Source organism: Myxocyprinus asiaticus, chromosome 24 (genome assembly GCF_019703515.2).
Source record: "Myxocyprinus asiaticus isolate MX2 ecotype Aquarium Trade chromosome 24, UBuf_Myxa_2, whole genome shotgun sequence".
Classification (NCBI taxonomy): domain Eukaryota; kingdom Metazoa; phylum Chordata; class Actinopteri; order Cypriniformes; family Catostomidae; genus Myxocyprinus; species Myxocyprinus asiaticus.
Window position 1 is genome coordinate 8798696 of NC_059367.1, and position 144179 is coordinate 8942874.

The 144179-nt window shown below is 37.7% G+C and overlaps 2 protein-coding genes, 1 long non-coding RNA gene and 1 pseudogene across 10 annotated transcripts in view; 1 reads left to right on the forward strand and 3 right to left on the reverse strand.

The window, feature by feature from the left end:
- The first annotated feature begins 2944 nt into the window (after window positions 1–2944).
- LOC127414706 (tight junction protein ZO-2-like) lies at window positions 2945–110785 on the forward strand. 6 transcript variants are annotated; one of them, XM_051652898.1, is made up of 23 exons: window positions 2945–3203; window positions 57270–57323; window positions 60553–60677; window positions 61713–61815; window positions 63012–63645; window positions 65312–65415; window positions 65891–66044; window positions 73398–73509; window positions 75689–75825; window positions 76159–76222; window positions 78181–78331; window positions 82125–82233; window positions 85868–86087; window positions 86712–86893; window positions 92681–92776; window positions 93185–93273; window positions 95852–96062; window positions 96492–96592; window positions 98968–99189; window positions 101040–101156; window positions 104595–104942; window positions 106192–106277; window positions 108222–110785. In XM_051652898.1, the coding sequence occupies exons 1-23, from the start codon at window positions 3150–3152 to the stop codon at window positions 108391–108393; spliced, it is 3645 nt and encodes a 1214-aa protein (XP_051508858.1). In that variant the 5' UTR covers window positions 2945–3149; the 3' UTR covers window positions 108394–110785. The 6 variants fall into 6 exon arrangements, with proteins under 6 accessions (XP_051508858.1, XP_051508861.1, XP_051508860.1 ...); XM_051652901.1 differs by having other exon boundaries at window positions 93194–93273; XM_051652900.1 differs by having other exon boundaries at window positions 76162–76222.
- LOC127415358 (piercer of microtubule wall 2 protein-like) lies at window positions 109879–116093 on the reverse strand (annotated as a pseudogene).
- Window positions 116094–116453: 360 nt separating this feature from the next.
- Window positions 116454–119749, reverse strand: LOC127414803 (uncharacterized). The gene is made up of 5 exons (XR_007892859.1): window positions 119735–119749; window positions 118581–118856; window positions 117557–117699; window positions 117127–117200; window positions 116454–116858 (listed from the first exon to the last, which is right to left on the reverse strand). It is a non-coding gene; the product is annotated as an uncharacterized LOC127414803 (long non-coding RNA).
- Window positions 119750–127039: 7290 nt separating this feature from the next.
- LOC127415211 (formin-binding protein 1-like) overlaps window positions 127040–144179 on the reverse strand; it is a 48682-nt gene continuing 31542 nt past the window's right edge. The window contains exons 10-18 of one of the 3 annotated variants that reach the window (XM_051653855.1): window positions 143464–143643; window positions 141484–141666; window positions 140283–140297; window positions 139858–139967; window positions 138257–138389; window positions 137536–137663; window positions 135864–136003; window positions 134371–134529; window positions 127040–132721 (exon numbers count right to left, since the gene is read on the reverse strand). In XM_051653855.1, coding sequence (XP_051509815.1) covers window positions 132714–132721; window positions 134371–134529; window positions 135864–136003; window positions 137536–137663; window positions 138257–138389; window positions 139858–139967; window positions 140283–140297; window positions 141484–141666; window positions 143464–143643 — 1056 coding nt within the window. In that variant the 3' untranslated portion in view covers window positions 127040–132713. Of the gene's footprint in view, window positions 132722–134128; window positions 134530–135863; window positions 136004–137535; window positions 137664–138256; window positions 138390–139857; window positions 139968–140282; window positions 140298–141483; window positions 141667–143463; window positions 143644–144179 lie in introns of those variants that run through there. The other 2 variants (XM_051653854.1, XM_051653856.1) reach the window with 2 other exon arrangements.

Consider the following 144179-nt stretch of genomic DNA (forward strand, 5'->3'; position numbering starts at 1 on the left):
TTGGCATGTCACCATATTCTAATTTTTTGAGATAGTGAATTGGTGGGTTTTTGTTAAATGTGAGCCAAAATCATCACAATTAAAAGAACCAAAGACTTAAACTACTTCAGTCTGTGTGCATTGAATTTATTTAATACATGGGTTTCACAATTTGAGTTGAATTACTGAAATAAATGAACTTTTCCACGACATTCTAATTTATTGAGATGCACCTGTATATATATATATATATATATATATATATATATATATATATATATATTTAATATATTTAATATATTTACGCATTTAAATTTCATTACAAATTTCCATTACATTTAATTGAGTAATCTTTAACAAAAGTAAATTGATACTGAATTGAACTTTAATATATACTTTAAGTATATTTTATAAATTAATAAAAATGTAACATATTTAAGTTGTACTAATTTACTGTAATTTTGTTAAAGATTACTCAAATTTGATGGAAATTTGTTGTAAAATTGAAAGAAAAATAAATCTTAAAAATATGCTAAAATATTTGAGTGTGTATATATACATTTATATTGGTGGTTTTTCAAATATTAATTGTTAATATCATGTGTTTTGGAAATACCCTATAATGAAATGATTATGAAAAACTACACTTAAAGCAGTCAATGTTTTTCCATGATTTTTATTGCATTTTAATTGTACTTCTTAAAATTAAAACAATTCTACATCATGTTTGCTACCTTACATTTATTAATTTAGCAGATGCTTTTATCCAAAGCGACTTAAAAATTAGGAATACAGCAAAAGTGATTGCTACCTCAATTCGTATCCCATTCAAATTCAGGAATTAGCAAAGGCATTCTCAATTAAATTCTGAATGACGTACAACCCTGGTAGCCAATACTCTGTGAGACAGCTGTGATCCGTAAAGCTGTGATCTGCTTGTGATAAAGAGGCCAGTCATTGAATCAGACTGCTTCAGCAACTCCCTGTCATAATTACAGCAAGGTCAGTCACAAGAATATCACTTAACAGCACACTCCACACAACTACAAGCAAAAACTGCTGATGAAAGTCGTCATTTTTACAACACACATAGTTTCAAAGCAGCTTTACAGAACATTATGCTGTTACAGAAAATTATGCTGGAATGTCTTAAATTCCTCATTGTGCAATTTAAATAAATAACATGATTGAAAATCATGCCTTAAAAATTATTTGTCTTTAGGCCCCCAGTGAGCAAGCCGAAGGCGACTGTGGCAAGGAACTCAAAACTCCATAAGATGTAAGTTATTAAAAATAACCTTGGGAGAAACCAGGCTTAGCTGAGGGAGCAAGTTCCCCTCTGGCTATACAGCATGAATATAATACCAATATTAGTTATCTATGTGTAATACAAGTCATGTTTTAATTGAGTAAACTGAGTAGATGTTGGTGGGCAATGTTTAAAACTAAAGGATATTGATTGAACTGTAGGATTAATGATTAAGTGTCTTTGAAGTCCATCCCGAATTGACTGCGGAAGTGCACATGGATGCAGTGTCCTTTTTTAATTTGGCTGATGAAGGCTTTAGTTGCCATTTAATTTATTGTATTCCATTTTAAGAGAGTGTAGTCCATCCTGTGACACATAGCGGTGGGGTTCGAACATCAGGCTGGAACGGAGCTGGATCTAGCAGGCTCTGGTTACCTATTAGAGTAGATGCTGTTCACTTTAAGGCAGAGTTATAGAATATGAGAAGTGTTTCTGGTGCCGGCAGACCTTGCTAATGCAGCATAACTACTGTTTGAGGGGTAATTTAGGTGTATGCCTGGCTTAAGAGATTAGTCTTTAGTTTAGACTTAAACTGAGAGAGTGTGTCTGAGCAGGACCACATATTTGACCACACATTTGAACATAAAAGATTCATGCTAATGCATGTGAAACACGATACAATTCCCTGAGTACACTTCATGATATCACTCATGCAAAGGATGTGTAATGCTGTTGCCTCACACAGCCACGCAGGGGCACCACACCTTGTACATGAACAGGGAGGTGATGTCATGCGTAAGAGAGGAGGTTGGTACATGACATGAGTTCATGTTGGAGAAGCACGCTCAGTGGGTGGTGTCTGTTGACAATAAGCAACTCTGAGTACAGCCAGTGAGGTCATGATTGTGCCTTGGACAGGGTGTTGCTCATTTATGGGAAAAAATAGAGTTTACATTGTTTTATGTTTTGTTATTTCAGGCACTTGAGAACTTATTGTAGCTACCAGTTTATTTACACTCATCGAGTATACTATGCATGTTTTTAACACAAACATTAGATTTGGTCAGTAGCTCCTGCATGTTGCAATGTGTTCTGTTTTCATTTATGCTTTCAATTTGAGTTATGTGCATCTCCTTTCCATGAATGGACATAGTATATTGTACTCTTAAGAAAATATCTTACACCAGGTTTATCTAACACATTTTTAATTAGGATTATGACGACCACATATTCATTATCTGCTAAGTTATCTACCTTCTTTCAAAATACACATTGTAACTGAGATAAATATTCCTTGAGCACCAGGAAACATATTAACTCTTAAATCCCCGTTGAAGTGTTTCCTTTGTGTAATAAACCAAGTTTGTGTTAAAATATTTCAGTATTTAGTACATTACAGCAAATGTCAAAACCCTTGACGGTAAACATGGTTTTGTGTGTGTTATTCTGTAACTGAGGGAACAGTAAAATCAATGTTTGACCGTCGGACGAATCCATTTGAAATGTGGGGGAGAAAGGCTGGAAATGAGAACCATAGATAAAGGGTTATTTGAAGCAAACCGAATATAGCAATTTCATATGACGATATTTTGTACTATTTATATATGTGACTTTTTTTTTTTTTTAGCAATAAAACACGGTTCTTATACACAAGCTACTGTGAACGAGCACAGTACATCCCATCTCGTAGTTGGTACAATCGTGAAGTCCGTTTGCTTCGGTTGAAAAGTCGCTCGCAGCAAAAATGTTTCCCAGGATCTGCCCTCGCGCACTCAAACCCTGATCGCCACACCAGGAACAGTTTCACAAGGACCACTCACTCGAAGCCATGGTGAAGCAAAGAGGCTGAAAACAACGACAGATCTGAAGTATTCACTCATATTACAGTTCTGAAGTATTTTTTGAACAGAGAGCGATCAGGATGCCCGTGAAAGGTGGAGGAAGAGTGGCGTATCCGAGTAAAAGCGAGAATGTTGTAAGTATTCCTTAGGGAATTTCATGTACAGTTTCCTCACCGGGTGCGTTAGAGTAGTTTTGTGTTGTTTGTTAAATAAAACCTTAATATATACGAAGTTTTTTTTTATGTTAATAAGGTTGCTAAACCGAGATTTGGTTTAGCCAAAGGCATGCTGCGGCTGCTTCATTTATTTTTCACCTGTTGAGTTTTCCTCAGGTTTCCTCTGGTATTACACCAGCCCCGTTCTTGCCAACTTTACTCAAGCAATTTACTGTGATAACCATTTGTGTACTACATTTTTAATGTTCAGAAAACATGTTTGGGTATTTTTTCTTAGCATTTACAGACGCCCACTTCAAAATACCAATTGAAGATAGGGAATTGTTGAAGTGCTTTCACTTTGGAGTATGGCTTTGAAATTGGTGACATTTGTTTGGTCTGAAAAGTCAACACGGAAGTTTTGACACTGGCATTTGGCCTCTTGTGCTCTAGTAGGGGCACTGGATGCTGAAATAAGCCAAAATGGGTAACACCACAGACACAGTTGTTGTGTTAAATAATTTTCCTTAATTCCTGGTGTTAGAATGGGTGCATCTTATATATACATTTACTTTTAGCAGATGCTTTTATCCAAAGCGACTTACAAATAAGGGACATAGCAAGCAATTTGTCATACAAAAGTCAACAAATTTGCATTATGGCACTACCAAGTTCCCAGATTAGCTCGAGTAGTGTAAAAGCTAGCAAAGAAGATATAGACAATAATTGTTTTAATGCACGTAGTAGTAGTAGTAGTAGTAAGGGCAATTAGTGTGGATTGGTTTAAGGAATAGTTCACCCAAAAATGAAAATTTGCTGATAATTTACTCACCCTCAGGCCATCCAAGATGTATCTTACCTTATTTCTTCATCAGAACATGATTTAAGATTTTTAGGAAAGTATCCCAGGTTTTTAGCTTCATCCAATGCAAGTGAATGGAAAAGCACATTTAGTCAGCATCAAAGTAATCCACATTCATCGAAGTGAATCGATACGTTTGTGTGAAAAACGAATCGCTAATTAAAACTTTAACTTAAAAAAATCGCTTCCTGAAAACACTGAATGCCTCACGTCGCTGTCGTGTGACATCACGTTGGCACGTTCACGCGAGAATTCGGAAGTTCCGCTCTGTTTACTACAGAGGAACGTACTTCACGTGAGAGTTAGGTCAATTCAAACAACTGCAGAAGACATTACTTAATCGAGTTGTGTGGATTGCTTTGATGCTGACTAAGTGTGCTATTTGGACCATCAAATATTGGTGTCCATTCACTTGCATTGGATGAAGCTAAAAACCTAAAAATCTTAAATCCTGCTCTGATGTACATCTTGGATGGCCTGAGGGTGAGTAAATTAGAAGTTAATTTTTATATTTGGGTGAACTATTCTTTTAAGTGCTCACAGAACAGATGTGTTTCCAGTTGGTTCTTGAATGTTGAGATGGTTTCAGCAGATCGTGTGGAGGTTGGAAGCTCATTCCATCACAGAGGAACAGAGAAAACGAATGATTGTGAAGTGGACTTTATGGTTCGTTGCGATGGGACCACCAGGCAACCACCAGTTACTGACCGCAGAAGGTTGATTGAAGACTAAACACACAGCCTGGACTGTCTCCAGTGGCTTAATCATGTTACTGTAGCTGGGAGGCTGGCCAACCGAGCATTACAATAGTCTAGTCTTGAAATGACCAGAGTTTGGACCAGGAGCTGTGCAGCATATTCAGACAGAAAAGGCCTGATTTTGATGACATGTGGCCTGTGAAGTTAAGTTGGTCATTGACCACTACTCCCAGGTTCTGGGCTTTCCTGGTTGGCTGTGTTTTAGTTGAACCAAGATGAATGGTGATGTCGTGGTCAACAAACGGTTTGCCTGGGATCACGAGGAATTCAGTCTTGCAAGGTTCCCACGTGTCCTGGAAAACCTGGAATTTTGCAATGTAGTTTTCCAGTCATAGAAAAGTAATTGAAAATGAGAAAAATACCTAAATGTCCTGGAAAATAATTGTTTGGCCTGGAAAATATTTTAGTATAATGGAACCATTTGACTTAACAATTCAAGTAATTTTTATTTGTATTGCACTTTTCACAACACACATCATTTCAAAGCAGCTTTACAGAAAATTGTGCTGTTACAGAAAAAGCTGTAATATAATAATGTCTTCAAGTCATACTAGTGCAGTTTAATAATAATAATAAAAAAAGATTGTAAATTGTGCCTTAAATAAATATGGTTAAAAATAATTATTTATATTTAGACGCCCAGTGAGCAAGCTTAAAGGAATAGTTCATCCAAAAATGAAATATATGATAATTTACTCACCCTCAGGCCATCCAAGATGTATCTGAGTTTCTTTCTTCATCAAAACAAAATTTAAGACTTTTAGGATTTCATTTCAGGCCGCCGCCTCTAAACAATGCAAGTGAATGTCCTCCATTTTTTGACAGTACAAAATGCATATTTAGGGTGCATCAAAATAATCCACACGACTCCAGTTGACAAAGTTCTTCTGAACCCAAACGATTGATTATTTTTAGAAACAAAACAATACTTGTATACTTTTTAACTACAAATGTTCGCTTCTGTACATCTCTGTGACGCGCGCTCATGAGAGGGATGACGTAAGCTTGTTGGTAAGGTCACGCGTCACGTGGAGGAGGAGTCAGGAAGCTGGACACTTTTTGCTTCTATCATGTTTAACTCATCCATTTAAAAATGAGAATTTAAAAAAAAAAATATTTTTAATTTTTTTTTAAAGAAATGAATACAGTCACAATTTAAGTTAGTCTACAAAAGTAATTTCAAGGATTTAAGCATAAGCTTTTCGATCAAAATATCATGAGAAATGTAAATTCAAGTGTTTCCAAACTTTTGACAAGTACTGTATTTGAACTGCAAAATTCTGTTTCCAGTAATGTATGTCTCTTCAAAATAGTTGGCATGTATGATTTCATATCAGCTCAACTACCATTACATCAGAAAATATCTCCACATTAAACTGTTATTGATGCAGAAACTAGCCTATGTCTGGAGCTCTCTATGGGTGCTGTGACCAGGTTCGAGTGAACTTGGAGTGAGGATGCCTTCTAGGTAGGCAGCTCATTAGGTTTTAAGATCTAGCCAAGGTTTCCTCATGTTGCCTCATCCGAGTGGATGGCTGTCTGATGTTGTCGCCTCATTGTGGAGGTGTTACGTTCACCCCAGTGGCCTCCTCATTTGCCTTGGTATTTTCTGTCTGGTTTGGCCCAGTGGGAGAGCAGCTTGGGCTGCAGAATATCAGACCTCATTATTTAAGAGCAAAGAGGCTTGATTCTGATGTTAAGATGAGACAAGCTGTAACTGTTATAACCACTCCCACACTTATGGCCTCTCGAGAACCAATCTTCTTATTCTCACTCTCACAGAACTGATTAAAAGTCTTTAGTACTTCTGTGAGCGATATGCAGTTAATTTCCATTCACATTAAGGTGAAGTATGCTATTTTGTCAAAGTGTAGGTTGATACCCCCAAAATGTGTAAACAGTGTGGCGTTATCAAAATATTGCTCTGGTTGTTTGAGCATCCTGACCAGCTAGACACAGCAACATTGTCTTCACCGATGGCATGACCTTGGGACAGGGCTATTTGTGTTTTGACTAATGGCAGAAGGGGGGAGTGTTTGGGTATCCCGTTTGAAAATAGTCATTATTTTTGCAATTCTGTTTGTTCAATTCACAGATGGAACAGAAATTACACACAACTAAAGTTTGGGTAGTTTATTGCCATGTGTACCAATACAATTATGCATAATCTTCTCATGCGTATGCCATTTTAAAATTATTTTGCATTTGAAATCTAAGTATCTTTCAGTTTCCATGACTGAAGATTTGAAGATTAATCAAAACTCATACTTTAGCGTACCCCCCCTTAAATATAGCGTAGTTAAAATACTTTTATAGAATTCCGAGTGCCTTTTTAGAATTTTATTGTTTTTCTTTTTACTGTTGATTAGGGGTGGGTAAAAATATTGATCTTCCGATGTTCAAATGAAGATTGCGACGATACAGATTCTTAAATCCCAAGATCGATCTTTTACTCTATGCGCAACCCTCTACTGCATTTAGAGGAAATTACTCGCATTTGCAACCAAATTTTGTGCTATGTGACTAAAATGTATATATTTGGCGACTAGCTGTTAAATGTTTAGATTTCACTCACCAGTAATTGTGTAGTATACTGGTGAAGTATACAGCTGCAAGATCCTTTCACTGTGTGTTGAGAGTAAAAGTTGTTTGTGCAATGTGTGTCCAAAGACGAGATCCACGCATCCCATTTGTCATTGAATAATGTCTCTTTTAATACTCTTTTTGTTCTTTATAGTCAGTTGTTGATCAAAAAATACAATAAAATAAACTTCATTCTAATCATGCATAGCACAGATGAGGTAAAGCCATGCGAGTCCTCTCTCATTAATATGTGCTCATCAATAGACACACTTTACATAAATGCTGGTTTTGTGTTCAACAAATCAATGTAAATTCTTGTAAATAGTAAAATTATGTAATTATACAAACATGTAACAAAATATTAAATATGCAATATCATATTTGATTTAAATAAATAGATTTGTTCATTTTTAAAATACCAAAATAGGGCTGCAACTAATGATTATTTAGATAATCGACTAATCTAACAATTATATGAATGATTATTCGACTATTCGGGTGATTATTACAGGGCTCAGACTTAGCTCTTAACAGACTATTCATCTTGTGCCTTGATGTAAAAGATTGTATTAAACGTGCTTACAATAAAGATGACAAAATCATCTTTTAAAAATACATTGACATTCACTGAATTAAGGGAAAAAATACATTAAGTTTTAATTCAGTAAAAAAAATGAACTAAAAAAAAAAAAAAATATATATATAATCAATTTTTATGTTTTCCATTTAAAAATATCTAAAAATCCTTAAAACAAGATACACTTACTTGAAGCAACAAAAAAATATTTAGACAAGCTTTCAGAGAATGTATTTTGAATGTGTATTTTGTATATAAGTGTATTTAATCACTTGTTCATACTTCTGCCAGTGCAGTAAAGTCAAAATATACTTGTATTCAAGAGATGTTCTCTGAAAGCAAGTCTAAAAATATCTTGTATGTTGCTTCTTGGGTAAAAGTATCTTGTTTTGATTTTTAGATATTTTAAAATATTTAATATTATATTAAACATTCTCAGATAAAAAACAATTCTTCTGCAGTTTAGCTACTAAATAGAGGTCGAACAATAGTGAATTATATCGATACGTGCTCCACTCGCTTGCCATCATTAGTTTCATATGATATCATGTAGGGATGCACCGATATCACTTTCTCTTCTGATATCTGAAATCTTTGTATCAGCTGATACCGATCTCGATCCAATACCAGTCTTGTTTTTTGCATAATCCGATTAGAATATCTTTACCTCATTGTGTGAAAATAATTGGTGGGACTCTTTAAAATGTAAAGAAACTAACCTCTAACTACACATATTCAATATAAACGTATAGTCTATTAAGAAAAGCTTTAACTAGTCTACTGGATAATGTAGCAGCAAAATTAACAGTAGTTCCAGTCTAAGTCTTCAGTAGAAAAGAAGCCAGTTTTCTTTGCAAATTTTTTTTCAACTTGTATCTGTACTTTCAAAGGATTCAGATTTCCTTTTTGTTCAATTTAGTTAGATATCAGTCCACTTTTCAGTTATTTTTTTAAAACCCATTCAACTTAAATATTGTTATAATTTGTAAACGAATAATAATGATAATAATAATAATAATAAATAATAATTATTATTCTTATTGACTTTTAGAATTTTAAAATACATCAGTACTATATTGCACCTTTAACTTTAAAACCCTACGCTTTTATTTTGACTATCCTAACACTCCAGGAAGTCCTGTAAGTGTCTGTTAGTGGGCTACTTCACAGTAGTTTAATTCTGGTAAAATGCTCTTTCGGTGCCTGTTCTAAATGCATATTGTTTGTGAGTAGTGCTCGCATATGAAAATAACCGCGAGTTCCGAGGGCTGAAAATAGACGTGACCTTACCAGCCATCTGCACGTTATGTTTGTGTGTGTCAACAGAGCAGCGGCATTCACTAATGCACTGCGCAGCATACTACCGGTGTATATTTACTTATTAAACACAACCTTTTGTGATTCACGAAGCTATCGCATGTCTTCAAGTGGCTTTAAATAAAATTCACGAGTCATATGGACTACTTTAATGGTACTTTTATGGCTCTTTTGCCAGTTTGGGAGCTTGACAGTAACGAACATGACTAACACACAGTATCGGATTTGGATCGGCTCGTCAGATCGATACCCGATCCCTCTAAAAACGGCAGTATCGGAGCCAATACCGATCCAAGTATCTGATCGGTGCATCCCTAATATCATGTTACGTTAAATGAGATCAAATGACTATTCGACAACAAATTTTTTTTTTTTGTTTTTTTTTGTCTAGGGCTAATAGTTTCAGCCATAGAGCAAAATGATGAAGAACTAATAAAATATAATTAGTAAAATGTTTATATTTGTTAATTAACAGCATTAGCTGGGAGAGCTAATATTCTTTCATATGTAAGCAAAAATATTATAATCTATATCAAATCGAGAGCTTGTGAATCAGAATTAAATCTGTTTTAATATCCAGCCCTACTGTTGATGCACTAATCTACTCAGGCACATCTGGGGACCTTTTGCCTCTATGGACCCCCTTGACCAAACACATGGAGCGCCATTCTTGAATCAGCCATAATCCACTAGAAGGCTTTTAATTCTGTCCATTTGCCTTTAATCTCCCCATGGCTGCTTGGCTTTGGTTTTCCACTCCAATCATACCCCCTTTTAATTAGGACTCTGTGTATTCTGACATAATTTCCTCTGATAATAGATGTGCAAATTCTGAATGAGGACAAAATTAACATCCATAGTAGTGTTTTTGTTTTGTGTTGTTTGTGCAGTGTTTTCTAAAAGCATGGGAAATGTTTTCTAAATTACATACAGTATGTGCATACACCAATGTGTGCCTTATCACAGCTGGTTTATTACAAACGGTACTAGGCACAAGGGCATTCGGTTTACATTCCTTGTGCTCAGACTGTGCTGTTGTGGTGATTATACTCAACAATAGTTCCACCTGTTTATCACATTCACTTCTAAAGGATTAAACTATTTCATCAGATATTGCGTGTTAATTTTTGTTTTAACACCGAAATTGCCATGCCACTTAAAAGTCTGAGGGGGTGTGCAATAAACTTTTTTTTTTTTTTTTTTCTCTTTCAGAGAGCAAGAGCTATAATTTGTTCATACATGATGATAAACTAGGATGTGAACATAGATTGTGTAGGAAAAAGCCTTTTTTGGGGGGCTCATGCTGATGTGGCTTTTATAGTACTAAGAAGTTTTGGGCAAAATTCAGAATTGTTGCCCTTTTTAAAAACTCTTGAATTTAAAAGCTACATTTGCAGAAGTTACATGATAAAAAAAAATAATAATGTTTTAGTTTAATGCCACTTTAATTATACTTCCTCAAAATAACAATTCTGCATCCTCAATTAAATTTGAAAGGCATTTACTATTTACAACACTGTTGGGGCCATTCAGACCGAACTCGTTTTCACATCCCTTGTTCAATACAAGTGAAGCTCCAACGACAGCATTTGTAGCATATTGTTGGTTACCATAAAAACTAATTTCGACTTGTCCCTCCTTTAAAAAAAATAAATAAATGCTAATATCTGGGTTACAATGTGAAACGGGGATGGGCCTATCCGGTATAGCCACATGACGTAAACAGTATGATTGTTAACATGATTTTAGTGTGATAATATTGCTTACTAACCTTTTCTGTGTAAAGCTAAATCCAATTTTACAACTTTGTTGCCATGACAACATAATGGCATTAACCCTAAAATGATTTAAAACCCTAAATGGACTTTTACAAGTTTTAACAGAAGAATTTATGTAAGTGCTTTTATAAAATTATAAGCTTCACATTTCTGCCTTTAAACACTCCAAAATTTGGCCCCATTCACTTCCATTGTATCACAATGTGCCTCACTGTAACCTCGATTTTTGCGTTGAAAATGAGTTGAAACACATTTTTGTGGTAATCAATATTATGTTAAAAATACTGTTGATTGAGCTTAACTGTATTGAAGCTAGAAGCAATGCAACAAATTGAGCTGAATGCAGGTGTCTCGAGATGCATTTTTAAAAGTTTACATTATTTGAAACCTCACATAGTGTTTTAGAAGCATGGCGCTAAAATAACACAGAAGGACGCAAAAACGTGACCCTTACAAATCGTGTCAGGAACTTTGTCCTGTCCTGCTTTTAAACATGACCCTTACACCTCGTGTCGGGATCTTTGTCCTGTCCTGCCCTGCTTTTAAACGTGACCCTTTCAACTTTTACACGAAAATTGTTCTGTCTATATGGAGAATTTTTAACCCCTGTGCTGGGAATTTTTGGCCTTTGCCCCTTCAGCCAGAGAGCACTTTCTGTATACATGTACATTTATCAGTTGTCCAGTTCATGCAAACTGTTTGATTATTTGATCTCAGTAGGAGACACTGTGATGTCAAGATCATCCAACATCAGTTCTCAAGTACTTAGACTTTCTGTCTTCTCATCAGTTTGTACCCTAAAACTTCAGATTTAACCTTAGAAAAAGATCCACTTTTGTTTTTTTTTTTTTTGTTTTTTTTTTTTTTCTGATTGACTTGTTAGACAAAATCTTCTGACTTTCCCAAAGTTGTTATTTCCTCCCTGGCCATAAGAAATAAGATTTGCCTTATCTAAGAATGTTCAGGAAGAGGACAGTTTACATGTAGCTTCCTCTGGTGCATTTCTTTCCTCTTTGAACTGCACCACACCCTAAATATCGCTGACCCTGTGCACGGAAGACAAGTTCAGAGAACTCATTAGTTTACATGTTAAAGCTCTCCAAACGTAATCACCAGTTGATGAGTCATATCTGGGAAGCACTTCTCTCTCTCCTCTTCCATCATATTTGACATGAGTCATGTTTTTTGAATGCTTTAGATGTTCTGTAGCTTCAGGTCGAGCTGCCTCTGATTTAAGTTTCATAACCTTGTAGTAGAAAGTACCCCCGCCCCAAAAAAAGGGGTTTCATTAGTTTGGGCGTTGTTTTTAATTTATATTTGAATTTTATGGTAGTGTCAAAACTGTCAATTTGAAGCAGACTGAATGGATTTGTTGTCTGGTTTATGCAATTACTTAGAAATAAAAAGATGCTCCTTTTAGCTGAAGGGCAGATTTGTTTTTGAGAATGGCAATGTTGTTGTGTAACTATTTTGATTTCCCCTGAGAATACGTTTCATTATTGAAGGCTGTTTTTTAGTGAGATTACTTAAAGGGGTGATTGCACAATTGATTTTGAAAAAGCAACGATACAGCAATTACAATGACTTTTCTCCATTTAATAATTGAAGAACAAAATTATTTTCTTTGTCATTTAATTGCTTTCTATGTCAGTGTGACAAAAGGACTAGCTAAGCTGTGTTAATTTTATGCATGTATATTGCCAAGGTTATTATTGTGCTAAAACTAAGACAGATTTTAAAACATTTTCATTAACCGATGTAAAATAATTAATGCAAAGCAAATTAAAAACCAAATGTAACTACAAAGATATCCCACCTGCAGAATCTTAGGGCGCTTTCACTCTAGCACTTTTGGTGTGCACCCGGGGTCAAATGACGTCAAAGTTTGGTTAGTTTGGATAATGTGAACTCTGTTTTCTGAACTCGGGTGTGTACCCGCAAACTGCACTCGGGTCCATTTGAAAAGGTGGTCTGGGGAAGGGCTGGGCGATAAAACAATCTCTATTTATCGCGATTAAAAATCCACAATATATATGATAAGCTTTTGAGTAATTTTCGATATTTAGCCTGTGTTCTACATCTAGACGATCAGGTGCGTGTCATTTAAAAATGCAAGCAGTTCGGATTTCTCAGACTGTTTGAAGTTGCTAACGATTAGGCTACGCCAGTCACACAGGCCGCGGTGGCTGGCACAAGACATCATGATGACAGTTTCGCCCTCTCATAGTCTCTAGTGAGCAGTGCGACAAAACAACACTGCTTTGTACATCAGATCTGATCTTTTTGCGCTGTATACTTGCATATTTTTCTAGCACCGAACACGCTTCATTTATGCCCTGTCCCGCTCTGCGTTGCCTCTTTTCCCCACATGTGAGTAGACATGAGGCGCTGCTTAAGTTAACATGGTTCCAGAGCGCCTTTAGACCATAATGTTTTTTCCTTCTAAATTTAGCTTTATTAATCAGTATGCAACAAGCCTTTTAATAATATACAAATAGATTTCTGTTCTAATTTTGTGAAATTAATCGGATATCATAATCTCTGGCATGGATGACAAGGAAAGACAATAACATTTCTTGTTTGTAGCCTAGTCTTTCTCACTTTAATGAAAATATTTTGGTAGAGTATCCCTCAGACACCTCGGCTTTGGCTGTCTCTGGGCCCCCAATGCAGATTGTATAGACCGTTTTGACTGTTTAGGATTTGTTTTTTCTGCTGCCAACTTGGAAATTTAAAAGAAATGTGCAAACGTGAATATATATATTGTGATAAATATCGATATCGAACGATATGAAAAAGATTGTGGTAATATTTTTGGCCATATAGCCCAGCCCTAGTTTGAACAGCTGGCTGAATATCATCATATTATATCTACATGTATATCAAATTTAGGGAGCCAGTACAATTAAACATAGCATTGATAGTTTAAAATATATATTTTCCTCTTCAACTAAACATACTGGAGGCTTTGTAATTTATCTTTGAAAAAACGCTAATGTCATCGGAATTACAAACATTTGCACAAATCCAATTATATACCAATTAGAGTGAGTCAGAGATGTGACCTCAGACATACAGCAGGAATGGGGATAGGAGGAGTGAGGCATTAGAGGACGTGGGATAGAAGATGAATAAGAGTTGTTTACACCAGTGCATCGAGACACTGTCAGTAAAAGTAAAAGCATTGTTTCTCTATTAACGCTCTCTGAAACAATGAAGCTCTCATAGAGGAGAGACCCTCAGAGGAAGAGAGGGAGTTTGAGTACTGGAAATTTATTATGCTTGCATGTATGTTATGAAAGTCATTTCCACTTGTGTGGGAAGGAACATTGTTAATTGATCTTTCTTCTGGTGCTCTTAAAATATGGCTGTGAAATAGGGTGTTATATTAAAAAATTAGTATGGGGGGCCTGGGTAGCTCAGCGAGTATTGACGCTGACTGCTACACCTGGAGTCGTGAGTTCGAATCCAGAGTGCTGAGTGACTCCAGCCAGGTCTCCTAAGCAACCAAATTGGCCCGGTTGCTAGGGAGGGTAGAGTCACATGGGGTAACCTCCTCATGGTCGCGATTAGTGGTTCTCGCTCTCAAAGGGGTGCATGGTAACTTGTGCGTGAGCCTCCACATGCGGGGTCTCCGCAGTGTCATGCACAACGAGCCACGTGATAAAATGCACGGATTGGCGGCCTCAGAAGCGGAGGCAACTGAAACTTGTCCTCCGCCACCCGGATTGAGGTGAGTAACTGCGCCATCACAAGGACCTACTAAGTAGTGGGAATTGGACATTTCAAATTGGGAGAAAAGGGGATACATTTTTCTTTTTTCTTTTGTATAAGAGTGTTTCCTGTGCTGCGGCACTGCAAAAAGCAAAACAAAACAAAATGTATTTTGCTGATATGCGCTTGAGGTCCGACTTAATTAAAAGACGAAATAATAAATAAAGCATACGACTTTGTTCCGTTGTCCTGTATGGGTTGGACTCCAACAACAATCATAAAGCAAGATGTTGCAGGGCAACTCTTGTCTTACAACTGGCCTCTCCTCCTCGCAAAGAGAGAATGTGCAAGCTAAAAGCTGATGAGCCGATTCTAAGCGAACTAGAGCGGTTCTGTGTATGCTTCACATTCCATCTTTTGCTCATTACAAATGTGCTCTACTTTCGTTACGGTTTGCTAATGTGCACTGAATGCTTTATATTTAATTTGCTCCAGATTCATTGTAATTTCACAATTGTGTAATTCCAAAGGATTGAGGACTCCACCGCTGCTAACACAGAATCCTGTAGAATAAGAATAATGTAATATGACATTTTCATTTGACATTGTTTAATAGCTGGTTTCGGTAGTTTAAGGTGGGTAAAAATATAGATTTTCTGTTAAAATGAGAAATCTTTTTAAAATCTAGTTTAAAACAAGTTCTCAGAAGGTTTCATACATTTTTGAAAACCTTTTATAGCATTTTCTACCAAAAATATTTTAAACTTAAAGATTGTCATGTGGTGTAACCATCAAGTAAAAAGTATAATAATACTTTCTTTGCACTTTGAATACATGAGTATAAACAACATCATTCATTTCCAAAAAGTTTTCAAATAAATTGTATATATATACAACTTTTATTTGTGTGTATATATATATAATATATATATATATATATATATATATATATATATATATGATATATATATATATAATATATATATATATTATAATTGTTTGAGTCAAAAATAAAGTTTTCTCAAGGTTACACCACATGACTTGAACAAAATGTGCCTTTTCAAGAAAATGTCAAAATAAATATCAGATGTTTTTTAAAACTTCATGCTCAGTCTTGAGGGTCTAAAGGTGTCCACTCTGTTTTGGTTTTTATGGTCAACATATATAACAAAATAACTACCTACATGTTTGTTACACCACAACTTTGATTTGGTGAACAAACTTTTTTTAAATTTTTTTATTTTTATTTAAATTATCTTAAAACACAGTTGTTTCATTGCTTAATTTAAGAAATAACAAAATATTATTCTGTACTAGTCATGCAAACATTTTTCAGGATTTAACGGGCAAGGAGGAGGCAGGGACCATCTGAACAGTCAACATAAAGTTTAATAAGAAACTCAACATAAAATAAATGTAAGGACACAAATGCAGCGCGGCCGCATGCGTCTTTCTCTCGAATTGGCACGTCCGGCTCCCCTATATCTCGCTCTCCCTCTGATCAGCCACAACATTAAAACCACCTGCCTAATATTGTGTAGGTCCCCCCCGTGCCACCAAAACAGCGCCAACCTGCATCTCAGCGTAGCATTCTGAGATTATATTCTTCTCACCACAGTTGTACAGAGCGGGTATTTGAGTTACCGTAGACTTTGTTAATTCAAAAAAGTCTGGCCATTCTCTGACCTCTCTCATCAACAAGGCATTTCCATCTGCAGAACTGCTGCTCACTGGATGTTTTTTGATTTTGCCACCATTCTGAGTAAACTATAGAGACTGTTGTGCGTGAAAATCCCAGGAGATCAGCAGTTACAGAAATACTCAAACCAGCCTGTCTAGCATCAACATGCACAAATGTTTTTTATGACCGTACTCAGTTTTTCCTAATTTTAAAAAACGTACTTGTTCATTGAACTGTTGTATATAAGCAATATCACAATCGCAATCGTACTATATGGCCCTAAATCAGCTCGCAGCATTACTATGGCTCTCGGCCTATGGCCTCGTGGCTGCGGCTGAATCACAGCAGTGCTGATATTGGGCCATATCGCACTCTTGCTCACTGAGCACTTTAGTAACATCTGTACACCTACTTAGGCTGATTATATAATGCATGAATATCATGTGGCAGCAGTGCAATGCATAAAGTCATGCTTCAGTTAATATTTACATCCGCCATCAGAATGGGGAAAAAATCTGTGGTGTGATTAATAATTTCTTAATGTACCAAGTTAGAAGATCCCCTGTATAATTAACAGCCATAGCTGAAAGAGAATTTCTTTCATATGCAATCAAAATGGACATGATTATAACTGAAATATACTTGGAAATACCTAGTTATCCGTTGAATGCCCCTATAGAAAACACGCAGTCTTCAGCTGTGTCGTACCCTGAGGGGGTGCTTGTTTTGCAACCGGCAGGTTTTTGTTGTCTTCTGTGAGTGAGACTCTCCTGTGTTCATCATATTACCTTTCAGCTCACCGTGGGAAGCTCTGTCCTGATTGGCTAAAGCCCTGGTGTATGGGCAGAGCCCTGTACTCTTTATTTGTCCCTGAGGGCAGCTCTGTTTTTATTACTATGCAAATTATTCTGGGAAGAACACAGGTGTAATTTGCTACCTTCTTATCCTTTTATCTTTTGCTTGTTGTTGTTTTTTCAAATCAAAGGAATGTGGATAGTCGACCATCATGGCTCGTTTCAACTGCTTGACTTGAGAAACATTACGCAGGATGGCTGTTAGGTTTCTGCATCAGGTAACATCTCCAGGGCTTGTAATGGCTATGGTGTGCAGTTGATACCCAAGGGAAAACCATACACTGGGTGATCGGAGCACAGACCTGTCTGGTGCTGTATGAAAGGTGTGGTGAAATAGTGGGATTTCATAGCTGGACTTTAGACCTGAAAGTAAGCATGTCCACCTTGTTTGTACAATGCTTTGTAGTTGTTAAAACAGAGGGCAGTATTTGTGACTTCAATTACAACTGAATCAAGAAACAAATAATGTTTTATTAGGGATGGGTGATATTACCAAAATCTTATATCATGGTAGGAGTAATTGTATAGTTGTTACAGTGTATATCACAATATATAGCTATTTTTGCTGGAAATTCAAACATTTAGGCTATAAGGGCTGTGGGATATGAAATGTGGCTGACGATGAATTGTCTGCTTAAGGGCTTTCACGATTATGACGATTAATTTTCATTCAAAGTGTTTTTTGGTGTTTTTAATCCCCTTTTCTCCCAATGTGGGAATGCCCAATTCCCACTACTTAGCAGGTCCTCGTGGTGGCACGGTTACTCACCTCAATCCGGGTGGCAGAGAACAAGTCTCAGTTGCCTCCGCTTCTGAGACCGTCAATCCATGCATCTTATCACGTGGCACCGCGGAGTCTCACAACATGTGGAGGCTCATGCTAAACTCCGCGATCCACGCACAACTTACCACGTGCCCCATAGAGAGCGAGAACCACTAATCATGACCACGAGGAGGTTACCCCATGTGACTCTACACTCCCTTGCAACCGGGCCAATTTGGTTGCTTAGGAGACCTGGCCGGAGTCACTTGGCACACCCTGGATTTTAACTCGCGACTCCAGGGGTGGTAGTCGGCGTCAATATTCGCTAAGCTACCCAGGCCCCAAATTGTGATACTTTTTAAGGTGTACATGTGCTTAATACACGTACACCTTCAGGGAGCATTAAAATAATGTGTGAAAGTGAAGAAATTAGGACAGAAATATTTTACTATTGCATAATATAATGTAGTATAATATAAATAAAATAAAAATATATTTTTGTATTATACAGGGCTCAACATTAACTGTTGTCTGCTTGTCCGGGACAAGTATATCTTTTTTTTTTTTTTTTTTTTTAAGTGAAAGAGAATTTTACTTGCCCAACCGGGCAAGCAGACTGATTAAAACGTCAATAACGAAAAAAATAACCGGATGTATTTGTGATAGGCTAGACCAGTGTCACTTATTACAAAGTTAATATTCTTATTCTGCTGTTGAAAATAATCCAGGGTGCATAATTTTATAATTCGCTAGCGATCTAGTAACAGCTGCACCCTGTTTGAATGACAGGTGGCGTGTGTGTGTGTGTGTGCAGAAAATGCTTGACCTGAACGGTCAAATACATTTCCAAAATGTCCGTCTTGGTGAAGTATTCATGTAAACACGGAGAGTGATGTCTAAAGTGAACGTAAACAGCAGAGGAGGCGGTGGTCATTCACGCTGCTGACTGCCTGGAGGCAGCGGTCGTTCCCGTTGCTGACCGCCAGGAGGCGGAGGCTGTCACAGCAGCAGAACTCTTCAGCACCCGGAAGAGGAGGAGGAGGAGGAGTAGAAGAAGGGCACCTACTCAGTTGCTGACAACAGCCACGGAGGCCGTTCCCATGGCGCTGCCAGCGCCCACGGCCACGGAGGCCGTTCCCATGGCGCTGCCAGCGGCCACGGAGGCCGTTCCCTTCCCGCTGCCAGCGCCCACGGCGGCCGTTCCCCTGCTGTTGCCAGCAGCCACGGAGGCCGTTCCCTTCTCGCTGCCGGCGCTCACGGCCACGGAGGCCATTCCCCCGTCCCTGCCGGCACTCACGGCCATGGAGATTGCTCCCTTGCCGCTGTCAGTGCCCACGGCCATGGAGGCCGTTCCCCTTTCCCTGCCAGTGCTCACAGCCACAGAGGCCTTTTCCCCAGTTGCAGCTGCCAGTTCTCACAGCCACGAAGGCCATTCCCCAGTCGCTGCCAGTGTTCATGGCCGCAAAGGCAGTGGCCACACCTGCCATGGTCAAAGAGCCAGTCCCTGAAGCCTCGTCCGTCCAAGAGTCATGCGTTCCAGGCCGTCTTGACCCCCGAACCCTCAGAGCCTTTCACGACTCCGCCCTCTGAGCCCTCTGCGGCTCCGCCTTGTTATCTCAGCGGCTCCGCCCCCTGAACCTTCCACAGCTCTGTCCTCTGAGCCATTCCCTCCTGCCCCCTGTCCAGCGGCCGTTGCCCAGTCCTCTGACCCCTGTCCAGCGGCCGTTGCCCAGTCCTCTGACCCCTGTCCAGCTGCCGTCGCCCAGTACTCTGTCCCCTCTGTCCTGAGGCCTCCCAGGCCGCTGGACCACACCACTTTCCTTAAGTTCGCTCCCTGGTTTTCCTTGATGTTCCCATTTAATGTCACTGTTCTGTCAGTCTGCGTTTGTCACTGCACAGTCATCCCATCATCCCATGTCTGTCTTGTGTACCTAGTTGGTCTTACATATTCCCTGTCAGTCCTGTTTCCCCTACCTGGTTGCTGTTTCGGTCCGGTCGGTCCTGTTTCCCTCTGCCACAGCCTTTTATTACCCTTTTTCTCCTTTGGGGTATTTTGTTTTTGCCCCTTGTGGAGTTGTTGTTGTTGTTGTTGTTGTTTTTTTTTTTTTATAATTTTTTTTTTTTTTAATGAATAAATTCCCTGTATATTTTCACTCTGCGTTTGTGTCCTGATCCTCATTATTCTCTGCTAATCCTGACAACAAGCCCTTATTTTGAATAAATACTCAATCATGGTTTGATCAAATTATCTTGGTCAGGTGATTATTTAATACAGTAAATGCAACAGGCCTTACCATGTAGTTACACTTTGACAAGTTTTGATAGCCCAGTGAATTAAATACTTTACAAATTAAAGGTACTTCATCTTATCTCTATTGATATTTTATTTATTTATTTATTGGAAATTAAGATTCTAGATTAAGATTTTATTTGGAAGATAAAATAACAAATGAATGAAAGGTATTGCATCAGAGCAAAAACAGATGCTTCATGTTATATCTCACGTCAACTCCAATATATCAACACAATTCAACTCCAATAACGTTCAGTCTTGTCTGTTATCACATGTTAATTCAACATTCATAGAATTGAAACCAACTTGTACACAAATACTTTCCCAGGCTTTTGTGCTGTAATACGTTAAGTATATTTTATTGATTTGTTTACAACCCCAATTCCGAAAATTTTGGGACAGAATGAAAAATGCTCCCAAAAAAAAAAAAAGTGATTTTGTTATATTGAAAGCTCTACAACACATTAGATGATGTTTTACCCTGTGAATATTTTTTTTTTTTTTTTTTAAATGTACAGTAATTTCAAATCAGATGATTGCAACACTCTCCAAAAAAGTTGGGACAGTCGAGTGTTTACCATTATGAAACATCACCATTTCTTCTAATAACACGTATTTAGCATTGGGGCACTGAAGACACAAGTTTAAGTTTAGAAAGTGGAATTTTCCCCCATTCATCCATTATTTCGGTCTTTAGCTACACAGTTGTACGGAGTCTTCGTTGCCATCTAATGCGCTTCATAATGCGCCACACATTCTCAATTGGAGACAGATCAGGACTGCAGGCAGGCCAATCTAGCACACACACTCTTTGCTTACACAGCCATGCACTTGAAATCTGGGCAGTATGTGGTTTGAAGTTGTCCTGCAGGAAAATTCCGGGACATCCCTGGAAAAGACATGCTGGATGGCAGTATAAGTTGCTCCAAAATTTTTACATATCTGTCTGCATTAATGGTGCCCTCACAGATGTGCGAATTACCCTTGTCATGGGCTCTGATACACCCCTGGCCCATACAGACACTGGCTTTTGATCCTGACGCTAATAACAGCTTGGATGGTCCTTTTCCTCTTTAGCCAGGATAACACGATGGTTGTGTTTTTCAAAAACTATTTGAAATGTGGACTCTTCGTACCAAAAAACAGTTCCACTGTTCTACTTAATTCTACTAAATTAAAGGCGGCAGCATTTCTGGACAGTGTTGATGTTGGGCTTCTGCTTTGCATAGTAAAGTCTTAACTTGCATCTGTGGATGCAGCAGTGAGTGGTGTTGACTAACAAATGTTTACTAAAGTTTATTCCAAGTGCATGTTCATGATCTCCATTACAGATGAATGACGTTTTTTAAGACTGTGACGTCTAAGAGATCAGAGATCACGCGCATTCAGAAGTGATTTTCGTCTTGCCCTTTACACACCGAGATTTGACCAGATTCCTTGAATATTTTAACTATATTGTGCACTGTAGAGGGTGAAATTATCAAAATCCCTCCAATTTGTCTTTGGGGAACATTGTTCTCAAAGTGCTGGATTATTTGCTGAGGCATCTGTTGGAAAACTGACAAGTCTTGAATGATCCTTACTCTTGAAGGACTAGGCTGTTTTTGGAGGCTCCTTATATGGTATAAAGTACTATAACACAATTGCCTCACCTGTTTAACATCTCCTGTTTCACATCGCCATATTTCAACTCGTCATATTGTTATTAGTCTTAAACTGCCCCGTCTCAACTTTTTTGGAGTGTGTTGCAATCATTTGATTTGAAATTACTGTACATTTAAAAAAAAAAAAAAAAAAAAAACACAAGGTAAAACATCATATTATGTGTAGTTGTGGTGCTTTCAATATAGCAAAGGGTGAATATAATTTACAAATCACTCCTTTTTGTTTTTATTAGCATTTTTCAAACTGTCCCAACTTTTTCAGAATTGGGGTTGTAGTTTATTGTTTTTACATAGTTTCAGTTCAAAAGAAATGCTGCTAGGAGCTCCCTCCACTTTTAGTTTTTGAAAAACTAATGTGCCTAAAACTAATGTGCCTAACTAAAATTCAGAGAACCAAACACAGAGAACCATAAACAGTAATATTTTGGAGTACGCAGTTTTGCTTTCTCAGCACAACCCTTTTATTCAAGTCATTTGAATTCTTTCTTCAGCCGCTGCCGGATGTTGGAATGTGCAGAACACCCTTTGAATAATACATAAAATCCCAGTGTATTGTCTTAATGTGGTGCTGTTAAAAACGAGTAAATGTCACATGATGCTCTGACAAGGGATGCACCAATATCACTTTTTCTCTTCCGATTCCAATATCTGAAATCTCAGTATCGGCCGATTCCGATACCAGTGTTGTTTATTTCATAATCAGTTTAGAATATCTGTACCTCACTGAGTGATGCTAATTATAGGTAAAGAAACACAAACCTTTAAATACACATTATTTTTCTATAAATATACAAACTATTAAGAAAACTTTTAACTAGTCTACTGGATAATGCTGCAGCAAAATTAAAAGTAATTCCAGTCTAAGTGTTCAGTAGAAAAGAAGGCAGTTTGTTTTTTGAAGGAAAAAAAAAAATTCAACTTGTATCTGGACTTTAAAGGATTCAGATCTCAATTTTTTTTTTATTTAATAAGTAAACAAATAATAATAATATTGTTATTGACTTTTAGAATTTTAAATACAACAGTAATATATTTCAGTCATGCACCTTTTAACTTTAAAACCCTCAAGCTTTTTTGACATTCTGAACTCTCCAGGAAGTCCTGTATGTGTCTGTTTGTTAGCAAGTTCACAGTAGTTTAATTCGCTTCTAAAATGAACCTCCGGTGCCGTTCAAAATGCATATTATAAGTGAACCGAACTATTGAGCATCTACATCTGAGATGTTGTTCGTGAGTAGCGCTCAAATGTTGCGCAACACGTGAAGGCTAAAAATAGCCACGAGTGTGTGTGTGTGCTTGTAAACAGAGCAGCGCTATTCAATATCGCGCTGGTGCTGCACGTGCATTTTATATATTTACTTATTAAACACAGCCTTTTGTGGTTCACAGAGCTATTGCACATCTTCAAGTAGATTTGAATAAAATGCACGAGTCATATGAACTACTTCAGTTGTGTTTTTATGGTTCTTTTATGTCATTTTTGGAGCTTGACAGTAATGAACATGACTAACACACAGTATCGGATTTGGATCGGACTCGTTGGACCGATACCCGATCCATCTAAAAACGTCAGTATCAGTGCCGATATCAATCCAGGTATTAATTGTACAGAATGAGTTGGTCTTTCCAAACTGACTGGTTGTGTATTTGTTTATGGACTGTAGGATCAGGTCGAATGAGAAGTGGGTAAAATTAGTCCCTTCTACACACATGTCTGTGAGATTGTAGATTTGAATAGATGTTTGGGTGTGAATCAAGCACGACTTCCTAATGACCTGCTATTTTCATGAAGAGCAAGCTCTGTACATCCTCTTTTCACTAACTGTCTCTTTATCTGTTCATCAGAATTAGTTGACTATTGTTATACGCCATTGTTTACAGTGAAAGCTTGACCCCTTTCTCAGTGCTGCGAGGTTTTTTTTTTTAATAAGGCTTCATGAATTATGCATCAATGTAAAATTCCACATACTGTAATAAGATCACATGACCTTCGATTAAAGTACATGAACTCTTCAAATCTCACGCTGAGAATCTAGACTGGCGATCATGGGAAATGCTGTCCTGGATTAGATGCCGCCTCATTCCAGAAAGTAAAATTCCTATGGCGGAATAACTGGCACCATGCTTCACACTTGTCCAGATGGTTTCGTTTGAATTTTAGTGAGAAGATTCAGATTGCACCAAAGGAATGCTCGGAATGTTTGGAATAGCATACCGACATACTACTATTACTATTGCTGCAGTATATATATTATGTATACTTAGATTTTTCTGTATGCATAGAATAGCCGGATTCTACATTTGCCAAAATATGCAGTAAATAACATTTACTCATTTCCAGTGTGACCAATGAATCGGAAGTAATGTCAGCCGAGATTTTTACATTTCATTTTTACTCCTGTTTTGAGTCACATACTTTGTTTTTATACAAAATTATTTATTAATTAAAAATGCAAAATAAACGTTTTTATTTCTGAGTTGATAATTGGATGCCTCTCACATGCAACGTGATGAGGACAACAATGACAACAGGTCACAACAATGTAGCATGCTACTGTTTGAAACGCTTATTGTGAAATATTGCCGACTGTTTCGCTAAATAGTTTTTAAAACATTTGTAGTATACAGTATATACTGTGCAGTATTCATTAAGTAGTAAGCTAGCATTCCATTTCGAACATAACCTATTTAAGGCCCAAACGTTATGCCTTTAAGCCAGATGCCACAGTAAGGTTGGAAACCCATGCAAAGGCAACACTGTGACCTTCAGATCTCCTTACAGCATGTAAGAATGTTTGATGTTTGTGGGTTTTTGACATTTGACATCCGGAGATGTCATAGCAAAGTCATGCAGGGTCACTGCGATTGTGGCACAAACAGCCTTCACCGTAAATCTGACCTGCCCTGGAATGCCCTAAAAATACCATCACTCCTTCAGCTTTATGCCCCCTGTGCATCTCTGGTTCTATGAAATTCATCACTCGTTTGTGTGTGTGCTGATGCCTCTTGCTTGGGAATGCATGCATAGACTTGTTGAGCATGTGCCCAGCCAAAGAGGCCAAAGTTAAGAGTTATTTATACTAGATCTCACTGGTTTGCAGAAAGGTTTCCTGGTCAAATTTGGATTTGACTTTCACGGCATACAAGGAGTTCTCAGAATGTAAATTGAGTCTAATTCCTGTAAACTGAACTGCTAACAAAGTTAAGCCCAATGTTTTTTAAAAGCATTCTAATGCTAATTTGTAAGTGTGTTAGTCCACCCTTGTCAAAAGTACCTGTACTTTGTTAAATGTTTTTTTTAATATATAATTTTTTTATTTATTATTTTTTTTTGTGTGTATTTTTAAGTATTGACTGCGTTTGTACCAATATAATTGACTGGGCCAGGAACAAACTTTTTTTTTTTTTTTTTTTTTTTTTTAAATGGATATTGAATTCCAACTCCTGCAAAACACTGTGGAAAGAGTACGACAACACATTGTAGCTCACGCTAAAATACAGCTAAATGTTTCTTCTTAAAGATGAAGATCAGCATATTCTATCAGGGCAGATGGGATTGACTCAACTATGCTGAGATTAAGAGAAAAGGTGTGAAAATTTGATAATCCACATTGGGCAAGACAATTAAAAGCCATTTTTTTTTTTTTCTCTGCTTTTTTCTCAATCAGTGCTGAAATTGCTGGGGGGGAAAAGCTCAGCAGATTATTTTGGGATAGCTTAAACTAAGCGTACACCACACGACTTGCAGCTGGCGCCCTGCGACTCTCAGTCCTGTTTTTTGTCATTCTGGTGCGAACACTTCAGGACTGTAGTGTATCAACTATATGACCATTCGTCCCCGACTGAGGCCATGTGTGCACTGGTATTAAGTTGCATTTTGGGTGATCCGATCACAAATGTACAAGCAAGACACATCACTGTTATACCTTTTATCTTCTCTTTTTACCACTTGTTTAGATTTAGAGGAGTCTTTGCTTTCATGAGGACATACATCAGTTATTACATCTGTGTATTACTAAATGATAATAAAGCACAAAAAAGTAAAAGATGATTTTTTTTTTTTTTTTTTTTCTATTATTTTTGTCTCCTGCTACCCAATACCTTGCTCTCCTATTTCAACAAACACGAAAAAACAGCTTGTGCCCATTTTTATGTGTATTTGCGCTAATTTGCAAAGGAGAAAATAATCAAAAGAGCTAAAATAAAAAAAAGACAGCAGGTAGGGAGATGAACGACTCGTGCCCATTTTGCTATTTACAAAAGGAAACATTTAAGAAAAACAGATGAAAATAATAAAGACAGCCGTTACGGAGATGTGGGTGAAGTTTTTATATTGTTTTCTAATTAATTTTTGTCTTCCTAAAACCTTGCCGCCCTCTTGCACTCTCTCTGTATTTCATTGGCTATGGCTCATTCTCGGTCTCTCGCTCAACGGGACACTGTGCACACCTACCAACAAGATGTCTAAATATCAAGCAGTTTTGAAAACTGCCGTAGCATCTAGGACTAGTCTCTGCATGTCGCAGGAGTGCACACAACAAGATCGTTTGTCGTGAGATCCGAGACTTCTCGATGCAGACCAGTCGCTGACTCGAAACATCAAAGGAGATGAGCTTGAGTCATGTAGTGTACACTAGGATTTATGAAGCACTTTTAAAGTTATGACCAGGCCCAGAAGGAATTTTTTTGAGGGAAAATCATCTGAATTCTGCAGAAAGGTTTTAAACGCATGAAAATTTGTTAAATTGAGCTGAACACATCATGAAATAAGCCAAACTATTAAAGATGCACTTTGTAATTTTTTTTCCTCATTACAAAAGTTTATCTCCTAAAGACATGAATTGAAATCATGACCACTCACATTAAAATGAATACTCCAGTCGTATCAGTTTTATTCTACACGGAGAGACTCCGCACATGGGGGCTGCCATTTTAGAATCACAAGACCAGCCGAATACTACTTGCTTAATCTCAGTAACCGTCCTGTTATTTGACTTATTGATTAAAGAAATCATGGCTGATTGTGAATACTACATTTCTACAATGGCATCTGAAACTGAAAACTATTGATTTCAAATTATGCTGCATCCAAGCCACTAAGTGTCAGTGTAAGATGACACAAAGACAACAGTTACTGGGTGCACCTTTAAATAAACAAACATGCAAGTGTAAGGGAATGTGTAAAACATTTATGAAATTCTGAACATTTTCTCGAGTTTTGCGCTTGCAGATTCCATCTGCCTAGGCTGGTACAAAACATTGCTGAAAACTCAGATTTCTGCGTCTAGTACTCTCAGCTCCATTTAACACATGCTTAAATCCCTTCCGCAGATTTTCCCTCAAAATCAGCACAGAAAATGTAAAAAAAAAAAAAAAAAAAAAGAAATCTCCAGACTCTGTCTGGGCCTGCTTATGACCGAATTAAAATAACTCTTTCCCCTGACTCAGAAATGTCAGTTTTGGCACTTCACATTCGTACCAGCACACCCGCAGGGCACCGTGTGAGTATAGCAAATGGAGATAACCAACACGCGATAGGCGTGCGGCCCAGTTTCCAGTCTTCTCTGTAACACTTCTTCTCGGATCCTCGTGGGCTCTTTAGCTCGAACCAGATGAGCTACATGAGGACACGACTGATAAACAGCCAGGAAGAGCCCCCCTCTGCCTGGGCTGATTTATATTTTACCCACTTTGCATGTTCTTTTTTCAATGACTCCGTCTCTCTTCATTAACATGCCTCTGCCTACATAGTAGGAAATTAAAATTAGAGTCTAATGGCGTTGCTATTCTCGGATGCCAAGTCTGTGTATGTGTAAAGCGTTTCAACATCCAATGCCAGAAACCTGTTTATGGGATCGTTTACATCACATTGCTGGAGTGTAGTTAGGCTAAGTGAGGTGTCATCCCTACGGTAATAACATGGAAGCTGGTATAGTGTAGTATTATTAGCGGAAGGGGTAGCACTAGAAGAATTTGGCTCATCTCTTGTAGCTGTTTGGATGTGCTTTAATTTCTGAAGCCCCTCCCTACCTTAAAGGAGTAGTTCATCCAATAATGTAAATATTGTCATCATTGTTCCAAAACCATATGACTTGAATAAGGTGAGTAGTTGAAGAATATCTTGGCCACTCTTCTTCTCTTTTCCTATAATTTAAAGTAAATGGAGGTTGGGGCTGTCAAGCTCCAACAAAAAAGCCCCATAAAAGTATCATAAAAGTGATCCATATGTCTGAAATTTAAGTTGTAGCTCTCAAATATTTTGCAATTAATGTCAATGACATTTGGTCACGAGACACATTTTTGTAGTCCATGCAGCTTTTGTAATCCATTTTATATATATATATATATATTATAATTTTTTTTTTATGCCATTTGTTTTATTTAATTATAGCAATGGCATGGAGCCCCAGTTTTCGTTTACTTTATTAAGTGGCAAAGCATGTCCAGGATATTCTTCAAAAATGCCATACGGTTTTGGAACAACATGAAGGTGAGTAAATTATGACAGAATATAAATTGTTTGTGAGCTATACCTTTAGCGTCAGCCCTTCTTGTCACTTGAGTCTGTCTGGAGAAATTCAGTGTGATCTACAGCTGAGTCTGGTCTATCCACACCTCCAAATAAAGATTTATCACACCGTGGATCAAATGTGCCAGCCGTCTTTTGCGCTATCACACAACACCGGATCCCTGACTCATATACATGCTGACCCTCTTTAAAACTGTCAATTACTGTAGATGTAGTCAACACAGTTATTGTTAGCCTCATAATCAGATGGTAAACGGTGGGGCATCATTTAGCTTTGCTATTTGCTTGAGGAAACTGTGCAGGCTGCTCACTGAAACAGCATGATTTGTTTCTCTTTGAAGGATGCAGGATGTGGACTTGGGTATTGGGCTGCAACTAACGATTATAAGAACGATTATTCAACTATTCAGGCGATTTATTGCAACGATTAATCATTAGCTCTTAACCGACTATTCATCTTGTGCCTCGACTTGAAAGGTTGTATTAAACGTGCTTACTAACAATAAAGAAGACAAAATCTTCTTAAAAATACCTCTAAATGACATTCACTGAATTACAAGGGAAAAAATACTTGGATTTTTATTCAATTTAATTCATTAAAAAACAATTCACTGCAAAAATGTATATCATCATCATCAAGTGTTTTTGTCTGGTTTTCCATTTAAAATGATCTAAAAATCATAAGATATTTAGACTTGCTTTCAGAGAATGTATCTTCAATATAAGTATGTTTTGTATGTGTGTTTTTTTTTTTTTTTTTTTTTTTTTTTTTTTTTTCACTTGTTCATATTTCTTTGAAAGCAAGTCTAAATATCTTACCTGAGAAGCAACATATATATATTTTAAGGATTTTTAGATATTTTAAAATATTAAATATATATTAAATATTATATTCATCATTCTCAATTTTTTTTCTTCTGCAGTAGCTCCTAAAGTAAATGTACATAAGGAGTTTTAGATATTTATTTTGGAACACAAACCAAAAAAGACAAATCAATAACCATTTTTTTTTTTGCATTATATAGTGGGCTAAGACTACACTCACCTTTTTGTTCACTTTGATTCATCTTTAACTCACAAAGAAACAAACAATCTCTTCTTAACAGAGCTGTGTATCACTGATTTTCTTCACAATAAGATACACCGTGATACATATTATGATTCACTACGTAGTGAGCCATCATGTTAAAATCTAGCTGCAGCAAGCGTGCACGAAGGACGAGTGTCTCCGCGTGAGAGGGTTTATCAGCTGGTAGAAGTTTGAAACTCTCTTGCTCTGTTTTTCACAGGACTCATAAAACCGCACAGAGAAATGCCAGTTTTGGTGTTTGTGCTTATTTACACAACCGCTTCCTTATTATTTGACCTTAAATAAAGGATGCATTAAACATATAATGCCGGGCTGTTTCATTTTTAGACGCTCTGACAGGCACGTTTTGCTCAAGCGGAATGCCAGATCAGGCTTGGCTTTATTTCACGTCAGGACGACACTACTTCTGGATTTACTTATTTTGTATTTTTGTAGTATAATTCCCTCATACTTTGCAATCTACATTAGGGCTGGGCGATATGTAAAAAATATTTTTGCGATAATTGCCTTAAAAAATATCGCAATATCCGATTACATCGTCAACCCCCCTGCCGAGGGTCAGTTAATTTTTTTTTTTTTGCTTTAAAAATGTAATTAATTTATTGAAACACGAAAAACATAAGACATTTCTAAATTCAAATTGCACTTTAAACTAAATGGAAAAAAAAAAACAATAAAATAACGAAGTGATCATAAAATCTAATTTAACCACTTCCCCAAATCCAAACATTTACTGTCTGCAATGGCTCCTGTTGCCATCACGCAAGCATCCATCAACACAGATGGAATAGCCTACAGATTAAGAACTAAAGACAATTATAAATGTAAAGACAATAATAATCTAAATAAATAAGCCTAATACATTCCCTCGTGTTCCCAAAATAATGCTGCTAAATATATGTTCTTATCGAATTTGTGTTTGTATTGCGTTTCGGTAATACAGTTAATGCTGCCTAAAGAAAATTAAAATAAAACTCAATTTTAGGATCAAGGTGAATGTCACGTTCACCTTGCATTCACCTTGCATTACTTTATGATTTAATCACTTTCGTATTTTTTTTTTAATTTAATACAAAGATATATATTACTGAACCTGCAGAGTTGCGTTCACAATGCATGCCAACCGCGTGGAAATAAAGCGAACTAAACTCACAGCACCTCCTGAGATGATCGGAGATCATTTTCTTCATTCTCAAAGACGATATTATTCTTGCAAACAGTTTTCAGACGAATGAAACCGAGAAAAAAGTGAAAACTCTTTACATGCGCTTGTTCCACGAGCAGACTCGTGCTGCACGCCTCTGAGCAAACAGCGAATCAGACACAAGCATTGACTGCTTTTCTTTTGTCTGTTCTTAAAAATATAAAAAAGTGTGTTTCTTCAAGCGCATGTCTTTGTGACTAACAGCATTTCTTGTCATGTCACTCCTAGACAGGTCGCCCACCTAGATTAGCCAAATTACCCACGCATGAAATACATTTGGGCGCGGAACTTGCAAACTGGATTCAACCTCGTCGCATTTGGTGGGTGGCAGGTGCTAGTTTCACACCCTGGCCACTGTTTAATATATTTGCAGACTTCCCAGATTCATGGTTTTGCCATTTGGATCTTTGTAAGAAATTCGATCCTATCACCCAGCCCTAATCTACATCACCTTATGCTGTTTGGAGTGCGTGTGGACTGTGAGCTGTGTTTTCTTCATCTCCTCAATTGTGCGTCATCATTAGAGTTTCATATGATCTCATGTTACGGTAAATGAGATTAAACAACTATTCGACAACTAAAATCTTTGTCGTCAATTTTTTATTGTCGACTAATCGTTTCAGCCTTACTTGGGTAATGTGGTTGTTTTCTGTGCGTTAATCTTGATTTATTGTCTATTGGAAGTGCCAGCTTGGATTTGGAGTTTCTGAAGTGTCTTTTAAGAAAAAGCCAAAAGTATTAAGCCTGTTTTTATCTTTTTTTAAGCTTTACTCTGATGATTTCAAAGTTAAAATGCTGACACTTAAAAGTCTGAAGACGTTCCATACAGTCTAATTTTTGCACTTGAAAATGCACTACTTTTTAATTTGCAGCGAATATGTTGATATTTTAGAATAAGAAACAACTTTTAATAAGGCATGAATGTGGAGGTAGTGCATAGCTTTAGTATGTTGGTTTCAGAGAACACTCAACAGTTTACAATCACTTTATGTAAACCAATCCACCTCTTAATCATGTTTTAATTTAGTTTCAATTCATTTTTTGGGATAACCGCTTGGCCAAGGCTTGAGACATAGTTTTATTAAAGGAATAGTTCACCCAAAAATTTAAATTGCATCAATGACTCATCCTTGTTGTTCTTAACCAGTATGACTTTATTTCTTCTTTGAAACACATAAGGAGACATTAGGCAACATGTTAACCTTAATCAACATTCACTTTCATTGTATCTTTGCTCCATACAGTGAAAGTGAATGGTGACCGAGGCTAACATTCTGCCTAACATCATCTTGTGTTCCAAAGAAGAAAGTAAGTCACATGCGGAAGTTTTACAGGTGTGCGGTAAGCGGTTTTTTTCTATTATTTAAGGGAACGTGCAGAAAACAGGGAAATGTTTTATTGCAGGATGAAACATATAGGGAGTGTCAATGAATTTCAAGGAGACTCTTAATCATGTGCTAAATAGTCCGCTCACAACCGTAGCTGAACAACTCTGAAATCATAATGAGTGTAGAGGCTTGCACAGAATTTTTTATGCTAAATTGCATCGTAGAAATGTGAAGGGCATTTGTGATTATTTACATCATTTACATCTACAGTTAATGCCATATGGGCCTTAGCATATTTGAGACCTTATCAAATAAAGACATGTGGTTCAGTTCATTCGAGCAACAGCTGGATTCGAGCCTGCATGACCTGCATGATCACCACAGATCAATGCATCTGGGGTATGTGTGCTAACAGCTAGGTGTTTGTAAAAAATAAGTTTTGATTGAAAACTGAAATCAAAAGTCAACATGTATTCAAAATGTACCCCATTTACTTTCTTAAAGACCCCCTCCAGTGAAAATCATGTTTTTAACCTTGTATACATGTCCATATGGTGTGTTTTATATGCTAGAAGACATACCATGTGTGAAATCAGCAGTCAGCGCCATGGCTGAGCATTTTTGTCTTGGAACTGCAGTTTACCAAAGACAATCTCAAAAACACAGATTCAGACAGCCAGGGTTTCATACGTCACAAACCTAAGGAACCAGTCCCGTCAACTTGCGGGGTGGGGCTTTCCATATCAATAGCATACGCTGTGGCGAAGCAAGGGGTATCAGGAGAAGCCAGGCGTAACTACGTATCAGTATTTTGTAAGACATGTTCTGTTTTCAGATGCAAAGTTGCAAAGGGACAAATGGTGAGCCTTCATGTATTACCAAACAATCTGAAAATCCAAGATAAATGGGTGCAGTTTTTTTGGAAAAATCGTAGTGTCCCAGCAAAACTTTCAGAGAAAACTCGGGTTTGCAGTAGTCATTTTCCTGAGAACTGTTTTGAAAATTTTACTCAAAAACAGATGGGTTTTGCCACTAAACTTATATTGAAGCCCAACGTAGTTCCATAAATTTATCCTGGGGACACAACGAGTGGTGCAGGGGTGAGTGGAGATGGAGGCGGGGACTAATTTGCATATTCATAGATCCACGCATACTAAATGAGGCAAAGGTGTAGAGTTATATCTTATCCATTTTAAGGCATGAAGGGATTATTTTCATGGAAGAAAACTTTTAAATATGTAATTTTGATTAACAAAGATGAGTTTTTAGGGGTTAAACCAGTGACTGGAGAGGGACTTTAAAGGTGAATTATGTAATTCCTGCACTGCTAGTGGCACCAAACAGAATTACAAAAATAAAGTATGTTTTCAAACAGCATTTGCCAACACCCCTTAGACTCAGCATGCTCTTTCTCACTCTGTGATTCCCTATGAACAAAAAGGCAATACTAAATAAACAGACCACTATAACATGTAGACACCAGACAGAAAGTGTGGCAGAGGAATCAGGTCATCCGATACCATCGGCGGATTAAATGGCAGCTGAGTGTGCGGGGGATCCAGCACATGAGGTAGGATGGTTATTCTGGTAATAAGCATAACGATACATATTCCGAGTATCTTATGAATTTATCTGGAGCTTGGCAGTAATGAGCTAACAATAACTTGAGTGTAGTTTACCTGTCGAGAAGCAACTTGGCAAGTTTGGCGTCTCCAAACCCCAAAAATTCCCTCTAAGTACCCCAACTTGTAAATGCGATGCCAAAGTTCACTCTGGTTTTACTCCGTTCTCTGTGTCGGTGTCTTTTAGTAAGTCTTCAAATTTTGGCTTTAACGTCTGTAGGCAAAGCTAAAATAAAATTCCCCTGTACATGTCTGCCGTGGATGTTCATATTTCCCCAGCTGAACAGCTTACTACAAGTAGCCATGCCTCAAACTCATGCTATATGTTGAACTAGAAAGGGATGGGTGGAGCTAAGTGGGTCAATCAAAATACAAACATCAATGTTTTGATAGTGCCTGGTAGGCTTCATGAATGGCTTACTTATAGTTGTCAATGAACCATAAACTGGGATAGAAGAACCTATTTTGACATCAAAAAAGTTACCTAAAAAAAGTAAATTTTATTTTGCAAGAGTCAGAGTCATTCCAAGTAAAAACAAAGATGTTTGTTCATAATTCATGATTCGTAATATTTTACCAAAATGTAATGAGGCTTTTCACAATCCGATAAATTTCCGATGGATACAAAATTAAGTAAGGGGTGTTGGGGTGCGACGCGAACCGTAGTAACTGATTTTGGAATAACAGGCAATAAAATAGAATTATAAATGCATACTATGATAACACTATTATAAAATATAATTTTATAATATATATAATATTTTTTCAGGTATTTCCAATTAGGCTCAACTTGTGAATGAAGGAAAAACAATGCCTGAGGAAATGGAAAAATTATGCAGAAAAATTTCATGCCATTTTGAAGCAAAAAAAAAAAAAAAAAATGGAAAGACGACAGGTTTTGCGCTTACATCTTTATACTCTTTACAAACTTTCACAAAATATACACATTGACATTCGAGACATTTTGATAAAAACAGAATTTCTATCATTTTTGGCACACAGTGTTTGTCTCGTGCATCCACAAGTTTCTGACTGGCAAGTTTCTAAAAACTTTAAAATGTTTAGATGCTGCTGACTTTTGTAGGCCTGTGTAAGGGGGTTCAGTGGAAAGGAGGCGGCGAGAACCGGCTTGACAACTTAAATAATAACTTAAACAACTTAAACAAAAATACACAACCATAAACACACAGTACAGCTGCCTGTAATTCTCTCTCTCGAACTGTCGTCCCCGGCCGCCTTTATCCCTCGCGCCCCATCAGGCTGATTGGGGACCGGGCGTGCGTCATTCCAGCCCGGCCCCGCCCTCCTCGGCTCTACACTCCTCCCGGCGTTGCCTCAGTCCGGGGAGCCCCCGGCATGATGTACATCCCCTCCTTCCTCTCCGGGGGGGGGGGCGTGCCTTGCACCCAGACTGCCGGCGGGTCATCCCCACCTTCCTCGACCTGGGAGGAGACAGGAGGGGAAAAACAAAACAAAATAGGCGAGGGAAAGGCCAACACGGAATGACAGAGAGAGAGGAGAGAGAGAAAAAGAAAGTCACCGGTTCTCTGATGCACCTTCGTGTCGCGTGGTCCTCGATCACTCCTCCACCCTCTCAGGCGGACGGCAGCCGCTCCTCCCCTGGCGGACCGGAGTCAGACCTCCGACCCCCAGCGGACAAAACGCCCCTCCGTGTTCCCGGCGTCCCGTGGGGACACTCCTCCGCCCCTGGCAGCAGCTCCCTCGCTCCAGGTGGTCGGGGAGTCCCGTCCCCACTCGCCTCGCTGACGGCGGCCGTTCCCCGCGTCCGGGTGGTCGGGCTACTCCGTCCCCCGTCGGATGGCAGCGGCGCTCCCCTGGGTGGACGGCAGTGTCGAGGACTCTGCGACGGGAATCCCTCCTCTTTCCCAGGTATCGGCACCAGTGTAAGGGGGCTCAGTGGAAAGGAGGAGGCGAGAACTGGCTTGACAACTTAAATAATAACTTAAACAAAAATACACAACCATAAACGCACAGTACAGCTGCCTGTAATTCTCTCTCTCTCTCTCTCTCGAACTGTCGTCCCCGGCTGCCTTTATCCCTCGCGCGCCCCATCAGGCTGATTGGGGACCGGACGTGCGTCATTCCAGCCTGGCCCCGCCCTCCTCGGCTCTACAGCCTGCTACTTCGCTTTCCATGCCCTTGTAGCACTCGTTGGTGATACTTTTCTTGTTGAGTTTCGATGATTATTAAATTCCACCATACAAAGAGTACATGATAAATATCCCGTGCATGCATGCGTGAGTGAAAAAGAGACTGTGAGCGAGAGTAAGGGAGCAGTGCCTTACAGCTCTGATTCCGATCATGTTTTAGAAAATCAGAAATAAAACTGAATTAAGGGGCAGTCACACTACACTTCACACTCCATTAATTCCCATTTAAATGGGATAGAATGCAGTAGACCAGAAATGCAAGCTTATCCGAAGACATTTCGTACTACGCTGCGTGCCAAAGTTCAAGCTTGGTGAACACTGAACCATGAATTCGTACGACAAGAGGACACATGACCAATAGATGGAAACGTCACAAGGTGACATCTTGGCTTAATTCAAAGGATGCAGATTTTAAAGATGCAAGATTTGTTGTTGCAGGAAAGTGAGTATACAGTATATTTTAAACATTTTAATATAATATTATTTGTGATTTTATTATTTATTTACACCAAAAGCCCTCCCACATGACATCCTGATTTGTCAAACGTCATATTTAATTAATCGCATGATTTTAAATGAGAACCCCCCCACCCCCATGCACCAGGGCTTTAATATGTTTTAATAGTAATCCTACACTGCCTTCTTTTGGCAGTGCTTTACTGCCATTAGTCCGTAATTCTAACAAATACCATTCATTAATCAATTTTTCAAAGGTGCTATAAGTGTTTTTAGCCATTCTGGCACTTCCACCAGACTAGCCATTAAATTAGCCACGCCCCCTCTCTCCAAAACCCCGCACTCCAAAGACACACGCTCACGCAGACAAACTTGGAGACCATTGTATTGGAGCAGATGAAGGGGGAAGCATCCCCCTAAGTGATTCGCCATCCAACCCCGAGCATTTTACGGAAGCAGGATATCGTACTGCCACTAATACGAGCATAGATGGGCGGCCCTGGGAACTTGCACAATGATTGACAAGCAGAAACTAAGGATCTGACCGCAGCTCATGGACATCTTTTTCCTCGCTGTTTACCTAGCTTAGGGCTGTTATAAAGACAGGTGTGATATTTCATGGCTCCTGTTTCAGTGATATCTGACAGTTTTTTGCATGTAATTTAATAAAAAAAATCACCTTTTATATAAACATATTTGGCTATATCACAAAAGAGGAAGTAGTTTTCCTAATTCTTAAAGTCCTGTCCAACAGGCCATATTTAAATAATTTTTGGTGTATCTGCTTTTATTCTTTTTCACAGATATTCTTTCAAAGGACACACTGTATGATTTATTCAATCTTTCTGTCCCTCCCCAAAGTAGTTTATCCAAGAATACAGATTACAAAGCCCATCATTCTCTCAATCCATTGTCACAGTTATTCTCTGAGAGAGATAGTGGTTTATTTTGGAGGACTGCCTTTCCAGTGGACCAAACAAAGACCATCAGTCTGAGACAGAGTGTCTCTGTGCTGCTTTCTCTGAGAATGTGAACGGTCAGACTATTTTTACACCCTTGTTTAGAGAATCGTGACAGTGCTCCAAGTTTCTTTTGTAAAAGATCCATTGTTTTCCTAATGGAATAATGTCAGTGCATTTTTGTTTTGTTTCTGGTCACATGCTACTTTAGTGTCCATGTTACAATGTAATGAGCAACATTACATAAGTTCTGAGTTATACAAGTGAACAACATGTAGGTTATTATGGTTGTTGTAGAATGGCCTGTGATCACTTACTGCAATTAATAAGATTGTGTATTATGCGGAACACAGACACTGTAGTTTAATGTTCATTTTTTTTAATGTTCAGGCTATTAATGCATGCAGCATGACTGCATTTCTTAATAAGCAGTTGTACGGAATTTGAATCCGAAAGCTTTATCATCACCTGCCAAGTGAATATACTGAAAGCGAGTTAAATTTGACCAGTGAACTTTCACAATACTTTACACAAATTTTGATACTGCAGAAAAAAGTGATATGCTAATTATCACTTTAAAAAGTTCAATATTAGTATAAAGAAAAAAATAATCAAATGTTGATTATTTCCCTTGATATTATAATTTTAATTTATTTTGATAGTCAAATCAAGTTACTGCATGCCATATTCTTAATGTAGGCTACACATTCAAAACAAGTCCAACGGTTTCTGAATTGCTTTATAACTGTTTTATCAGTAAATGAAGACAGTGCCTAAATGATCAACTTCACATTGGCTCTCTTAGCAGCATGAAAAACAATTATTCATATTTTGAATAAATTATACACAAGCGAGCAACAGACTTGTGATTGGTTATAATGCTCAACCTCTGCATAAACACACGTTTAAATAAAAAAAATTAGATGCAACATGAGTAGACCTACATCACTGAGTACTTTATTAGGAACACTATGGTCCAAATAAAGTGAACGATGTGGTCTGTTGTAGCCCATCCGCCTCGAGGTTTGACCTGTTGTGCATTCTGAGATGCTATTCTGCTCACTACAGCTGTATAGAGTGCTATACAGACACCCTCTCAAATTACAGACCCATCTCTAATCTGCCTTTTTATTTCCAAAGTGCTTGAAAAGGTAGTAGTGACTCAATGGCACAACCATATGCAGCGGCATAACCTCTGTGAGCCTTTCCAGTCGGGCTTTAGGCCCCGTCGCAGCACAGAGACTGCCCTAATCAGAGTAGCCAATGATCTACTGAGGACCGTCGATGCTTGTTCCCCATCATTGCTGGTTTTGCTAGACCACACAGCAGCATTTGACACCATCAACCTTCTGTTATGTTCAGTTGAAGTCAGAAGTTTACATACACCTTAGCAAAATACATTTAAACTCAGTTTTTCACAATTTCTGACATTTAATCATAAAAACATTTGCCTGTCTTAGGTCAGTTAGGATCACTATTTTAAGAATGTGAAATGTCAGGATAATAGTAGAGATAATGATTTATTTCAGCTTTTATTTCTTTCATCACGTTTCCAGTGGGTAAGAAGTTTACATGTACTTTGTTAGTATTTGAAGCATTGCCTTTAAATTGTTTAACTTGGGTCAAATGTTTTGGGTAGCCTTCCACAAGCTTCTCGCAATAAGTTGCTGGAATTGTGGCCCATTCCTCCAGACATAACTAGTGTAACTGAGTCAGGTTTGTAGGCCTCCTTGCTCGCACGTGTTTTTTCAGTTCTGCCCACAAATTTTCTATCGGATTGAGGTCAGGGCTTTGTGATGGCCACTCCAACACCTTGATTTTGTTGTCCTTAAGCCATTTTGCCACAACTTTGGGGGTATGCTTTGGGTCATTGTCCATTTGGAAAACCCATTTGCGACCAAGCTTTAACTTCCTGGCTGATGTCTTGAGATGTTGCTTCAATATATACACAATTTTCCTTCCTCATGATGCCATCTATTTTGTGACGTGCACCAGTCCCTGCTGCAACAAAGCACCCCCACATCATGATGCTGCCACCCCCATGCTTCACGGTCGGGATGGTGTTCTTTGGCTTGCAAGACTTGCCCTTTTTCCGCCAAACATAACGATGGTCATTATGGCCAGTCAGTTCAATTTTTGTTTCATTAGACCAAAGGACATTTATCAAAAAAAAAAAAAAAAATCTTTGTCCCTATGTGCACTTGCAAACTGTAGTCTTGCTTTTTTATGGTGGTTTTGGAGTTATGGAGTTTGAAGGTAGGCCTTAAAATACATCCACAGGTACACCACTAATTCAGTACACCTCCTATCAGAAGTTAATTGGCTAATTGTCTAAAGGCCTGACATCATTTTCTGGAATTTTCCAAGCTGCTTAAATTAACTTAACCCACTGGAATTGTGATATAGCAGGGCTCTACGCTAACATTTTTCCCAAGGAGTACATACGCTCCTAAATGAAAAAATGTAGGAGCACACAAAAGAAATTTAGGAGCACAGTGAAAAATGTAACACAGAGTTTATTAAGAAACAATTTATTACATACATATTTATACTGTGTGTGTGAGTATGTGTGCGTGTACTAAGGGACATACATCTGTGGAACAGCACATACCACCAAAATCACACATTGACCCATGCCTACTAGACGCAAAGGATATCAGTTTTCCAGCTGCTTTTGTATGTTGGCCGTCTGGCACACTTAGAGGTCAGCCAGCGGTCCATGGCAGGAGTGGGATCGAACTCCTCGACAGAAGGCCCCTCCAGGCTGATCCTCATCAGGTCTTCGGTGGTGGAGACCCCAAGGCAGCTTCTTGTCGAATTCTTAATCCGGTTCTGCGCAGTGAAGCCTCACTCACACTGGGCGGCTGAAATGGGCAGCACCAGCATAAGCTGTACCAACTCCAGTATGTTCTAGGGAAAATATATCTTTCAATTTAATTTAAACTCTTACCATTTAACTTATCAAAACCAACCATAGAAGGATACCATACATAACCAGTCAGGACTGTTAGTCTACCTTGTAATCGTGCCTGTAGGTGTCCTTTGTCAACATGGTCTCCCACAGGCCACTGTAGGACTTGTCCTTGAAATTGTGGCTGACCAGGATTTTCGGCCCCTGCCACTCATCCTGGATTGCAGCCATGTTGCACCCTGATCTGCAGGATTGAACAGAGCAAGTGAGTTTGCAAATATGCAAACATAACATTGTCTCATATGGCAATGCAGTGTCAAATAAATTCTTACCTCTTTAGAGGCTCCTTGAAATGCCTAATCAGGTATGCCACACCATCATCGCCAAAGGTGAGAAGGCTGGCCTGGTCTTCTGGCCATGTGTCAGGGTTTAGCACTCTGAAAGACTCCACTGGGGTCTGGACACCCTCATCCTTCAGCAAATCACCAAAACTGGCTTTGAGATCATCCACGCCGATGTTGATGGCCGCCTCCATGTGCTGCTTCAGCTGGGGATTGGTGAGGTCCGTGAAGCCTTTCAGATTCCCCTTCAGTGTTATTCCCTTTAACAGAAATAACACACACACACAGACACACACACCAACACACTATGAAATGTCTGGCCATTTTTCTGTCTCCCATTAAAAATGTTTTAAAGACTTCTCCACTGCATTTCCCTCCTTATCCTCAAATCGTTCTATTGGGCAACGGATACATTGATTCTCACACTGAGAGTCTGTCTTAATCATCGATTTTAATCATTGATTTCTCTTACATCCTAACAAGCTCTCATCCTAACACACCTGGAATCTCCTCTCATCACCCTGCTGCTGAGCAAGCATGGTCTGGATCTTCTCCAGCATGCCTCCTGCCTTTGCCCTAAGCTTTAGTGCTTCCAGTCTGGTCACTGTCTTCCTCAACTCTGATGTTGCTTGGGGGAGGATCAGGTCATTCCTTTGCAGGGTGAGGCTAAGTGAGGATAGCTCCTCAAACATGTCTGAGAGAAAATGGCAGAATACACAAGAGTGCATTCTCCATTTCCTGCTTTATCTGTTAAGTAGTGAGAAAATAAACTGTCACCTGTCAATTACTTGATTCTGAAAGTTCATTTGAGTCTTGAACCTATTTTTTAAAACTAGTGTGGTATTACATTTCCTGTATAAAACTGACCTTCTTTGCCCGCCCTTGAACTTCTGCTGTTGTTGATGCTATGGCCAGGTGCTTCATGTGCTGCAGAACAACGGAGTACTGGCCTTCGTCAGTGGCAAGGTCTTTGTCTTGTGCATGCCGTAGGAACACTTTGAGGGCTCTGTGGACATGGGGGATCCAGCGAGTACCCTTGATGCTAGACGGTGTGCAAATATCCACACCGAGCTCTTGCCCGAGAACATAGAGCTCTCGTTTGGATTTTCCGCTGAAGTGATACGTCTTCCATATCAGATTCAGAAGATCGTATACGACAGAAACCTTTGGCTCTTTCTTCTGAATGGTCAGTATTGCCAGCTCTAGTCTGTGAAAGTCAGAACAGAATATTCAAAACAATTCACCGTCTCCATCCCCCCGTCTCTTGTGCCAACAGAAAACAATAATTCCGTGGTATTTACCATTCCAGCACTTAGTGCACGCACGCACACACACACACACACACACACACACACAGTATTGTTTAACATTCTCTGCTAGCAAATAAAACTAAATCATAGAGAATTTATTAGTTACAAACCTATGTGGCATACAGTGGATTGGGATTATATGCCCCCCTGCCTCTCTCTGCAGGTGGGCAATAACTCCTCCACGGTGGCCCATGTTCACAGAGGCACCATCTGCCCCGAAGGAGATGCACATCTTCATCCATGACCCTCCATCCTCCTCTGGGCAAACAGCACGAAATGTGGCCTTGGTGGCATCCAAAATACCTCGAATGACATCACAAAAAAACAATTATACAAAAGTATTTCTGACAAACTAAATTATCTCCATTATGAATGATTAAACTTTACACAAGAATAAAGCCTATAAAGATGAACAACTTACCAATGGCATGGGAGTGCTCTAGGGTCTGTTGTTATTTCGCAGCTTTCAGCTTCGCTGACAGGCTCTCTCTCATAATGTCAGCAATTTGACCGATCATCACCACACATCTTACATCATTGTCGTATGTGGGATTAATGTCAACTCCGTTTTTGTGGTGGAGTCTGATAAGCGGCCAAAATTTGACAAAAGGTTCTTCTTCTTTTGCAATGAAGTATGCGATGTTTGTTTATCTTTATTTTCAGCTGCCGCCGCCTCCTCAGACAGCAGCCCTTGCCTCCTCCAAGGCTGCTGACACTGTGCCTGATGGATTCTCCTGTCTCAACAGGCACAGATCTCTGCACTGGATATGCCGCCGCGAGATGTTATGTTTCGCTATGCTATCTCTTTTCAGATGCGGGTTTCCTGACACGAAGGACGAGTTGCCTGCCTGTTTCTGCCCTCTACAGTATTTGCAGAACATGACGTTGTTTTCGAACTCTAGCCATGGGAACATTGAGCCAATTCACGTTGAATCTGTATGTTCTCCCTCCACCGGCTACAGTGGACGTTGAAGTGACAGTGGGGGTCACGGTAGTTTCGCTAACGTTGTTCTCAGCATCCCTAACGTTAGCCGCCATGTCAACGTTAGCCGCCTCAGGTAAACCTTGTGAAGAGGCTTCATTAGTTGAACCTTGCTAATCCCCCTTGCCGAATTCCTCTTTCTCCTCGTCTCTTTTTCACTTAAAATTGAATGGGCTTCATTTTCAGCGATGTCTGCACGTTTACTTATAGCCTATACCGATACTTTTTTCCAGTGTTGTTCACCTTTCTCTCTCTGACTGGACTGTGTCATCACAGAAAACTCTACTGTGGTTTAGCGGCGGGGGGTATAGATTACGGTAGGTTGTTATGATTAATCGTAAATAATTTTTCCGGTTCGCACGTATCTATTTTTAGGGGCAAATGCGAGTGAAATACTCGCACTGAAGAGCCCTGTATAGTCAATTAAAAGTGAAACAATCTGTTTGTAAACAATTGCTGGAAAAATGACTTGTGTCATGCAAGAAGTAGATGTCCTAAATGACTTGCCAAAACTATAGTTTGCTAATATTAAATCTGTGGAGTAGTTTAAAAATTAGTTTTAATGACTTCAGTCTAAGTATATGCAAACTTCTGACTTCAACTGTAGGCTGCAGGAGCAGACTGGACTGCAAGGGATCTGCCAAATCAACAGCAGTTTGTCACTTATCAGTGAGGCCATTTCAAGAACGTCTGTAATCTCCTGTGGTGTTCCTCAGGGATCTGTTCTGGGTCCTAATGTATTCATGATTTACATGCTCCCACTTGGTGAAATCTTCAGCAAAAATGGCATTAATTTCCACTGTTATGTGGATGATATTTACATTTTACATTTATGCATTTGGCAGACACTTTTATCCAAAGCGACTTACAGTGCACTTATTACAGGGACAGTCCCCCTGGAGCAACCTGGAGTTAAGTGCCTTGCTCAAGGACACAATGGTGGTGGCTGTGAGGATTGAACCAACAACCTTCAGCTTACAAGTTCAGTGCTTTAGTCCACTACGCCACCACGTAGTGGTTTTTTTTTTATTGATATTTGAATCTGGATGTTGAAAAATGTTCTGTTGTTGAACAGCTCAAAAACTGAGGCCATGTTAATTGGCAACCCCAACAAATTACTGCTGCAGGTCCTCTGTCCCCTGAAATTGTTTGCCAAATCATTCCTCTTTCAACTGTATTAACTATCTTGGGTGTTAAGCTTGATAACTGCATGACCTTCACCAGTCATATAAAAATGGTGAGCAAAACATCTTATTTTTACTTTAAAAAAACATTTCCCGTCTTAGGCCATCTCTCAGTCTGGGTGACGCAGAAAAGCTCATTCATAAATTTGTGTTCTCTAGTTTGGATTACTGCAACGCTATCTTGTTGAAAGACCTCAACAAGCTACAGATGCTTAAAAACAGCACGGCAGAGTTCTCACTAGAACCAAAAAATCCTCACATATGACGCCAATTCTGAAATTATTACATTGGCTTCCTGTTAAATCTAGAGTCCGGGCCAATTGGTTGCTTGGGAAGCCTGACTGGAGTCACTCAGTACGCCCTGGATTCGAACTTGCGACTCCAGGTGTGATAGTCAGCATATTTACTTGCTGAGCTACCCAGTCCCCCGTGGGTACCAAATTTAATGTCTTATGAGTCATGTCAAATGTAGATCCTGTGTTTTAAAGTGTGTGTGTGTGTGTGTGTGTGTATTGTCTGCCAGCCTGCTGCGAGGATCAGAAGGTCATCACCAGCTTATAGCATGCAGGTACTTGATGAGGACTTTAGGGACCCTGTTCTAGTATTGCTGGCCTCACTGTAATGGCAGGCGAGTGTTAATGAGTGTAAACCCCTCTAATCTTCTTTTAACTGCTAGCAGAGAGAGAGTCGTGAGCCTGGTTCATGGCCCTTGATCTTTGTTGTCTTACCAGGAATTTCACGCACGCTCAGTTTATGTTGACAACATCATGTTGACAACCAATACTGTAGAAGTTTGTTTCTCTGGGTTTGAGTAACATCAACCCTACACCTTAATCATCATGATATTATCAATAGGATGCTAGGAAATAGATTAGTCCAGATCAGAAGGCGTTTCTGCTATTTCCTGATTTAGTCTGTCTCTTCTCAGTCTCCATAGGTGGTTAATTCAGTTGTAACTGAGGAAGTAATCAATCTCTTGGCTCAACGTTTTGGCAGAAATATAAGTGTAAAGAACAGCAATCAAAACTCTAGTTCTGGTCGTAACAAAAATAGCGAGAGGTCTTGGAATCATAACCTGGACGAGCCTCTAATCTTTGTTACAACCCCAGTCTAGAATTGTAGCTAAATAGAGCCATATTTTGTTTGGATGCTTAAATTAGATCACATACTGCTAAAGCTATAATTTTTTTTTTTTTTTTGCAAAGTTCTCTCAGCAGTGCACAGTGTTGAAATATTAAAGTGCACACCATTGTCCTGCGGATCGCTGCAGTCTCTTGAGAACTGTGAGTGTATGTGTGAGAGCACACTATTATATATATATATATATATATATATATATATATATATATATATATATATATATATATATATATACTCCATGTATACACACATAAATATGTAGATATTGATCAGTGTGTGTGTGAATGTAGGCCAGTTCTGTATTAAGATTACACAAGAAGAGGAGCTGGCAGAACCGCAGAGAAAGAACGGAAAGCGAGAGAGAGAGAGCACAGACATGAAAACGGTGCTGTGCCGAAAGTGGGCACGCGCTGTGCAGTCGTTCAGGACTCGCCGTGGCTTCGTGAGTCTTATTTATAGTCTCTCTCCCTCTCCCTCTCTCTCGCTCCCTCTCTCTCCGGGTTCCTAATCTTCTCCGCCACAGAACTTAATTAGATTGGAGGTCGGGTGGCCATGGGGAGAGATGAGTGTGAACTGGCTCCCCTTTGGTTGCTGTGTCCGCCTGCAGAGAGCACAGAGATGGAGGCGGCATGGAGGGGCAAGATTCGAGGTGCGGGGGGAGACAGAGGAGCTGAGGAACAGCTTCATCATCCTCTTCTCACCCAGCCGTGCGTCATGTCTGCTCAAACTGCTGGTGGGGGCGAAAAAATTACATTTCCGGGGCTTGATCCTCTGGGGATAAACCGTTCCCTCAGCTGCTGTCTTAGAGAGAAGATCATTTGTTTACCCCCTTCGTAGACCCCGCTGTAGAGATCTGGTGTCTTGATTAGTATGGAGTTGGTTTGTATTTGCGTTAGTGGGCGTGTTTTGTGATTGTGTGCAAAGTTTTGTTGTGAGACTCGTGTTGTGGTGTTAGTGAAGTTGTGTGCTTAACCTGCTTGGGTTTTGTGGCTTGTTTATGCTTGGGGAAAGTTTAGTTATTTTTATTTTTTTTTGCATTTTGCAAGCTTCTATCGTAAATGTTCTCATAATTGTAGTTGTGAAATTTCTGAAGTATAATGATAATGTTTTAAAAGAGGTTGGACTGTAAACATCCAATAGACTGTTTAATTGCAAAATAACATGCAATACTTGAACACTTGGGAGATACGTTAGAAATAATGAGACTGTAATGCAGGTGTGTGTGGACTTCAGTGGCTCCTGTCGCATAGCGTAGCTTTTGCTGGCAGACGCTGCACTGCCTTTGTTGATCCATCTGCTGTACTGTTTAAACACTCTTTCTGTCTGGGATTTCTGCTTTGCTCATTACCGGGATGGGCAGAGGGTGCAGGTGTTTCGGTTTCATTATCCCTGAGATGTGAGACGTATTTCTAGTGTGACTGGCAAAATAGTGTGAATGAATTAGTGTGTGTGTGTGTGTGTGTGTGTGTGTGTGTGTTTGTATGTAGTAATATTTTGTATATTCACAATATATTTGCAGTGATTTTGTTGGCAATATGAAACAAACAGTGTTAATATTTTAATATTAAAATGTTGTAGTATAAACAAATTTGGTAAAAGTTAATCAAAAAGCATCAGTAGGCTGAACAATAACAATAAAATAGTGTGAAAAATAACATGGTGTGTATGTTTTACAGTAAAATTTCTCTGCCATCATTTTTGGGAGTGCCGTGCATTCTTTATATCTTGATTTGGCGTTGTGATGTATTGTGTCCTCGAGTTGTTGATCTTTTTATACATTCAATTTGTGTTTATATAATATGACTATTATAAACAGCTTAAACATGTTAACATTAGTAATGGACTACGATATACGTCCAGGCCAATTAATCGACAAATCTTTGGCCAATTTGACATTTAGACATTGGCCCATAATTGCGCTAGCTTGATTGATTAATAAAAATGTATCTTTAAAATCTACTGACAGACTTGCCAATGGATAATAAACATTTTAACGGTTTTATTATGAGTAAATAAGTTAAATAAGTGTTTGGACTTTAGCAATATTTTGTACATCTCATTTGTCATAATTTAGTGGTTTTAGGGGTTGGACGATATGGTTATCTCACATTTCGATTCGATGTACGATATGAGGTTCACGATTTGATATTTGATTTGATTTTTTTTTTTTTTAGAAACATGCAACGTTTAAATAATAGGAGTCTTTCATATGCATTTCTCTATAAGAAAAGATCCCAAATAAACCTTTAAAAATAATTGGCTACATTCAGGCTGATCAGGTGCAGGACAAGCAATATAACTGAACAGAAAATGCCCTGAAAAATGTTGCAATCAAAGCTCCTCTATAACATTTTATGGACAGATGTGGCCAATTTTTTTGTGAGGAATATATACAGTATATACATAGTATTTGAAAGTGTTTTTTTTTATTATTGTTTGTCATCATTATTAAAATCACATTTTAGCTTTTTAAAAATTTAAAAATTCTTCATTGTCAATTAATATTATGTCAAGAAAATGCATATATTATAATTTTATGACCTGTAAATGTTTGAAAAAAATCTATACAATTTACAAGTATTTACACTGAGTTTACATTCATTTGTATAATAAGTGCTAAAATTGTATTGTTTCTTTAAGAATGGCAGCAGTTCAGCGAGCATCTTGCACAGAAGTGTTTCGGTTGAGCGAACATTACAGAGAGAGGTGTAAGATTTTATTACCGTATCCATACGATGTGTGATTTTTGTGAGGTTTCTTTTACTTTTTGAACAACAACCGACTGTATAGAAAGGATATTTAAAAAGACACATTATTCAATGAAAGTGGAGTGCTTGGATCTCAACTTTGATGGACACACATTACACAGAAGAAATTATTTGTTTTAATTTCATACACTTTTTAACAAAACAAGGTGAATTTCCAGGTATTCCAGTACTTGCATTTCTAAAAGCTAAATTCAAGAACTTTAAGGACCTTTTGCAAACCCTGTAAACCTGTAAACCCTGAGTTTGATGGGTCATTTCATTTATGATCTCATGTTCAGAAAACAATTTTGTAAATTTAGAAATATCGAATTTTGCCTTGATATGGTTAGTCATTTATTTTGGTTCGCGATATTTCAAAATTCTATATGGGAATAGGTCCAACCCTACGTTGTTTTATGTATACAATATCAGTATCGACCATTAAATCTGTGTCCACACTAATCTGTTTTCATTTGAAAACTTAGTTTTCAGTTTCCTAACATCATCACTTTCCAAAGTATGTGGTACTAGACAGTGTTTTCGAAAGTCTCCATTTTTGGTGCAGGAAAATGCTGTTCCAGTCTGGATATGCTGCAAAACCAGTGCGATTTCAAATGAAAATGTATTAATGTGGACGTGACCTAAAAACTCATGCTGGTTGACCATTAATCCAAATCAATCTTTATCAGGACTTTTTCATGTTCCCTGTCATATTCATATTATTTTATTATTAAGAACATTCCTCCATAGCGCCATTGTTTACACTCTGGGGCGAGGGATTTAATGCTCTAGTGGGTATTTGGGTGTAGTGTGAGGCTGAGGTTGTGTGGGCAGGCTGTTCAAATGTGTTCTGATGACCTGCAGTCTTCTGGTTGGGTTTCCATGCTCTCCCAGCAGGCCTGCTCTCTTGGGACTGTGTTGTGTGGAAGGCTTCATGTTGATGAAAGTGCCGACATGAAACCGCTGAGATCTTTCAGCTTATTGGGATCAGCAGGGTGCTCACAAGCTCCTTACAAGTTCCCTTTCCTCTGACATTGACCTGAGCTGGAGATATGAATCTTGACGTTGTTGTGAGGTGTTTACTAAATAAGACTAGAGAGAGGATGTTTTTTTTTGGGTTAGTTCTCAGGAGAGAGGGAAAGTATGATGGCTTCCTGCAGAGTCGTCTTAAGTACAGCAGTCATAGTTTTATATTTATGGAGTTTTTGCTTTAATAGACAGACCTAGACAGAGAGGTACTGGAAATTTTTGGGGATGGAGGGAAGATTTGCAATTAGGGCATATTGCAGGCTGGACTCAAAATGGTGTCACCTGCATGAGCACGAAGGATCCATATATTTGGATCATACACGCAAAGCACTGCTGCAGGTTTTTAAGGGGTGCTTACATATATAAATGTATATCTCCTGGGATTTTCACGCACAACAGTCAAAAACAAAAAACATCCAGTGAGTGGCAGTTCTGTGGACGGAAATGCCTTGTTGATGAGAGAGGTAAACAGAGAATGGCCAGCCTGGTTCAAACTGACAAAGTCTACGGTAACACAGATAACCGCTCTGTACAATTGTGGTGAGAAGAATATCATCTCAGAATGCTATTTGGAGATGCGGGTTGGCGCTGCTTTGGTGGCACGAGGGGGACCTACACAATATTAGGCAGGTGGTTTTAATGTTGTGTGTGTGTGTGTGTATATATATACAGTTGAAGACAGAATATACATACACTTAGGAAGTCATTAAAACTCATTTTTTAACCACTCCACAGATTTAATATTAGCAGACTGTAGTTTTGGCAGGTCATTTAGGACATCATCTTTGTGCATGACATGAGTAATTTTTCCAACAATTATTTACAGAAAGATTGTTTCACTTTTAATTGACTATATCACAATTCCAGTGGGTCAGAAGTTTACATACACTAAGTTAATTGTGCCTTTAAGCAGCTTGGAAAATTCCAGAAAATGATGTCAATCCTTTAGAAAATTAGCCAATTAACTTCTGATAGGAGGTGTACTGAATTGGAGGTGTACCTTTTGGATGTATTTTAAGGCCTACCTTCAAACTCGGTGCCTCTTTGCTTGACATCATGGGAAAATTAAAAGAAATCAGACCTCAGAAAAAAAAATTGTGGACCACCACAAGTCTGGTTCATCCTTGGGAGCAATTTCCAAATGCCTGAAGGTACAACATTCATCTGTACAAACAACAGTATGCAAGTATAAACACCATGGGACCACGCAGCCATCATACCGCTCAGGAAGGAGACACATTCTGTCTCTTAGAGATGAACGTTGTTTGGTGCAAAAAGTGCAGATCAATCCCAGAACAACAGCAAAGGACCTTGTGAAGATGCTGGAGGAAACAGGTAGACGAGTATCTATATCCACAGTAAAACAAGTCCTATATCGACATAACCTGAAAGGCTGCTCAGTAAAGAAGAAGCCACTGCTCCAAAACTGCCATAAAAAAGCAAGACTACAGTTTGCAAGTGCACATGGGGACAAAGATCTTACTTTTTGGAGAAATGTCCTCTGGTCTGATGAAACAAAAATCGAACTGTTTGGCCATAATGACCATTATGTTTGGTGGAAAAAGGGTGAGGCTTGCAAGCCGAAGAACACCCATCCATGAAGCATGGGGTGGCAGCATCATGTTGTGAGGGTGCTTTGTTGCGGGAGGGACTGGTGCACGTCACAAAAGAGATGGCATCATGAGGAAAGAAAAATAACGTGGATATATTGAAGCAACGTCTCAAGACATCAGCCAGGAAGTTAAAGCTCAATCGCAAATGGGTCTTCCAAATGGACAGTGACCCAAAGCCTACCACCAAAGTCGTGGCAAAATGTCCAAAGGACAACAAAGTCAAGGTATTGGAGTGGCCATCATAAAGCCCTGACCTCAATCCGATTGAAATTTGTGGGCAGAACTGAAAAAGCGTGTGTGAGCTAAGAGGCCTACAAACCTGACTCAGTTACACCAGTTCTGTCTGGAGGAATGGGCCAAAATTCCAGCAACTTATTGTGAGAAGCTTGTGGAAGGACACCAAAACGTTTGACCCAAGTTAAACAATTTAAATGCAATGTTACCAAATACTAACAAAGTGTATGTAAACTTCTGACCCACTGGAAATGTGATGAAAGAAATAAAAGCTGAAATATATTATTCTCTCTACTATTATTCTGACATTTCACATTCTTAAAATAAAGTAGTGATCCTAACTGATCTAAGACAGGGAATGTTTTCTACGATTAAATGTCAGGAATTGTGAAAAACTGAGTTTAAATGTATTTGGCTAAGGTGTATGTAAACTTCTGACTTCAACTGTGTGTGTGTGTGTGTGTGTGTAATATATATATCTCACATTGTTAAGGTTGAGCACACATTAATCAACCACATTTTCTTTACCGCATCTGTACTTTGAACATTGGCAACTTTTTTTTTTCATCGGCAACTGACTGTAAAGAACAGAAGGTGTATTAAAAGAGACACTATTCAATGACAAATGGATTGCGTTGGATCTCGGATTACACGAAATGAGTAAAACCAAACTTTTAACACACAGCGAATGGATCTCTTTGCTAGTAAAGAGTGGTGAGTAAAATCTGAAAGATTTACCAGCCAGTGGCTTATCACAGCAATATTTTTCACATTATATGAAATTTGGTCACATAGGCGAGTGATTTACTTGCATCTGGATCATTCAAATGAATATCGTGACTAATTGGCCAAAAAGTATTTTTACCCAGTCCTAGTGTTTATTAACTTGGCCAGGCAAACTAGATTAAGAAAAATTACTCTTGATGGTTGTTTATTTTAACATTTGGAAAGCCCTCAGGGATGTTCCTGTGACTTTTGGCACATTCTTTGATTTATGAAGCAAACAGCTTTGTAATTTTCCATTAGCTATGAAAAGTTTCCGTAGTATTTCTGAACAAGGAAGCAAGTCATTTGTGGAAGCAGTCAAGAGCTCTACATCACCTTCAAATGATGCAGCATCTCTCTCTCTCTCTCTCTCTCTCTCTCTCTCTCTCTCTCTCTCTCTCTCTCTCTCTGCACTGTCTTATGATGAATATCCACTGCCCACCCACAGAAAACAGAACAGCACAGGAGGAAAGGATGAGAGCTGTCTTACCCCATCAGCATCAGGCCCTTTATTTAGTTGATCTCTGTGGATTAGTTTTATTTGCTGCATAGCGCACTATCTTAGCGCTTGTGGAGAGCCAAACAAATGCACATGTCCACACTAATTGTATGCTCCTGTAGTAGTCTGAGGGCAGATATCTGCAGGCAGAATCCTCCAATTAGAGCTGCACACCAACACGGATGGTTGAGATAGAGGAGTGTGTGTGTGTTGTGTAATGAAAGGCTAATAGGATGGGGGAAAAATTAAAACCATGAAATCAACAAAATGTCAATATTTGTTGCACATTGTAAGAAGACTTTTTTTTTTTTTCTCAGGAAACCACTGGTTCTGTAGAATTTTTTTTGTAGTTCTTTCTCTAAAGACACACATTGTGTTTTGAAGGTTTGTCAGAGTTTTGATGTAATACCTTATCTTTCTGTGATTTGTTCATACAAAGAGTTGTGTCTGTCCAAAATTGGTAGGGTAATTGGTACTTTTGTGTACTAACAATGTCCAACAGTGGACAGTGTGCATCACAGTCCATTTCTTTTCTGAAAGCTATGAAAATTCCCACTGCAGTCATTACAACCACATTTTAAATTCTGTATTGGGTTTATAGAGTTCTATTGTAGAAATGACGGTGATGGAAATATGTTTTTTTTTTTTTTTTTTTAAATATATATATATATATATATATATATATATATATATATAAAATAACCACCTCTTTGACTTGCTAAAGCTAATTTCATAGCTAATGTTTTATGTATCCTAAATGCACACAATGTAATAATATTTTTTACATTTGACCTAATTTGGTAAAATTACAGCTTGATTGGAAATTATTCCCAATAAAAATGCTCTGCTCACAAGTGATGTTTACCTTGATTTTAGCTGGTTTAGATTTGTATGCCCATAAAGTAATTTGAATAATCCAATAAATGAAATACTTTGCAAATGTGAGGTACATCTCATTACAATATTTCCTATTTTATTTGAAACTTAATGCACACAAATCAGAAGATGTTTATTTATAGCAAATTAATTCATAGCACGCAAGTTAAAAACTAAAGAATAAAGACTGAATTCTATATTAATGTGGCAAGTTGCGAAATGCATCTTGCGTTCTTCCTATCAACACCCCATAAAAACAAATTCCCCTCATCTTGACTTGTTTGGGACACCTCCTGCTCTGTATTTCTGTCCTGTCCACAAAGCTATGCAAATATACACCGATCATCCACAACATTAAAACTGCCTCCCTAATATTGTGTGAGTCCCCTCGTGCTGCCAAAACAGCGCCAACCCACATCTCAAAATAGCATTCTGAGAAGCTATTCTTCACACCACAATTGTACAGAGCTGAGTTACCATAGACTTTGTCAGTTCGAACCAGTCTGACCATTCTATGTTGACCTCTCTCATCAACAAGTAGTTTCCGTTCGCAGATCTGCCGCTCACTGGATGTTTTTTGTTTTTGGCACCATTTGGAGTAAATTCTAGGGACTGTTGTGTGTGAAAATCCCAGGAGATAAGCGGTTATAGAAATACTCAAACCAGCCCATCTGGCACCAGCAATCATCCATGCGATTTTTCTAATCAGCCAATCGTGTGGCAGCAGTGCAGTGCATAAAATCATGCAGATACGGTCAGGAGCTTCAGTTAATGTTCACAATGGGGGGAAATTTTGATCTTATTTTATTTTATTTTTATTTTTTTTTATCCCCTTTTCTCCCCAATTTGGAATGCCCAATTCCCACTACTTAGTAGGTCCTTGTGGTGGCGTGGTTACTCACCTCAATCCGGGTGGTGGAGGACAAGTCTCAGTTGCCTCCGCTTCTGAGACAGTCAATCCTCGCATCTTATCACGTGGCTCACTGTGCATGACACCGTGGAGGCTCATGCTATTCTCCACGAACCACACACAACTTACCACGCACCCCATTGAGAGCAAGAACTCCTAATCGTGACCACGAGGAGGTTACCCCATGTGACTCTACCCTCCCTAGCAACCGGGCCAATTTGGTTGCTTAGGAGACCTGGCTGGAGTCACTCAGCACGCCCTGGATTCGAACTCGTGACTCCAGGGATGGTAGTCAGCGTCAATACTCACTGAGCTACCCAGGCCCCGGAAAATTTTTTTATCTTAGTGATTTGGACCATGGCATGAAGTTGGTGCCAGACGGGCTGGTTTGAGTATTTCTGTAAGTGCTGATCTCCTGGGATTTTCACGCACACAACAGTCTTTAGAATTTACTCCGAATGGTGCCACAAGCAAAAGACATCCAGTGAGCGGCAGTTCTGTGGACAGAAATGCTTTGAGAGAGGTCAACAGAGAATGGCCAGCCTGGTTCGAACTGACAAAGTCTACTGTAACTCAGATAACCGCTCTGTACAATTGTGGTGAGAAGAATAGCATCTCAGCTATCCTGAGATGCGGGTTGGCGCTGTTTTGGTGGCACGAGGGGGACCTACAAAATATTAGGCAGGTGGTTTTAATGTTGTGGCTAATGTTGTGTATCTATCGCAGTGGTTCTCAAAAGGTGTACTGTGGCAGGTGTGCCGGTGTGCCATGGAATTTGTTGAGCTCCAGCATTTGCGAGTGAAGATTACTGTGTGTGAATTCAGACAATTATTTGGCTGCACCGGTGCGAGTGACAGCTCTTACACCCAAAGTTATGAACTTATTATTGCAACCTACAATCAGAATAAAAACTCCCCTGATGCATCTTGCATCATATACCAAGTACTTGTAAAAGAGGCACATTAGTAAGTTTTGCATTCAAAGCGCTGTTTTCTCAGTTTCACACGGCTGTGAGCGCTCTCCACTTCTCTCTTTCGCGCACGTGCATAGACTGAGAGATGGTGAAGATATACCACGTGAAAATGTAAGCAGAGATTCTTGCTTGTAGGCCTATCTATCAAAATGACGGACAGTGTTTTGAATAATTAATTATTGATGGATGATGTCTTAACCTCGCGCTCAAACGCAAGTTTCTGAGAAAAATAGCGAGTCAAATAAATGCATGAATCCATAAAATGCACGATACCAGTAAACAGCATGTCAGCGACCTCGTCTAAATCATCTTAAGCAAAATCAAAAAAAAAATAACCATGAAATGTCACTAACAATAAGAGCCTCTTTGCACAACTGCGATAGGGTGACAGCGCACCGAACCGAACATTATTCTGCTTCTAAAGGAGTTGCGCATTGTAACATTATAACCATGCACTGCCAGACTGCAAAAACCTATCAAAACTGCATATCCTGTTGAAATGCTCACACTTTATAATTAGACTACCAAGATGCTGCATGGCATCGCGCTTATGCAAATTCCAGGTCAATGCAATTTCCAAAAAATAAACATACATTGTTTTATCATCATATTATTTTTATCCGTCATTATTCTTTTGCATTTTTTTCCTAAATACATTTTTTTTTTTGCGTAGAGCCCTGATTTGTCCTTACAACCTAAATAACCTTTTTCAAATATTCCATGAAATTTGTGTAGTACATTTTAAAAAAAAAAAAAAAGAAAAAAGAAAAAGATTTCAGATATAATTTACCATGGTTTCAAGTCCATTTTTAATTTCTCATTTGTGTTTTAGGTTTAATACAGTTTATTTCACATTTATGAGGATGTATGTGTCATTGTATTTTGAGGAAAAAAATGGTGTGCCTTGGAAATTTAATATTTACAAAGATGTGCCTTGGTACAAATAAGTTTGAGAACTACTGATCTATTGCATAAACGGTACAGCAGAATCTATACCTGTTGACACATTTCTACCATTATCCAGTGTGTGTGTGTATATATATTAGATTAGGAGATTGCTTAGTCCAAACATATATCTTTTTTAATTAAAGACATCTCTCTCCTATTTTAAGAAGCTTAAACCTGCTGTCAGGTTGCCATGGGTTAAGCTTGTGTCCTAAATGTACTTTAGTAGAGGTTGCGTTGACTGCTTTCCAGTGTTCCAGTTAATCATCAATATTGATGTGGATGTCTGTCTGTTCTTTGGAACAAACACACCCTCAAGCTGTGTGTGTGTGAGTTTATCTGGCTAGCTGTTTATATGTGTATTAGGGGGAGATATAGACCCTAGTATCGTTCACATAGTGAACACTGAGCATATTGTTTAAGCACTGTTTCAGATCAGTGAGTTTACCTTCTTTCAGTCCAGTATGGCTTTTATATTTGTTCTATTTTTTTATGATCACTTCTTAAATGGCGAATTCACCCCAAAATGGCAATTCTGACATAATTTACTGACTGTCATTCTAAACCTCTTATGATTTTCTTTCTATCATTGATCACAAAGGAGATACTTTGAAGGATTTTTATTGCGCTTTTTTTCCATACGATAAAAGTAAACAGTGATTTTTGCTGCCAGGCTTCAAAAAGGACAGTAATATTAACCATAACTGTTCAATAAAACTTGCTACAGTGTATTCCAATTCTTCTGAAGCCAAACGACCAGACAATTGCTTCATCAATTGCTATGCAGGTTTTGCGACTGTGATATTAGAAGCCATTGGTTTTCACTTGACCAGTCGCCTCATGCAAAATTGGAATATTCAGTGTGTTTGTGAATGAGATTTGAGGGCTACAGTAGAGGGGAAGATATTCTGTTCCTCAAAGCTACTGTATGGTTTCACAGATGGGGGATGCAACTTCATTTTCAAAGATTATTTATGTTGTTCATTTTCATCATGTCATTTAAAGGAATATGGGTTATTTACAACTTGAGCTGTATAGATAAAATCTGTTACATGCTGTGCATTCATTTGTAAAAATGAAAGCACTTACATGAATTCTAAATTCTAAAGTTGTCTAAATTGTCCTTTTTCTGGTGGGACGAGGAACCTCTGGTTGTGTTTCCAATGTAATTTCCACAAATGCTGTTGAAAGAGTAAGTTGTATTTGACCCAGAATATTTCTTTAATATAATGTGTTAAAGTATGTAACAATTAGTTCAGGTTACTTAAGTTAGGAACAATTTATAGAGTTTGTATACTGGCCACTCATGACGCACTGCATACTGGTATTAGTCCTTAGGCCTGACAGCTGATTAATGGTTGTTTCTTTCTGTTTTTCATGCAGAGCTCAGGAATGGAGGAGACGGTTTGGGAGCAGTACACTGTGACTCTACAGCGGGTACGAAATTCTTCTACCCTAATTTACCCAAACTAAATTACTATGCTATTTTAGCACAGTGTCCCGAATGCAGACCCTTTAATGGAACTGAAACTTATGAAAATCATTAGGTTCTGGTATTTTTTGAAAAATGGAACCGGTTCCCAACCCTACTCACACCCTAACTTACCACCAACTCTCCTAAACTACCTCACTCTCTACATAATTCAACTTTCATCCTAAGTCACACCCAAACTCACCCGAACAACCCACACACTTTCATAACGAGACACTGTGTCTGACATGTGAAAGAGATTCATAGATATTATTTCATCTTGTGTCAAACTGGCAGAAGTTCCCATGCATCATTTCATACATAAGACTAAGAATTACATAATTTTGAAGTTATTGCTACAAAACAGGGTGGAAAGTCATGATTGTCAAATATTTACTGGACCCTGTGGTTTTGATCTGTGTTTTGATGTGAATATAGTTGTTCAGGCCCAAAGAGATGCCATAGTCAAACCACTTGTAGATTTTGTAATGGGTTACAAAAGAGCAGGGTCTATGAAGCAGTGTGGCATAGAAGTTCCATGTTTATAAGCTTCTAGAGGCCACAGAACACACACAGCAGATGGATGACCCTCATAACAAACAGGCTAGAGCAAACCTCCTGTGCTACTCAGTGTAACCACTCTACCAGCCCTGGGAGATTTAGCGGAACATTATGATCCATGATTTTGTACCTAGCTTTAAAGAGAGTTCACCTAAAAATGAACATTCTGTCTATCATTTACTCACCCTCATGTCCTTCCAAACCCGTATGACATTTCCACAGAAGAAAGAACACAAAAGGAGATGTTGGAAGAATATAAGTCTTATTTTTTTTTATTTTCGTCATAGTTTTAGTCTTAACGAAAACGTCCTTTTAAAATTAGTCAATGTTTCGTCATGTTATCTTCATACATTTTAGTCAGTTTTACTCTGACTTAAATGGTAAATCATTTCAGTCAATGAAAATAATATCTTTTAGTTGATGGATGTGCAAAATGACAAAAACGTGTCAAATTGAAACGGACCAAACTTTCAATTTTCAAACATTTAGAAAAAGTGTGTGTGTGTGTGTGTGTGTGTGTGTGTGTGTGTGTGTCTGTATGTATGTATGTATATATATTTAAACATGTATCAAACATATAATGTATATGCTACATACAAAATATGTACAGTATGTAGCCTTGTTGTGTAAACCTGCTCCTGAAATAATTGCGTATAATTAAGTATTAGCTACTCTTTAGAAGCTAGTTTGCTATATTCTGAATTCTTCATGCTTTAGAGACTACTATTCATTTTCTGTCTTTAGTCTGTTTAGGATATTTGCATTGTGTGGTATGTTTTTTTTATGGAAACAGCGTATTCACAACACAAGTTACACAGCACAAGTTACGCATATTATGACTAGCGTGTAATTTAGTTCAAGTTCACCTGTTCATTAGCTGTGCAGATGTTAGTTGTAATATTACAGACTATATGTTGTGGATATAATGATAAATCTGATGTATAGGATGCGTTTGAATGAGAAAATGTACCTGTTTTAAAGCGGTTCAGTTTGCCAGTGTTCAGTGCGTTAAAATCACGCAGCTTAAGTGGGGTAATCCCCAAACATACTGGATTATTATTTGATTATTATGATTTAATTAGATGAATCCATATCTAATATAACAGATGTTAATCTAGATGTTTTATCTTGTGCTGTTAATATCTTGCAGTAATATTTTTTTCTCGTCATATTGTCATCAACAGTATGCTTTAATAAAATAGTTTCATTATTGTCATGATTCTTTTTTTTTCCATCTCTTATTTGTAAACGTGGATAAAATAAAAAAAACCTTCATCAATGAATGTTTGTCTGTAATTTCTTTGAAGAGATTAACAATGGTCTCCTTTAACCCTTAACCATGTACAAGTAAAAAAAAAAATTACATTTGTCGATAACTATTCACATTGTCACCAACAACTGTAATAAGCATGAAAACATTTTGTGCTTGTTCTCCTTGAAGTGCTTCAACTTATCAGACAAAGTTATCCCTCCCTCCCTTCCTCTCTCTCTTTCTTCTTCTCCTTGTTGTTTCCATGAGACAATTTCCCATCCCTTTTTTTCCTCCAACATCAAGCACAACAGGACGTGCGTCTCTTGGGTTAGAGAGAGCAAAGTTTACACACTATCCAAACACAAACTGTCAGTATCTCCACCATCTCCATGACAGACACATCCTGGGAAAAAATCTTAATGCTTTAGCATGTCATCAGATAAGAATGAGTCTTTTCTTATCTCTGCAACATAAAGGCGAAGATAGAGGGAGGATGCAGCTTTAGAAAGTTTGGAAAAAACAGGATGCTTAGAATGGATGCAGATTTATATGGCAGGCAGCAAGATTTCTACTGCTTCCTTTTCTGCAGAATGACTAAAATCTTATAGCAAGTTATGAGTAAAATTGAAACTGTATATTTACACAATATCACACTCCCAATCGTACTGTTGTACCGAATATCACCACAGCTGTTAGTTACTTCTACCATGATTAAAGGACTAGTTCACCCAAAAATGAAAATTTCTGTCATTTACTCATCCTCATATTTGTCCAAACCTTTATGACATTCTTCTGTGGAACACAAAAGAGATGGCAGAGTGTTAGGGACAGAATTATCACTTTTGCGTGAACTATCCTTTCAAGGTTTTGATTTGGGTCAGATAAACTATTTCTATATTAGATTAATGTCTTTTCAGAGCAAAGCAGATACTGTAACCTCACACTCCAAAATCTCATTTTACTCTGGTGCTGTCAGGTTTTATCTCTGGCTTCAATTGGGCATGAGTGTATTTGGAGCGGATTGAATCAAGCCAGCGATACCTGGTCATTAGGCTTTACTTATTCAGCGCTCCTCCGAGGCAGGTACAGCAGGATATTATTTGAACAGGCAATGAGGTGAAACGGTGTCTCCATTAGATTGGAGTGCTGCTGTGGAACGCTGTCAGGGCACTTTGAGAGATTCATTTAATGCTAGTGTTTTTGCTTCTCTGTGAAGCAATACCACACACAAGGCCTCTACCGCCCAGGGCAGGCTAGTCGTCACACTATCTGTGATGTATGGCTTTGTGATATGTGAGGAAATGCATTAGTACTAGTATTAGTTTAGCACTGAGCAATCTCTCGCTAATTCTCTTTCTCTCCCTCTGATGCTCTTTTCACAGGACGCTAAAATGGGCTTTGGAATTGCTGTGTCCGGGGGCCGGGACAATCCTAACGTGGAGAGCGGAGAAACGTCCATCATTGTGTCAGACGTGTTGCCAGGGGGACCAGCCGACGGACTGCTCTTGTACGCTTCACTCTCCTTTCTAATGCATACATGTTTAGCGTGTTGGTAACCATTATTCTAGCTCACATATCCAGGTTAATAAGTATCCATTTTCTCATTTTAACTTTCCATAGTTGCTTCAAGCTCTTACAGTCAATATAGAATCAAAATGGAACCCGTTTACTGTCGTAGAATTGTGCACGATTCATCAGTGCATGTTATTCTAAAGGGGAAAAAAAAGTTTAGTTTTTTTATAATCGTTCTTCAAAGTGTCAAAACTCTCTTGACCTCAATTTTCTTTTCTGCTTATGTAATCCAGGCCTTGAGGGTGGGGTAAAATAATAGTAGCAAGTAATACTAATACATTATGTTGCTTTATGGAAGTTAAATGTGTTGCGAATGCCATTTCTTGTTCTCTTTAATAAGCATTGGTTGATTCCCATGTGAGCCACAAGCTCCACATTACTGAAATTACAAATATATGTTTAAACATAAAAATGTTAAAGGTGCTGTAAGTGATTTTTATTTTTTCATGGAAAGGTATGCAAAAAAATGTCCTACTCTTTGAAAGATATCACTGAAATAAGTGTCCTGAGATCTCACCGGATTCTGTGACATCACTAGACTCTGTGAACAGCAAGCAAAAATGTGTCCACGGGCCGCAGTCTCTGACGCTTTCTGCCTGTCAATCATTTTGCGCGTTCTCATAGTATTGTAGTTGCAGTGAACTATTGAGGCTTAATACCATTTTATGCCATGTTTATAACAGTTGTCAGTTGAGGGTGCTATTTTGCTGCTGTTGTTTTTGACAGCCGCTTGTGCTAAGTGTCAGTCTCAATAAAGCTAATTTGTTATCTTTGGAGTACAGTGTTTTGGAAAGAGGGGGCGTGGCTAATCCAACGGCTCAGTTTGTGGAAATACCATAACGGCTAAAATCGCTTACAGCACCTTTTAAATGGAATGTCTCCTTTTTTGTTTTGTATTGGTTTCACAGTTAAGACACTGTTTAAAGTCAGTTGTTTTTTTTTTTTTTTTTTTTTTTTTACATGTGGACAGTGAGAACGACCGCGTTATACAGGTCAACAGCATCCCAATGGATAACGTGCCTCATTCTTTTGCTGTGCAGCAACTACGAAAATGTGGGAAAGTGGCCAAAATAGTGAGTATTTGTTGACCTGTAAGAAAGGCCCCAAGTTTATTGACCCAAGTTTACTCACTTATATTAACTTAGTTCTTTTGTTTTAAAACATTATACTTCACTTAAACTCTTCAAAGGAATGTAATGAAATACAATGCTTTGCCTGCTTCGACTAAAGATGATTTAGTTTGAGAAATGTCTGCTTTTAGAATTAGGGCTAGGCCATATATTGAATATTTATTCACAATTATGTCTATAGTTCACCCAAAAATTCTGTAGAAATTCTGTGACCATTTGGTCACCCTTATGTTGTTCTTAACCCTTATGGCTTTCTTTCTTCCTTGTAACTCATATTGAAATATTGGGCTAATATTTTTTTTTTTTTTTTTTCTCCCAATTTGGAATGCCCAATTCCCAATGTGCTTTTAAGTCCTTGTGGTCGCTTAGTGATTCGCCTCTGTCCGGGTGCCGGAGGACGAATCCCAGTTGCCTCCGCGTCTGAGACCGTCAACCCGCGCATCTTATCACGTGGCTTGTTGAGCGCGTTGCCACAGAGACATAGCGCGCGTGGAGGGTTCACGCCATCCACCGCGGCAACCACGCTCAACTCGCCATGCGCCCCACCGAAAACGAACCACATTATAGAGACCACGAGGAGGTTACCCCATGTGACTCTACCCTCTCTAGTAACCGGGCCAATTTGGTTGCTTAGGAGACCTGGCTGGAGTCACTCAGCACGCCCTGGGATTCGAACTATCGAACTAGTGTACTCTAGGGGTAGTAGCCTGCGTCTTTACCACTGAGCTACCCAGGCCCCAGATATTGGTCTAAATTAAAATCCTCAGTCACCATTCGCTTTCATTGTGTGGAAAAAATATGCAATGGAAGTGAATGGTGACTGAGACTAACATATTGCTTAACATCATCTTTTGTGTTCCACGGAAGAAAGTCAGATGGATTTTGAACAACATGAGGTTGAGTAAGTGATGACAAAATGTAACATTTTCGGGTGAATGACACCCTTTTAAGTAATTTCCGAGCAAATACATAATTATTGACTATTAAGATATATATTGAATATCATCAAAAGACAAAAAAAATTTGGGGGGGTGGGGGGGTTGGTTGGTTATATTGTCCAGCCCTATTCAGGTTCTTTTAAATGAAAACAAATTTGGGCTAGATATAATAAGAACCATTTTATTTATCTCACCCCACAGACTGTAAAGCGGCCTCGCAAGGTGGCTGTCAGTGTCCTCAAACGGCCCCCGTCCCCGAGTGAGGACAGCCGTGACTACAACATATCCAGCTACTACCCTGAGGACAACCGCAGCATTCACAGTGACCCAGACTCTGATTACCCCAGGGGAAACGGTGGTCTGGGAAACCCCCGTGACCGAGAGCGTGACCGCAGCCTCGACAAGAGCCGGATAGACTACCTGGAGCCGGATTACCGCGGACAGGACTACAACTCCCAGCGGGAGAGGAGCAGAGGTAGGAGCAAGGAGAGATTGCCCAGCACCGACAGTGGGTACCGCAGGGACGGCAGCCGTGGCCGGACGCTGGAGCGTGGATCCAGCCCGGAACCTCGCAATCAAAGGCAGCACAGCAGAGGGCGTGGCGGAGGAGGAAGCCCTGCCGAAAGCTACGGGAGGGACCAGAGATATGACACGCGGAGGTATGACTCTCGTTCGGATGAGAGGATGATCAGGAGCCACAGCAGGGACCGACTCCAGGATCACTCACCCTCACCCAGCGGAGATAGACTTAGAGAAAGAGGAAAAGAGCGGCATAACTATGAGCCCCTGGAACCACCCATCAACGTGATGCTGGTGAAAAACAGGCCCAATGAAGGTGAGAGCTACTACCTTACAAAAAATCTAAGTGGTTTATTCAGTAAGGACCCAAGAGCATGAAACAATTTTACAGGAGAGCATTTTTTATTGTATCCCTCAAAGTGTGGCCATGCAGTTAATGTCATACTTTTTACATATGTAGTAAACATGCAAAACCAGCATTTTGAAAATATGTGGAGTTGGGACCTTATTGGAAGATGCATATGATTGTATACCTTTTCTTCATATGTTATATTGAAATGTAAGTTTGAAAAATAAAAACTTCTCACTCACACATCTTAAGATAAAAAAATAAATTAAAAAAACATCTTAAAATTGTATTCGTTTTTTTGGGAGGGTTGGTGATATTTTAATCTGTTTTATTTATGATGATCTAGCCAAAAGATTTCAGTGGAGATGTGTTCATTTCACAAATAACTGAGCCGTCTCCTCGATTTCTCTTGTCAGCCCCTCATAACCCGCAGCCCAAAAGAGCAAATTGAGGAGCACTGTTTATTAACCGATTATCTTTGTCTCATACTTTAGGTTTTTATTTATGCATTAGCATTGTTAGCCTAAATTTAATGGGGTCATATTCTGACAAATAATTTTTTCCTTGATCTTTTGAGATACAAAGACTTTCAGAGTTCAAAACTTCCTCCCCAGTCAAAAAAGACAATTTATATTGTTTTGTGAATCTGTCACAATGTTATGCCAGCTTTGCAAAGGGACTATTTTTGAAGGGCGGAAAATTTAAAACAATATTTGACCTGACAGAAAATCTGTCTGGGTAGATCTCACATGTGAAGGGGGTGTTTCTTAAAGGAATATTTCACCCAAAAATGAAAATTCTCTCATCATTTACTCAACCTCATGCCATCCCAGATGTATATGACTTTCTTTTGCTAAACACAAATGAAGATTTTTAGAGGAGTATCTTAGCTCTGTAGGTCCATACAATGCAAGTGAATGGTGGCCAGAAAGTTGAATGTCCAAAAAGCATATAAAGGCAGCATAAAAGTAATCCATATAACTTGTTTAAATCCATACCTTCAGAAGCAATATGATAGTTGTGGGTGAGAAACAGATCAATATTAAAGTCCTTTTTTGCTATAAATTCTCGTCCCTGTCCAGTAGGTGGCGATATGCACAAAGAATGCAAATCGCCAAAAACAAAAGAATGGGGAAGTGAAAGTAGACATTTATAGGAAAAATTGACTTAAGTATTGATCTGTTTCTCACCTATGCCTTTCATATCGCTTCTGAAGACATGGATTAAACCACTGAAGTTTTATGGATTACTGGATATGGATATGCTTTTTGGACCTTCAGAGTTCCGGCCACCATTCACTTGCATTGTATGGACACATCTGGGATGGCATGCATAAGGTGAATAAACGATGAGAGAATTTTCATTTTTGGGTGAATTATTCCTTTAAATTTGCAGCAACACAGAGTAGAGAGTTTAATCCTAGGGTTCTGGAAAACTGTTTCTGTGCCTTTTAGATCAATACTCAAAATTTTCAATATGATTGTGTTGTTTTGCCCGTTCAATAGGCTGTTAAGCTGCCTGCTGGAGGGATTACTGTGTACTTAAAAGGGTCACGGTCATCGTGGTTGAAGTTTGGGTCATGTATACAGTACTTAGCTGCACAGAACTAATGTTTGATTCTGATTCGTTGTAGAGTACGGCCTCCGACTGGGCAGCCAGATCTTCATCAAAGAGATGACCAGCACAGGATTGGCTTCCAGAGATGGAAATCTCCAGGAGGGCGACATAATTCTCAAGGTGCCTATCAGACCCTTAATAGCCACTGTCACATTTGAAGTCCGTTCAATTGTCAGTCATAATTTACTCGCCCTCATGCCATTCCAAGCATGTAATCTTCACACAGATGTTTTTTTCCATACGACTGTCCAAAAAATGAAGATTCCAGTGAAAAATTATTTAAAAATTTGGTCGGTTCGTCACACAAAGCTACTGTATGTCTTCAGAAGACTTTAAATATAAGGAACAACTCATTTAAGTTACTTTTATGATGGCTTTATTCCTTTAACTTTTCTAAAATCACATCTGTTTTTCTACACAAACATTGGCTTTTGTCTTTTAGATGTATTGGTACCATTCACTCACACACACACACACACACACACACACACACACACCACTACCACCACAATTATGCCATTCAGAACGTTGTTATCAGAACATCTTAGTTGGTCATGCTTGAAATGTTAATAATATAATCTTTTCTTTCCTCCAGATTAATGGGACTGTCACAGAGAACCTCTCTCTGAGCGATGCCGGCAAACTGATTGAGAAATCAAGGGGCAAACTGCAGCTGGTGGTTCAAAGAGACCACAGACAGATCCTAGTACGCATTCCTGCCCTGGCTGACAGTGACTCAGAACCCGATGGTAAGTCTCTTACCATATCCCCATTTTTTCCCTGAGCGATGCTCCTCACCCTTTGCCTGTTTGCTCTCAAACACCACACTTTAATTAAAACCAGATAGCATAAATTGGCTCTGAAAAATCAGATTAGTAATACCATGTACACATTCGCCAGCCGGAGAAGCCATAATAAATGACTGTTAATTATGCAAGTGACTATTAATGAACTCGAAATGAGTATCGAAGCACGAAACCCAATTTTTCACCATCTGTGTTAGAACAGAGTTATCATCACAGTGGCGTAATTTCGTATAAATGACGTGAATTTAATGAGTTTGGTCCTCTACAGGGGTGAAGCACTGTTAATACCGTTGAACATTGGACATACAGTTGTAGGCGGAAAGTATATCAACATGGACACAGTCATTTGCAAATTACAAGTATGTGTAGTCATATACAGAATGTACCTTTTTAAACAATCCCTGAGATTTACTGACCCCGTTTACACCTGGTTAACATTGACCTCAGGTGATCCAATCACAAGTGGACAGAGTTAAATACAGGTCTTAGTGGGGTCCAATGAATCTTGAAAATACATTTGCTATTAAAAAAATAATAAGTTTGCATACTTCATCTAGGCCTGCCAATCACTCAAACCACATTTGGAGGTGGTAGCATGAATGCTAATGGGTCAGTCTAAAAAAATTGTTTTTACTTTTTTCGACTTGCAAAATAATGGACCCTTTTCACAGACCTGTTATGACACATTTCCACCTTCTTTAACAATGTAAATGTAGCAAACTTTTTTATTTCCAATTTTAAAAATATTTAGTGTAAATTTATAACATTGTATTATATTACCCTGGAATACATTTTAAAAAAATCAGTTACCATAGCTGCGATGAGGCTTCTAACACAGCTGCTTCGCGGCACACGGGCGTGTGAAAAGGGTCCATAGCATCATAAAACATACACCACTGATCAGACTACAATCAATCAATCATACCATTACATCAATTTTTTTTTCAATAAAATGTTTTCACATGAATATTATACAATGTACCAATAATGACATATTTAAATGAACCATGGGAAAAAGTGACAGTAAAATGCTAATAGCCACTGTATGCACATTTGAGCAGCCTCTTCTTCCTCTGACTTTGAAGTTCTTTCAAAACTTTTTGTATTTTTAAAATGCAAGTTTTTACATTGATAACACCAATGACATTACATTTTTATTATTTAAATTATTAAACGTATTTTGTTTTACTTTTTTGCACACTTGTAAGGCCTTGCACTAATGCTTGACCTGAGAAAACAAAAAGAGTACAAATTTAACCGATAAGTAACTGTGAATGTCAGTGAGTTGTACCAGATGAAGGGGATAAGGGTTTTTTCAGGCAATTGACGAATTCAAATATATTTTCTAAAAAATTTGTAAAACAATGTAGAGTAAAATGATTTCATAATATTTAATAAAAGGTTAGGTTATAGAATGAAGTTTCTTATAAATGCCTTATAAATGAAGTTTCTTGACTATTTGAATTTTTTTCATGACTGAAAAATCAAGGGACATGTTGTCACCATATTTTAAGAATGACCCTAATGCATTCTGATGCTACCTGGACAACAAAGAACCACCACCTATTCGCATAACACATGATAATTTAAACTTCACCTGTCAGGTATGACTTTTTAAAGAAAAAAAAAAACTGAGAATTTGGTCACATTCACACTAATCTGTTTTTGTTAACTCATAGTTTTCCAAATTATATGGTAATGGAGAGCATTTTCAGTGGAGGAAACCGCTGTTCTCATGTAAATGAGAAGCTATGGAATCTATGTGTTTGCAAACTAAAAAAAAAATAATGGAAAAATGCATGCATGCGCATATATATATATATATATATATACACTACTGGTCAAAAGTTTTGAAACACTTGACTGAAATGTTTCTCATGATCTTAAAAATCTTTTGATCTGAAGGCATATGCTTAAATGTTTGAAATTAGTTTTGTAGACACAAATATAATTGTGCCACCATATTAATTTATTTCATTATAAAACTAAAATTTAATTAAAAAAAAAAGTTTTTGAAATTGATGACTTGGACCAAATAATAAAGAAAAGCAGCCAATAAGTGCCCAACATAGATGGGAACTCCTTCAATACTGTTTAAAAAGCATCCCAGGGTGATACCTCAAGAAGTTGGTTGAGAAAATGTCAAGAGCACATGTCTGCAAATTCTAGGCAAAGGGTGAGTACTTTGAAGATGCTAAAATACAACACAGATTTGATTTATTTTGGGGTTTTTTTTAGTCACAACATAATTCCCATAGTTCCATTTATGTTATTCCATAGTTTTGATGACTTTATTCTAAAATGTGAAAAAATAATTATAATAAAGAATGAGTAACTGTTTCAAAACTTTTGACCGGTAGTGTACATAAATTATATGTGGTCACTGGAGGCTCATTTAAGATGCATGTTAATGCCAGGTGTAAGGCTGACCACATACATATGATCAGATCACCCAAGACAGATGTTAATACAAGGTGTCTTAACCTTGCTCTCAAATACATGCACAGCATTGTATTTACTTGAGCACACTTTTACATTTTAACATAAGAAAGATGCGCTTATCTGAGAAAAAAATCAAACAGCATGGTTACAACAGAAGTTCTATTTTGTGTGTTCTCTTTTTACAGATAATACAGATATGTCATACTTTTAGCTGATGGACTGCAGGGACACAACATAAAGTCTGTTGCCTTTAATCTTTAATCATGAATGTGCCACAACCACAAACCTGTAAAACTTTCACACTGTGCTCTTTTATTTTCATGCTAACCCCTTTTTTTAATACTCTCCGTGATCAATAAATGAGTCTACTCCATGTTTCATTTGTGTGGTGGTGACTTATTTAATCAGGTTGAAGATTGTTGTGGAGAAACTGTGGAGGTCAGTGTTTTAAGGATGACACAGTATCACAGATGCTATTTCATACTCCACAGCTGTTATTAGGGTGGGACAGCTGCGTATCATATCGCTGCAGATCTAAAGGTGCGGTCACACTACACTTCATACAAGCGTGCTCCATTTACTTCCATTCATACCCATGCAAACATGTAATAGCGCAAGTGTGAAGAAGTTTTAATTTTCCTACCTACAGTAAAAAGACATTTGACCTATAGAAGATCAAAACATCACAAATGAAAAATCTTGGTTAAATAGAATATTAACTTCAGAGTTGATAGTATATTTAAACGTATTGAATTCATTTTTATTTGTGATCACACACTTAATCATGCTGTTAAACCCTAGAGCATGACTTCATGTCCTGTTGCGGGCTATCAAAGTAATTTTGCATGCTCAAAGCCTAGTGTGACAGTACCTTAACACCCTTGAGTTATTAAATGCAGGTGGATATACTGTAAGTAACATTGCTCAAGAAATTGTGTCTGCTTATGGAGTGGTGCAGGGCACTGCAGCTGAATCCATTTACATTTCATCTTTGCATTCTCTGCCAGTGCAAAATGAGTCACCATAGGCATTGTGTATGCTGCTCCATACTATTTGGCAAAAAAAAAAAAAAAAGATGTTTTTTTGATTACGCCTAGATGATATCCGGCTTTCGGCTTTTTCCTGATTTTAATTTTTCATTATATTCAAAGAGCCATGACTTTGTAGTATGACGTGCTTGAATATTTCTGTGAATTTCAAGATTACTGTAGAAAATCAATTCCTTTCACTGTGTTTTCTCTGATTTCGTTTTGCATGCAAGCGGATTTCACCCCAGCATGTTCATTTGTTTTATTGTATGTAAATTATACATTCAGATAATTGTGCTTTAAAACAAGATGAAACAGAATTCACAACGCACTTAAAGAGAGAGTTCACCCAAAAATTTAAATGTCATCATTTACTCACCCTCATGACATCCCAGATATGTATGACTTTCTTTCCTTTGCAGAACACAAATGAAGATTTTTAGAAGAATATTTCAGCTCTGTCTGTCCATACAATGCAAGTGAATGGTGACCAGACCTTTCAAGCTCCAAAAATCACATAAAGGCATCATAAAAGTAATCCATACGACTCCAGTGGTTAAATATGTCTTCTGAAGCAATGCAATCCCTTTAAGTTAGAAACAGATCAATATTTCAATCCTTTTCTACTATAAATCTCCACTTTCACTTTCACTTGAAAGTAAAAGTGGATATTTATAGTAAAAAAGGACATAAATATTGATCTGTTTCTCACCCACACCTATTATATCGCTTCTGAAGATATTAATTTAACCACTGGAGTCGTATGGATTATTTTATGCTGCCTTTATGTGCTTTGTTCATTCACTTGCATTGCTGAGATATTCTTCTAAAAATCTTTGTTCGTGTTCTGTAGAAGAAATAAAGTCATATACATCTGGCATGGCATATGGGTAAATTATGAGAGAATTAAAATCATTGGGTGAACTTTTCTTTTAAACTCTGTAATTGCGCAACCCTCTACAATGCGGGTAAATTACTCGCAAATGCAACCAAATTTTGTCTTATGTGTTAGCTGAGAGAGAATTTATTTAATATGTAAGCAAAATGGAAATAATATCTATAAGAAATATCCCCAAATGAATCGAAATCCAAATCGAGAGCTTGTGAATCGGAATCTCATCAGGAAATTAGTATCAATACCCAGCCCTAATTTCGATTTCTTCTAAAATAAAATCAGGGACATGTATTAAAAAAGGAAATGGGGTCAGTGTTGATTTGATTTTGTCCTTAACAACATTTGAGAGCAAATATATAAATATCAAGATATATAATATTAAATATTGTCAGAAAAGCTGACAAATATATTGAGGTATAATTTTAGCAATATCACCTAGCCCTAATCTCTAGCCTATAAACGTACTGTATGTGCCTTTTGTGTGTGTGTGTCCATGTAGACACAGTAGTATTGTGGGCTGAATCAATGAGGGTGGGTTTATCTGAAGCAGAGGTCCTGGCCATGCTGTTTTGGGTTGTGGTCAGGGAGTGTACACGCAGCTGTCTTCACTCTGTGGTTTGTCCTCCCCCTCATAAAACAGAATGTAATTTCATCCCCACCAAACAGATGGAAACACACCTCTCTCCTCCACAGTCTGGAGACAACACCCGCTCCCTGCTCTTCCCTGTTATTCATCAGTAGCTATGTTTACATGCAGCCTAATAATCAGACTGATAGTTGAATCAGAATGAATGTCACATTGTGCCTGGTTATGGTACCTTTTGACACTAAATGCCACATTACACATTCATAGACATTTTGTTTAGAATATTCTGTATGTTAACATTTTCCTCAGACTGAATTTAATTCAGATCTATGAAAAACAACTCAATGTATCAGAAACACACTGATATCTATAATGAAACTTCACAAATGCAGTTTGTTCCCTTTATCAATTTTGTGCATTACACTGTATCTTTATTTATCTGCAAACAGTATGTCAGCATTTTTGTTGGTGGTATATTAGGTATATTATGCAGCACACATTAATCCCCGTGCTTCAGTTCTGAAGCAGATGGTGGCAGTCTTCTTTTGCTCTGATATGGATGGAGTGTGTCTTAGATTTGGAGGACAGGCATGCAGTACCGCCCACCAGCGGCATGCAGATGAGCTTGGTTAATACACTGGACATGCTCTTAGACCAGCAGACCACACAGTAACTTTTGCCTTATCTCCGACCGTCACTTTCTGTCCTGGTTTCTCTTTCAGTGTGATACTACTTCATGTTTCTGCTCTGCATCTTGTTGGTGTTATGCATAAACAAAATATTGTGTACTATCCTTGACAAAGTAGAGCTTACGAATGAAGAAATAACTTCTATTGATGTAGCTTTTATGTATGCACAGTACAATTGTTTTTTTTTTTTTTTTTTTTTTTTTTTTTTCTTAATCAGTATTTTTGTCTTGTTTTCCAATCCTTAAAGGGATAATTCACCCAAAAATGAAAATGCTCTCATCATTTACTCACCCTCATGCCATCCCTTGTATGACTGACTTTCTTCTGCGGAATATAATTTTTTTTTTTTTTTAAGAAGAGTATTTCAGCTCTGTACCTGTAGGTCCATACAATGCAAGTGAATGGAGGCCAGAATTTAGAAGCTCCAAAAATCACATAAAGGCAGCATAAAAGTAATCCATATGACTCCAGTGGTTAAATCTATGTCTTTAGCGATATTATAGGTCAGGGTTTTAATCATTTTTTTTTTTTACTGTAAATCTCCACTTTCACTTTATAGTATAATAAGACTAATAGGACATTTTTTTTTAAATATTGATCAGTTTCTTTCCCAAGTGATTGCATTGCTTTAGAATAACATATTGAACCACTGGAGTCGTATGGATTACTTTTATGCAGCCTTTATGTGGTTTTCGGAGCTTCAAAGTTCTGCCACCATTCACTTGCATTGTATGGACCTACAGAGCTGAAATATTCTTCTGAAAATCTTTGTTTGTTTTCTGCAGAAGAAAGAAAGACACGCATCTGGGATGGCATGAGGGTGAGTAAATGATGAATGTAAATTCTGTAGATTTTCAGAATTTACAAGAAAGGAGATAATAGCAAGTTAATTGTGCAACTGTTATACGCAAGATACAGTAATACAACTTTTCAAAAAATATATTTTATATTTATTTGATCTTAAATGTATTTATTTTAAGTTTATGTATTAATAAAATACATGTTATTATGTATTATTAAATTGTGAATTTGGTCAGAAAAATACACAATTCAAGATCAATTCTAAGATACGCAAGTCTTAATATCTTATATGAACAATGTTATGGATGTTTTAAGGATGTTTATATATTTTTTTTGTGGAAAACAAGACAAAAATACTGATTTAAGAAAAGAAAATTTTATTTTTGGGGGGGAAATTGTTTTTGCTTTCCCAAGACTTCGCTGTAATCACTTCATCTATGTCCTTTTCTCTGGCTTTTTCTGGGTGTTCTGTACCTTAAGATTAATCTCACCTGTCCGACACACCTTCTGCCTCTCTATAACACTGCTATTAGTCTCTTTATGACAGCTTTATAAAATTCTGAGTGTATTTGAGTCATGCAGGTATTTTATATCGCCATCATTTGGGTTATGTCGTTTGATAACACCTGTGACACGTCACTACATCCTGTGGTTAAAATCACAGTGTATACAAGCAAATATTGTTATAACGGGGCAGATCATGGCAAATTAACACCAAGTCAATAGTAACACGGTGGTCTGTACACTGTGGTTGTGGGTCCACTTAATTCTGTCTCCTTTGGGCCTCGTCTCTTTCCTGTCCGTGAAAATACTTCAAGTAATTTGCTTCTCATTGTAGACTCTCGTTTCTTTCAGATATCTCTGAGATGGATTCGTACCATTCCTACTCACCTCAAGATGACCAAAGGTCACGCCAATCTGACCTCTCCTCACACTCTTCTAACGATGTGGCACGAGAGAATGCCAGGTGAGAATTTCCCTCCCATCACCTTTTAGCACACTTTCTAAAATATTGAAGTTAATGTCAGCTCTAAATATATTTCCAATCCTTAAAGGGATGGTTCAACCAAAAATGAAAATTCTCTCATTTATCTCTCATCATTCTTGGTTCTGGGATAAATGTAAATGAGGCAAATCAGTTCTTTGCAAGGTTTGATGAATTTGACTTTTCTGCTTCTCATGAGAGCATCCTCACATCTCTTGCACAGAGCAGTCCTGAGGACAGTAGCCCAGCTAGCATTGTTAATGTTGATGAGGTTTGACAGCAGTTAAAACACCTTAAGGCTAACAAGGCAGCAGGCCCTGATGGTGTCCATCCATGCACCCTGAAAGTCTGTGCTGATCAGTTATGCTCAGTCCTTCATTTGATTTTTGTTCTTTGTCGCTGTCCTCATCAAAAATTCCAGTAATGTGGAAAACATCTTGTCTTGTTCCAATTCCTAAAATAACTAATGTGAGTAGTAATCTTAATAATCTTAGACCCATAGCCCTGACATCACACAATGAAATGTTTTGAAAGGATTATACTTGGTCATCTGAGTAGACGGGTATCAGTCTTTAAGACCCCTTGCATTTCACATACAGGAAGGGTGTGGGAGTAGATGATGCACTACTTTTTAGGCTTCACGGCATTTACAGCCACCTGGAAACAACAGCAAGCTCTGTAAGGATTATGTTTTTTGAATTTTCTAGTGCTGTTAATACAATTCAACCACATCTTTTAGCTAATAAATTACTACATTTTAAACTGCATAACACAACTTTTGCTTGGGTCCTAGATTATCTCTGATCTTGACCTCAGTTTGTCAGACTTGATGATAAATTGTCTGGCTTGATCTTAACTAAAACAGGAGCTCCACAGGGCACGGTTTTATCCCCTTTTGTATTTACACTACACTGCTGATTGTAGGCATAGTCAGGTGTCTTGTCAAATCCAAAAGTTTTCAGATGATACTGCCCTAGTGGGTCTACTTAATCAAGGTAATGACCTGGCCTACAAAAGAGAGGTTGAATTATTTGTCAACTGGTGTGATGCAAATTTTGTCAAATTGAATGTTGGGAAGACTGAGTTAATTATTGATTTTAGAAGAAAGAAAGAGGAGATCTTCCAAGTGATAATTAAGGGTCAGCAGATAGAGATCGTCCAGTCTTATAAATATCTTGGTGTCTATCTGGACAGTAAATTAAACTGGAAAAAGAACAGTGATGTTGTATTCAAGAAGGCACAAGTAAGACTATTCTTCTTGAGGAAGCTTAGATCCTTTGATATTAGCAAGAAGCTTCATGTTTTTTTTTATCAGGGAATCTTAGCTTGTGTCCTCTTCTATGCTGTGCTCTGTTGGGGGGGGGGTAGCATCACTGCAGATTATAAAAATAGGATCAATAAGATGATTAGGAAGGCTGGCTTGGTGATTGGCCTTACACCAGGCTTGAGGTAACTGTAGAAAAGAGAACAAGTGCCAAATTAAAAATGTTTTTTTTTGAAGGTCATCCATTACACAGTGTTTTAATGGACTTAAAAGCTCATTTAGTGAGCAACTAGTGATGCCTCAGTGTACTACTGAACGACTTAGTAGGTCTTTTGTCCCAACAGTGGTCAGATTTTTCAGTGAACACTGGTAGATATGGTATAGATCTATAGCATCTTCAGCTGATAATCATGTCTCAGTTGTCATTTTATGGCTTTTTTTTTTTTATTCATTTTTTGATATCTGTGAATGCAGTGTCTATATTGTTTGCTGTTTGTATATGTATGAGTTGAACTGGTGGCAAATTAGTTTCCCCCACTGGGATTAATAAAGCTGTCAATCAGTCACATACTCGGGACGCATAATACAGGTGCCCAAAAAGTATTTGGACATTTAAGCTTTGCGTTTGCTTTGTTTTTTTGCTCACCATTACATCTTGCACATGATCAAGTGTTCTAGCCATGTGAATGCATCTCAAGTATGCACTCTTCAACAGCTTTGTGATGCTCTTTAGTGCAGTCCATTCCAGGCATGTGGGCAAATGACGCACAGTTGCAAAATTGGGCTGCATGCGCATAATCCGGTCTTTCAAATAATATTGTTGTTTTCTTAGTTAGGAGCTGTGTGAGATGATTCAGCTACTCAAACTTCAGTTGAACAATGTTGTTGTATTTTTAGGGAGGATCCTCAAAACAGACCGGCCAAGACGTCTGTAACGTCCTCTCCTTACAAAACTTCAGAGAAGCCACCACCAGCCCATGAGGAGAGAGTAGAGCCACAGGAAGAAGAACCGCTACCACCACCACCAACACCACGTAGGAAAATATTTCTGTACAACTCCTATAGTTTGATATTAGAAAGGGTGTGAAGGAAGTGTCGCCCTTTAGTTAAAACCAAGATCTTGACAAGCCTGAAAAATATATATATATTTTTTTGTGTGTGTGATTTCAATACAAGTGGAATGTATTGTTGATTAAAATACTGGATTGAAGTAAGGACAAAAAACATTTATTTTAAATAAATAGCAATGCAAAATACAGTTTCATGGCTTGTAATAAATATTAATGGCTTATATATTTTCTCAGTTAATTTTGAACCCGGTGTGTTCGCAGTTGTTTTCGGTAAATTATTTTATTTTCACTGTACAGCAGCAATAAAGACGACACCCAAGATCCTGCTCAGACCCAGCCCAGAGGACGAGGCCATTTACGGGTGAGTGTCTGCTGTGAATAACCCACAGGTTCAGTTCTCCTCAGACATGATCTTATCCACTGAACTAACATCTTATCCACTAACTAAACCTGAGGACTCTCTAATGGCTGAGTTTTGCTATGTGGACAGAGATGAAGTTCGGTCATCACACACACACTCCCTAAAGACTATAGCTTTTGTAACCACCACTTCAAAGCATCAGTGTGCACTGCACATGTTCTATATATCTATATCTATCTGCTCTTTAAAGGAATAGTTCACCCAAAAATTTATATTCTGTAATTATTTACTCATGTCGTTCCAAACCCCCATGCTATTATTTTTCTGTAAAACACAATAGAAGATAGTGAGGAATCTTTACGCAGCTCTTTTCCATGCAACGTACTAGTGACTACATTGGTCATGGAAAAAAGCATCATAAAAGCACCATGAACATAGTCCATAAGACTTGTGTGCTATATTCCAAGTCTTCTGAACCCATGCCATAGCCTTGTGTAAGGAACAGACCGAAATTGAAAATGTTACGCACTGATAATCTCTCCTGCTCTCTCATATGCGTTCGAAGTTGAGACGTCACATCAGGTCTGACATCATTGACTCCAAAACGTAATTTGTTCTACCATGTGTCATAACCGAATGCAACAGCCAGTTTGAATCTTGAGAATGAGATTTGAGAACCACTGTGGAGGGGGAAGATTTTCAGTGAATAACAGCTTAAATTTAAGTCTGTTCCTCACACAAATCTACCGTATGGCTTCAAATCACTTGGAATACAGTGTGCAGGTCGTATTGACTACTTTAATGGTTCTCAGTCCCAATTACTTGTACATTTTAATTTTTAGGGTGAGCTATTCCTTTAAACTCTCACAGTGCCAGAAGAGAGCAAGAGAAGACTAAGCCTAGAAAATGAGAGCGATATAAGGAGAGAGGTGGGGGGTCATCTGCATCACAGCCTCTGTACAACTCTGCACTCCCTCTCTCCTTCTGTCTCTTTCTCTAAATCACCTCTCCGTCAGTCTCTTCCATATTCATGAGGAAAAGGCAGTCTGCTGCTGCTGGTATTTACCGGGAGCCTGTAAGCACTTGCTTACAGGGCTGCTTTGCTTTAAGACCACAGCTCCTGTGTGTTTATACCCATTTCCTCTTAGAATACAGGAAGAGAGATCCAGTTCAGTGGCACAGCAAACCATGACTGCATTTGGATTTTGGTGGGGATTTTGGAAAGAATGAATCGATTAGGGACTGAAACAATTGACTATTTTTGTGAAACAGTATTTAGGCCTGCAGCATGTTTTAATTGAATCTTAGACCAAAGTCATTCTATGAAACAGGCCTTTTCCATTTTGAAAAGGTAATTTTTAAAGTTCATTTCGATCATATGCTATCTTAAACTAAATTAATATTAAAATTAATAATATAAAATTAATATTTTGGGGCATTCTGAATTTGTGACCGGGTAATGTGACTGGGTGAAACATTTTAGAATCAAAATGGGTGCTGCTTTCCCTGTTATCAAGGCTATGGCCTCCTATCATTAGCATTAAAGAGTCAGCAATAAAGACTTTTCTGTTAATAGTGCACACAATTAAGTATTAAATATAAATTAAATTAATTTAAAATAGAGATAAAAAATGTACATTTAAAATTATTAAATTGAGTTAAAAAATATTTAAAGATTAAATTATTAGGTTTTTTTTTTTTTTGTGGTCTATTTTATGTAACGGGGTGGGTATGTTATGTTTGATTAAACTGTGCCAAGTGTGAAAACTGTTAAACAAGAGTAGAACTTGCCAACTTTTAAACTTGGCTCCTCTGAAGACTCTAAATGCAGTTCACTAATATTTTGTAGTAAATACTGTAAGTGGTGTGACAGGGTAATCAAAATTCCCAGACACAGATACTTTAAATTATCTAAGTTAGATGTTTGTAAATACCTCAATTTTTTTTCTCTCTCTCAGGCCCAACACAGTAATGGTGAGCTTTCAGAAAGGAGAGAGTGTTGGACTGAGGCTGGCGGGAGGGAATGATGTGGGAATATTTATAGCAGGAGTGCAGGAGGGCAGTCCAGCTGAAGAAGAGGGTCTCTGTGTGGGGGATCAGATCATGAAGGTAAAACAGCAGCAGTCCTGATGACCTTAGCTGAAATTTCTTACTAATGCTCTCACGATTTTGGTGCCTTCTTTTTTTGACACATGTACAGTCGAGCATATACCATTAATTGGCATAATATTGTTGTCATATTCATTTAGTTTTAAGAAAGTGCCAGCCATTGCACAATACTTAAGTGGTCGAATTCTGCACTTCAGTAGCTTTTTTTTTAATAAATTGTAAAATATAAAGACAAACAAACAAAAACACAAACGAACACAGCCAGGAACAATAGGATACATATCTTCCATGGATTTGCATTAGTGAAACATTAGGTATGGGTATAACATTAGTACACATCTCACATCAGTAACATCAAGTACGTTGTTAAAAAAAAAGTTGCTAGGCATATAGCCCATTCTTCACCTCCTAATCTAATTAGAAACATACCTAATCCATTGTCCTAATCCCACTGTTTATCAAAAGTCCCACCTTGCGTTCTCAATTTAAATGTTAGTCTTTTCATGTTATACATTCTTTAACACCTATTGAAGCCAACAATGAGTAATTGCTTTTTTTAGCCGCCACCAATTAATATGGAGTGGTGGTGTAGTGGACTAAAGCACTGAACTGGTAAGCAAAAGGTTGTTGGTTCAATCCCCACAGCCACCACCATTGTGTCCTTGAGCAAGGCACTTAACTCCAGGTTGCTCCAGGGGGATTGTCCCTGTAATAAGGGCACTGTAAGTTGCTTTGGATAAAAGTGTCTGCCAAATGCGTAAATGTAAATGTAATATCCTTAGTAGATACTTCTCTGCTTCTAACTGATTCGGGTCCCCACCCCATTCGGTCTCTGCATCCAGGCTAAGAAGGACGGCACTAATTTTGTTTCGAGTTGTATGGCTCATTACGTGAAGCGTACGTCTTACATGATCTTGAGTCTGTCTATTTTGGAGTATACAGAGTGGGAGGCCGAATAGTACATGTACTGTTTCCCTGTGGGGATTAAGTCCCTCCAGTCATCAATTAACCCTAACTCTCTTAGCAATTTCTGCACCATTAAGGCCTGTGGGGCTACCCTCTTTATAGCTTTTGTGTTTGTCACATACAGTTTGGGCTGAAGATGAATAGTTAGATCTCCACCACATATCAGAGTTCCATGTGTTTCATAAGCAATCATTTGGAATATTTTTCTTTAAAAAAAAAAAAAAGATCACTCCCTGGTGGTACGTAAATGTTAATTAAAGTTACTTTATGATCTAATTTACTCTTGACCATTATACATCTGCCTTCTTTATCTCTAACTTCAGACATATATTCAAAATGTTGTGAGTTTGAAATTAAGTGATGAGAAGAAAAATACAGTTTCTAAAACCCAACTTTTTTAAAGTGAGTTTCTTGCCAAAAAATAATGTTTGGTCTCTCCCTTTTTATCTTTGCTATAGCTTTACTCCTTTTCACCACATTATGAAACCCATTAACATTGAGGTACATCACCTTATATTCCTGATAATGCATGAACTTTCTTTTAAACATTAACAAAATGTACCCTTGGTAACTAGAACACTGACATTTAAAACTAACACAATATTTAAACTATATATCATGAAAAACAGAATAACAACATGAAACATGTATTTCCACTGTAAAGGTTATACTTGCACACTCAACAATAGAGGGGAAGTCCTCGCATAAATCGAGGGCCTTTCTGCCCGCACGGAAAATGGCAAGAAAATAACTTATTAATTTACCCTAAGTAATTGGACCCATTATGTCGGTCTCTGTCCGTACATTTTAAGTGGGTGGTTTATTGACAAAATACATTTTAAGGCAAGAAGGGCGACTTACAGGGATCAATAGAAAACATGAATATTAGGAATCATGTGTTCAGACTAAGTTAACAAAATTTAGTCCATTGATTCTTTGCAATTAGAGTCTGTTAATTTAGAGTCAAATACCCTGTAATACCTTTTATAATTATGTATTCAAGATGACCCACTGGCTTTTGTTTGACCAGGAACATGCTGATAACTCTGCAGTTTGTCACGTATCTGTACCTGACAACTCACCGCTGTTTTCCAACTCAGACTCTGCCAAAGAGGTCCTTTATTCACTGGACTAATTTGCTCGAGTGGGTCAATTGCGAATCCCTCCTTCCCCAGCTCTCTAGCCGCTTCTGTCGCACTGTTGTAGACTTTAATCCCTCTGTCCAAGAACACTTTCAGTTTAGTCGGGTATAGTGTTTGGAATTGTATTTTATTGTTCTTGAGAACTCTCTTGATCTCACCGTACTCTTTCCTGTGCTGAAGGATTTCTGTAGCGTAGTCATGATCAAAGAAAATCCTCCGGCCCCAGCAGTGTACTACTGTCTTACTCCAAGCAGCCCGTAGAACCATCTCCTTTACCCGATACTCCAGAAAGCAGATCACCAGTGATCTATGCTGCACTTCATCACTTGGTTTAGGGACAAGTACACTGAATTCTTTGTATCTGGAGGTTAATGTCCTGTAGGGTATCCAGTTCTGATTTGATTAAGTCCGTCACAAATTCAGTCACATTCTTTCTCTCGCCGTTGGGATGGTATTGCGCAGGTGATGAGCGGTGCATGGTTTCCTCCAGATATGACACTTGGAACTGAGGCCAAACAGTTCAGTCTTTGTTTCATCAGACCAGAGAATCTTGTTTCTTACAGTCCTTTAGGTGCTTTTTTTATGTGTCTTGCACTGATGAGAGGCTTCCTTATGGCCACTCTGCCATAAATCCCAGATTGGTGGAGTGTTGCAGTGATGGTTGTCCTGAAGTTTCTCCCAACTCCACACATGATCTCTGGAGCTCAACCAGATTGACCATCGGGTTCTTGGTCACCTCTCTTACCAAGGCCCTTCTCCCCCAATTGTTCAATTTGGCCGTGCGGCCAGCCCTAGGAAGAGTCCTGGTTGTTCTAACTTCCATTTAAGAATTATGGAGGCCACTGTGTTCTTGGGAACCTTCAATGCAGCCAGATTATTTTGTAGCCTTCCCTAGATCTGTGCTTCAACTCAATCTTGTCTCTGAGATCTGCAGGCAGTTCCTTTGACCTCATGGCTTGGTTTTTGATTTGATATGCATTTTCACCTGTGAGACCTTATATAGACAGGTGTGTGCCTTTCCAAAACATGTCCAATCAATTGAATTTGCCACAGGTGGACTCCAGTCAAAGTGTAGAAACATCTCAAAGATGATCCAGAGAAATGGGATGCACCTGAGCTAAATTTCAAGTGTCATAGCAAAGGCTCTGAATACTTATGTGATGTTTCTTTTAAATAAATTTGCAAAGTTATCAAAAGTCTGGTTTTTGCTTTGTCATTATGGGGTATGGAGTGTAGATTGATGTGGGAAAAAAAAATATTTAAAGCATTTTATCATAAGGCTGCAACACAACAAAATGTGAAAAAAATGAAGGGGTCTGAATACTTCCTGAATGCACTGTATATTATGCTTGATGTTGTCATGTCACAACCATAAGGATTTCTGAATGGCTTTCTTTGCAGCATTGTTTTCAGAAATAATCTGGGTGCAGTAGTTTGTCCAACTAGTTTTATATTTCAAAACAGCAAGGATAATTCTGTTTTCCATTACATGACCATTCTACGACAAGATAATTATTTTTTTACAGTACTTAAAACTTCAGGAATTATGAAAGATATTCTGTAGCCTTTTTCTGCGCGTTAAAAAATGGGAAATTTTGAAACTGCAAAAACAGAATTTTTTAATTTGATATGCATTTGCCACATTTCCTTTTCAACCGTGTGTGTTTTTCTGTCTTTCCCTAAAGGTGAATAACATTGACTTTCGGGGCATTGTGCGAGAAGAGGCTGTGCTGTTCTTACTGGAGATCCCGCGGGGAGAGGTTGTGACAATTCTGGCACAGAATAAAACTGAGGGTGAGAGCAAGAGAAAAAACACACACACATTCAATGCACAAAACTGCCCCTCGCTTTACCTGAGGGAAAACACAAGCCCTGAACCCCCCCCCCCCCCCCCCCACCCCCTCCACAGAGTTGGGATAAAATGCAGCAGGGCCAGTTGGTGCACTTGCACAATTCTTTGGCTTTGTCCTAAACCTAGTAAGCTGACTCACTGTCTACACTACATATGTGGCTGCCTTTAAAGGCAGCATCCTAACCCCATAAGGGACTGATTTGGGAATCTTCATAGGGAGCAACTAGAGACTGAGGTTAGCGTGTTGCTAAACTAATGTTTAATACTTTATTTAACACAAGAAATACATAAAAAAATGCAACTATTGTCTGAAATAATTCATTTCTAATTTAAGTTTTAACAGAGGTGATTGACTCTAAAGCTCTCTCTCTGTATATGTCTTTCCCTCCCCCTATGTACACACACACACACACACAACCTGTAGAGAAGCCCCGGTTTGTTGCTCATCAGTACAAACCAGTTGTGTATTAGTTCTTCTAGGGATTGCCTTGTCAAGTGTGTTCATACACACACACATACTCAAACATGCAAAAATCCTGACCTTCATGTTTGTAAGCCATGCATTGGTGTGTTTTAAAGGTGCTGTAAGCGACTTTAGCCATTCTGGAACGTCCACGAGACTAAAGGCAAAAGTATACTTCGGGTGTGTGCGTTGCTGATCCCTCCGCGCACAGTATGTATGTTTGACCACGCGCCGTCTAGATTTTCTTGACTTGCGCATGTGGTCCTCATCTGTGCGCATCGTCTGCTAAAAGAGTCACAGCGCAGTTGTAGTGCGCATGTTCCTATTCGTTCGCAGTCAGAAAAGTATACTCGCAAAGGCAATGCGGTCAACCAGGCACGAGGCGATCCGGAACATGAAAAACGAAGTATCCCTGGGCCTTAAGCCGTTGAATTAGACACTGCACCTTCTTGCAAAACACTGCCCAAATTCATGAAAAATATTTAAATATAACGGAAAATGTGCAAATTATTGGCTCTTGGTAGATTTTACAGTTGACACAATGAAGAGCTAACCCATTTGTTAATCGGCCAAACATGCTGTTTTTAAGCGACTTGCGCAGTGAACTTTAGGAAATAAGGAGCATTTCAAACTCCTGTTGAACTCTGCCAGTGGATGAAGCTGGTGGCGACAGCACAGAACCCACTAGTGGAGATGATGTGCTGTGAATAGTGGCTGTACGTGTTAGCGACATCCAGTGTCCAGAGTATGAATTTCATAAAATTTCTCCATAGTGGGACAAATTCTGTTTTATTTCTAAAATCTCTCAAGCACCGCATCAGAGCAGTGGGAAGGCCGCAGATGGCCCACGGGCTGGACTTTGGACAACCCTGCTCTAAAGGTTTTCAAACAGGGATCCGATGACCCCCAAAAGGCTTTAGGGAGGTGCAAGGGGTTCCACGGAAAATGTTGGAGAGAAAAAAAAGTGTAAAAACTAAAAATGTTTCCCTTTTTAGGTTTTATACATCTAACGTGGGTGGTTAAAGATACTCTGTCAACTTAATGAAAAGTAAATATTTCACAAATATATTATATTATACAGTGAGGATATTATCACTATAAGGGATCTCTAAACTATGAGCTAGATCTTCATTGGTACAGTCCAGGTAGAGACTTTATGTCCATCCAAAAACTAGTTCCAACCCCCCACAACCAACCCCATCACAAGACATCAGCAGCACTGACCTCTGCTGTCGTCCTATCCTTCCACAGATCTCTCTGCGCTATACTTTTTCTTCTACTGTCATGCCATCCTTCTAACTCTCTCGCTGTTTTTGTCTTTAAGTCTCTCACTCTGTCTCTTCTTGTTGTGGGTGGTTGGATGTCTCATGGGAAAATGAGGTAATTTAATGTGAGCTGAGACAGATGTAGTGTCAGAGCTTTAATCAAGAGGGTAACAGAGCCACTACCGGAAATCTGACCGCAATATGTTTTATCCTTGAATGACCCTCCGTATCCTGATTCAGAATATGAGAGAAAATCAAACTGAAGTTACCTGTCAATTTACAGTTTTAAGCAGTGCACAGAGGAGCCAATGACATAAACCATGGAACTCTTACATCCTAATATACATTTTTAATATGAGTGATGAATTAAATTAAACGTCACCAGATTAAAATTCACAAATGGCAGAAAGTTCAAATGACATTTAAGACAAGAGATAATGTTTGTAACTTAACATTTAAGGAATAGTTCCAAATCTGTATGCTTTTATTTTGTCAGTGGAAAACAAAAGCAGAATTTTTGAAAGATCTTCATTAAGCTCTTTTCCAACAGGACAAAAAATGGCGTGAAGTTAAAATAAAAAATGCTGAATCTGTATGAAAGATTTGTGTGAAGAACAGACCTAAATTTAGGTTGTTTTGGAGTTACCGACTGTAGAGCCGAGGAGGGCGGGGCCGGGCTGGAATGAGACACACCCGGTCCCCAGTCAGCCTGATGGGGCGCGCGAGGGATAAAGGCGGCCAGGGACGACAGTTCGAGAGAGAGAGAGAGAGAAAAAGAAACTCACCGGTTCTCTGATGCGCCGTCGCGTGGTCCTCAATCACTACTCCACCCTCTCAGGCGGACTGCAGCCGCTCCTCCCCGGGCGGACCGGAGTCAGACCTCCGACCCCCAGCGGACAGAACGCCCCTCCGCGTTCCCGGCGTCCCGTGGGGACTCTCCTCCGCCCCTGGCAGCGGCCCTACCACTCCAGGCAGTCGGGGAGTCGCTTCCCTCCTCCCCCCCGCGGACGGCGGTCTTCTCTCGACCCCTCCGCGTTCCCGGGGGACGGCAGGGCACTCCTCCGCCCCCGGCAGCGGCTCCCTCACTCCAGGCGGTCGGGGAGTCCCGTCCCCACTCGCCTCGCGGACGGCGGCCGTTCCCCGCGTCCGGGTGGTCGGGCTACTCCGTCGGACGGCAGCGGCGCTCCCCTGGGTGGACGGCAGTGTCGAGGACCCTGCGACGGGAATCCCTCCTCCTTCCCAGGTTTCGGCACCAGTGTAAGGGGGTTTAGTGGAAAGGAGGCGGCGAGAACCGGCTTGACAACTTAACAATTTATTAACCAAAAAACACAACTGAAAACACACAGTACAGCTGCCTGCAATTCTCTCTCTCTCTCTCGAACTGTCGTCCCCGGCCGCCTTTATCCCTCGCGCGCCCCATCAGGCTGATTGGGGACCGGGTGTGTCTCATTCCAGCCCGGCCCCGCCCTCCTCGGCTCTACACTGACCCCTAAATGGCACATAAAAAAAATGTGGTTGGTCATTTTGTATGTTGGTCTTTTCCTGTCCAAGTGGGTGGTTTGTGACCAGAATAAGATGCAAAATAGACAAGACTTTGGTGGTGAGTCCAAAAAACCCCAGTGTTTTACATGACTTACATTTACACATTTGGCAGATGCTTTAAAAGCAATTTACAATGCATTTAAGGTGTGTATATATATATTTCATTTATCAGAATGCTTATAACATAACATAGTGCCATGCCCTACCAGTTGAGCTACAAGAGCATACTACTCTAGTTTACAAACTTATGCTGCTAAATATCTCAAAGACATGTTTGTGAGCTTAAGTCTCTGTGTTGTGCCCTAGTTTATGAAGAAATCTTGTTGTCCGGTCGAGGGGACTCGTTTTTCATCCGCACCCATTTCGAGTTCGAGAAGGAGCTGCCTCAGGGTCTAGCCTTCTCCCGAGGGGAGATTTTCAAAGTGGTGGACACCTTATATGACGGCAAGTTGGGAAACTGGCTGGCCATCCGCTTGGGGAAAGACAACAAGCTGCTGGAAAAGGGCATTATTCCCAACAAGAGCAGGTAAGAAAGGAGAAGAGCAGACAGTCTTTGTTTGGGTGTGATGAATTACCTTTGATGATTTGTCTTTTTGGGAGGTTCACTCTTGTGAATGCAACTTCAGCATAGCTATTTGGGAAGGATTGGTTTTCTGAACAGCATTAGAGTTACAATTCTTAGTATAGTATGTCTGTCAGTTCATGTACTGATTCAGACGGGATTGGAATGTTACGGAAAGTCAGTAAACAGGATAAACAAGACTTATTTATGTGATTAATTATGTAAACATAACATGTTTAGGCTTTCAAGCAAGAGCGCATCTTTAGCAGATATGTTTGCAGAAAGTGATAAATGGCTGTATAGGAGAGGTTGTGTGGAAAGACCTTATGGAAGTGGTTTGTGTGTGTATTATGCTAATTAACGCTCCTCATTTACTGTAGAATAATCTGGTTTCATCAAAATTAGAATAAAGGAAAAACTAATTGTGCATGCACACCTGTTGTGAATTTGGCAAAAAAAAAATCCTTTTCTGTGCGCACAAGTACGTAACTAGTAAGCAATTAGTAGTGAATGAGACCCAGTTTCCGTAATTATTTTTTTTCTTCTCTTTTATTTCCATGGCTTAACTCTTGGTCCTATGCTGATCAGAGCGGAGCAGATGGCTAATGTCCAGAACACACATAAAGGCTCAGGAAGTGACAGGGCTGACTTCTGGAGGCTGCGCGGTCAAAGGGCCGCCAAGAAGAAAGACATAAGGAAGAGCCGAGAGGAGAGTTCTGTGGCCGTCTCCACCCGATTCCCCGCTTACGAGAGGGTGTTGCTCAGAGAAGGTGGGATTTACTAACCAAAAAACTGTGAGCCAAAATTCTTTATCTAGCATGTTTACATTAACTAACAATAAAAAAGAAAGAAAGAAAAACAGACGGAATACAAGAATGTGACCTTTGTGAACTACCTCGGACAGATTATTGGTCAAATGGATTGCTGTGGACTGTAGGCCATGTAATTAGATTTTTTGTATTTATTTTTTATCGATTGACAGCCCTAATTTTTATATTAATTCTATATGGTATTCTATACAGTATATACACTGATCAGCCACAACATTAAAACCATTGACAGGTGAAGTGAATAACATTTTAATTATCTCGTTACAATGACGCCTGCCAAGGGGTGGGATATATTAGGCAGCAAGTGAACAGTCAGTTATTGAATTTCATGTGTTGGAAGCTTGAAAAATGGGCAAGCGTAAGGATCTGAGTGACTTTGACAAGGGCCAAATTGTGATGGCTAGACGACTGGGTCAGAGCATCTCCGAAACGGCAGGTCTTGTGGGGTGTTCCCAGTATGCAGTGGTTAGTACCTACCAAAAGTGGTCCAAGGAAGGATAACCGGTGAACCAGCAACAGGGTCATGGGCGCCCAAGGCTCACTGATGCGCGTGGGAAGCGAAGGCTAGCCCGTCTGGTCCAATCCCACAGAAGAGCTACTGTAGCTCAAATTGCTGAAAAACTTAATGCTGGCCATGATAGAAAGGTGTCAGAACACATGACCAGTCAGATGCACTATGGGAAGAAGGCAAGCCGGCAGAGGCAGTGTGATGCTCTGGGCAATGTTCTGCTGAGAAACCTTGGGTCCTGGCATTCATGTGGATGCTACTTTGACACGTACCATCTACCTAAAGATTGTTGCAGACCACGTGCACCCCTCATGGCAATGGTATTCTGATGGCAGTGGCCTTTTTCAGCAGGAAAATGCACCCTGCCACATGCAAAAATTGTTCAGGAATGCTTTGAGGTACAAGACAAAGAGTTCAAGGTGTTGACTTGGCCTCCAAATTCCCCAGATCTCAATCCGATTGAGCATCTATGGGATGTGCTGGACCAACAAGTCCGATCCATGGAGGCCCTACCTCGTAACTCACAGAACTTAAAGGATCTTCTGCTAACGTCTTGGTGCCAGAAACCACAGGACACCTTCAGAGGTCTTGTGGAGTCCATGCTTTAGTGCTGTCGCAGTTAACGCATTAATAACATGTTAACGCAAAATTTTCTTTAACGGCACTAATTTGTTTAACGCCGTTAACGTGTAATATGGCCTTTTTTAACAAACTGTAGTTCATGAGAAGCGAGTCAATTTGCGTAAACGCCGCTAATGTCAAATGCATTGACTGTCGGGAAAATAGATGGTGGGAGACATTATGCTGATACCTGCATGAAGCATTTGATCAATGTAGCACAGCAGTAGAACATGCCCGCAAAGCACAGATAGAGCTTGGAACTTTGTAACATGATTGCAGTGGCAAGACAGCTGCCCTTTAAACACCTGCCTTGCACTGCGAGGTGCAGAACGAAAGTTGCGCGGTGCGAGTACGAAATGAAAGTGAGCGTGAGGCAATCGTCTGTGATCCGCAACTGCTATAACGTATAATGTGCCAGTAAAGGCAGCCGGTGGAGTTTCTATGCTAACTGCGTAATATGCATATAGGGAGCACAGCGGCGGTACTGATTACCAACTAACGGAAACCCTGCTGCTGTCTCCAAGGTTCTGTCAGAGTGTCTCTGTTTGATAGTGCACTAGACTAGCCAATGCAGAAGTTGGAGTCATTGCTGGAACCCTGCAGGTAATCTAAACTGTCATTAACCCATTTAATCCTACCAGTTACAATTGTGACCAGGGTCTAAAAGGAGTTGTTGATGTATTTTACACAGAGTTGTCAATTGTAAATGACAGTGCAGATTTTTTGCATGAATGGTACAAATAGTCACATGACCAGAGCTATTTAATTCCACTGTGCTCCTGGAAAGATTGTGTCAAAACTCCATAAAAAGAAGCGAATAAATCATATCATAATACACTTACTACTACCATATTTTGTACATAATTTGAACTGAGTTGTGTTGTTCATTTTCTGTTGTTCAGCTCTGTTAGTGGGGTAGGTTTTGTGTGGATGACTGAAAAATACATCTGGATGAAGCATATTTTGTCCACTCATATTTATAATGATATTGCGATTAATCACGATTAACTACAAAACATTATGCGATTAATCGCGATTAAATATTTTAATTGTTTGACAGCCCTAATATATATCCATATTTATATATATATATGTGTGTGTGTGTGTGTGTGTGTGTGTGTGTGTGTGTGTGTGTGTGTGTGTGTGTATGTATATATATATATATATATATATATATATATATATATATATATATATATATATATATATATATATATATATATATATATACACACACACACACACACACACACACTGGTGTGAAAAAGTGTTTGCCCCCTTCCTGATTTCTTATTTTTTTGCATGTTTGTCACACTTAAATGTTTCAGATCATCAAACAAGTTTAAATATTAGTCAAAGATAACACAAGTAAACACAACATGCAGTTTTTAAATGAAGGTTGTTATTATTAAGGGAAAACAAAATCCAAACCTACATGGCCCTGTGTGAAAAGTATTTGCCCCACCTGTTAAAACATAACTGTGGTTTATCACACCTGAGCTCAATTTCTCTAGCCACACTCAGGCCTGATTACTGCCACACCTGTTCTCAATCAAGAAATCACTTAAATAGGACAAAGTGAAGTAGACCAAAAGATCTTCAAAAGCTAGACATCATGCCGAGATCCAAAGAAATTCAGGAACAAATGAGAAAGTAATTGAGATCTATCAGTCTGGAAAAGGTTATAAAGCCATTTCTAAAGCTTTGGGACTCCAGAGAACCACAGTGAGAGCCATTATCCACAAATGGCGAAAACATGGAACAGTGGTGAACCTTCCCAGGAGTGGCCGGCCGACCAAAATTACCCCAAGAGCGCAGCGACAACTCATCCAAGAGGTCACAAAAGACCCCACAACAACATCCAAAGAACTGCAGGCCTCACTTGCCTCAGTTAAGGTCAGTGTTCATGACTCCACCATAAGAAAGAGACTGGGCAAAAATGGCCTGCATGGCAGAGTTCCAAGACGAAAACCACTGCTGAGCAAAAAGAACATTAAGGCTCGTCTCATTTTTGCCAGAAAACATCTTGATGATCCCCAAGACTTTTGGGGAAAATACTCAGTGGACTGACGAGACAAAAGTTGACTTTTTGGAAGGTGTGTGTCCCATTACATCTGGCGTAAAAGTAACACAGCATTTCAGAAAAAGAACATCGTACCAACAGTAAAATATGGTGGTGGTAGTGTGATGGTCTGGGGCCGTTTTGCTGCTTCAGGACTTGGAAGACTTTCTGTGATAAATGGAACCATGAATTCTGCTGTCTACCAAAAAATCCTGAAGGAGAATGTCCGGCCATCTGTTCGTGACCTCAAGCTGAAGCGAACTTGGGTTCTGCAGCAGGACAATGATCCAAAACACACCAGCAAGTCCACCTCTGAATGGCTGAAGAAAAACAAAATGAAGACTTTGGAGTGGCCTAGTCAAAGTCCTGACCTGAATCCTATTGAGATGCTGTGGCATGACCTTAAAAAGGCAGTTCATGCTCAAACCCTCCAGTGTGGCTGAATTACAACAATTCTGCAAAAATGAGTGGGCCAAAATTCCTCCGCAGGGCTGTAAAAGACTCATTGCAAGTTATCGCAAACGCTTGATTGCAGTTGTTGCTGCTAAGGGTGGCCCAACCAGTTATTAGGTTTAGGGGGCAGTCACTTTTTCACACAGGGCCATGTAGGTTTGGATTTTGTTTTCCCTTAATAATAACAACCTTCATTTAAAAACTGCATTTTGTGTTTACTTGTGTTATCTTTGACTAACATTTAAACTTGTTTGATGATCTGAAACATTTAAGTGTGACAAACATGCAAAAAAAATAAGAAATCAGGAAGGGGGCAAACACTTTTTCACACCACTGTGTGTATATAATATATATATATTAGAGCTGTAGAAATTAACGCGTTAACACATGCAATTAATTTAAAATATTTAACACGTTTTCTTAATCACGATTAACAAATTTTCCTAGCTTCACATAAGATTCTGACATTTTATTCAGCTCCGTGTGAGTGCTGAACACTGGTTGGAATAGGGAGGAACCTTTGTGCTGTGGTCAGGGTCATTACATTGACACACACAACAGAGATTCCGTGTCAATGATTAAGTGATGCAGAAAGGACCTCTAACTAATTTTTGTACAAAACAAACCCAGATGGATCTTGTGATAAGCCGCATTCATACGACCCGCTGGAGTAAAGCATCAGCATTTCCCCGGCATCACGTTCCAGACATATCAGATGAAGGATCTTTTCCTGGGCTGTGTTTCCCAAAAGCATCGTAAGCTTAAGTTGATTGTAGAGACCATTGGCACCAAGGGTTTCTACAATCTACTTAGCTTTACGATGCTTTTGGGAAACGCAGCCTTGGAGAGTGCCAGCGCTAAAAGCAAAACAAGACGTTCTCTGCAAGCGCTTTTCATGTGGAGTTCAAAGCAGCAATTCATGTAAATGAGGCTTCACGTTTGCTGTAGCAAAGTGGATAGCCACTATTAATATAGTGGAGGATTAGGGTTTAAGAGATTTAATGCCCATTGCAATGGAAACATAAACTGTGAGGACAAGATATTTAAATTAGTCAACCTCCCACTTAGACTTTGGGATTAGTTTAATGTCACTTGAATTGGTGCAATTTTTAGTGCTTTTCCATCTTTATGCTGTGGAATGCTTTGTTTGGAAAATGTTAAAACTTTGTTACATATTGTTTTGCTTTCTTTTCTAATAAGAACTAAATGCATTTTAACAAGAAAATAAGTCTATATAGAGTCAAATTTCAACACTTTCCAAATCTGAAATGAAAAACCATGTGATTCATTTGTGAATTTTAATCTGGTGTCGTTTAAATATTTTAATCGACTAATAGCACTATATATATATATATATATATATATATATATATATATATATATATATATATATATAGTATATATGAAACTATGGTAATGCGAATTAATATTTTACACAAGTATATGACTCAAAACCCCTAATATGCATGACTCAAGTGTTTTCAGTTTGTAGGGAGCAGTGAACACTGCGTAGGGACCCTGTGAATTGGAACACAGGTAGACAAAAAGAAAGTATAATAGAATTGTGAAGGCAGTTACAGCAGCTATATTTCACCATGTTAAACTGACACAGTGGGCAGCGAATTCATCATCTTAATGTACTTATCGCTGTGCCTGTATTGATTACATAACTAACAATAAAGCAATGACATTAGTCACATGTCTGAGCAGGCCTGCCTTTCTCCATTACTGCTAATACAAGTCTCTGCATACCCACACAGACAGCAGAGAAAATTAGAATACGTTTGAAAAATGAGCTGATCCCAGAGGGATGTGACACACCGATTAAAAATAAATAAATAAATAAAAACAAATGACCCAATATGTTTGTCTTGAAAGCCAAAAATCTTTTTCAAATCATCAGTCATAACTTTTCTGTCTCTTTAATTCTTGTCTAATTCCTAGTTAAATGGCTTAAAGAGTATATAATGTAACTCATTTTGTATTTTGGTCATTAGCAAAGATGATTGTATTACCTCTGCAAAGATGATTGTATTACCTCTGCTTTGAAATCCTGGTTCTAAGCCTTGTTTTCCTCCCATAGCTGGATTCAGAAGGCCAGTGGTGCTGTTTGGACCAATCGCTGATGCTGCCAGTGACAAACTGGCCACAGAGCTCCCAGATGAGTTTGTAGTTGCCAGTGAGTCAATGCTACTGTCTCTACTGCAGTACCGTCAATAATGTCTTAAGGGGTGGTCACACTGGATTTTAAACATGCAAAAATATTTTGGACCCTGTAATGAATATTGGCTACAGCATATGATGTCATGCTCCAGGGCTTCTGTTTTGAAAAATAATAAATCATACATTTTTGATGACAAAAAATTCAAAATAGCTCCTGCGAATGGAGGTCATTGGAGCACAAAGTCTACTGTTACTGCTGCATAAGACTTTAAAATTCAAAAATTTTAAAAGCTCTTAAAAAAACAGCTTTTCTACGTTTTGAAAATGGTTTGGGCTCTCGTGTAATATGTTGCATTATACATGTTATGTGACTGTTTATTTATAGTTTTATTCTATACCTTTTTTTTTTTTCTTTCATCCATTGGCACATCAGAAACAGAACCCAAAGACGCAGGGTCAGAAAAATCGTCTGGTGTGGTTCGTCTCAACACAATTCGACAGATCATCGAACAGGTAATTGTACAGTATATACACACACCCAAACTATCATTTAAATTTACAATTTCTATAAATCTACAGTTGAATTTTGAAGTTAATTTGATGTTAACGAAAACAAAGCTGTAAGGGTTTGAAGTACAGTTTTATTTATTCTACTGTTGTGTACCTCAGTGTAGATCATTCAGACAATGAAACACTTAAGACTGTTTACACGGCTGGTTATAATTGAGCTACAGTGGGTTTTTGTTTAGTTAAGCTACAGTTTTCATTGTCTGTCCAAGTATAAATGTCAAGTGGTCCAAAAAAGTGCAATCAAAAGTATTCAAAATGTAAGTTTAGTGTCATAAGCAAAAATGTATTTCTATGTAAAAAATGCAATTAAAAATAAGCTGTCACAAAAGCTAATAGAGGAGATTATTTCATTACACAAGAAAGGTCATGGCTAAAAGTACATTTCCAAGAAACTTTAATTTCCAATAGACAAAGTTGGCAGCACCATTCATAAATTTTTTAAATATGGTACAACAGCAACCTCCTTGGGTGTCCAAGGGAAATGTTGATTTGTATATTCAAGAAAGAATTTGGAAAGACCTGTGGAGTCCTGGAAGAAGGTTTTATGGACGTATGACACTAAACTGAAAATTAATTTTAGACCCATGCGTCAGCAGTACGTCTGGAGTAAGAAAGGCTAGGTGATGACAAGAACAACACCATCCACACAGTCAAGCATGGAGGTGGGTCAGTCCTGTTATGGAGGTGTTTTGCGGCTGCAGGAAATGACTATCCTGGCTACGTGATTGACGCCAAAGATTCTTTTAGGTATCAGGCCATTTTGGCATGAAAAATGTGATGCCTTCAGTGTGTAATTTGAAGCTCATTGATCACTGGATTTTCCAGCAAGACAATAACAGCAAGGATACATCCAAGTTGTTCAAAATCTGGTTCAGGGATAAGTTGTGGAATGTCCTTAAATGGCCCTTTCAGTCCATCATTAAAATCCCATTGAAAATCTTTGTTTGGATTTCTAGGAAGCAGTGGCAGCACAGAAACCAAAGAATGTCAATGAGCTGGAAGCTTTTGCTCATGAGAAATGTGTAAAAATTGGAGAGGTGTCCAAAGCCTGAGAACACTTACCTGAAACATTTATTTGCTGTTATTAAGGTTAATGGATGCTCCACAAATGATTGACTTTGGGGGTTAAATATTTTTGTCATGACATTTGTGGAGAGAATTAGTAATTTTTTATTTTATAATTTTGATAAACTGAACACTTTGTTCTCAAAATCACTCAAATGTGTATTAAAAACTTACTTTTTGACGGTTTACTGAGGTTTTAGTTGATGTGTTTTAATTCACATCCCCAGAATGTATTGCTGGTTGGGGGGGTTGAATAATTTTGATTTGCAACTGCATATGTATTAGGGCTGTGAATCGATTACATTTTTTTAACTTATTAATCGCAAATAATCAAGGTACATAAAAAAAAAAAAACTAAAATATAATCATGAATATATATATGTCTCTAAGAATTTGCAAAAAAAAAGTTAGTCATTTATTTTAATATGTACACATTAAAATGTTCAGTTTTTTGTGGATAGTTAATAACAATTTTTACAAGCATAAATTATTGATACAAGTATATTTTAACATGCCATAAAATCAGTGGACATGCTGTAATTAAAAGTTGGGCAAAATCTTCTGCCATTTTCCAGTCTACTTTTTTATAAATAGGATCAAATGGGCAGATTCGATTCATATCAAGCTTTTTTGGCAAGATAAACTTAAGTATACATTGCAAAGGCATAATATACGTACAGACACTATACATACAGATATTAATCAAATTAAATGCTGCAGTTTAATTTGTTGAAGTTTAAAATCTCAGATCTATTATTTTCTCTGGCTGCCGTTCAGTCTCTGTCGCGCACACGCTGGGTCTCGCACGGTTTCACTTTTGCCACTGGTTCAGTTGACAGTGAGTGAGCGTTTTTGGGTAATGCGAAGAGATATGTCAGCTTGCCCGTATCTCTCCCACTCCTGGCTCACCGCTTGCGTGTGAAGCTTCCATTCTTCGTAGAGTAAATCCACTCTGGTGTTTACTGTGCCATGGACATGTGATGCGCGTAATGAATAATCGTGCACTGCTCCACACAATCAGTTTCTGTACTAAGATGTGCATTCGTGTCGAGCATGTACCTCTGGGAAATTTATATATGCCAATTTTAGTCACAGGAAGTGGGGAAAAACATTTGCAAAGTTTAAGGAAGTGTAAAAAAACAGAATGCATTTATTTTATTTTTTACGTGTTATTACAGAAATTAAGGCTTTACAGCCCTAATATACAGTATATACATGACGTTATGCATAATTAAATATTTGAATGAAGAACGTCAGCTAAGGAAGTGTTCGATACACATCATGCATCATCTTTCGAAGTATGTGCACAACGCCAAAGCCAGTGAAGTTTTCAGTCGGACTAAAACATTTACATGACGTTTAAAAAACATGTATTATCATTTTACTCCGACTAATGTAAGCGTACTGAATGAAATTACATCTTTGTTTTTGTCAAATATACCTATCTTGTTTGCAGGACAAACACGCCCTCCTGGATATCACCCCTAAAGCTGTTGACACCCTGAACTACACGCAGTGGTACCCCATAGTCATCTTCTTCAACCCGGACAGCAAACACGGCGTTAAGGCAATGAGACAGCGAGCTATTCCCAGCTCTAACCGCAGTGCTCGTAAACTCTATGACCAGGCTCTGAAGCTCAGGAAAACATGCTCTCACCTTTTCACCGGTCAGTGCTGGGCCTCTAGATATGCATTTAGCTGGAGCGATTCTTTATCAAGGGATTTACATATGGGTCAGGGGCATTGATTTTTTGCTTTGTTAATAATTTTGTACAGTAGTAACATGTTAGATTTACAGCCTTAGTAAAAAGTCTGGTACTGATTATAGTGTGATGCCGTTTATTGTAAAGGAAGACAAAATTATTTGCAAGTGTAGTAAAGAGAAGCTATCAAAAGTTGTGGTTGGTGGATATCAATGAAAATGGATTTTAATGCAGATTTATGTTCAACATCCAGCGGAAAATCAGCAAATGATTAAAGGAGCTGATGGAAATATAGCAAGATAAATAGATCAAGTGAACCTAGAGAGGAGTTGACCCAGATTGAAATGTTTCGATTTTCTCTCTCTTTCTCTCCCTCCCCTTTTGGTCTGTTAGCTATTATCGATCTGAACTCTGCTAACGATGCCTGGTACGGCAGTTTGAAGGATACTATACGAGACCAGCAGACCCACGCTGTGTGGGTTTCTGAGGGGAAGGTAAAAAGAATGGACAATACTGTATAGTTCTCCACCACCTCTCCACTCTTACTACAATCTAGGGATGGGAATCATAAAGAATTAAACAATTCTGGTTCTACGGTTTCTGTGTCAACCGTTTGCGTCCATTTGACCAAAGTTAATTGTCGTCGCTTTCTTAAATTGTTTATATTGCTTTATATCTCCACAAAATGCGTTATTTCTCAATTAAATAGTTTAACCACGAATAGAACACGGCCTAAATAAATGTGAATGAGCAAAATCACTCACTCGTTCACTCACACTCTTAATAGTGAATGCCACATAATGCACTATATAGGGAATAGGGAACGATTTCAGACTGTTCCTAAGGGAACTAAGCTGTTAAAAGCGAAATGCTGGTTGATTAAAGTTACCTCTGGTTGGTCATTGACACGTGGCAGGTGCAAAAAGATAAAACTCGTAAACATGCTTGACAAGTGACGCCGCCTCCTTTCTGCCGCCTCTCCCATTGAAAATCAATAGGGAACTTGTAGGTGCAACATAACATGTAAAACCGCTTTTATATGCTACTTCTAAATGGTTTTTAATTCTATGACGATGCTTGATTTAAACATGGGCCTTTTCTATATTTTATTTGTAATTATTGGTGCAATAAATGTTAACGTTACATGATATGCAAGTCTGTAACGCTTATTCCATGGTTTATATACCGTCTGTTTGTGTCTGTGTTTGAATCAAGTCATTATGTTGCATTTATATTATCCTTTATAAATATTAGATCTATAATGTATGTAACATTAGTATTATTTTTCTGATTATATAAGCAGCCACACAAAAGCCAAGCTTCCTTGGTCCTAAATGCATCTGTGACACTAGTGCTCAAGTCTGGTGCATGTCTGTGCTGTCTAAATTAATAACGTTCAGTAAAAACTTTGAACCTTTATTTTTTTAATATATTTTTTTTTTTATAATTATGAATCGTTCTAAAATAATTTAATCAAATCAGGACCAAATTTCAGATTTCAAGATGCATCATAATCGTTAGGTAAAGAATTGTAATTGAATTGAATCGTTGTCCCTGCAAATATTTACACGCCTAAAACTAAACGTCATAAAAATCATTCAGTTCCAGCATTTGTTTTGGAATAAGAACCAGTTCTCGATTCCCTACCCTTCTGCAACCAAACTTTTTCTTAAGGGGATAGTTCACCCCAAAATGAAAATTCTCTCATCATTTACTCACCCTTATGCCATCCCAGATGTGTATGACTTTCTTTCTTCTGCAGAACAAAAACAAAAGATTTTTAGAAGAATATTTCAGCTCTGTAGGTCCATACAATGCAATTGAATGGTAACCAGAACTTTCAAGCTCTACAAATCACATAAAGGCAGCATAAAAGTAATCAATAAGACTCCAGTGTTTAAATCTACGTCTTCAGAAGCTATATAATAGGTGTGGGTGAGAAACAGATCAATATTTAAGTATGAAAGTGAAAGTGGAAATTTATAGATCCGTTTCTCAACCAAAGTGACTGCATTGCTTCAGAAGACATCTATTAAACCACTGGAGTTGTATGGATAATTTGTATGTGATTTTTGGAACTTCAATGTCTGGCCACCATTCACTTGCATTGTAAGGACCTACAGAGCTGAGATATTCTTCTAAAAATCTTCGTTTGTGTTCAGCAGAAGGAAGAAAGACACGAGTGAATGATGAGAAAACTTTTATTTTTGGATGAACTATCCCTTTAACACAACATTTTAAGACATCACTTTACTTTTAAAATGCCCTCATTCACATTTTCCCACTTAATCTTTCCCAGTTTTCCTCAACATTTGCTTTAAAGTTAAACTCATGGTTTATCTACACTTCTTACTCTGTATTTTTTCTTGTTTTCCAGTAAAAAAAATATCAAAACATCCTTAAAAAAAAGACCAGTGTTGAGAACCAGAATGGCGTAAGATATTAGTTGTTTTTAGACAAATCTAACAAAATGTAGTACGCTTGAAACGAAAAACGTTTTGCCTATTAGGTAAGAAAAGTATGGCAAATAGTTTTTCTTGTTTTAAGCATAAACCTCAGTACATTTGTTAGATTTCTCTGTAAACGAGACTGCTCAAATAAATTGTATTTTGTTTTATTAAGTTGCTTCGATATTTTCTGCTGGAAAACAGAAAGATGATAAAAAGTGTATAGTTAAACTCATGGTTTATCTACTAATGCATGTGTACCTTTTCTGAAGTCCTGGTAGTCATTCCTCCTATTTTTTCTGTGCTTTTACTGTTCATCATTCTTTGGTGGTGCTCTACAGCTTTCGTTCTGTTTTTCTGTTTGTTTGTTTTTTTGTTTTCACTCCTCTCTGTACACAAGATCCATCATGTGTCTCTTTTAGCTGGACGGGACAGAGGGCGACCTTGATCTCCATGACGACCGCATGTCATATCTCTCGGCAATGAGCGCTGACTATCTTAGCATGGACAGCCGGCTGACCAGCGACTACGATGACACGGCGGACGAGGGCGGGGCTTACTTTGATAACGAAACAGACGAACCGCTCAACCTCCAGCGGGTGTCTGCCATTAGCCGCTCCTCTGAGCCAGTCATGCCAGAGGAGGTTAGACACACACACACACACACACACACACACACACACACACACACACACACACATACATATACATATACATATACATACACATACACACAGACACACACATTTACCTAGCTATCTAAGTAAGAACATACAGTAGAATTCTGTTGTTTTTACATAAGGGTAGTTGACTAGAAATACTTGAAGTTGACATGTCATGTGGTATGTCCATCTTAAACTATTTTAAACAACATTTTAGGCAGATGACAAAAAGGTGTTTAAAAGCAGTAAAAATACACTTTCCTTTATACATTTATATATACTTTAACCTAAAATGTTTATGTTGATTAAAAAAAATAAAGTCCATTGACATTTTGAACATGGACAATAACTATACATAATGCTAATTAGAATGACTACAGACTAACCTACAACCTAATCTTACCCCTAAAAGAAGACTTTTTGCATTTTTAGAATTTTAAAAACAATGTATTTTATTTATGAGTTAATTGTCCAATTGAGGACGTCCCCAGATGACCCCAAAGGGATGATTTTGTCCCTAAAGCCAGACACACAAAATCAACCACCACATTAAACTGGACATTACACACGAGGCTTGAGGATGTTCATATACACACACACCTGAAAACATACACATGAACATGTAGATATACACACTGCCCCACCTAGATACACGTTGGGCTGATTCCACCACATGCACATCGTTCCATACCAATTCCAAAACACCATCAGCTGCCATCATTGACGCTTGAGTCAATTACTCGTGAGGAGACACACATGCATACAGACACATGCATCTTTCACAGTGATGGGTTGAGAGGCTGCACACGCATTGGCATCTACACAAGTAAACATGCTTGCTGCAGCGGCACCTCTCGCAGTTGCATAGGTCAGCACAAAGTCTGCTGTGTCCAAAAGACGGCAGAGGTCAAGTTAGCAGGGAAATGCACTGCATGTATCCCTTTCTCATGTCCTCCCAATGAGAATAAGACACCAGCACACTTTTTGTGGATTCATTGAATGCGGTAAATGCGAGAAGTGCATGAGAACAAGTTTAGACGTCAAAAGTTTGTTCTATTTAAAAAAAACAAACATTTAGTGCATCTGAGAATGCACAAAGCAGACTCTTCTGCCCTCTTGTGTTTGACGTTGGAACTACAACATTCAACAATCTTGAAAATACTCTGGCTATGTTCAGAATAGTATACTAACATACTACTTGTGTGTATATTGTGAACAGTATGCACATTTTCTGTATGCATAGAATTCAGTACTTGCATGACGTGCTATATTTACCAAAATGTGCCATATATAACAGAGCACACTGCACAGAATATTATATTCCTCAGTGCACTAGACTTTCACTTCCAGAGTCACTAATGAACTGGAAGTAATATCAGTTGTAATTTTTACACAAAATTAAATTAAAAAAAATCTGTTTCTAAGATAACTGGATGCCACTTACATGCAACGTGATGAGGTCATATAACAACAATCTGGCATACTACTGTTTAAATCATATAACTATTCCGTAATGTTTCATTTACTTTTTTTATTTTGTATTATTTTAAATAGCAGGAATTATACAGTGTGTAGTATGCAGTAAGTAGGAATCTAGTATTGCAATTCCAGATTAGCCATTTTCTGTGTTTATGTTTGCATCTGTAGAAGTTAATATGAAGTATAAAAATAATGTTAATTTTAAATCCAAAGCATTCAACATTATTGGCCCAACAGTTTTTTAATGCTGGCTGGATGTGTTATCAAGACAAAACAGTCCTTTCTGTTTGCTTGCTTTACTGTGTGCATGTAAGAATGCATTGCCATCTTTCTGAATCGTGCTTGCTCCACAGATCTTGAGGAAGTCAAGTCCAGAGATTCGAGGTCGTATCCACAGGGTGGGCAGCAGAGAGATGCTGAATGAGGCGAGTCCCCCCTTAATGTCCACCTTCCTGCCTGACCCTGCGAAGGTGAGCTAATGTCATGCTGCTCAATGTTTTTCCTATCTTAAAAATACAACGGGCCATTTATCGTGGTTTTAAGTGTATTTTTCTTATAGTGATATCATTCAAAAGATCGTGAAAACAAATTTGAAGTTTTGAGCTTTTGTTCGTGTAATTGTAGAAGTTGACTAATTTAACCTTAAAGGTGCTCCCAGTAATTTTTTCCTCATTAAAAAAGATTTACTCTTAAAGAAATTAATTCTAATTTTGAAACTTACATATTAAATAATGACCAATGACATGAGATGAGGAATCCAGTCATATCAGTAACTTTATAAAAGCTGTTTTATTCTAAATAGAGAGGGTCTCCTCATGGGGGCTGCCATGTTGGAATCATATGACGAGTCATATACTACTCGCTTAATATCAGTAACCATCCTGTTATTGGACACTTTCACCCTATGGATTCAATTAATCATGGCTGACTTGTAAATAGTGAATTTCTAACATGGTATCTGTAACTGAAACTATTTTAAATGATGCTGCATCCAGGCCGCTAGGCGTCACTGTAAGACCAACAAAAAAGTAACTGAGTGCAGCTTTAAACAAAAATATGTATTTAAACTGTAAAGTCTTTTCTGGGAATATTTCTTGAAATAAAAGGGACATTTTATGAGGTATTTAAAAAAAGAAAATCGCTTTAATCACCTATGGTTAACTATGTACATGTTACACAAATTTTGACAATCATAAAGTGTCCAAATAAATTTTGTCTTTATACTGATGATATAATTATTGTTTTATCAATTTAAAAAATTCTTTTTTTTTTTTAATTAAATGCTTTTCTTAAAAAGTGTACTTATCTTTTTTTTTTTTTTTTTTTTTAAATAAATGGCACTTGATTTGATATTTTGTTATGTAATGCAAGACTTATCAAATTTATTTAAATATATTCATTATAAATAATATTTTTTTAAGTGTGGCGTACCTGTCTATGCTTCTTTAAGGGACTAGATGACACAAAACTTTGCAGTAAAGAGCATAAAATCACTCTGAGCTTCAAAGATGATAACATAACATAACTCTTCCCCTGACTGCACCCTGCTTCACAGAAGAACGGTCTGATTTGGCACAACCATTTTTCCAGCAGTTCAGAATCTTCTCACAGCAGCTCAGTTTCACATTGTGGTATGAGTCAAAATAGAATCAGTGTTGTGCCAAAGTAATAGAGTTTATTCGAAAGCAACTCTCAAAATCTAGTTGATTTCGAATAAATTGTGCCAGACATTAAACAATGACCTTGATGTATGAAAAAATAGATGTTAATTTGTCGTTCGTGGAAAGTAGTTTTTATCATTTACCAGTGTTTTTAGAAAAATAAGTGCAGCAATTAGTTTGTATTTGAGATTTTACTAGTAGGAAATGTTGTGCATGTTGTTGTTTTTGTGTTTGGTAGCATGGTGTGCAATGTGATCACATGCATTTAATTATTTTTTGGGACCCATAGAGTGACAGTTTCATTCCATTTTTCCTCTTATGGGCTTTTCACACTTGAAATTATTAACCCAGGCTTATTTGTATCCCTGGTTAAATGTTCTGTGTTTCACACCGTTCATACTTTATCTTGGGTTATCAATTAATCCTGGGTTGATGGGATTCAAGATTTTACACTGTACATTTGTAAACCCTGAATTAATATACATATTTATGAGGTTCAAACGTTAAAAACTGCTTGGCCATCTATGAAAATGTCGGCATGTAAATCTTTTCTGGTTGTCTTTATTCTTCTAGAAAATACTGCTCAAATAATACAGCCTCTTCATCTATCCAGCTAATGCATTTGATATCAACAATTTGAACAGTTTCCTTTAGAGACTGAGGGCCCTATTTTAAGAGCGCAAGCATACGCGAAGGCAATGCCTTAAGTCATAAGTGCAAAGTCTGGCCATGAAGTTTTGGTATTTTTGTCCAATCATGCGCTAAGTCCATGCGCAAGTGGGTTTGGTGAAATCATGCGTGCAACGCGAAAAAGACTGGACCGAGTGCAATTTAATTCTGAGGTTCTTTTCCGGTTATTCCAGCATCTGCATCCTATTGTATAGTCCATTCCCTCAAGAACTAATGCTTTAAACAAAGATAGTACATTCATAAGAATTTGGTAGTGTAAATGGACTGTATAAAATTAATTAAAATAATAGAAATATGGACTTACATTCTTTCGTGCATTAACTGCGTCCTTGATGAATGCCAGGCATATTTCTATGATAATGACACGCTCCTTTTATATGAATTGAAAATGCAATTCTCGTCAGAATTTGAATGTATGCTCCTTTAAATTACAGAGAATGTAAGTATTATTAATCATTTTCATCTACTGACACAAATCACAGCTAGTATTAACAGTGATTGTATCGGAACGCACTTCACATCTACCGGTCGATTTTGATTTTGAAAAAATAAATTCATTTATTAAAACAAACAAATTAAACCAAATGTATTTCCAAATTCAAATTACACTTCAAACGAAATGAAAATATAATGTAAATAACAAAGGGATCAAAAAAATTATTACAAATCCAAACATTTTACTCTGTCCAACTTCTTCAACCGGCCCCTTTTGCAGTGACTTAAAATCACTCAAAAAATAAATATATAGACATTAGATCATAAATACAATTTTAAATATAAACAATGATAATAATTGAAAAATAAGCCATGACATTTAGATAGTTTAACACAATCTCAATTTTTTGTTTTCTCAAAACGGCTACATGCGTGATTTTCAGGGACTTAATTTAATGTTCCACTATATTTTGGACATGAAATGTATTACCACCTGCTGGTGGAATCTCCAAACTACAAATGCAGTAACTGAATTTGGACTTTGCTCTGAGTTAAGAGGTGGTATTGAAACGTCTTAGTGACCTTATTCTTAGGGAAATGGCAAATTGCGTTTTGCGCCACTTCATTTACATACAATACACCCACAGTTTGTGCGCCTACACCCACAGTGGCGCCAACACTCCCACCCATGCTTTGTGCTGGCATGAAAATTGCATTTAAAATTAGCTCTCCCACGAAAATTGGATAAGATGTTGCGCACGGTCGTAGCGCGTTGCGATGCGCTTTGTGCACTCACAAAAATAGAGCCTTGAAACTAAGTACAGTGTGTGATTGTACCATACCAGAAAATAAGTGCATAATATTAAATGAGGTAGGCAGTTTCTGATTGGTTTCGATGTTGTTAAACAGTTCAGTAACAATTTAGCACTGCATTTTCACATTATATACATTTGTCACCCACAAAATTGATGCTAACCCCCTTTCAGAATTTGTGATGCGTTAAAACAGGCATTTACCCTAGATAAAAAAAAGAAAAGAGTAGTGTATTGTGATAAGCTCATTTTGTTTTTTTGTTTTTATTTTTTTTATGTAATTTTACTTGCATATTAAATGGTCTTTCAGGAAAAAATGCTGTCTCAAGGCGAGGTGCTGCAGCGGCAATACGACCCCTCTCGAAACTACGACTCTCGTTCAAGCAGCCCCGCGAGCAGCGACCACCCCCGCAGCCAGGACTCTCCGGTAAAATCCAAGCCCCTGCCACCCCCCACGCCACTCAAACCTACCTTCGCGTCCCACAGTTCCAGAGGCCTACTAAACAGCCCCCCAGTACGGGACAATGAACCCCTGGAGAAGAGTCATGAGGATCCGTCTCATAGATCGTTCCTGGGCAAGGTGAAGGCCTTTGAGCAGATGGATCACTTCGCTCGGTCACAGAGAGTCCTGGAGCTCCATGAGGCCCAGAATGCCAGGGTGAGATTTCATCATCTTAAGGCCTAATGTACCAACAACTAAAAGTATCATAAAAGTAGTTCCTGTGACTTGTGCATCAAATTCCATGTCTTCTGAAGGCATATGATAGGGTTTGGTGAGAAACAACCCAAATTTAAATAATTTTAAGGGCAAGCAAAATCCTCTGCCAACTGGTTGGCAGTAGGCAGAATGAATGCACAAACATTAAGTGATAATCCTAAATGGCTACCTTTATCTATCAGCTATAAGATAGTTAGTGCCAACATCACATAATCTCATACATTTTCATGATTAGGATTGGGAACAGAGAACCAGAACTGGTTCCATTTTTTTTTTTTTTTAAATATCGTAACCGCATGGTTTTTGTGACTTCAGTTCTGTTAACGGTTTCCAAATGAATGACTATAAAGAGTCAGTTCTTTTGACTCTTTAGATGCAACATACAGTGCTACAAGTGTAGTCTGATTCCCGAACGAATGACTCGTGAGCAATGTTTTTTGTTTCGCTTTTATCTACATTGCAACCAGTGTAATACAGTTTCTAAATAAATGAGTCTTATGAGCCGGTTCTTTTTAGAGAATCAAAAACACTTTAGTCACAGTTTTCAGTCAGAGTTTTTTTGTAATCAGTGGCATTTTATAAAAAATTAAAATTTAAAAATAATTAATGAAAAAATTAAATCTGCTCTGTTAAAATCTACAATTATTTCATAATTTGGCAACAGACTGCTGAGGACAGAATATGCAATAAAAAATTGCATTTATTTTCAAATATTTCTTAAAATTCTATAAAATGTTAATGGAACAGTTTTGGAATTGGAATTATTAAATTCCTTACGATTCCCATCCATATCCTGAACCGAATTATGCCTGCCATAATTTATGCGCTGATTCACTGACACCATAAACTTCCTGAGACCATGTGAGCCATCTTTAACAAAAATATACATTTTAATATTCATAGTTGTCACAACAGTGTATTAGACCGATTAATTTTGTGTCAAAAATGCTAGTTGTTTCTGGTAAATTAAATTTATACGATTTCATGGTATCTCGTCTCTGTGGCAACAAGGCATTTAAAACCAGGTCATACTTGTAGAGGCTAACGTGATATGTGCCAGTTTTTTTTCATTGCTCCTTCTCCCCTGATTTGTCGAGTGTGGTTGCTAACAACTGGAGTGTTTAAAATTCCTTTTCTTCTAAAATACTCATAAGTAATACTAATATGTTGAAATTCTCTGTATTCTCAGTTGGAAATTGCTCAGAAACATCCAGACATCTATGCTGTCCCCATGAAATCTCAAAAACTGGACCACAACAGGCCACAACCTATTGGGTAAAAACTCTATCGCAGTGGCTCTTAACCTATTGAGCCCATTGTTCAAGATATTTCTTCTAGTACTTCAGCTGTAATGATCACAAAGCTGCTTGTTTTCAACCTTTTTTGATTTACAGAAACTAGGAGTGTCAATGGACTAAAATAATTAATTGCAATTTTTTGGTGATTCAAGTTTCAAGAACTGTATGTTCTTAAATAACAACAAAAGTTGTGGAGTTGTTGAATTAAAATAAGACATATGTCCGATTACATGTTGTACATCTTGATTTGTAGCCGTTTTTAAAATTTGTATTAAAGGAATATTCCACATTCATTACAAGTTAAGCTCAATCGACAGCATTTGTGGCATAATATTGATTACCACAAAAAATAATTTTAACTTGCATCTCCTTTTCTTCAAAAAAAAAAAACAAATCTGGGTTACAGTGAGACACATACAATGGAAGTCAATGGGGCCAATCTGTAAATGTTAAAATACTCACTATTTCAAAAGTATAGACACAAGACATAAGCAATATGCATGCTAACATGATTTTAGTGTGATAAAATCGCTTAACCTTTTTACCAATTTTACAACTTTGTTGCCATGATGATGTAATGTCAACAAACCCTAAAATGACTGTAAAAAATTATGATTTAAACAACTTTATAGCTCAAATAATACATGAGTTTTAACAGAAGAATGAATGTAAGTGCTTATATAAAATTATCCAGAGTGTCTATTTACACTAAGTGCAAATAGCCCATCTTGGTGGCAGAGGCTGGTTACACTAGCTCCACCCACCACTGCTCAAAGCAAACTCAAGACAGCCACGACAGATTGATTTGGGGTCAACTGCTGATCAAATCAAGGCAGGCATATTTGAATTTTACGCGATGGGGCAGAGACATTAAACTGGTTAACCGGTTAGATGTAGTAGATTAAGAGTTTGGACAATTAAGTGACTATTTGAGCTCCAATAGTCTGGTGGAAACACAGGATTTTACAACAAACTGCACCCCCATGTGCAGCTGTATTAGCAACAGTATGTGTATGTTGTCACTCTGGAGATCCGGGTTCGAATTCCACCCTTTGACATACTTTTTCCCATCTCTCTACTCCTGTAATATTTCATATAATACTTCTAGTATTAAATAAAAGAGATTCCTTGCAGTGATTTTGTCACAGTGAAGGTTGGGGAGTTGAGAGAAGGATTTGATCTGGATAAAATTAACCATAGTTTTACTGTAGTAATATTGTAGTAACCATGTGTTTTGGTGGAAACTATATAGTTCCGTTGTACTAATCATGGTGTTACTACAGTAATATGTTATTAATAGCAGTTAATTGTAACCATGTTTAATTTTGTAGTTACTATGATTTTACTAGAAAAATACCATGGTGATACTATAGTTACTATAGTGAGGCATTTTTGTTAGGTAGGGTTCGGGGTAGGGATTGGTGTAGGGTGTATGTGTGACTCCAAATAAACACAATAAAAATGCTGCAGCGATGCCACTACTGTATGTTAGTATTTAAACAGGGGTGTAAGAGTAACTAACGCTATTTGAACTTAATGCAAAGAAGATGCTTTTTGTTGCTTTTTACACTTAGTGCAAATAGCCTCTGCCAAAATTATAAGCTTCACATTTCAGTTTAAACTCTTCAAAAATTGTCCCCATTAACTTCCATTGTAAGCGCCTCACTGTAATTTCGATTTTTGCTTTTTTTTAAAGAAAAGAAGGGACGAGTCAAAATACGTTTTTTGTAGTAATCAACGTTATGCCACAAATGCTGTCAATTGAGCTTAACTTGTAATGAACCTGGAATATTCCTTTAAATTACATTATAATAATCAAATTTTAAATAATTGTAAGTCATTTTATGGCCTCCTGATTGAGAACAAAACGTGCAGACATATGTCCTTGTCCTTTCTCTTACCTTGCTGTGTTTGTATCCAGCTCCATTGCTCGACCAGAGCCTCAGACCCCTCCTTGCAAGCTGCCATACACAGAGAGCCACCTGCTCGGCCCCAGCGAGGAGCCCGGGGAGGAGTTCCGGCGGCAACTGGGCGAGCAGACCAAGCGTGGCTATTATACCAACACAAAACAGTATCAGGACACCGAGCTGTAGCTGATCCGCCTCAGCTCACTGCACAGCTTCACCATTCCACTGGGGCTGCAGCCTTACACCAAAACTGCTGCTGACTTGGAAGCCCTTTTGCTTTTAAGTTTCCCACACGTATATCTTTCTTTTTCACTTCAAAGAAGTTAAACTTTCTGTCCGTGTGGATAGGATCTCATTCTTTTATTCTCAACCTTGTTTTTTATTTTAATATACAGTATTTGCATCAGTTTTGTTTCCTCTGTTTGATCCGTGAACCATACAGTTGCAATCGAAATTATTCAACCCCCCCAAGACAGTAAGGATTTACAAAGGTAAGCTTTTCTGATGACCCAGAATTTTTAAACTTTACATCTCTATCAGCTAAGTGACACATTCAAAGTCATAGTGTGAATATATAACCTAATATTTCTAGATAGCAGGATTTTTTTTTAAATACAGCCATGTCATAATTATTCAACCCCTGTTGCATGTAGCTGTTTCTTAAATATGTAAAGCTACACAAGTAATTGTTTAAAACAAAATTAAGTCATCAATCTGCAATGGCACTTATTTAAGTTTTAAAATTTAAGTTTAGCGTTGTAAGCAAAAATGTATTTCTATGCAAAAAATGCAATTAAAAATAAGCTGTCACAAAAGCTAATAGAGGAGATTATTTCATTACACAAGAAAGGTCATGGCTAAAAGTACATTTCCAAGAAACTTTAATTTCCAATAGACAAAGTTGGCAGCACCATTCATACATTTTTTAAATATGGTACAACAGCAACCTCCTTGGGGTGTGGAAGAAAGCAAAACTTCACCAAGGGAAATATTGACCTGAATATTCAAGAAGTAATTAGGAAAGACCTGTGAAGTCCTGGAAGAAGGTTTTATAGACGTATGACACTAAACTGAAAATGAGTTTTAGACCCATGGGTCAGCAGTACGTCTGAAGTAAGAAAGGCTAGGTGATGACAAGAATGACACCATCCCCACAGTCAAGCATGGAGGTGGGTCAGTCCTGTTATGGGAGTGTTTTGCAGCTGCAGGAAACGGCTATCCTGATTATGTGACTGACACCATGGATTCTTTTAGGTATCAGGCCATTTTGGCATGAAAAATGTGATGCCTTCAGTGTGTAAATTGAAGCTCGGTGACCACTGGGCTTTCCAGCAAGACAATAACAGCAAGGATACATCCAAGTTGTTCAAAATCTGGTTCAAGGATAGGTCGTGGAATGTCCTTAAATGGCCCTTTCAGTCCATCATTAAAATCCCATTGCAAACCTTTGTTGGGATTTCAAGGAAGCAGTGGCAGCACAGAAACCAAAGAATGTCAATGAGCTGGAAGCTTTTGCTCATGAGAAATGTGTAAAAATTCTAATAGAGAGGTGTCCAAAGCCTGAGAACACTTACCTGAAACATTTATTTGCTGTTATTAAGGATAAAGGATGCTCCACAAATGATTGACTTTGGGGGTTGAATATTTTTGACATGACATTTGTGGAGAGAATTGTTTTTTTTGTTTGTTTTTTTTGGGTAAACTGAACTCTTTGTTCTCAAAATCACCCAAATGTTTATTAAAACTTACTTTGGTTACTGAGGTTTTAGTTGATGTGTTTTAATTCACATCACCAGAATGTATTGCTGGTCAGGGGGGTTGAATTATTTCGATTGCAACTCTATTATCTTGCCTATGCAAATTTTCAGTTTCTGCAATGCAACTGAAACTTCACGAGTCACTCCATGAAAACTCCATGTGTGCTACAAACCAGCTTTTTGTTACTCTTTCTTTTTATAAGCCTGATGAAGCAAAACGTCTCTTAAAAAATCACTCTTTAAGGTTTATACTGTCTTTGCATTCCTTCATTTATGATCATGTGTGTATATGATGTATAAGACAATACACTGGATTTTGTTACAATGTTTTGAAGTGCCTTTTACTTTATGAATAATGTTGGAGGTGTAAAGGACTTGACAATCCAGCCCTCTGGACAATATTTTGCTGCTTACAGCCCCAAGGAAAAACAGGGAAAAAGTTCACACCAAAACCCTTAAAACCGTATGCCGTTCACCCGTAATCCTCAGTGTAGCAACAGCAACGAGAAATGAATTGTTTCCAAACGGAGCTTCACAAATCAGGTTAATGCTGATAGGTTTGAGTGATAACTTGTGTTTGAATTGCTGTTGTCACAGTTTGTCTTATTTCAACCACACCACATTATGTTTTAAACATGCTTGATTGTACTCTATGTTGGTTTGCTTTACCTCCACATATTGGTTCAAAGTGCTTCTAAAACTCGTTGATGGCTTCCACTATGTGAGGATCTCGCGCTGAGAGAATATTGACTGGACGTTCATGTTCAGGTCAACTGTGGCATTTCACTTTACTACACCAAATAAAATAAACTATATTGACATTGTCGGTTTAGTTTGTGTGCTTCTCATTCATCCAAAAGGAAGTGTGTCGGGAACCAGTAGGCTATAAATTACATAGACCCATTTCAAGTGTACCAAAGCTAAAGGGGTCATAACATGCCTTTTTTATTATTTTAATATGTTCTTTGGGGTTTACTTAAATACTAGTTTTTGCACAAATAACAGTCATATATTTGTAAAACATGAATATTTCCCACCCTCATTTTGACACTGTTGGAAACACCTGGTTTTTCATGCTGCTTCTCCTTTAAGACTTGACAGTAAACTGCAACTGTTGTGATTGGCTCTCTACTCTTGACTGACCTGCTCTTTCTACTTACCATTTCACTGCTCATCATTAGTGGGCATGTTACAGAAGTGATAAGGTAAATAGGCATTGAAGACGGTCAGATGCAATTGTAACACAGTGTGACATCACAATGTGGAAGAAGTAGAGAACTCGTTTGGCAGCTTGGTTTCAAGAAATGCTCTTTTTGCAGCAAGGAGGATGTTTTGAGTTCTGAAACTTACAGTATATTTTTATAGTACATTGACCTCTTATACACTGATGAGCCAAAACATGAACACTCACACGTAAATAGAGAATAAAGTTGATAATCTCCTAACAAGGCCACATGTCAAGGTCTTGGTAGATTAGATGGTAAGCAAACAATCAGTTCTCATAGTCAACATGTTGAATGCAGGAGTAAAGACCTGAGCGACTTTGACAAGGGCCAAATTGTTATGGCCAGACGACTGGGTCAGAGCATCTCTGAAACGGCAAGGCTTGTAGGGTACTCCCAGCCAGCAGTGATGATTACCTACCGACAGTGGTCCGAGGAGGGTCAAACCACAAACCAGCGACAGCATGTTGGGCGACCAAGGCTCATCGATGCACGAGGGCAATGAAGGCTATCCCTTCTGGTCCGAACCGACAGAAGGTCTACTGTGGCACAAGTAACAGAAAATATTAATGATGGTTACGGGAGGAATGTGTCGCAACACACAGTGCATCGCATCCTGCTGCGTATGGGGCTGCGTAGCCGCAGACCACTCAGAGTGCCCATGATGACCCCTGTCCACCGTCGAAAGTGCCTACAATGGGCACGCAAGCATCGGAACTGAACCTTGAAGCTGTGGAAGAAGGTCGTCTGGTCTGATGAGTCCTTTTACATCACGTGGACGGCCATGTATGGGTGCGCCATTTACCTGGGGAAGTGATGGCATCAGGATGCACTGTGGGAAGAGGAAAAGTGGAGGGAATGTGATGCTCTGGGCAATGTTCTTCTGGGAAACTCTGGGTCCAGCTATTCATGTAGACGTCAATTTGACACGTCACCTACCTAAACATCGTTGCAGACCAGGTACACCCCTTCATGGCAATGGTACTCCCAATGGTATTCCTCTTTCAGCAGGACAATGTGCCCTGTCACACTGCACACACTGTTTGGGAATGGTTTGAGGAACATGAAGAGTTCAAGGTATTGCCCTGGCCTCCAAATTCCCAATCTCAATACGATTGAGCATCTGTGGGATGTGCTGGACCAACAAGTCAAATCCATGGTGGTTCCACTTCGCAACTTACAGGACTTGAAGGATCTGCTGCTAATGTCTTGGTGCCAGATACCACAAGACATCTTCAGGGGTCTCGTAGAGTCCATGCCTCGGCAGGTTGGTGCTGTTTTGGCGGCACGCGTAGGACCAACAGCAAATTAGGCAGGTGGTCATAATGTTTTGGCTCATCTGTGTATGTCAAAAGATCAAGGGAAATTCAATTCCTCATGTCATGACCCTGTGAAATCAAAATGGTGACTTTTTTTTTTTTTTTAGTCCATGTCTGTTATCTTTGTAGCTGTCTATATGCTGATTTTTAGCATGTATACACATCTAACATTTACAGGCCTTCTCTTCTAAAAAATATTGAAGACTCCTCTTGGACTACTCTTTTTGTCCAATCTCTGCAATGAGAATGTCCCCGCCCCGTCATACCACCTGCAACCAATTAACAAGTGGCAAATGGTTCATGGCTCTAATGTAAACTAATAGGTATCTCAAATGATCTTAACCGTTTCATTATACACAAAACAAAAAGGTATTTTATTGATATTTTCCATCTGTTTGACAAGTAATAGAAATTGACTTTGTCGTGCAACAGTCTTTGTGTTCAGTCCAGTGATTTGGCTCTTGTCAAGCACAGTGTTGAAGCCATTATCTCTGTACAGCCAACTTTTCAGATGAAGCTCCGAAAACTTCCGCTGACTTCCATTTAAATGTTGTCTGAAAAAAAAAAGTATAAATGTTGAAATTCAAATGTCAGTAACCTAAATAATTCATGAAAATGTGTTTTCTATACAATACATTGTGTACTCACCGGCATTTCATGAACTGTTGGCTTTTTGCTTCCATATGTTTGATTTGTTGTTTGGTACAGGGAGTTGATTATCTTTTTGCTGAAAAGTACAAAGAGGCTTATCAGGATAGTTGTTATTGGAATAATAATTTGAGTTCTTATTCCCATGACAGGAAAATGACCCAAAGACAATACATTCAAAGTCTAACTTTCTATACCAAACATTTCCTTATTTAGACACACTACATGCTACAATTTAAATATTAAATGCATGAATTGAAATGAAAAATGATTAAATTGATTGAAAATTATCAAATTAAAACTAAACTGATGAATTGGACTTGATATTGAAAAGCAGCCAGTAAGTATCCAGTGGCTCCATGGACATTTTTGGATAGGCTACTTAAGCCACTCCTAAAATATCTGAGCCAACTTGCAACAAAATTTCCGGGTTTAATACAAGTTAAGGTGAATCGACTAATCGAATTATTTAGACTCGTCTGACCTTTTCTTTCAAAAAAAAAAAAAAAAAAAAAAAACAGCAAAAATTGAAGTTACAGGCACTTACAATGGAAGTGAATGGGGCCAATTTTTGGAGTGTTTAAAGGCAGAAGTGTGAAGATTATAAATATATATACAAACACATTCATTCTTATGTTAAAACTCATGTATTATTTAAGCTGTAAAGTTGTTCAAATCGTCATTTTTATAGTCGTTTTAGTGTTTGTTGACAACATAGTCATGACAACGAAGTTGTCAAATTGGCTATAACTTTACACAGAAAAGGTTAAGTGATTTTGTCACACTAAAATCATGTTAACACTCGTACGGTTTATGTCTTGTGGCTATACTTTTGAAACAGTGAGCATTTTAATGTTTACAGATTGGCCCCCATTCACTTCCATTGTAAGTGCCTCACTGGAACCCAAATTTTAGCTGATTTTAGTTCAAATACATTTTTGTGGTAATCAATATTATGCCTCAAATGCTGTCGATTGAGCTTAACTTGTATTGAACCCGGAATATTCTTTTAACGCTTAAAAGCGTGGTAATTTTCCCAAACACTCTTACATATTTGGGTCTTTAGAGACCCGGCACTTATATAAAAAATGCCCAGATGGTGTACATTTTTACAAAATATTTCCAATAAAAATTAGAAAACAATAAAATATATTTTGATGTTTTAATTTTCATAAGTTAAAGAGATAATGCAACTAACAGGACAAACCAAGAACAGGATTCACTGTTCACACTGAAATTTCATGAGATGCAGCTGGCTGTCAAACACATATTGAGCTACACAATACACATAATCTACACATGTAATGTATGTGTTTCTTATGTGTAGCTTATGTGTATTTTCTCAGGCACTTATTGAGTCTACATAGATGCACAACTTACATTATTTCAGTAGTACACCCAAATGACAAAAGTCATATACTGTTCATGTGTTACACTTGCTATAGTTTACTTCAATGTTGTTTCTTCATCAAATAGCAATGTCAAATGTAAATCGTCAATTACTGAAACAACAGCTCCACCTTGCGTAAGAAATAACGTATATTATGGTTATGTACGCATATTAAATACTGATAATTCCCCATTGTTGATAGTTCGTTGTTGCACAGAAAGTCAACGTAATATAGTGTTTATTTGTATGAATATAGTACTTATCTTGTAATTCACAAAGAAATAGATAACCTGTTATAGTAAACTTAATATGAAATAATTATAAGAAATATAATTTATGGAAGTGCAAAAACAAAAACGAGACACATACCATGGGTCTCTAGAGACCCTATACACTTTTGGTACTTAAACCATTATTTAAAAAAAATTGTTTGCAATTTTGCAATTTTTTGTGTGTCACACTATTTACAAGAGATGGACTGAGAAATACGGAAGAGGTGTGGGCACAACTCCAGAAAATGGATGAGGTACAGGGGGTGGAATGAGGTATGCATTTGAAGGTTAAAGGAAGTTCACCCAAAATTTCAAATGCCATGTAGCGCTTTGCGTATACGTAAAGCATTAATAAGTGTAATCGAGCTTGAAATCATGATCGCCAAGGAGACTGCTGATGTCAAGATTTATAGTGAAAAAGAAGTTACATTTTGCTTTGTTCTCACATAAAACCGATTGGATCGCTTCAGAAGACATGGGTTAAACCACTGGATTCTTATGGATTACTTTTATGCTTCCTTTATGTGCTTCTGGAGCTTCAAGGGTCTGGCTGCCATTCACTTGCACTGTATGGACCTACAGAGCTGAGATATTCTTCTAAAAATCTTTGTGTTCTGCAAAAGAAAAAAAAGTCATGCACATCTTAGATGGCACGAGGGTGTGTAAATAATGAGAGAATTTACATTTTTGGGTGAACTATCCCTTTAAGGAAACTCTTGTTAATGTAAACACTTATAATTGTAATTGTCCCTGGGTTTCTTGCAACTGACATTGCAAAACAAAATATCAAACCAAGTGGCATTTGCAAACCAGTTTTCTGTCCCATTATTGCAATGACTTTTAACCAGCTGGTTTCAGTGTGATTTGATTTTTAGTGCATATATGAAGTCTGTTCCCCTCAAGTTCACACAGGTGTCCTCACAGGTGTAGGACACCACACTATATCTACGGACATGTTAAGAGTTTGACCCAGAAAGTGGCCAAATACCTTTGTCTTCAATTCTGAAAACTATATATATAATTTGAAACATAACTGTAAATTCAACTCTCATGTCATTAGGCTATGTAAGCCCATGCTGCACTGCTGCTGGATTTACCTGTATCCTCTGAAGCACTCTGGATTATTAAATCAGTTCGGTAAATTTTTATCCACCTTGTACACATCGCTTGTTTTTATTTCATATATGTTAAACACTTTAGGCTCCGTCTAAGCTTGTGTTTGTGCGTGTGTTAACTATATGTCTTATCTGTGTTAACAACAGTGAAACCTTGGACATGTGCTTTACCACTAGCCACACTTGGTTCCTAACAACGTCGTAACTATGTGACGTCCTGGGCGGCCCGCTCCGTTTTTGTTGGTGACGTCACGTCTTTATTTATTTTTTTCTTCTTTAATATATATATATATATATAATTATTTTTTTTATAAACAGATTTGGGATCAACTTAAAAGTAAAAGATTTTTCCTTTTAAACATGGCACTTGGTTTTCTCTTTTTATTATTATTATTATTATTTTTTTATTATTATTATTTTTTTGGGTTATTAAAAAATAGACCTATAACTAGAACTTTGAGAAATATTGATGAAAATTAACAAAAACCTTTGTTTACACATGATCGACACAATACATTTGTCTTGGTATATTTATTTATTACACATTGATGATGAATCTTTATTATCTATTATTTATTACAAAGGCAAAGGATTGCACTCAACATTCAACAAAATTTCAGTTGTATGACAAATTTCCATCCAACTGAACTGAGTAATCTTTACCAAAATGTACATATCATAAATTAAGCCTAATATAAATAATGTAAATATTTCACTTGACATTAATCATAATAATGTACATTGTTTAAAGACTGCTCAACTCAGCTTGATGGAGATTTGGAATACAGTACAAATGCCTGTATATTATTATTATTATTATTATTATTATTATTTATTATATTTGAGCAACAGTGCATTTCAAAGGTAACAAAAGGGTGGTGGTGGTCAGATGTCCTTGGACTTCTCAGTTTTCACAAGCTGATTGACCTATAATCAACAAAAGAGTTGTTAGCTCTGGGGAAGCAGTATTGATTTAATCATCACTTTACAAAATCATAGTTATTCTTTGATAGTTTCAGTTATTTGGACATCATGCAAAGATTTCTTAATTCACAACTTTGACATTTATACATAAAAACTTAGTTAACCCAAAGTTTATACACAGATAAACTGTAGGTTTCAGCTAAAAGTGGTACTTAGATGTCCAAATCTATTTAACAAAATGCTTCATACAAAAAGTTTAAATGCTGCATACCCTTAAGAAATATTTTGAGTTGTCACCCAAAGTTTCCACTCCTTTGATCATGTCCAATTTACTTCATTTCAACCCTACAATTAAAACAAATAAAATGTCAGTGGATCGCATCATGTGGAATGTCAGAAGGGAAAAAGGTGAAGATAGCTGAGTTCATATAATGGCATCAAATGTTTCCTTTTTATTCATTTACATCCAAACCTGTCTGGAGTTTTTCCACGTTGATACATACACTGCCACGGTGCATTATTACTCACGGTACGAGTTTGAGTCTGGCCTAGCGCGTACCAAAAGTAATAATGAACTGTGAAACAGCTAAACAGGCTCCATTCTTCTCATTAAGGTACATAGTAAATTTAAACAGCTCATATGGTGTTCAAATGAGTTGAATTTAAGCTCAAAATGTTTGCTACAACTTCACAGAATTTACCTATGCAGACTTTAGAAGTCCCATCTTGGTCTTCACTCAAGGGTTCTGGTTCCCAAATCATGGATATTGTTCACTTTATAAGTGGCCATCGGAGACCCCTCATTATGATAAACATCAGTCTAAGAAATTAAATCCCTCCATGGCTGCAGAGATGACAGAATTTTTTTTTTTTCTTTTTAAATAAAACTTTGCACAATGCAATGTTAGGCATATTTTAAAAACAATTAATAAACACCTGAGGCTTCTCTATCAGAAATGAGATTGTTCAGAATAATGCAAAAGATACACTTGCAGTCTAAAATACAAAGTCCAAATAATGCTCACCAATAATACAACACACATACAGTATGCAGAAGAAATAGCAACATCCTATTTAATATTAAAATTTGTCATCGGAGGGCACAATTTCTCAATTCTTAATTTTAAAGGTTTATTCATAAAAGTAATCAAGTAACTTTTTTTCTTAAAAATGTTCAAAACTTTAAATTTTGTATTTTAAAATATTACACTATTTGTATTCATATAAAAACATTTACATTTTGGATAAGGCTATAATGTTATATGCTGTTAAACATTAAGTTAAATGATGTTAAATATTATATATAATATTATACTTGTAAATATAAAGTTATATATTATAAATACAATATTTCAATAAATTAAAAAATATATCATATAATCAGGAGACATAATGAAAAAAGAAACTCTTCCCGAAATATAATCCACGCCTTTGTATTACAGACAAGACAACTAGATGTCTTATCCCTTAAATAAACTAACACATCAGTAGATTTTTAACTGCGAAATACTGCAACACTTTACATTAGAGTGTCCATGAACATGTCTATTACACATTACAATAATGAACTAACACAGTTTCAGTAGTGTAATTAAAGCAGCTCCATGAAACATTGTTCATGTAATTCATTAGAATTACACAGAACTTGCCATGTAATTACATAATAGCATGTATTGTTAAGTGTAACCTCAAGTTCTTGAAAAAAAAGTTGGTTTGAAACTCTACCTGAAATTACGAATCTGTCTCCAGACATGTTGGTTCAGCTTGTAAAACTGGACTTTAATGTAGTTAAGTCATTGTAGTCTGCAGCTCTGGCTGGACTTGTTAAAAATAAAATGCCTTTGTCGTTTTAGAGGTTCTTTTTATTAGCCTTCCTGTGGAAGTGAGGAATCAGGACGGTCATTCCCCAAACCGGAATTCCTGTGTGTGTTTGGAACTGATAAAAGTGCTGTAAAGAACAGACTCCATCCTCCTAGAGCCACAGAAGTTTGTCAGCATACTCTGAAAAGAAAATTTCTTAAGAAGTATGATTCCTTTGAAGTTATGCACACTTAAAGGAATATTCCGGATTCAATACAAGTTAAGCTCAATCGACAGCATTTGTGGCATAATGTTGATTACCACAAAAATAAATTTTAACTTGCCCCTCCTTTCCTTTAAAAAAAGCCAAAATCTGGGTTAAAGTGAGTCACTTACAATGGAAGTGAATGGGGGCCAATCTGTAAACATTAAAATGCTCACTGTTTCAAAAGTATAGCCACAAGGCATAAACAATATGAGTGTTAACATGATTTTAGTGTGATAGAATCACTTACTAACCTTTTCTGTGTAAAGTCATAACCAATTTTACAACTTTGTTGCCATGATAATGTAGTCAACAAACCCTAAAGCCCTAAAACGACTGTAAAAATGATGATTTAAACAACTTTACAGCTCAAATAATAAATGAGTTTTAACACAATTAATGTAAGTCCTTTTATAAAATTATAAGCTTCACATTTCTGACTTTAAACCCTCCAAATGTTGGCCCCATTTACTTTCATTGTCCCCATTCACTTCTATTGTGAGTGTCTCACTGTAACCTTGATTTTAGCTTTGTTTGTTTTTTTTTTTTTTTTTTTTTTTTTTTTAAGAGGGACAAGTCAGTTATTTTTTGTGTTAATCAACATAATGCCACAAATGTTGTCGATTGAAAAATTGTATTGAACCCAGAATATTCCTTTAAGAGCAGAACTTGATGAGAAAACAATTTAATAGCTGAAAATGTACAGGGATTTGGGGTTGTTGTCACTTTTTACTCCAGTGAACATTTCTGTTTCTTTATAGTCACATATATTAAAGTCCTGACTACAATATATATATATATCGATGAACCTTACCTGAATATATGCCTTTTTTCTTTTCTTGGAAAACAAGATTGTTTATTTTTTGGACTCAAAACCTTATACTAACTGAGATATATCCCTTGCAACACCTTCCTTGTGTGACAACTAGCCCCAGTCTCCCTATCACAATGAAGCTCTTCAGTCTGTTGTTGTTATAAAAAGTAACTTAAAGAATACCATCAAATAAAGGAAAAACAAGAAAAATAAATGGTTAATTTCAAACAAAAGGACAGCAAACGTTGGGTGAACGTATGCTTGAAGGATTGCATGAGGAGGGAGCGAGAAATGCAGCATTTCCAGAGTAAGAGGAAACAGGAAGCTGCTGCTGGATGGAGATAGCAGGGTCTGCTTCATCCAAACAATAAAAATCTCACCCGTTCAGGAAAAAGGATCTGCGTCAGCACTAAGTGACAGATTTTAGAAAGACAAAATGGTGCCAAATTCAAAGTGTCAAAAGGAATCACTGTTTCTCTGAAAGATCTCAAGCACAATGTTGTGTTCCTTATATTTAATCGAAAGTCAATTAAGCGTTGCTCTGTTATTGTTGTCCATGGGAGGATGCCTGTTGTGGAGAGTAATTTCAGAGTCGTGCAAACCCATTTCTTATATGGCAAGCCGAATTGACTTTTAATCATGTGCAGGATATGCTGTGCAGGATATGACTTATACATATCAACAATTCAGTTTCATATTATTCTTGATGTCAGGAATGGAGGAATTACATTTACACTAGTAAAAATATGAATGCTTGATTTAAAAAACAAAACAAAAAAACCCCCAATACAAATGATGTCAGTACTTGCAGAAATACACATTCTTCAAATATATATATTTTTTTCATTTCAACTATAAAAAAACATACTTCTTGATATCTGTAACTGCATTTTCACTTGTAGAATTTCACAATGATCTGTCATTCACGCCTATTCAGAACGCAGTTACAGATATCTATAATTAATTTCTTACTAGTTGAAATTCCAATTTCACATATCAGCAATGCACTTCTTACTAGTACAAATTTTTGTAACTAGTAATCATTTTTGATATTACTGATTACATTGTTACTATTGCAAATGCCCACTCCTGCTATCAACAAATATATTACAATAATTCTTATTTTTGATGTCTGTAATTTGGTTTTCACTGGTGGCAATGTTAATTTCAGATATCTATAATGTTATTGTAACTAATTATAATTATTAAAAATTAAATATTTACATAAACTGATCCTTTAATACATAATGAAATAATTATAAAACAACCAAATATTTTAATTAATCTTTAAATCACTAAATAAATCAATTGATGTCCCTTATTTTATATTAGCACTAGTTTGCATCTATATTTGGGTTGATTTTTCATTTAAGCATGAGCTTTGTGTCTTTTCGAGTCCTTTTCAAAATACCATGAAATCCATTACTCAAATAATAAGTAAATGAATTACTTATTTAACATAAATTCAGAAATACTTAACATGCAAACGTAAAAATATATTCATAGATTTGACTCTTACGTTATTGATATAAAAAGTGGTCATTTTTACTAGTAAGAAGTGCATTTCTGATCTTTTTTAAATCAATATTTTTACTAGTTGAAATTCCATTTTTGATATAAAGAATTGGTAGTTCTGTGAGTAATGACGTCATCTTGATATCAAGAATCAATATTTTTACGACTGCTGCAAACCTAATAACACATATCAAAAATGAACATTTTCACTAGTGCTAATTTCATTCATGATATCAAGAATTAGCATTTTAATAGTGAAACTATTAACTACCCAAACACCCAAATCTTTACCAAAGGTGCCTGAATGTTTGGACTCTTAAGCCACGCTTAAAAACTGCATATCATTTATTGCATTACATGACAAGATATCACAAACAAAGTGGCATTTTTCACTACTGTTCAAAATTACTTTCTGGCTGGCAAACGTTAGTGGAGCATGTCCATTCTTGCGAAACTGAACATACACCACTGTGTGCTGTGCGATTGGTCAGTTTTTTGTTTTTGTTTTTTCGTAATGAATCAGTCAAACCAGTTGGTGAATCAAGACTGAAGTCATCACAAGAGTTGGTCTGAATCAGTCCAACTGTTACTGGATTGGCTCAGATTACTCACTCGCTCGCTGAACCAGAAATAATGTCCAAATCGAAATGAACTTCGAACTGTAACTGCATTATGTGTACTTTTTGAAAGTAAAATCCTGTGGAAACATTGGTATGCAGTAAGCAGTTGTGTGGCCTTGGGAATAAACAGTAAACTCTTTCCTCCAGCAGGGCTGTGCCAAAGTCTGACAAATGTCTCCACTTGGCAGTGCCACTTCCTGTTGCCTACTCCACCCATTAACAGTGAATGTATCCCACTTAATAGACACTTAAGAAAAAGGCATCATTAGTTTGTACAATACCATTTGTGTGGTACCAACACAGTTCAAAGGCAGGGTTTAACAAATATGTTCAAGTAAAGAAAAATTCTGACCGGGAAATAAATTCTCGGAGGTCGAGGGATGTGGATTGTGGAAGGTCTTTGTGATATTCGGGCGGGGTGCTCAAAAGCTGCTTTAAAAAGAAGACGCTATTCAAACTTAATGAACTTGTTTTGAATTCCTTGCCTTGTGAATGGTAAAGCATTCCATAGCTTGAAAATAAAGAGAAGTACAAACACCGGACGTGATGTAAGAAATTCTGTTCTTTATCTGGCATTCCTCACCTGCTGAACTAATCACACCCTCTTTCCACTCCTAAAGCCTTCTCAGCTTTGAGCTTTAGACTGCTGGGTACCTTCTTAGGAGCAGGAAGCCATTCATCTGAAGCTCAGAGTTCCTGTTAGAACAGACACGGTTTATGGCTCCATGTTCTTTCAGGATATGACCTTTGACCCAGTGTATGAGGGTTTCTTGAGAGTTCTGGGAAGAAGCTGCTCCAAAGATTTTATATAATGGTGCACTGCTAAAATAACTATAGCAGACACTAAGTATAGAAGCGTCAAATCCCAATCAAATTAATGGCTGTAATGTGCCGAATCAATGAGTATAGACTCTTTGAACTTGTATTATTCATTGAACCCTCGATTGCATGCATTGTGAAAGCGATGTACATTTTTTGGCTTATTTTTATTTTATTTTTTGAATAAAATGCAGGGTTCCCACATTTTGTAACAAATGAATTTCCATGACTTTTTCAGTCATTTGTGAATGCTGTAATTTTTAAAAAATCGTTTTATAAAGATTGTGCTAAAAAAAAGGCAATTCCTCGCTAATAAAATAGTTTAGAGCTGAGCATAACTAAAAAAATATACATTTCCAACAGAAATTTCGAACATTTATTTTTAGGTGTTTCCTGCAGGTTACTTAACAGAATCTTGTAGAATTTGTTCCTTGCTTCTTTTCTTTCTTCTTTTTTTTACTCTGTTATATGTGAAGTACATTCTAGGCAACAAACATATTTTAGCAATTCCTCATAACATACACATAATTTCTATCTTTAAATATTTTAAAATTAAGTTTAGTAACAAATGTGTATCATAATTCATGTGTGACAAAATAAGTGTAGGATGTAGTGTGACCAAGAAAAACTAGTCTTGACCAACACAAAATAGGTATCGTTTGAAAGCTTAGAAGCAGTACTTTACAATGCATGTAGGCATTATGACAAAAACTGAACAAGTGCTTTGAAATTTGCAGACAAATCAGTAGTGGTCCATTTGGAAAGCTCTCTGGCTGTATTCTACTCTTTGTCTATTTGTTTTACTCACAGACAAAATATAGTGAGTAATAGCTAAGAATATATCTTTGACATACATGTTACATGAAAACAGGTGTTGCTTATATGCCGCATTTTTCACATATAACTTCATGAAAAATAAATGGAAATAAAATATCATATACCATTACTTAGAGAAGGCAATTATCTTTAAATGACACACAACGTAATCGGATGCATTGAGCATTGGATAATCCACACTAAGCACAATGTGCACACAACACATAATGTGCTATCTGACTAAAAACATGTTAGCTTTCCTGGGTCAGATGACTTCATTGGAAATGTAGTACGTTGTCCAGCGTCATGGAATGCTAAACTAATTGTATAAGGATTCAGATCACTGCAACCAGAGGTGGAAGTCATCCAAATATGGGCAGAGAGGTTCGTTCACTCTAATTACATTTGGCCACCAGGGGATGGCGCCAAGAACATGACACAGACTCAATGATGGCTCAGATGACACAGAATGGAATTGAATGAAATCTTGTTACTTGTGCTTGCATGCTTTGGAGAGAGAGCATAACTTTAGTCATTGTTGTGTAATTAGTTATCATGTACAATAATTATGTTTTATTTGTTTGGAGAGGCTTTTGGACACTTGGAGACATTTTTTGACATCAGGATGAATTATTTTTGTAATGCTATAACTTTTGATTGCTTTTTTGTTACAACACAAGATTTTACTCAGTTACAGGTGACATGATTGGGAACAAAACATGTTTTTCGTTGCTACCTTATTTACTGTACACCCTGAGATATATAATGTCAAATCAGAAAATTAAGGAAAAAATAAAATTTTTGCCTCAAGTTTTTTGTGTGATTTTTCAGCAGTTTCTTTGGCTGAGAGTCTCAGAATTTATCATAATCTATATCATGAAATGTCTTTAAAAAGTTTTCTTTAAAATGATACCAAACACTTGACCCTCCTTCTTTTTTCATTTTGTTGAGTTATAGCCTAAGCCTAATTTTGGGTATGCCACTGAAACAGGAAATTGTAAAAAAAAAAAAAAAAACTCAGAGCTTAAAGTGTTAAAATTTTATAAAAGTACTTACATTAATTCTTCTGTTAAAACTTGTGTATTTGAGGTGCAAAGTTGTTTAAATCATTATTAGTCATAAATCTCTCCTTTTAAGAGTTTTAGGGTTTAAGTGGTTATGCTGTCTTGGAAAAAAAGTTGTAAAATTGTATAAAACTACATAGAAAAGGTTAGTAAGCTCTCACTAAAATCATGTTAACATGCTTGCTGTTTATGTCTTGTGGCTATATGTTTCAGACAACATTTTAACATTTACAAAATTGACCCCATTTACTTCCATTGCAAGTGCCTTACTGTAACAGCGATTTTTGCTTTGCTTGGAGGCACAAGTTTTGTGGTAATCAACATTATGCCACAAATGCTGTTGATTGAGCTTAACTTGTATTGAACCTGAAATATTCCTTTAATTCAAATTCCATTATTAACCATTTTATTGCCATCTTATATGCATCATGTACTTACAAAGTAAACAAAATGAGTTTGTTACCCTAAAATCACACAATTGAGGAGTAGGACTGTTTTGTCTGCCTTTGGTTCTATTTAGTCATAGTGGATAAAGCTGTATGAACTATTTAGTCTTTATACTGATGTAACACAAGCACCAAGAGGCATTCTGTGCAGGATTTGTATTTCAAAAGCCATTTCATCTTAATTTAATAACATGCACAACACTGTGCATTTTATACTGCATTTCATTTGTGATCATCTGGGCTTGACTCTACACTTGATGGTTTGGGTTGACATCTGACGCCCACTTCTGGTCACACTCTGTCAGGTACTACATGATTATTCAGGGCTTTAACCACCAACAGAAAATGCAGAGGACGTGTTTCAATGACCAATTCTCAATCTTGTACATATGGTCCCCCCAACATTGAACAACTGATTGCATCCCTAGTTAGACAATAAATAGTACACATAGGAACATTTTAAAATTAGCTTTAATTTGTTAAACTTCTACATAAAAACCGCCCAGTTTGACAGACATACAATTTTGCCTTTTACAACATGAATGATTCGATAACTGAACTAAAACTTGAGTTTATTAGTCATTAAACTCAAGGTCTACTACAACCCCAATTCTGGAAAAAGTTGGGATAGTATGAAAAATCCAAATAAAAACAAAATGGAGTGATTTGTAAATTATATTCACCCTTTGCTATGTTGAAAGCACTACAACTACACATTATATGATGCTATAATTTGTGAATGTCATAGTTTTTCTGAAAATGTACAGTCATTTCAAATTAGATGCTCCAAAAAATTTGGGACAGTCGAATGTTTCCACTGTGAAACATCACCATTTCTACTAATAACACTTATTAAGCATTTAGGCACTGAAGACACAAGTTTGTTAAGTTTAAAAAGTGGAATTTCCCCCCATTCATCCATTATGCAGGTCTTCAGCTGAACAATTGTACGGGGTCTTCGTTGCCGTATTGTGCACTTCATAATGCACCACACATTCTCAATTGGAGATGGTCAGGACTGCAGGCAGGCCAATCTAGCTCCCACACTCTCTGCTTATTTGGTCAGTTTGTGGTTTGAAGTTGTCCTGCAGGAAAATGCAGGGACGTCCCTGGAAAAGACATGCTGGATGGCAGTATATGTTGCTCCAAAATTTTTACATATCTGTCTGTACTAATGGTGCCCTCACAGATGTGCAAGTTACCCGTGCCATGGGCACTGACACACCCCTGGCCCATACAGACACTGGCTTTTGGACCTGAAGTTGATAACAGCTTGAATGGTCCTTTTCTTCTGGCCCGGAGAACACGACAGCTGTGTTTTTCAAAAACTATTTTAAATGTGGACTTGTCGGACCAAAAAACACAGTTCCACTGTTCTACTTTCCACCTAAGTTGAGACCGAGCCCAGAGAAGTCGGCAGCGCTTCTGGACAGTGTTGATGTTGGGCTTCTGCTTTGCAATAGTAAATTCTTAACTTGCATCTGTGGATGCAGCAGCGAATGGTGTTGACTAACAAAGTTTACTAAAGTTATCCCAAGCCCATGTTCATGATATCCATTACAGATGAATGATGTTTTTAAGACAGTTACGTCTGAGGGATCAGAGATCACGCGTATTCAGAAGTGGTTTTTCCCTTTACTCACCGAAATATATATTATATTGTGCACTGTAGAGGGTGAAATGCCCAAAATCCTTCCAATTTGTCTTTGGGGAACATTGTTATCAAAGTACTGGATTATTTGCTGAAGCATCTCTTGGTAAATTGAAAGTCTCAAATGATCCTTGCTCTTGAAGGACTAGGCTGTTTTTGGAGGCTCCCTATATACTTGACACGACTGCCTCACCTGTTTAACAACTCCAGTTTCACATCGCCTTGTTATTTCAACTCATCAAATTGTTATTAGTCTTAAATTGCCAAGGAAATTGCCAATTGCTTAAAATTCACAAGGAAAAACATCATATTATGTGTAGTTGTGGTACTTTCAATATTGCAAAAGGTGAATATAATTTACAAATCACTCCTTTTTGTTTTTATTAGCATTTTTCATACTGTCCCAACTTTTTTGGAATTGGGGTTGTATACTTGTTACCATTTGCAAAAAAGTCACAAGCTTTTCACACTTGATTTTGGCAGTTTTATGTTTATGAGGTCTTTGAAGGAAGAGAATCCAGCAAATTCAAAGCACACTATACAGAAAACCAGACATTTCAGCTCTGCAGAAGTTTCTTTGTGAATGAATATGACAATATTTGTTACTTTCAGAACCTATTACAGAAGAGCAGCCCAAATCTATTGTGAATGAGGTAAATACTTGTTGTTTAACACCAAAAATAAAATCGGAATGATATCAATCATTCAGAGAGACTCAAAAGAATCTGAAACGGTGTAAACATTTGAAAACAATAACTTAGAGGGGTGTGTAGACAAGTTACCATGCATATATTTTCCAAAACAAATAAAACACCCAAGAAGATAAAGTGTAGGAAGAAATAAACAGGCACAAACACAATTTAAGAAGCATAAGTTCAACCGTCAGAAGTCAAAGGCTTGAACTTTATGGAGAATCGAACCCCCTAAGACTGGCACACACACAAAGAGACAGGGCAAGCATGCATGCGTCGAAACACGGCACCAGCTGAAGACCACCATCAACATCTACTGGACTGCACCACTACAGCTACACCATACACAGCCACATCCACTGAGCTGAGAGAGCCAGAGAGAGAGAGAGAGGCCCTGTTTACACATGATATTAAAATTCGATTAGATCAGATCCGCTCAGACGAGCCACATCGCCGTTTAAACCTGGAAGTAATGTGTCTCCTGTGACTACTTGTGATCGAATTTCGATGGAAGGGTCTCTGATTTCATGACAACAGACATCCCACACTTTGCCAGTGTGTTAATGCATGTTGATAATGTGTAAAGAAAAAACACAAACAATTAGAACATTATTGCTTCTAAATTTTGGGTGTGAAGTATTTCACGTGATCATTTGACATGATCTGTGTCACTGCATGTTAATGTGAGGCAAACCAGAGGTGTTCCATGAAGACCTGTTCATGTATATGTATGGGGTTTTCCAATTGTTTCAATTGGAAGGCTATTTTCTAGTTTACCAAACATAACCGGCAAAGTCTAAAACCCTTGTTTTAGCTCAACTGATGACTGACAGGTTGATGTTGTCCAAGAGCATTCGGACTGATTAACGTTTACACTACAAATACAATGCGGTCACACGTGTTCCAAACTGCCTCCGAATGTGGTTTAAGTGATCGGAACATGTGCTGTCCACTTTAGATCAGATCGCCCCAAAGCGGATGTTAATACTAGGTGTAAACAGGGTCAGAAATCAATCAGAGATGGTCAGTATAACCACCTACCGAGGTGAAAGAAAGAGAGAGTGAAAAGAAGAGGGATAGAGATGAATAAACAGGAATGACAGAAGAAATAGAAAAATTATGTCTGAGAAAAGCAAGAACAACATAGAGAGAGAGAAGCAGGTAGGAAAAGATAGTGTTTGAGACAGAGATAGTGAGAGAAAATAGAAGGGAAGGTGAGAAAGAGTGAGCAAGAGAGAGGGAGCAGCTGTGGCGTGTGTGTGCACACATCGCAGGAAGAAAGTGTGAATGAGTAAGTGATTGAGGTGACAGTTCTTTCCTCTCTGGGAAGAAGATGCCATAGAAAACTATTCTAAACCATCATCTCACATATCACTCACACAAAATGTAGGGGAACATTTTACATTCATAATAATATTAATAATCACAACTTGATTTGCATTTCCTTAAGGAAATACCAGTGCTTGCAAGGCAGCAAAAAAAAAAAAAAAAAAAAAAAGGCTGTGATGTAAATGCAAAATAGAAAAAAAAATTAGAATTAAAACGTAGAACAAATACCCCACTCTGACTTCCTGTTTCAAAAGAAAATATAATAACACAAACACACACACACACACACACACACACACACACACAAACTTGTTTTTATATCATTGTGGGGACTCTCCATAGACTTCCATGCATTTTATACAGATCTAAGGATCATTTCTATCCCCTAATCCTAAACCTAACCCTTGCAGAAACCTTTTTGCATTTTTACATTTTCAAAAAAACATCGTTTATTATGTTTAATAAGCAATTATCCTCATGGGGACTGCTGGCTGGGCCCCACAAGGTAGGTGAAATCAGGTTTTACTATCCTTGTTGGGACATTTGGTCCCCACAATGTAGTATAAACATGTACACACACACACACACACACACATGTTGGTACTCTTAACATTATGAAGACTCTCCATAAACATAATGATTTTTATACTGTACAAACTATATATACTATCCCCTAACCCTACCCTACCCCTAAACCTAACCCGGCATTTTTACATTTTCAAAAAAAACATTGTTTAGTATGTTTTTTAAGCCGTTTGAATAACAGGGACACTAGGGGTATCCTCATAAACCACATTTATAGCATAATATCCTCATAATTACAAGTGTGTAACCTAAAGAAATGTTCATGTAAACCACAAAAACCAACTCACACTTACTCACACACACACACACACACACACACACACACACAGAAACTGTGCTAGTCAAACCATTTCATGAAGTCTTTACAAATGTAATTCTACATTTCCAAAAAATTAAAAGTTTTATAAAGAACAAAAATAGATAGCATACCTAAGGCTGTGTTTGTACATTAAGTGGTTTGAGCTGAATTAATTGCAGAAGAGGAAGTCTGAGTAAGAAGTATGAGAAAGGAGTATGAGGGATAAGAGAATGTACAAAAAAATAAGAGGAAGTCTAAGAAATTAAAAGAAAATTCGAGGAAGAAGCAAGAGGAAGAAGAGAAACTAAGAAAGAAGAATCGATATGAAAAAGTAGAGGGAGTATAAGCAAGAAGAAAAGGATGAGACAGAGGAAAAGGGAATATGAGGAAGAGGAAGTATGACAGGGTTGCTGCAGAGTTTCTAAAATTAAATTTATGACTTTTTAAGACCTTTTTCAAGACCTGAACAAATACAATTAATACTATATCCCCAAATTAAAACAAACTAACACAATCTCAAAATAAATCATGTATCACAGACTATTACTTAAACAGGCAGGGGCACACATTCAACATGGCCTTAACATTGCTTATCAGTAAAACAGGGTAGGATATATGCAAGTTTAAAATACTCAAGAGTCAAGACATGTTTTCCACATATATATCACATTAAAATTGGTTTATGTACCATTATAAAAAATAAATACAAATCAGAGGTCGACCGATATTGGATTTTGCTGATACGATGTTTTGAAAGAAAGGCAATTCGTTTTTAAAATGGGTAGTTTATATTAAATGTTCTTAGCCTTTCCTTCCTGTGATGGGGAGGGTCAGACAGAGGCTACAAGAGTCCATATTGAATTAAATTCCAGATGCAGTTTATGGTGCAACCAAAATAGCAATTACCAGAGGAAAAGAAAAAAAGAGATCTAATTCATAGCAGGGAACTTTTAACTCTAAAGGCTGAAACAAACCAGGAACTCTTATTATGAAATGTTTGTGCTTCACTGCTTCCAGCTGCTCGTTCAAACAAATAAGGGATATAAAATGTGCACACAATAATCTACAACATATTACAATATAAACAATTAACAGTAAACATTGTCATATTTCATCAACACTATATCATCATCATCAACAGTTGATCATTAGTGGTCACTTGTCATAAATTTCCGATATGTCCTTATGATTATGAACAGCTCCGCCACAGCTGGAAACACTCACAAGCCCCCACGTGCTTGGAGAAAATACAACAGTACCATGTTTTCACTCTGAAGTATGCAGTACATGCATTTATTTAATCAGATCATAATCTTTTGAAGTTTAATAATCACATTAGGTCATATCACGATTCCTCTCTTTCCGCCCCCAAATTTAAGAACTCAAATGATAATTAAGACTTTTGTTGTATCTTTTAAAATATTTAAGACTTTCTATGACCTTAAATTTTGGAAAACTGAATTTAAGACATTTTAAGACTTTTTAAGGATCTGCGGGAACCCTGTATGAGGAGGAATAGAAAATATGAGAAAGAATAAGAAATATAAGAAAGAGGAAGAGGGAGTATGAGGAAAAAGAAGAGGGAATATGAGGAAGAAGAGGAAGTATGAGAAAGAAGAGGAAGTATAAGGAAGAAGAAATATAAAAAAGAAGATGAGTATAAGTAAGAAGAGGAAGTATTAGAAAGAATAGAAAGTATGTGAAAGAAGAAGAGGGAATATGAGGAAGAAGAGGAAGTATGTGGAAGAAGTATTAGTATGGTATGTGGAAGAAGAATAGGAAGTATGAGGGAGAAAAAGAGGGAATATGAGGAAGAATGACAAAAAAGAAGAGGAAGTATGTAGAAGAAGAGGAAGTATGAGGAAGAAGAGAGAATATGAGGAAGAATAACTATGAGGAAGAAGAAGAGGCAGTATGAGGAAGAAAAAAGAGGGAATATGAGGAAGAAGAAGAGGAAGTATGAGAAGAAAAAAAGGAATACGAGAAAGAAGAAGAGAAAGTATAAGGAAACGGAAGTATGAGGATGAAAAAAGAGGGAATACGAGGAAGAAGAGGAAGTATGAGGAAGAAGAGGACGTATGAGAATGAAATAAGAGGGAATATGAGGAAAAAGAAGAGGAAGTATGAGAGAGAAGAAGAGGAAATACTAAGAAGAAGAGGAAGTATGAGGGAAGAATAATGTATGAGAAAGAAGGAGTATGAGGAAGAAGAACAGGAAGTATGAGGAAGAAAAAAGGAATATGAAAAAGAAGAGGAATTATATGGAAGAAGAATAGGAAGTAGGAGGATGAAAAAAGAGGGAATATGAGGAAGAGTAGGAAGTATGAGGAAGAAGAAGAGGAAGTATGAGGATGAGGATGAAATAAGAGGGAATACGAGGAAAAAGAAGAGGAAGTATGAGGAAGAAGAAGAGGACGTTTGACAAAGAAGAGAAAGTATGAGAAAGAAGAAGAGAAAATACTAGAAAGAAGAGGAAGTATGAGAAATAAGAAGATGAAATACTTAGAAGATGAGGAAGTATGAGAGAAAAATTAAGTATGAGAAAGAAGAAGAGGAAGTATGAGGAAGATGAAAATGAAGTATGAAGAAGAAGTATAAGGAAAAATAAAGAAAAATAGAAAATAGGCGGGATATACAGTGCTGCTTTGCAAGCACTGTGATAACTTAAAACAATCCTATAATGTATAAAATGAGTCCCCCTATTATCCCCCACAGTTTTATAGTTTGAGAATTTCACATAACTGAATAGTCTGCACTGACAAATATAAATTAAATCTAATGTCTTTATGACAAAACTCCTCTTGGCTCAGAAGCAAGCCAGGCAATAACAAGACATGTATACGGCACTTACTCCGTGCCACTGCACACAAACCTAAGGGCTCCGGTCTGACAGCAAGCAGCTACGGCACTAAATATTCTAGGTCCATACGAGAAGCAAGCATTTGCAAATAGTTAGCTAGTCATGAACAGGTTTTTTTCCCATTCGTATGGCAAAGGAGAGGATTCAATGAAAGTGGTTTGCGTTTAAAATGGATTTTCCTTTCAGTTAGTCCCCCATATGCCATCTCTCTCAATACTGTTACAATAGGACGATGTTTCGCACAAGGACGCTTGCCCTGCCACTCCTGTGCCAGCCATACACTTTTAGGGATCTGCAACGAAAGGAACAGAAACAAAAGCAAAAAAGAAGAAGAAAAAAAAAAACATCACACAAGATATGTTAGAGATGTTGCATCAGAATTGAATAATGTGACATTCTTTACAATCGTTGATTGACCAGTTTCAGACAGTAATGAACTTATGGGTTTAAAACGTTCCGTAAAACCACGGAAGCTCAACTTCACAGTGTAACCCCACTATGAAGTGTGAATTAAAGACAGGGAGAGTAAAAACAATACAAAACTCTTAATATTTAGCTTGCATCACTATTAAGCAATGGTGCAAATGTACAGCTGCTGATTTCATTAAACAGCAATAAATAGCCTGTCTGTTTTTAAAGCATGCACAAAGAGTGGTATTCTTCTGCTGTAAGTATGCCTATTACACACTGCAATGTGATTTTTCTATACTAAATCTCCTGTATATCTCTGTTCTGTTAGTTTTCCCATGCTGGTCACTGTACGAATAACATGCAGCCACTTTTTAATCACTGCTTAAAATGCTCAAAACAATGAAAGGTGTTTGCGTGTACTATGGGTCCATGAGTACTTCTACAGTTTTTTTTTTCTTTTTTACAGCAGTAAATGCAAAGCTAATGAAAGTCTCATAGATACATGCAATAGTTCATTTTCGTCTTTAATGATATGCATTTATATTGAATGTGATTTGCCACTGGGCAAAAACAAAAAAAGCATTTTCACCAAAGTAAACGTACCAGAGAAAATTATATTCTATTCCTCTCATGTAAAGATTCTCTCAAGAACATATTTTGATTATCTTTAAAACGCAGGACTGCTAATTATTCTGTAGCTTTGAGGCCACATCTTAGGCCAAAATATTAGCAAGTAATGAATTTTATTGCTGGAAGGTCAGAATAATTGCTAATCCGCTCATTACATTAACTAATATTTTTGGTATGAAACTAAAAGCAGCTCATTGCTTGAAGATCATACACAAATTATAGTGGGGGGGGGGGGGGGGGGGTTCATTAAGAATGAATTGCGGACATTAAAAGCGCTATTTATTTGCTCGTACTGTCTGCATTGTCTTAGCTCCCAATTCAAGAAAGTTATAATTCAAATCAGGTAACAATCAGATCAAAATGTAGTGCTAAGTACAATTTGCACATCGCAATTCCCCATTTTGCAGGTTGTACTGGATCTCTGTACAGTATCACACTCATGCTGCAGTGCTATTTTAGTGCAACTAGTGCCTGGTTAAACTGGATTGTGTGTAGTTAGTGAATAAGATGCAGGTTTTTGTGTGGAAACATTTAGTCAGTTTGCCCCCATATATAGAAAATAGGTTGCAATAGAAAACAACCTTAATGCAAAGTCATGATGCAAAATATGAACATGATATGTTGGTAAAGCAGCCATAACCATCCGATATCCAAATTACACAGCAGCTGTGTTTTTATTGCTTAATTTGCCCATAAAAATGCAAAACATATTTAACATTGATTCACTTTCAGGGAAAATAATTAAAAACATACAGTAAATGCAGACCAAGGCTGTGCAATATGTCACAGGGTACACGTAAAAACAGGAGTCCACCATTAAATGAGGATGATGACATATTCATGTTATGATATGCTGTATGTACAGGTAAACGATGTGGGGTTATATGTATGTCATAGCACCTTTGGCATTCATATCCAAAAAGAGTTTGATGTAGGATGTGGGCACGTATCCCTCTTCGTCCTCATTTCTCCGCACACGGGTCCAGCCGTCACCTTTATCTTCCTCGATCACATACAGCATCTCCCCCTCGGCCATAGATATAGTGCCCTCATTGTGGCCTACAGACACAAACACAAACACAAACCTACACTTTTATATGTTGAAACATAAAGAAAATAAGAGAATGTGACATATTGGAGGCAGATAACTGCCATCTGGTGAACAAATCATGTTACAATATTACAATAATAGCCAGTAGATGATTGCAGTGTTCTATGCAGCCACCAACTATGTAGTCTGATTGCTTGTTTTATATTCTTATATAATATATTGGATATTTTATCACAAGTAATACATTTGTATATAAAGTATATTTAGACATTATCAAACCATTATTTGTCAAAGTTTAGCATTTTAAAATGGACTTGAAGTGTCAGTTTTGCAGTTAACAGAAATGAATTGCAAAATTGTGAAAATTCAATTGGAGTATAAAACAAAAGAATCAGAGTAAATTTTGCAATTACAAACTTTCTATAGCAAAAATGTATTTTGCAAACATGTCCAAGTCAGTGAGGTGAACAACAATAATGAACACCAATAAATGCATAAATAAGAACAAAATGTAAACAAAAATAAACAGTAAGAACAGTAAAGAAAGATGCAACGTCTTTATGCATTCATGCATTGGTGACAGTGTAGTTATGATAGCATGTAACTTTCAGATGGATTTTTTACATTTTTTGCACACAATGCTGGTTTAAATGTCTCTTGGGAGACAGTCTGCACACCTTTATTTCTGTGTGTGTGTGTGTTAAGTTGTGTGTTCTGCCTCCTGGCTATTTTAGTCTCACCCATTTATTTCTGTGTGTGTGTGTGTGTGTGTGTATGTGTGCATGTTCTGCATTGTGGGTGTGTTACTGTCACAACCCATAATTTCTAAGTTTGTGTGTTTAGCATTGTGGCTGATTTATTGGTTTTATTTGACAAATAAATAAAAAAAAATGCTCTGTGTTCTAGTCTCACCAGTTAATTTTTATGTGTGTGTAAGTGTGTGTGTGTGTGTGACTGGGTGTGTATTTGTTGCACTCTGGATGTTTTATAGTCTCACCCTTTAATTTCTGTGTGTGTGTGTGGCTGATTTGTTGATTTTATTTGACAGGTAAAAAAAAACCCTTCTCTGTGTTTGGTCTTTCCCATTCATTTTCAATGGTCGGTCAATTTTGACCGCTAAGACAAAAGCTGTCGCTTTTTTTTTTTTTACAACCTCTTAGACTTATCGAATCATGCCCAGTCACCAAGTCTTGTACCACTCAGATAAAGGAAACCATTTTTATTAAATCAGCAAAAGTGATTCCAGTCAAAAATGACCGAACACCATAGGAGGGTTAATAACAAACTCAAAATGGACTTGCATACTTGAGGACTATGAGTCAGGTAGGTGTATTCTTGATACCTTCAAACGGATAAAGTGCTTTGCATGTTCCAATGGTGGGCAGCGGTTCCTCATCATCAAATTCATCATCAAACTCAGTACTGCGAGATTTTAACTGCATGGTCTCTGTGCTGGGGTCTTCCGTGTAGCTGCCATCCGGACTATGTACAGAAGACATGCAATGCGTAAAACAGACAAAATTAACTTTGACGTTATAGTTAGATTGTCAGTTAATGACTACGTTTAAATGGACACCAGAATGCGGCTTACTGCAAGAAAGTGGGTTATTGCGAGAAAACAGTGTAATTTCCCCGCGACACTTGTGTAAATACCAAACATGGCATCCGAGGAAGACATTGCTATTTTAATTTCCATTGTTTTGCTTTATATCCAGATATTCCAGAGTTATTGCTGTGTTTGTTTCTTTAACTTTCTATAGCGACCTGCAGCGGAACTGCAATGCAATAGAGGGGTTTCCCTCTTACTTTTTATTTTTATTTTTATTTTCTCTCCTTTTCTCCCCAATTTGGAATGCCCAATTCCCAATACACTCTAAGTCCTCGTGGTGACGTAGTGACTCGCCTCAATCCAGGTGGCGGAGGACGAATCTCAGTTGCCTCCGCGTCTGAGAACGTCAATCCGTGCATCTTATCACGTGGCTTGTTGAACGCGTTACCATGGAGACATGGTGCGTGTGGAGACTTCACCCTATTCTCCGCGGCATCCACGCACAACTCACCACGCGCCCCACCGAGAGTGAAAACCACACATGTCACTCTACCTTCCCTAGCAACCGGGCCAATTTGGTTGCTGGAGTCACTCAGCACGCCCTGGATTCAAACTCGCGACTCCAGGTGTGGTAGTTAGCGTCTTTACTCGCTGAGATACCGAGGCCCCCATTTTCCCTCTTACTTAAAACTCTGTGATTCCCCCAATGTAGGAATGCATATACACGAACATGAGGGACCGTCGATATTTCACATTGGCGTATATACAGTAAATGGGTATAATTTATAATGTATGTGCTCTTTCCACACTACACCTAGGAATGTTAAATTCTTTCCACTGTGTTGACTTGTTGTTGGGCTCCCTCCTTTGACATTTGTTATTCGGTCTGTTCATGCACATGCGCACTCTTCAAACACCCATCAGAATGCGATCCCATCGAGGAAAAACCTAGGTATGTTAAAATGCTTTCTCTTAATCCATTAAGCGTCATAAGAAAATGCCGCATTCTGCAAAAACCCTGGAATAATCCGTTTTCTTAAGTGCATGTAAACATGGCCAGTGACCGTCTCAAGTGAGAATGTGAATTCCTAATTTAACTATGGGATCGTATCAATTGTTTTTTCATTGTTTGAATTCCTAATTCAGCCATGGGATTGTATTTTTATTTTTTTTGTCATTGTTTTTTTTCTAAGACTAACTTATGTTAATCAAGGTTTTTTTTTTTTTTGCACCAAACACATTCTTAATTTTAGCAGCATATATTTAATAAATGGTCTTTTTGGACTGGGGAGAAAATTTTGAGTTCTGAAAGTTTCAGCATTTTTTTATAGTAGGTTGAGCCCTTTTATTTCAAAAGATCAAGGAAAATTTGAATTCTCCTTTAAAGAAATGCCAGAGTGTCCATAATATTTCAAATGATCTCATGAGTCAGTGCAGTAGCCCTACTGTCTTGGCACTGAAGTACCTCTCTCGGTTTTGACCGTAGTTGTTTGTAAGAGGTGTGTTGCCCTGCGAGTCAAAATGACTGCTCTGTCTCCTCTGAGACTCTGAGCCTTTTTCAAGTAACTTTCTCTCCACGTCCGTCAGCCAGCCCTGAGAAAAAAATCAATGAATCAATCAATCAATCAAATCACATTTATTTCTATAGCATATTTAAAAACAACACATGTTGACCAAAGTGCTTGACATAACAGAAACAGAAACAAATCATGCACATTCAGAGTACATAAATACAATAGTAACACAAATAAATATAGTTAAACACTATACACAGTCAAAAGCAAGAGAGAAGACATGAGTTTTCAAATGAGATTTAAAAACATCAACTGTGGTACAGGATCTGATATGGAGAGGCAAACTATTCCAAAGGCGAAGAGCCAGGACAGAGAAGGCACAATCTCCTTACTTTTAGACGATTTTAGACGAGACTTAGGAATGATTAAAAGAAGACAATGTCATTTACTCTGCACACTCGTATCAGATACTGTACTTATTTCTCCTTTATCACATAACTGAGACCATGATTGCAAAGTACTGAATATTGTCAAACACTGTCACAGATCCTATTTAGTCATGATGGTTAAACATCTCATTGAATGAATAGAAGATTTCTACTTTCGTTACAAAATCCATATCTAAAATGGACATTTGATGGCATTTGAGGATTGAATTTATGAGGGCCTCACCTCAAATTTCTGCGCCTCAAACTGCAGTTTTTCCAAACTTTGAGTGATCTCTTCTAACCGTGGATCTATACTGTCTGGATCTCCCAAATGAGGATTCTTGATGTAAACATCTTTCATTTTAGTCAGAGCGTCCCTGCAAACAATTAGAAGATGACAAGTACTCAAGTATTTTAGCAAGTATTTTTCTAACAAGATTCAATTTTTTTACATTTTATGTTTGTTACATATACATCTACAGTTATAAAGTCCTACAAATACTCTTTTGTATATAAATCTTGCAATAGTTTCACCATGTCCTAACTAGGCGTAAAGGCCCCGGCACACTTCATACGAAATCGAAGAACGAACAGGTGTGACATCTGGTCAAAACAAAGGTGTTTTTGAGTTTGTTTAGGTGGTTCGTAACAGCTAGCCAGGGCGAACTTTTAGGAAAACTTTGTACTGACTACTAAACACCTTCTTACTGCCATTGGTCCACGTGATCGGTAGGTGTGACCTGGAGCTTCACCTGCTTTGAGGCCGACACATTTTTCAGTTACATTGCTCAGCCAGATAAGATCAGTCAACATGAACACACCAACTTTTAGAGTTATAAGAGAGCTGGTGCAAATTTACCTACATCTGTAGAATTGTGGTTTCTACTCAAATCTACTCAAATACTCTTAAGTGTCCATTCACTCATGTGCCATCTGCAGCAAAAGCCATTCACACATTTGGCCAAAGAGAGATATGCCTCTTATAACCATTCTTTTGTCTGTATTCTACCCATTAACACTATTTTATGCACACATCTATGCAGTAGTATCAGTGTCATCATAAATTACGATAATTACGCATATTATGACCGTGTTTAGCGTGTTAGCGCATTAGCGCTATGTATGTAGAATGTAAACAAGACAAATGACACATTATCTACTGCATATATATTACTTTAAATCATCATCGAGTGGTTAAAACAGCTTTTTTTACTGATCTCGTGTGAATTCTACTCATAGAATGAGGCATTTTAATGTCACATTAGTTAAGGTTTCACATGTAGTCGTATACGTCCTCATATTTAAAAGTACCTCTAAACGCCTCCCACAGCGGTGAGGCCAGTGTCTGAATGTTCGCAAACAGTATGCTGTAGCTGTTTCGAACGAAGAAGCACTTTGCTGTGAGTATGCCGGGGCCTCATTGCTACAAATTTCAAGTATTTTTTCAGTCCTCAATGAAAGCGAGATACAGTGAAAAGCAACAAAATAACAGCCAATCACAACATAATTAATATTTAATACAAAATCAAATGGAGCAGGATTTTGGACTAATGATATTTCACAGAAATATAAACCAAATGTCAAAACGTCTTGTTGCGGTTGCAGCTGCTTAGAAAGAGACAGGGGCACATGAACGTTCTGAAAAGTGTCTTGGCTCATGAATATTAATTAGGTGACATAACATTAGGACAAGGTGTGACATTCTTGTATTAGACAGTACACAGAACATCACAACAGGACACAACCCAGTGTACATCTGAAATATATTATGTACAGTTAGGATGATGTGGTATTTCGCAGAAATGTTTATGCTATTACAAGCATGGCAGCTATTGTGTTAAATACCTCTGATCCATCTCTTTCTGGATGTCCTTGTTGATGTCATTGAGTTTGGCCTGTAGTTTCTTCCTCCGCTGTTCTGGGGGAAGATGACTGTAGTCCTCTTGACCCGTTCCCTGCAGAGATAGAAAGTCAATGAACCAAACAATCTCAAATAATGTGTTAAGAAACATTAACAAAACATTTGACATGCTATCTTAGCTAAAAGTTTTGAAGATTCTAGTCTTTCCATATTCAAGTGAATAGGTGCAGTACTTGCGGTTATTTGTTTTACATTTCGGTCAAAAGTGGGTGATTCTTTGACAGAACAAGCTACAATGTCGATCAATGTAACATTATTTTTTCTCTTTGAAAACATGACTAAAAACTGTTATTTCAAGACAAGGTTTTGAGGATTTTTGAAACACATTTTAATATCAAGTCAGACTTACCAGCTTTAGAGAAAGCTGTGAATGTTAAGACAAGAGAAATGCATTAGGGAGAGCAGTTAATACACACTGAGAAAACATACATTTTAATGTTGCTGTTAAGACAAACATGTATGGAATGAAGTTGACAAAAAGCATGAAAAAGAGACAAGATAATTTAAAGCAACCTGTTTCACTTTTCCATTCCACACATTACTTTCTAATCAAACTGAGCTGATTGGTGCTATAGGCTTTGGTCCAATCAGATTGACCCACAGACACTTGAGTCACACTTTAAGGGATAGTTCACCCAAAAGTGAAAATTCTCTCATCATTTCTTCACCCTCATACCATCCCAGATGTGTATGACTTTCTTTCTTCTGCAGAAAACAAATTAAGATTTTTAGAAGAATATCCAGTCCATCCAGTGCAAATGAACAGTGGCCAGACCTTTCAAGCTCCAAAAAGCATATAAAGGAAGCATACAAGTAATCCATATGACTCCAGTGGTTAAATCTATGTGTTTAGAAGTGATATAAGTGTGTTTGAGAAACAGATCAATATTTAAGTCCATTTTTTTTTATAAATCTCCACTTTCACATTCTGAAAGTGAAAGTGGAGATTTATAGTAAAAAAGGATTCAAATATTGATCTGTTTCTCACCCAAAATGATTGCATCGCTTCAGAAGACATGTATTAAACCACTGGAGTCGTATGGATTAATTTTATGCTGCCTTTATGTGCTTTTTGGAGCTTCAAAGTTCTGGCCACCGTTCACTTGTTTTGTATGGACCTACAGAGCTGAGATATTCTTCTCAAAAAATCTTCATTTGTGTTCTGCAGAAGACGGTCACACATCTGGGATAGCATGGGAGTGAGTACATGAATTTTCATTTTTGGGTGAACTATCCCTTTAAAAATGTCCGAATGTCATTGCTTTAGATAACAAAGTAACAAACAAAGTGGTATCTGCAATTAAATTCTAAGAAATAACTTTTTTTCTGAGACATAAGGACATAAGGTGATTTGTTTAGTTTATGTATAAAGTCAGTTCCCCTTTTTGTGAAATGTTTCACTTGAAAAGTGTGCTTGTGCTATCGTTCTTTAAAATAAACTTTGGAATTTTGTATTTAATGCAAGAATAGTCATACATTTTAAAATGTGGCTTAAGTGTTCAAATACTTTTTGGGGCCACTGTAGGTAACATGGCGACTCGTAAACTTACCCCACGTTTGAGGCTCCGCAGGCAGTGCATTTTGTGTTTGGTGCTCATGAAGTCGTTGAGCCGCTGGCTCAGGGGCTCCTTGGGCTGCTGCGGGGACTGGGGGCCGTTGGGTAGGCCGTCTGGGGATGGGGAGGTGGGGGGAGGGGGAGGGGGCTGGCGGGGTGAGGCTAACAAAGACATAAGCTACAGATGAGGGTGTGATGGAGCCACATTGAGAAATGGAATGGAGGAAGACAGGAAGAGGAAGAGAGAAGAACATTCAAGAGAAAAGCCAATTTGCAGCGCTTTTCAAGCCACAAACAAAAACCTAATGTCAAACTTCAATAAAAGTGAGGTGTGTAATTTTTGGGATGTTAAAATACAATGATACTGTTTCAGGCTTGTAGGGATGCTTAAACAAACAAAGCAATATTTTGAAAGTGCCACAGAGCCACAATATTTATAATTATCAGGGGAATTAGCCAACAAATGGCTTACTTATACATAATCCTAAACTAATACAGTACCCAACCCTAAACTCAACCAATGACGTGAGTTTGGGGTGGTACTATCTGTTTGGTTAACCATTGGAAGACTGGGGGAATGTTCAGAAAACCTGTTTTAAAGCAGTCATTCTTTTTTTATCTCCATTTGGTGGCACAACTGGCACAGAAATTACACACTTCACCTTTCAGTTTTATTATTTAAAGGGGTAAAAAATTAAAATTCTGTCATCATTTACTCACCCTCATGCCATCCCAGGTGTGTATGACATTCTTTCTTCTGCTGAACACAAATGAAGGACTTTAGAAGAATATCTCAGTTCTGTAGGTTCATACAGTGCATGTGAATGGCACATAAATCATATATAGGCAGCATAAAAGTAATCCATACTCCAGTGGTTAAATCCATGTCTTCAGAAGTGATATGATAGGTGTGGGTGAGAAACAGATCGACTTTTCAGTCCTTTTTTTCAATAAATTCTCCTCCTTACCCAGTAGGTTGCGATATGCACAAAGAATGTGAATCGCCAAAAATAAAAGACTGTGAAAGTGAAAGTGGAGATTTATAATAAAAAGGACTTAAATATTAATCTGTTTCTCACCCACACAATCTGCTGGCATATCATATCACTTCTGAAGATATGGATTTAGCCACTGGAGTCGTATGGATTACTTTGATGCTGCCTTTATATGCTTTTTGGAGCTTCAAAGTTCTGGCCACCATTCACTTGCATTGTATGGACAGACAGAGCTGAAATATTCTTCTAAAAATTTTCATTTGTGTTCAGCAGAATAAAGAAAGTCATACATATCTGGTAAGACATGAGGGTGAGTAAATGATGAGAGAATTTTTTGGGTGAACTATTTCACTAAGGGTGTTAAGAACAGTTCCCCTTAATAGGAAAATCAATTTTCAAAATATAATTCAAATATAAAAATGTAAAACCACAGATGTATTTGCTGTCATGATTTTCCCTCAAAGAACATGCAGAGAGAAGCAATCTACTGCAATTTATTAAAGGTGAAGTGTGTATTTTTTTTTTATTCACATTTTTCATATCCATCTTTAAGTGCAAAGACAACTATAATACGTGGTGAAACTGATCCGTTAAAAGAAACTAATTCTAAGCTATCATAAATTTGGCCTCTCGCAAAATACTCTCCCTATACTCATTTGGGCCCTGTGCACTAATAGAAAGTTAATCATCAAATTCAGTGTGCCTTTCCAGAAAATGAAACCTGATAATTGTCAGAACAACACAATTCTATATTAACAAGTTGCATAAAATAGCCACTGTAAATACTCCTTAATAGCAGTAAGACTACTTAAGCATAAATAACGTGATAATATTCAAGGGTACAGCCTCTCAGCCATAAAATCTACATGACTGCATCTCAATAGGATATAAATACGCAGAGTACATATCAGTTTTTTTATTTGATCATTGTGTTTATGATCCACAGAAATGTTTGTGTGCCCTGATGGTATTTGTTTTACCTTATTTTTCTTGAGTAAAGGCCACAGCTTGCTCCGGCTTCGGCGTCTGCTCTCCCCACGGGCATTTAAGAAGCTTGATTCTGACACCGCCCTCTTCATCGACACACTATAGTCCTCGAACTCCACATCGCCCGGTGGCTCAAAGCCTGACTTATATGATTCCACAACTTGCTTACTGTCCTGAGATTAAAAATGACAATAAATAAATGTCAATACAGCTTTGTGCTGTTAACAGAGAGATTAGGATAAAATCACACAATTTACCGACACAAACCATCATATTTCACGTAGATGTTACATTTTAGCACATGCTGTTCAATGTGATGTACTCTTGTTTTTACAACATGCTATATGGTAGTTAGGATGTGAAAAACATTTGGGAAGTTGACATGTCCTGCAGTGTGACATGTTATAATTGTTTTGTATTTTTTAACTGGGTGTCAGTTCAACTTTGGGCACTTCTAGCACTGTGGACTTCTAGAAAATAAAATCTCTTTAAAACTTTTGTTGACTAACAATGTTCAACATTGTATGTACTTCAAAGTCATGATAATTCCCAATACAGTGTCATTTTCACCACATTTCCAATTCTGTATTGTGTTTAATAGAATTTTGTGGTGGAAATGACAATGGAAATCAAATTTTTAACATTTTTGAAATAAAATGTCTGACTCCTTTGTCTTGGTAAGGCTAATTTCATAGCTAACATTTTATGT

Excerpts from the sequence above, each read along its gene's own strand:
- LOC127414706 (XM_051652898.1), top strand. The coding sequence starts at position 3,150 with ATGCCCGTGAAAGGTGGAGGAAGAGTGGCGTATCCGAGTAAAAGCGAG. Across the intron at positions 82,234-85,867 it reads GGCACAGAATAAAACTGAGG|TTTATGAAGAAATCTTGTTG; the intron begins GTGAGAGCAAGA and ends GTTGTGCCCTAG. Across the intron at positions 101,157-104,594 it reads TCCTGCCTGACCCTGCGAAG|GAAAAAATGCTGTCTCAAGG; the intron begins GTGAGCTAATGT and ends ATGGTCTTTCAG.